The sequence below is a fragment of the Somniosus microcephalus genome, chromosome 7 (assembly GCF_052327205.1).
Source record: "Somniosus microcephalus isolate GS21.2 chromosome 7, FLI_Smic_1.0, whole genome shotgun sequence".
NCBI classification, from domain to species: domain Eukaryota; kingdom Metazoa; phylum Chordata; class Chondrichthyes; order Squaliformes; family Somniosidae; genus Somniosus; species Somniosus microcephalus.
The window spans coordinates 133,249,631-133,391,927 of record NC_140993.1 but is presented as its reverse complement, the minus strand read 5'-3'; the positions used below and the strand labels follow the sequence as shown (position 1 = coordinate 133,391,927).

Here is a 142,297-nt window from a genome sequence, read left to right as displayed (position 1 = left end):
GAATCTTCATATGTGAAATATTAAATTCAAAAACTTCTGTTTATTCAAATGCCTGAGTAAGAACATTGTTACTACTTCCTTGTAACAGTTTAATACTCTGGAGCCTAGATTTATAGCTCATTTAAATCACTGGTTCTCAAACTTTTTTGGTTGAAGGACCCCTTTTCAAATGGATTAGTAATCACAGACCCCCATCCAAATTATAATACTATAAACTTCTTCCACATTAACTTTACATTCAGAAATATAAATCAGTGCCTTTTAAAGGGACTTGCATGAAATTTTGCCTGGGGTGTCCAATTATAGTAAACATTGATGTGATTGGTGACGTGAAAACTTTTATCTTCCCTTCAGCTGAAAGGTAACCCATCAGGTTCAGCAACATGCCTGTTGAAGACTTCTTTGCGTGACACCTCCCTGCTCTTCCTGGAATGGGATTAGGCTCGGTGGCTCCTGTTGGGAACACTGGCACTGTTTCGGGTGTAACCCTCCACCGCCCGTCTACTCACTACACAACGGCCGAGTATTTCAGAATGGTTTTTTTCCTCCACCTCTGCTGTTTACCGGCCTGTCTGCGCTGGAATACTGCAGACACGCTACCTGGTGTGCAGCATTCCTGCCATCGGGGCACTGCCAGTAATTGGGACTGCGGCTTTAGTCCAGGTCCAGTCACAGGCCCAGCTGCCGTACTCAGTGAATGAAGCTTGGCTTGATAGTCATTCCAGGGAAATCAAAATAACGACCAACAACGTGTACCCAACCTGCGCCATCGCAGCAATGGGTCCTGTTCACATTATTTTGCGGACTCCCAGAAAGTCTCTCTGGATCCCCAAGGGTCCGTGGACCCCAGTTTGAGAACCACTGATCTAAATAACTTTACAAGGAGAACAGGAGAGAACATACTCTCACTGAGATTTTCACACAATTATATTCAGTTGGAAAAAGTGGCACACAACTTCTTGAAAAGACAAGCCAACAGACCTAGAATGCTGAAAGAATTACGGCGAAATGCACTTTTTGGTGTTAATGGCTCAATCCCTCATCTGTGCTGAGTTACTCCGTATCAGCTGGAGTGATATTAGAAACGCTAAACCTGATCCGAGCATTGCTGGGCTAGGGAGGGGGGGAACTTAACTAGTCCATTTCTGATTACCTAGTCAGTGACATTTTCTAGAAAAATGCATGTATGGGCACCAGCTGAAGAGGGGATTTCCAACCTTCTCCCCCTGCCTCCCCCCAGATAATCAAATAACCCACAGAAACTCACTAGCCAAGTTCATATATGAAGAATGAACACTTGTCAGGTGCTAGAGGATTTTGGGGGTCTGTGGAACTAAAGTATAACACAAGTGAATGCCAACAAGAGAGGAGGAGTGAGAGAAGAAAAATAGAGGGGGATTTTTTTTTTAATGAATGGACACTTGGTTAAGAGACTTATATAATAAAAATACTGCATTTTTTTTTTTTTTTTAAGGCAAATTTTTTCTCTGACTTTCATTAAGATGCATCCTTGATCCCACATCTCAGTACCCATTTATGAACTGTTAATAATGTTGCATCATATGATCCACTAACTATCTGGGAATCAACTTTTTAGTTATACAATATATAAAGTGATGAAATTCCTGTCTTTGTTAGTTTTAGCAAAAAAACTGTCATGACTATAAAGTGGTGATTAAAATTAGTAAAGGCAGGAAATTCATCCACCACAACAATATTTGTTGCTGCATTGTTAGTTATTCTATAAAAACGTAAGAAAAGTCAGGAATGAAAAGGCATTTGGCCCATCAAGACTTTGCACTCTAGTGCATTCACTCATGGCATATAATGTATTTTGAATAGCCATAATTTTTTTGGCTGTTTCTTTGCTTGGTAGATTATGGAGATTTCCATGACCACAACTGCCGTATAATTCAAGCCTGTAGTTAGAGAAGGATTTGTGATAATGAGCCTTCTAGAAGACAAAAATAGGACAAATATAAAGTTAATCATGCACTTCTGATGGTACCGATACTTCAGAAGTATCCTGAAATTGTATCTGAGGATACTTTTAGTAATCCATGTAGGCATATGCAAATTAATTGAATAGTATTAAACACCCAATTACAAATTCATATTTGATCAGGTTAGTAACTCATTGGCATACTGACTATCTCACAACTCTCCAAGTCCTGTTATTAGCAGTCGATGCCCAAACAAAATAACTGGAGACATTAGAGATGTCACCAATGATGGTAATAAGTAATACAGGTATGGTACTTTTGCATTTGTTAAAATACTTGCATTTATATAATGCTTTTCATGTCAAGATGTCTCAATTCTTTACATGATGAATTAGCTTTTTGAAGTGCAGTAGCTATTATGTTAGCAAACTTTTGTATATGATGTTTGCACTACCCTCTCAAACTGAACTCGAATTGTGTTGGATGTATAATTCTTACAGTTTATAAGAGCTGAAACCTGTTAGGTTTTGAGACTTGGAAATAATATCATTGGAGGTATAATCTTGCAGATTTGTACCTTGCAGTGGTTCAGTTTTAAATTTTCAAACTACGTGAGTATTGCATTAACATTGAAGATTTAGTGTACATTCGTTGTCATTGGGTTGAAATCTAGCCTATGCCCAAAGATAGCCTTAAAGAAAATGAACTTTTTTTATTTTTGTCTGTAACCTATAGCTCTGGTCCTCCCTGGATTTGAAAGTTAGTATTTGTATTTGAACATTCACATAATTGAGTCTACTGTTTAAGTTAGTGAAAGGCTTAGCACTTAGGTTTTGATGCATACATTAGAATTTTGAACTGTGACTAAGAAATACTTCAGATGTTAGTCACACCATTGGTTTTGGCTGTATGGTGGACATTTACTCAGCACAGTAGGATTGGTGCTTATTGTGTACAATGTATTATTCAGTATATAAATGCCAATGCTGCTGAATAGATGTGTCTTTCCTGCCCTTTTTTGTGGGTAGGCGATTGAAACAAGTGATGCTAGAAAATTGTCGATTGTCCTTTTTTAATATGAAGTCCATTAGCTACAGGATAATGTGCATAGACAGTTCTATTTTTTAAAAAGTATCCCTTTAGAGAAATGCATTCAAAACATAAGACAGATAGAATAAATGCAAGACTTCATAGCTCCCAGTTGAAGGTATTTTGGGGGGGGGGGGGGGGGGGGGAACTGGGATATTGGTACATGACATTATTTAAAAACCTATATTGCATTGTGTACTGAACCAATCAAATGCTGTAATCAGTTTTATTTTTATATATCCCAATGTTAACTATATACTGTAGATGCTATAGGGGTAATTTTGCAACATTGCATTCCTAACGAGGAGCTTCATCTGTCAGAAGTACTTACTGAAAATTCAGGTGCACACTCTACACAATTTTTCAACCATTAATTTAAATGGAAAATAATGCACGGCATACCCAAATTTCCATTGTGTTCTTCCAACAGCTGAGGCTTTCGGCATTGGCAAAGTTGGAAAATGGCCCCTTATTTAAAACTGTAGTCAGATTTCCTTGCACAGACACTGAGGCAGACTGAGCAAGTGAAACTGGTTGCAGCGCAGCTGAAAGGGAAATGGTATGAAGATAGCCAGTGGGTAAATTGTTTACAGATACCCATCTATGTTGTACACACAATTCTACATGAAACTACAAATCCAGTTCTATGGTATGTTAGGTACCTGTTAAAGGAAGGACACTTCTTTACATCAGAAATGCCTCATTTAAATACACCTTCTGACTTTACGAGTTGTCTTTAGGTTTAGACTAGAGAAAACATTTGTATTTGAGAATATCTTCTGGTTTAGAATAAATAGAACAACCAATTAAGGTGTCTAGGAAAAACCCCACAACACATAATAGGAGGGAAAACATTCAAAGGAGGACAACTAATTCAAACCAACCTGTGTTAACTGAAAGAAATCTGATGTTGAGAATAAAATAACCTCCCATAAACTAAGTAAACTGGATGTATATTGTTTTCAATTCTGGCATTCAAATTGCATCCAAACTCCAATAAGTAAGTGAACTTTAAACAGTTACCCTTTCACACATGATTATTTTATATATATTTTTCATATGTCAACTAAAGCACAAGCAAGTGCATGCTGCTTGAGAAATTGAATTTTCATAAAATGTTAGATCTATTTTTTCAAAGTTGTACAAAGGTTCAGTTTTTTATAGATGCATAACTGAGTAACATGTTTGAGTATTGTTGCAACACACAAGTATATAGTGAATAGTGTTAAGTTGTAGCTTTGTCTACAGAACATGTGCAAAATAACCTATATTTTTAGCACTTTCATATACCTTAACTCTTTAAGAGTATCTCTTGAAGGTCGTACATTTAACCATCATTACAAACTTGTTTCAAGTGCCATTAGATTTTATATTCTATGATTATTAGAGCATTAGATTATAAAACAATTTGTGTATATAAAATTTTACATTTTCTATTTATCTGTTAGCAGGTACAAATGTCAGTGTTTTTTTTAATTGTCATATTTGCTTTACTTGCACAGAGTTGCTGTGTCTCACTTAGGGAGTGTCTTGTGTTTTTTTAAAAGACATTATCATAACCAGTATATGACCTGATAGTTCTTTGCTGCTGCCGTCCCACCAGCTTCCTCTAAATAAATATATTTTTACAGATGAGAAAGTAAACACCTGGGTGAAATCATTGTGGTACAAGTGAAGCAAATTCGATGGGGAACACTCCTGCAACATTTTTGAAGTATATACTTTGCTGCTAATTCACTTTGGTTAGAGGAAACCAGTCCTCATGGTGCTATGAACCTTCTCTTTCTTAGTTTATTACTATAATTGTATAATGCAGTTATCAAAGTATGGAAAAATCAGCAATGGCTTGAATGATGCAACACCCCTAAACGCCATGGCCTTCATGTGAAGCCACAACATATAGTTATGCAGTTGTGGCAAAAAAAACTGTTGTAAAGTTTTAAGACCTGATCAAAATCGATCAGCAGTTTGTATTCCTTGTATCTCTGTATAGTGGAGGTTTGCTGGAACTACATGAACTCTAGTGCATTTAATTCTGTGTAAGTATTGTTGAGCATTTTGTGCATAAGGTTATTCCATCTCTCCCCAAAGTATTACTAAATCTGTTGCTTGATGCATCCACATTGTGCATCCCCATGAAGAACAAAGATTCCAACAATTGTTCCCTCCTTTGCATCATGGAAGTGCAAGGTTTAAACAGTTTTTAAGTGAATGTTAAAAAGATGTAAACATAATTAGATATTTAATGTGCCTGGTTTAAAGCATATTATTTTAGTTTAAACCAAAATTGATGGAATAGAAGAAACTAACTGCATTCCAAATTGGACTTTTGTACTACTTCTTTGCATTTCAACAATTGTTATCCTGTTCACAATGGGAAAGATGTTGCTTACAATGTATACACTTATCAATGTATTTACATACTACTGGTATCTGTACAAATACAGGCATAAAAGATGTGTAAGCTAGCTTTCACAACCTAAAGCTGCAGTAAAACGTTTTAGAATTTAATCTTTACATCCAAAGAAATGCTTCAAAAGCAAACTGATTATTTATTATTGTGCCAGATAACCTGCATTTTTGTAAGCAAATTTACTATAATAAAACCGTTCTGCTGCAGCTCCACTTGGTCTAAAGTGTTATTAGTATCCACAAACACTCTTAACATTGCACAATTATCAAATCTTAATTCAATGATACTGTTGAGAGCGATCAAAAAAAACACATGACAATTACTTCAGTTCTTAGAAAGAAAATTGTACCCATTTTTCAACTTGTGTGACTCCAAAGCCTGTTTTATACAGGGAAGCCTGGTAGCAGGTGACACCCCCAGACAAGTCAGGGACATGGAGAACCTCCCAATCTTAATGGCAGGGCCTCACTTAAGTAAAACTTCCTGTAGTCACCCAGCCAGATTCACTACCTGTCTGGTGAGCGGCAGCAGAAGTTTGCCCGTTGTCGGGGACCCATGGGAACGGTCCCTGGCAGTCAATGGGAGGAGGCGTTCCAGGGTAAATTACATTAATATTACAGCGATGGGTTGGTGGCAGGTTTTTATCACATAATAAGAAATAGGAGCAGGAGTAGGACATACGGCCCCTCGAGTCTGCTCCGCCATTCAATAAGATCATGGCAGATCTTAGACCTCAACTCCACTTTCCTGCCCTATCCCCATATCCTCTGATTCCTCAAGTCCAACAATCTGTCTATCTCCACCTTGAATATACTCAACGACTGAGCATCCACAGCTCTTTGGGCAGAGAATTCCATACTCTATGACCTCTATTAATTAAGCTACCCTCCAACTGACCCTTTTCTGCCAGTGGGATGGGGGGATTAAAGTTGAGGCCATAGGCTATGGCAATATAGTGGTTATGGTACTGACTAGCAATCCAGATGTTGAAAGTCCAAATTCCAATTGTGAAATTGAATTTAATAAATCTGGTAATTTATGGGTTAGTACCAGAAAATAACCACAAAACTTGCTGGATTGTTGTAAAAATTCAACTAATTCACTGAGCCTTGTGGAACGAAAGCCTGCCTTCCCTGCCCAGTCTGTCCTAAACATGATTCCAATTCCATAATATGTGGGTAACTCTTAATGCCTCCTGAAGTGACCTAGCAAATCACTCAGTTGTAAACAATTAATACAAAGTGTAAAAAGGGGGGGGGAAATCAGATGGACCCATCAACAACGATTAGGACAAAACTTGGGCTCTCAGCCCATTTGACCCTGCAAAGACCTCCTCTAATAGCTAGTGACTAGTGCCCAAGTTGGGAGAGCTGTCCCACAAGCTGTCAAGCAGAATCCTCACATAGTTGTACAGAATCATCTCTCAGCCAACATCCCAGACTCTTCCATCACCCCTGTTGGCAGAACAAACTAAAGACTGATTTAGAAGCCCAAAATTCAGCATCCATGAGCCATCAGCAGCAGCAGAATTGCATACCACGATAATGTGTAACCTCATGGCCTGGCACATCCCTTGTTACTCAATCAAGCCAGGAGACCCCTGGTTTAACAGAGCATGCAGAAGGGCATGCTAGGAGCAATACCAGGAATATATTTGAATGAGGTACCAACTCACTGAAGCTACTAAATGGGACTATCTTCATGCAAAACACAAAAAGCAGCAGGCTATAGACAGAGTGAAGTAGTTTATCAAGTCCTACCACATCCAGTACAGTAGCATCATGGGTACAGTGGCATAGTGGTTATGTTACTGGATTAGTAATCCAGAGGACTGGACTAATGATACGGAGACGTGACTTCAAATTCCACCATGGCAGCTGGGGAATTTAAATTCAGTTAATTAAATAAATCTAATGTCAGTAATGGTGACCATGAAACTAGCAGAATGTCGTAAAAATCATCTGGTTCAGTAATGTTCTTTAGGGAAGAAAATCTGCCGCTCGTACCCGGTCTGGCTTATATGTGACTCTAGACCCACAGCAATGTGGTTGACTCTTAACAGCCCTCTGAAATGGCCCAGCAAGCAACTCAGTTGTACACAACTACTACGAAAAACAATAATAAAACCGGCACCGGCTTCGGAGATGACAACGGCACACCCAGCCCAGTCGACCCTGCTAATTCCTGCTCACTAACCTCTGGGGACTTATGCCAAAATTGGGAGAGCTGTCCCACAGACTAGTCAAGCAATAGCCCGACATAGTCATACTCACAGAATCATACCTTTCAGCCAATGGCCCAGACTCCTCCATCACCATCGCTGGGTATGTCCTGTCCCACCAGCAGGACAGACTCACCAGATGTGGCGGCACAGTAGTGTACAGTCAAGAGGGAGTGGCCCTGGGAGTCCTCAACATTGACTCCAGACCCCATATAGTCTCATGGCTTCAGGTCAAGCATTGGTAAGGAAACCTCCTGCTGATTGCCACCTACCGCCCTCTCTCAGCTGATGAATCAGTATTCCTCCATGTTGAACATCACTTGGAAGAAGCACCGAAGGTAGCAAGAGCACAGAATGTACTCTAGGTGGGGAACTTCAATGTCCATCACCAAGAGTGGCTCGGTAGCACCACTACTGACTGAGGTGGCCGAGTCCTGAAGGACATAGCTGCCAGAGAAGGACACAGCTGCCAGACTAGGACTGCGGCAGTTGGTGAGAGAACCAACACGAGGGAAAAACCTACTTGACCTCATCCTCACCAATCTACCTGTCGCAGATGCATCTGTCCATGAGGTAGCAGTGACCAATGGGACTATACTCTGGAGTTTAGAAGAATGAGAGGTGATCTTATTGAAACATACAAGATTCTGAAGGGGACTGACAGGGTAGATGCTGAGAGGTTGTTTCCCCTGGCTGGAGTGTCTAGAACTATGGGGTATAGTCTCAGGATAAGGGGTAGGCCATTTAAGACCAAGATGAGGATGAATTTCTTCACTCAGAGGGTTGTGAATCTTTGGAATTCTCTACCCCAAAGGGCTGTGGAAGCTGAATCACTGAGTATATTCAAGGTTGAGATGGATAGATTTTTGGAATCGAGGGATATGGAAATTGGGCAGTAAAGTGGAGTTACGGTCGAAGATCAGCCATGATTTTTTTGAATGGCGGAGCAGGCTCGAGGGGTCGTATGGCCTACACCTGCTCCTATTTCTTAAGTTCTTACATTCTTATGACCACCATACAGTCCTTGGAGATTAAATCTTGTCTTCACACTGAGGACACCCTCCATCGTGTTGTGTGGCACAACCACCGTGCTAAATGGGATAGATTCAGGACAGATCTAGCAGCTCAAAACTGTGCATCCATGAGGTGCTGTGGGTCATCATCAGCAGCAGACTTATATTCCACCACAATCTGTACCCTAATGGCCCAGCATATCCCTCACTCTACCTTTACCATCAAGCCAGGGGACCAAACCGGCTTCAAAGAGAAGTGCAGAACAGCAAGCCAGGAGCAGCACCAGGCGTATCTAAAAATGAGGTGCCAACCTGGGGAAGATGCAACACAGGACTACATGCATGCTAAACAGTGGAAGCAGCAAGCTATAAACAGAACTAAGCGATCCCACAATCAAAGGATCAGATCAAAGCTCTGCAGTCTTGCTACATCCAGTCGTGAATGGTGGTGGGCAATTAAACAACTAACTGGAGAAGGCGGCTCCATGAATATCCCCATCCTCAATGATGACGGAGCCCAGCAAATGAGTGCAAAAGACAAGGCTGACGCGTTTGCAACCATCTTCAGCCAGAAGTGCCGGGTGGATGATTCATATCGACCTCCTCCTGACATCCCTACCATCACAGAAGCCAGTCATCAGCCAATTCGATTCACTCCACGTGATATCAAGAAATGGCTGAGCGCACTGGATACAGCAAAGGCTATGGGCCCTGACAACATCCCGGTTGTCGTTTTGAAGACTTGTGCTCCAGAACTAGATGCACCTCCAGCCACACTGTTCCAGTACAGCTACAACACTGGCATCTACCCAACAATGTGGAAAACTACCCAGATATGTCCTGTCCACAAAAAGCAGGACAAATGGAATCCGGCCAATTACCGCCACATCAGTCTACTCTCCATCATCAGTAAAGTGATGGAAGGTGTCATCGACAATGCTATCAAGCGGCACTTACTCCCCAATAACCTACTCACTGATGCTCAGTGTGGGTTCCGCCAGGACCACTTGGCTTCAGACCTCATTACAGCCTTGGTCCAAACATGGACAAAAGAGCTGAATTCCAGAAGTGAGGAGAGAGTGACTGTCCTTGACATCAAGGCAGCATTTGACCGAGTGTGGAGCCCCAGTAAAATTGAAGTCAATGGGAATCGGGGAAAACTCTCCACGGGCTGGAGTCATACCTAGCACAAAGGAAGATGGTTGTACTTGTTGGAGGTCAATCATCTCAGCCCCAGGACATCACTGCAGGAGTTCCTCAGGGCAGTGTCCTAATCCCAACCATCTTCAGCTGCTTTATCAATGACCTTCCCTCCATCATAAAGTCAGAAGTGGGAATGTTCGGTGATGATTACCACAGTGTTCAGTTCCATTCGCAACTCCTCAGATAATGAAGCAGTCCATGCCCAAATGCAGCAAGACCTGGATGACATTCACGCTTGGGCTGATAAGTGGCAAGTAACATTCGCGCCACACAAGTGCCAGGCAATGACTAGCTCCAACAAGCGAGAGTCTAACCACCGCCCCTTGACATTCAATGGCTTTACCATCGCTGAATCCTCCACCATCAACATCCTGGGGGTCACCATTGACCAGAAACATAACTGGGCTAGCCACATAAATACTGTGGCTACAGGAGCAGGTCAGAGGCTGGGTATTCTGCGGCAAGTGTCTCACCTCCTGACTCCCCAAAGCCTTTCCACCATCTAGAAGGCACAAGTCAGGAGTGTGATGGAATACTCTCCACTTGCGCAGCTCCAACTACACTCAAGAAGCTCGACACCATTCAGGACAAAGCAGCCCACTTGATTGGCACCCTATCCACCATCTTAAACATTCATTCCCTGCACCACCAGTGCACTGTGGCTGCAGTGTGTACCATCTACAAGATGCACTGCAGCAACTCACCAAGGTTTCTTCAGCAGCACCTCCCAAACCCGCAACCTCTACCGCCTAGAAGGACAAGTGCAGCAGACACATGGGAACACCATCACCTGCAAGTTCCCCTCCAAGTCACACTATCCTGACTTGGAAATATATCACCGTTCCTTCATCGTTGCTGGCTCAAAATCCTGGAACTCCCTCCCTAACAGCACTGTGGGAGTACCTTCACAAGGACTGCAGCAGTTCAAGAAGGCAGCTCACCACCACCTTCTCAAGGGCAATTAGGGATGGGCAATAAATGCTGGCCTTGCCAGCAATGCTCACACCCGATGAATGAATTAAAAAAAAGTAACCTGCTCACCAATGCAGTGTTCAGGTTCTGCAAGAACTATTTGGCTCCAGACCTCAGCACAGCCTTGATCTAGACATGGATGCAGGAATTAACAGAGCCCTAGCAAAACTGAGCTCCATGGGCGTCAAAGGAATCATAACTGACACACAGGAAGATGGTTCTGGTTGTTGGAAGCCAAACATCACAGCCACATGGCCTCAATGCAGGAGTTTCTCGGGGAAATGTCCTCCACTCAATCATGTTTAGCCAGTTCATCAATGACATTCCATCATTTTAAAGTCAGAAGTGGGGCTGATCACTTATGGTTCCACATTATTCAGCTGTTAGAAATAGCCAAGTTACGGCTATCCCCGGTCACTTTAAATAATCAGGTTCAAGTGCAAACCAATATGGTGGGTATATTGTGTTTAAACAGAGTTTAAGATGGAATATAACACATTAGTTATACAGCAAAAACATACGGCCGTGACAAGAAGCTGATACCGATCCGATCGGACAGACGGTTGACACACATGAGCAATTCTCTTCTTCCTTTCATCTAGAGCCTCCTTCTCTCTCTCTCTTCCATCTGAGTACAAGCTCTCTCTCTCTCTTTCTTTCTCATCTGCGAGTACAAGCTCTCTCTCTCTGCTGTCTGTGAGTACAAGCTTTCAGGAGGTCACTTTTATTCTACTTTTAGGGGTGGGCCTGAACCAGGAGCGGCAGCGGCGGGAACTCGAGCGGCGGCAGTATATAAGGTAAGCCCGAGGCGCAGGTAGGCCTTACCAATCTCCAATCTCAGAGGGAGAGAAGTAAAAAGTAATCGAGGTGTGACGTCACCACGAAGTAGGTAAGTGATTGGTTGGGAGTATGTCTCTCTTTTTTTTTTAAAAACTTTAACTCTGGTTTATAGTTTTTAAGGTCTCTGTGGTGTAGTGGGACAGTTTGTAAACCAGGGCCCTTAAATATATAATTTAAAAATAATATTAATAAATTTAATTAATTACATAGAATGGGAGAGCAGGTGATGTGTTTCTGCTGCAATATGTGGGAGCTGGTGGACACCATTGATGCTCACGGTGATCACATTTGCAGTAAGTGTTGGCTGCTCGAGGAACTCCGGCTCCGTGTTGATGAGCTGGAGTCCGAGCTTCAAATGCTGCGACACATCAGGGAGGGGGAGAGTTACCTGGACTCTGTGTTCCAGGAAGTAGTCACACCAAATTTGGCTAGGGTAAATAAAATCAGAGAGTTAAATGCGTGGCTCAAAGACTGGTGTGGGAGAAATGGGTTTTGCTTCTTGGGACACTGGCACCAGTACTGGGACAGGAGAGAGCTGTTCCGTTGGGATGGGCTTCACTTGGCCAGTGCTGGGACTAGAATCCTGGCAAATCGAATAACTAGGGCTGTAGAGAGGGCTTTAAACTAATTAGTGGGGGGAGGTTTAAAGAGAGCAAAAAATAAAAATGTCAGCGGAGAAGGCAATAGAGCAAGGTAGCAGTGGGGGAATTAAAAACCAGAGCGTGTCAGGGCAGGACAGAATGTATAAAGATAAAGGTAAAGCAGCAAAGGGGGTAAAAGCAGGAATAAATTGTCACAAAACATTTTAAAAAGTCCTTTATCTGAATGCACGCAGCATTCATAACAAAATAGACGAGTTGACGGTACAAATAACTACACATGGGTATGATCTGGTGGCCATTACAGAAACATGGCTGCAAGGTGACCATGACTGGGAACTAAACATCCAGGGGTATTTGACAATTAGGAAGGACAGACAGAAAGGAAAGGGAGGTGGGGTGGCTATGTTAATAAAGGATGGAATCACTGCAATAGTGAGAAATTATATTGGGTCAAAGGATCAGGATAGTGAAACGGTTTGGGTGGAGATAAGGAATAATAAGGGTAAAAAGTCACTAGTGGGCGTAGTCTATAGGCCTCCTAACAGTTGCAACTCTGTTGGTCGGAGTATAAATCAGGAAATAGTTGGGGCTTGTAATAAGGGAACAGCTATAATCATGGGGGATTTTAACTTTCATATTGACTGGACAAATCAAATTGGGCAGGGCAGCCTTGAGGAAGAGTTCATAGAGTGTATTAGGGATGGGTTCCTTGAGCAGTATGTTACTGAACCAACCAGGGGGTAGGCAATCTTAGATCTGGTCCTGTGTAATGAGACAGGATTAATAAAAAATGTCCCAGTAAAGGATCCCCTTGGAATGAGTGACCATAACATAGTTGAATTCCAAATTCAGTTGGAGGGTGAGAGAGTTGGATCTCAAACCAGCGTACTAAGCTTAAATAAAGGAGACTTTGAAGGTATGAGAGCAGAGTTGACTAAAGTGGACTGGGAAAATAGATTAAAGTGTAAGACGGTACATGAGCAGTGGTGTACATTCAAGGAGATATTTCATAACTTTCAAGAAAAATATATTCCACTGAGGAAAAAGGGGCGTAAAAGAAAAGACAGCCATCCGTGGCTAAGTAAAGTAATAAAGGATAGTATCCAACTGAAAACAAGGGCATATAAAGTAGCCAAATCTAGTGGGAGGATAGAAGATTGGGAAGCATTTAAAAGCCAGCAAAGAATAACTAAAAGATTAATTAAGAAAGGGAAGATAGATTATGAAAGTAAACTAGCAAAAAATATAAAAACAGATAGCAAGAGTTTCTACAGTTATATAAAAAGAAAAAGGGTGGCTAAAGTGAATGTTGGTCCCTTAGAGGACGAGCCCGGGAAATTAGTGGTGGGGAACATGGAGATGGCAAAAACGCTGAACAAATATTTTGTATCAGTCTTTACAGTAGAGGACATTAAAAATATCCCAACACTGGACAAACAGGAGGCTATGGGGGGGAGGAGCTAAACACAATTAAAATCACTAAGGAGGTGGTACTCGGTAAGATAATGGGACTAAAGGCAGATAAATCCCCTGGACCTGATGGCTTACATCCTAGGGTCTTGAGAGAAGTGGCGGTGGGGATTGCGGATGCATTAGTGGTAATTTTCCAGAACTCCCTGGATTCAGGTAAGGTCCCAGCAGATTGGAAAACTGCTAATGTAACGCCCTTATTTAAAAAGGGAAGTAGACAAAAGGCTGGAAACTATAGACCAGTTAGCCTAACATCTGTGGTTGGTAAAATGTTGGAGTCCATTATTAAGGAAGCAGTAACAGGACATTTGGATAAGCATAATTTAATCGGACAGAGTCAGCGTGGTTTTATGAAGGAGAAGTCATGTTTGACAAATTTGCTCGAATTCTTTGAGGACGTAACAAACAGGGTGGATAAAGGGGAACCAGTGGATGTGGTGTATTTGGACTTCCAAAAGGCATTTGACAAGGTGCCACACAAAAGATTACTGCACAAGATAAAAAATCACGGGATTGGGGGTAATATACTGGCATGGGTGGAAGATTGGCTATTTCTAACAGAAAACAGAGAGTTGGGATAAATGGTTCATTCTCGGGTTGGCAATCTGTGACTAGTGGTGTTCCGCAGGGGTCAGTGCTGGGACCCCAGCTCTTTACAATCTGTATTAACGATTTGGAGGAAGGGACCGAGTGCAACATATCCAAGTTTGCCGACGATACAAAGATGGGTGGGAAAGCAGTGAGTGAGGAGGACATAGACAGGCTAAGTGAGTGGGCAGAAATTTGGCAGTTGGAATATAATGTTGGAAAGTGTGAGGTTATGCACTTTGGCAGAAAAAAATCAAAGAGCAAGTTATTAACTAAATGGAGAGAAACTGCAAAGTGCTACAGTACAAAGGGATCTAGGGGTCCTGGTGCATGAAACACAGGAGGTTAGTATGCAGGTACAGCAGGTGATCAGGAAGGCCAATGGAATCTTGGCTTTTATTGCAAAAGGGATGGAGTATAAAAGCAGGGAAGTCTTGCTTCAGTTATACAGGGTACTGGTGAGGCCACACCTGGAATACTGTGTACAGTTTTGGTTTCCATATTTAAGAAAAGATATACTTGCTCTCGAGGCAGTTCAGAGAAGGTTCACTCGGTTGATTCCGGAGATGAGGGGGTTGACTTATGAGGAAAGGTTGAGTAGGTTGGGCCTCTACTCATTGGAATTCAGAAGAATGAGAGGCGATCTTATCGAAACATATAAGATTGTGAGGGGGCTTGATCGGGTGGATGCGGGGAGGATGTTTCCACTGATGGGTGAGACTAGAACTAGGGGGCATAATCTTAGAATAAGGGGCTGCCCTTTCAAAACTGAGTTGAGGAGAAACTTCTTCACTCAGAAGGTAGTAAATCTATGGAATTTGCTACCTCAGAGAGCTGTGGAAGCTGCGACATTAACTAAATTTAAAACGGAGATAGACAGTTTCCTAGCTGATATAGGAATTAGGGGTTACGGGGAGTGGGCAGGGAAGTGGACGTGAGTCTAGGTTCGGATCAGCCATGATCCTATTGAATGGCGGAGCAGGCCCGAGGGGCCGTATGGCCTACTCCTGCTCCTACTTCTTATGTTCTTATGGGATATTGACAAGACCTTTTGACCTATAGAAGTTCCCCTAAAACCTTAACATCCAATGGGACTTCTAGTTCCTTTTCACAGAATCACAGAAACCCCACAGTGCAGATAGAGGCCATTTCGGCCCATCGAGCCTGCACCGACACATATCCCACCCGATCCCCGTAACCCCTACACCAACACATATCCCACCCTATCCCCGTAACCCCACGTATTTAATCCCCCTAACACTAAGGGTCAATTTATCATGCCAATCAACCTAACCCGCACATCTTTGGACTCTTTTGTCAAAGCCCACCCTAAAGATGTCTTACGATTTTGGCCACGTCTTTCTCGGTTTATATTTTCCCAGGGTTTCCTTCCTGTGGAATTCATGTCTTATCTCTTTTGTCCGTATCCTTCTTTGATCTCATGAGGCCCAACCAGAAACCTGTTCGCTTCAGAGTGTTACCTCATTTATGACGTAGCAAATGTTTACGTTAACTTCCCCCCATTATCTTCGCAAGCAGTTCTGTTAAGCCAACTTCAAATCCTACCTTAGCATTATACATAAAATACATAGACAATGTTCAAGTCTTAACTTAAAAACAGATAATCACTTAGCAACAGGGAGTTTATATACCCTCCGTAGGAAACCAAAACATTATCACTTCTAAGCATCTATCTGGTCCGAGGAGACTTTCCATCTGTAATTCGAACATAACCATTTAAACACAGCATTTTTTAGTCGCATAACCATACACATTTTTAGGCATCTTTAGTTTCTAACACAGCTTCCTTCATAGCTACTCTGATAAATAAGCAGCCCATGCCAGCCTGCAGCAGGACTTGGGCAACATCCAGGCTTGAGCTCACAAATGACAGGTAACATTTGTGCCACATAATGCCAGGTAATGTTATCTCTAATAAGAGGAACTTCAGCCACTTCCCCACCATCAATATCTCAGGGGTCACTATTGACCAGAAACTTAACTACACCAGCCATATCAGCATCATGGCTACAAGAGCTTGGCAGAGGCTGGGTACTTTGCGATGAATGTCTCGCCTCCCTACCACCTCAAAATGTTTCGACCATCTACAAATCAGGAATGTTATGGGATATGCACCTGGATGATATAGCTGGAACAACGCTCAAGGAGCCCAGCATCAGCCAAGACAGAGCAGTTCACTGATTTTTGCCCCTGTATTGGACTCAATATCCACCCCTCCATCACCAGTGCATTGTAGCTGCACAATGATCTACAGGATGCACAGCAGTAACTCATCAAGAATACTTTAACAGCACCTCTCTGCCCTATGACCGCTACCACTGAGTGCAGTAATGTTGTTAAAACACAATAATCTAGAAGGTCACTTCCAAGTTGCACACCATCCTGACTTCAAAATATACTACCGTTCCTTCATCATCACTGGGTCAATATCCTGAAATTCCCTACCTAACAGCATTGTGGGAACATTATCACCACGAGGACTGCAGCAGTTCAAGGAGAAATCTCACCACCGTTTCAGGGCTGGGCAACGGATTACCACTATCCCATAAACAAACAAAAACAAATTTTGTCAGTGACAAAAATGGCTCATTGACCTAGTGTTTTAAGGCTACTGTCCCTCCCCTTGCAGAGGCTGGGTACTCTGCGATGAATGGCTCGCCTCCCTGCTACCTCAAAATGTCTCGACAAAATATAAGGCTCAAGTCAGGAATGTGATGGAATTCTCATCACTCAGCTGGATAAGTGCAGCCAGAACAACACTCAAGGAACTCAGCACCAGCCAGGACAGAGCAGTTATGTGGCTTTTCAACTCTAGCCTCCTACTTCTTCTATGGTGGCTTGAGATTCCGAGTAGCTAGCTGGTGTTTTGCAACAGGACCCTTGGGGGATTGGCCTGATATTACCTTGTCTTTGTTGTCATTTTCTCTTTAAGAAAGCAAAGAGTGCAAAGTCACTCTGCAAACCATCATATGGAATGCAATTAGGTTTAGAAGGCATTCTTAATACATGCATGAACAGATACTGGCAAGGAATTACATATCATGTGAGTCCTTCACTGCTTCCCCTACATGTTCAGCTGTGTGTAAAGGAACAACTGAGGGAGAAGAAAGGGAATGTGAATGGTAATATACCTCTTGCACATAGGTGGTTAGTTGCTAACAGTGTTTGCAGTGAAAGCAAAGTAGCTGCAACTGGAAACTATGGGGGAGAAATTGGGCTCTGTAGCGCCCATTTTTTAGACTCTATGCGGCTTCCTAACGCTTGAAAATGCCGTCCGAGGTGTGCGCACCTAATGAACACCAACAGCATGCAGAGCAGGCAGATCATGATGTCAATCTGTGTGCAACGCTGATTTCACACCAGCGAAGCCATTTTGAAACACCATGCTCCAGTCTACGCCCTGTCTTAACCTAACCTTGCACAGCTGAACAAGATGTTAAATGGCATGAGGAACCCCCCACCAGCACTACTTAAAGGGATCATGAACTACTTACAGGTTAGTTGCTGGATTATTTCTTCTGGCTGCTGGTGCAATTGCACGCATTTTTGGAGCTTTTCTATAGTTGCCTAAAGTTTCAATAGTCTACAGGAGTGGTCTGGCTGGTGCTGAAGTATTTTTCTGTTGATATAAAAGCTTGTGCTGAAAAAAGTTGCTTCCAGACATGGGTGGCCTGGTAAGCCTTCCTCTTGGCATTGAGCATGACTGGGAGAATGAACAGAGGCCATGCAGAGCAGAACAAGCTGCTAGAAGAGGGAGGAGGAGGAGGGAGAGAAGGGCTCCCAGCAAGAGGCCATTTCCACCAAGGGTCTTTAGGGAGCAATTCTTTCACCTGAACTTCAGTGAAGACCAATGCCTGAGATGTCCTCGCTTCACTAAAGAGGTTGTGACTGAAATCTGCCAACTGCTGCAGCCACAACTGCAACCTCAAAGCAGGGCAAGGACTGCATTGCCTGTGGCTGTCAAGGTGACGGTGGCTCTGAATTTATGCATCAGGCTCCTTCCAGGCTGTTACTAGAGATATAAGCAACATCTCACAGTTTGCAGTAAACTGCTGCATAAGAGAGGTCACTGAGGCTGTCTATACAAAGAGAGATAGCTTCATCACATTCCCTCATGCCAGAGACAAGCAGGCAGAGCTAGCACAAGAGATTAGCGCGCAAAATTAAGGCACATGGGATTGGGGGCAAGGTATTGACTTGGATAGAGAACTGGTTGGCAGATAGAAAGCAAAGAGTTGGAATAAACGGGTCGTTTTCCGAGTAGCAGGCAGTGACTAGTGGGGTACCGCAAGGATCGGTCCTAGGACCCCAGCTGTTCACAATATATATTAATGATCTGGACAAGGGAATTGGATGTAATATCTCCAAATTTGCAGACAACACAAAGCTGGGGGGGGAGGATATGCTGTGAGGAGGATGTCGTGAAACTCCAGCATGATTTGGACAGGTTGGGTGATTGGGCAGAAACATGGCAAATGCACTATAATGTGGATAAATGTGAGGTTATCCACTTTGGTGGCAAAAACAGGAAGGCAGATTATTACTTGAATGGCAATAGATTGGGAGAAGGGGAAGTGCAGAGAGACCTGGGTGTTCTTGTACACCAGTCGCTGAAGGTAAGCATGCAGGTGCAGCAGGCGGTTAAGAAGGCAAATGGTATGTTGGCCTTCGTAGCAAGAGGGTTCAAGTACAGGAACAAGGATGTCTTGCTGCAGTTGTACAGGGCCTTCGTGAGACCGCACCTTGAGTATTGTGTGCAGTTTTGGTCGCCTTATCTGAGGAAGGATGTTCTTGCCATGGAAGGAGTGCAGCGAAGATTCACCAGGCTGATACCTGGGATGGCAGGAATGACGTATGAGGAGAGATTGTGTCGATTGGGCTTATACTCACTGGAGTTTAGAAGATTGAGAGGGGATCTCATCTAAACCTATAAAATTCTGTCAGGCCTGGACAGACTAGATGCAGGAAGGATGTTTTTGATGGCCAGGGAGTCCAGAACCAGGGGTTATAGTCTAAGGATAAGGGGTAAGCCATTTAGGACTGAGATGGAGGAGGAATTTCTTCACCCAGAGAGTGGTGAACCTGTGGAATTCTCTGCCACAGAGGGCGGTAGAGGCCAGTTCATTAAATATATTCAAGAAGGAGTTGGATATATGAGAGTGAGCTATCAGGGAACATAAAAACTGACTGTAAAAGCTTTTATAGATATGTGAAGAGAAAAAGATTGGTGAAGTCAAGCGTAGGTCCCTTACAGTCAGAATCAGGGGAATTTATAATGGGAAACAAAGAAACGGCAGACCAACTAAATTCATACTTTGGTTCTGTCTTCACAAAGGAGGACACAAATAACCTCCCAGAGATGCCGGGGAACATAGGGCCTGATGAAAGGGTGGAACAGAAAGAAATCAGTATTTGTAGGGAAATGGTGTTAGGAAAATTGATGGGACTAAAGGCCGATAAATCCCCAGGGCCTGATAATCTACATCCCAGGGTACTTAAGGAAGTGGCCCTGGAAATAGTAGATGCATTGCTGATCATCTTCCAGAACTCGATAGACTCTGGAACAGTACCCATGGATTGGAGGGTAGCTAATGTTACCCCACTATTCAAAAAAGGTGGTCGAGAAAAAGCGGGGAATTATAGACCGGTAAGCCTGACATCAGTAGTGGGGAAAATGCTAGAATCTATTATAAAAGATGTAATAGCAGAGCACTTGGTAAGCAGTGACAGGATCGGACAAAGTCAACATGGATTTACAAAAGGTAAATCATGCTTGACTAATCTACTGGAATTTTTTGAGGAAGTAACTGGTAAAATAGATAAGGGAGAACCAGTGGATGTGGTGTATTTGGACTTTCAGAAGGCTTTCGATAAGGTCCCACATAAGAGATTAGCGTGCAAAATTAAGGCACATGGGATTGGGGGCAAGGTATTGACTTGGATAGAGAACTGGTTGGCGGACAGAAGGCAAAGAGTTGGAATAATCGGGTCGTTTTCCGAGTGGCAGGCAGTGACTAGTGGGGTACCGCAGTGATCGGTCCTAGGACCCCAGCTGTTCACAATATATATTAATGATCTGGACGAGGGAATTGGATGTAATATCTCCAAATTTGCAGACGACACAAAGCTGGGTGGGAGGGTAAGCTGTGAGGAGGATGTCGTGAAACTCCAGTACGATTTGGACAGATTGGGTGATTGGGCAGAAACATGGCAAATGCACTATAATGTGGATAAATGTGAGGTTATCCACTTTGGTGGCAAAAACAGGAAGGCAGATTATTATTTGAATGGCAATAGATTGGGAGAAGGGGAAGTGCAAAGAGACCTGGGTGTTCTTGTGCACCAGTCGCTGAAGGTAAGCATGCAGGTGCAGCAGGCGGTTAAGAAGGCAAATGGTATGTTGGCCTTCGTAGCAAGAGGGTTCGAGTACAGGAACAAGGATGTCTTGCTACAGTTGTACAGGGCCTTGGTGAGACCGCACCTTGAGTATTGTGTGCAGTTTTGGTCGCTTTACCTGAGGAAGGACGTTCTTGCCATGGAAGGAGTGCAGCGAAGATTCACCAGGCTGATACCTGGGATGACAGGAATGACGTATGAGGAGAGATTGTGTCGATTGGGCTTATACTCACTGGAGTTTAGAAGATTGAGAGGGGATCTCATCGAAACTTATAAAATTCTGTCAGGCCTGGACAGACTAGATGCAGGAAGGATGTTTATGATGGCCGGGGAGTCCAGAACCAGGGGTCATAGTCTAAGGATAAGGGGTAAGCCATTTAGGACTGAAATGAGGAGGAATTTCTTCACCCAGAGAGTGGTGAACCTGTGGAATTCTCTGCCACAGAGGGCGGTGGAGGCCAGTTCATTAAATATATTCAAAAAAGAGTTGGATATATTTCTTGAGGTTAAAGGGATCAAGGGATATGGGGAGAAGGCAGGGACAGGGTACTGAATTTGGATGATCAGCCATGATCTCATTGAATGGCGGAGCAGGCTCGAAGGGCCGAATGGCCTACTCCTGCTCCTATCTTCTATGTTTCTATGTTTCTAAAGGGATCAAGGGATTATGGGGAGAAGGCAGGGACAGGGTACTGAATTTGGACGATCAGCCATGATCTCATTGAATGGCAGAGCAGGTTCGAGGATCTGAATGGCCTACTCCTGCTCCTATCTTCTATGTATCTATGTATTTGCACTGATTACAGGCTTCCCCATGGTGCAGGGTTCCACTGACTGCACACACATTGCCTTGTGTGTGCCTCATTTCAACGCGGTCATTTTCATGAACCAAAGGAGATGCCACTCTCTCAATGTGCAGCTGGTGTGTGACCACAGGCAGTGCATTATGCAGGTGAATGCCAGTTTTCCTGGCAGTATTCATAATTTGTTCATTCTGTGGCAATCCTGTGCCAGCTGTATTTGACCCACCACGGCAAGTCAAAGGCTGGCTACTGGGAGACAAGGGTTATCCACTGATGACATGGTTTATGACTCCAGTCTGGAACCCATGCACATGTGTACAGCAGGCCTACAATGAGAGCCATGCTGCCACAAGGAACATTAGAGCACAACATCGGCTAGTGGAGCAGTTGGCAGGATGTGCCATTTGAAGATGAACTCACTGACCTTGGCAACTCATGTGAGATCATAAGAACATAAGAAATAAGAGCAGGAGTAGGCCATATGGCCCCTTGAGCCTGCTTCACCACTATGCCCCCTAGTTCTAGACATTCCAGCCAGGGGAAACAACCTCTCAGCATCTACCCTGTCAATCCCCTTCAGAATCTTGTATGTTTCAATGAGATCACCTCTCATTCTTCTAAACTCCAGAGAGTATAGGCCCATTCTACACAATCTCTCATCATAGGACAGCCCTCTCATCCTAGGAATCAATCTAGTGAACCTTCATTGCATCGCCTCGAAGGCAAGTATATCCTTCCTTAGATAAGGAGACCAAAACTGTGCACAGTACTCCAGGTGTGGTCTCACAAAGGCCCTGTACAATTGTAGCAAGACTTCCTTACTCTTATATTCCAACCCCCTTGCAATAAAGGCCAACATGCCATTTGCCTTCCTTATTGTTTGCTGTACCTGCATGCTCGCTTTCTGTGTTTCTTGCACGAGGACACCCAAATCTCTCTCAACACCAACATTTGAAAGTTTCTCACCATTTAAAATATATTCTGTTTTTCTATTCTTCCTACCAAAGTGAAAAACCTCACATTTATTTACATTATACTCAATCTGCCACCTTACTGCCCACTCACAGTCTATCTATATCCCTTTGCAGACTCTTTGGGCTGGATTTTCTCAATGGAGACATACTGGAGGCGGCACTTCTGTTTTCTGGGTTTCAGTCCCGCCCCCAGCGACGTATGACCAGCCCACGCTATTTTCCCTTGATTGGCCTGATGCGCTATCAATTACTCATAAAAGACTGAGAGTTAGAAGAGTAACTAAAGGCTTTTATTAACAACAGAATGGAGGTCTGCCTCGCGTGGTCGACCGGTCCATGATACTAAGGGCTGGGGAGCAGTCACCTTTATACTAGGACCTGTGGGAGGAGTCAGCCGAGGCATGTCCAGGCATGTACACAGTGGAATACAAACAGGACAAACAGGAATACAAACAGTGGTTTACCACATGGCCTTGTTAATTGCATCTAAGAATGCAGCAGCCATTCTGTCATCTCTGCCGTTGAGATGAGGCACCTCCGGATCCTCAAAGGTTAAAGCCTGCAGAAAGAAGCAAAGGTAAGGAAACTTTTTAAACACTTTACACTCACCTCTCATACTTACCTGGCCACACTTGCACCCATCACTCACCTCTACAGCTGACATTTCGACCTCACTCACCCCCACAGACCCACTGCTCGCCTCGCTGACCCTGGCGAGGTCCGCAGCTGTCGGGAAGCCCGCAATTGCAGGCGTAAAATGGGGAAAAGCCTCAAAACTGCCTGTTAACTACCTGTTAACAGGCAGTTAATTGGCTCTAATCCCCTTCCCGCCTCGAGGAGACGGGTCCCTGCGCGACTCAAGGACCCGCCTCCCGGGAAGATGGAACAACAGTGGGTTGGGAGTGGAGTCGGTACCCACTCCCAGTTTCTGCCATTTTCCCGGCAGTCCTGCCTCCATACCCGCTTCCCCAGGGCTGGGAAAATTCCCCCCTTTGTGTTCTCCTCACAGCTTACTGCCCCACATAGATTTGTATCATAAGCAAACTTCGATACATTACATTCTGTCCCTTCATCTAGGTCATTAATATAGATTGTAAATAGTTGAGGCCCCAACTCTGATCCTTGCAGCACCCCACTAGTTACAGCCTGTCAACCTGAAAAAGATCTATTTATCCCTACTCTGTTTTCTGTCCATTAACCAATCCCCTCTATCTATGCTATTATATTACCCCCAACCCCATGAGCCCTAATCTTGTGTAATAACCTTTTATGTGGCACCGTATCGAATGCCTTTTGAAAATCCAAATATACTACATCCACTGGTTCCTCTTTATCTACCCTGCTAGTTACATCCTCAAAAAAGTAAAATTTGTCAAACACGATTTCCCTTTCATAAAACCATGTTGACTCTGCCTAATCATGTTATGATTTTCTAAGTGACCTGATACAACTTCCTTAACAATGGATTCCAGCATTTTCCCGATGACTGATGTCAGGCTAACTGGCCTGTAGTTCCCTGTTTTTTCTCCCCCTCCTTTGCGACCTTCCAATCCATTGGGACCATTCCAGAATCTAGGGAATTTTGGAAGATCAAAACCAATGCATCCACTATCTCTTCAGCCACCTCATTGAGAACCCTAGATGTAGGCCATCGGGTCCAGGGAATTTGTCAGCTTTTAGTCCCATTAGTTTCTCTAGTACTTTTTCTCTACTTATATTAATTTACTTAATTACTTAAGTAGTCTTAAGTTCTAAACTTTGCAGCCAGGGAAAACAACCTTTCAACATTGACCCGGTCAATCCCCTTCAGAATATTGTATGTTTCAATGAGATCACCTCTCATTCGACTAAACTCCAGAGACTATAGGCTCAATCTCTCATCATAGGACAACCCTCTTATCCCAGGGATCAATCTAGTGAACCTTCTTTGCACTGTCTCAAAGGCCTGTATGTCCTTTCTCAGATAAGGAGACTAAAACTGTGCACAGTACTCCAGGTGTGGTCTCACCAAAGCCCTGCACAATTGTAGCAAGACTTTTTTACTCTTGTACTCCAACCCCCTTACAATAAAGAACAACATGCCATTTGCCTTCCTAATTGCTTGCTATACCTGTATGCTAACTCTGTTTCTTGTAGGAGGATACCTAAATCTCTCTCAACACCAACATTCAATCCAGCTTCAACATTCTGGACTCTCTCTGTTCTTCCTCCTCATTTTCTTCCATGAAATTAAGGTGGGGGAATCCCCAATGAGAAACCCATATTGTGTCCTGTCTGGAGGGGAAAGGAGCCCCACAGCAAATGGCAGAAGGTAAAGTAGTTGTCAGGAAGTAAAAAAAAGTTCTAAACTGGTGGAGTAATACGATTCCACAAAGTTTTAAATACACTCAACCATTTTACTTTGGGGGGTAACTTTTCATCTGTCTGCTAGAAAAGGCAGTAAAAAAAATTGGATGGGTACTAAAGTAGGCGGAAATCTGGTGCCATAAATCACCCGCCAAATACCACCCAAAAAGTCAAACAGTGTACTCTTTTGGTGAAACAATAAACAAATAAACTATAACTTAACAAAAATCATTAAAGGAAACTGAACAAGTTAAATTAAAATTCTATTCCCGGGCACGATGAAGCACTCTAGTCCAGGAAGGCCTCGAGCGTGCCTGCAGATACCGCCTGCTCCAGCTCCAGGGCCACCCGGGCGCGAACGAAGAGAGGTAGGCAGTTGGGCCGAACAGTGGGTTTTTTGTTGATATTTATTTTATTTTTTGTAATCAAAAATTACGTTTACCGAGCCGAACAGTGTTTGGAGAAAAATCTAGGCATGAAGTATAATTTGAATTACCCATACTCTTAAGAAGTTACTGTTTATGGAGGGTATTTAACGATTCCAATTAACAAGTAATCTACATATTTAATAATGAATAAAAAGAGCAAATCGCCTTTCGAAAACCTTTGCGGTCATTCGATGTTCTGATCATCACCAAGTTGTCTTGCTAATTGGTAACACGTTTCCTTTGAACTAAGAGAATGACCCGAGTGGACTGGTTCGAAATGAAATGTGTCATTGGAACTGATTTCTCTACTATTTGAATCCCACATGTTCATTCTTGGTCTTCTCCAGTGCCCTGAATTTGTTAAATTTATGGTTTCACCAAAAGAGGATGCCCTGAATTTGTCCCGCGAGCGCCGGACTTTGCTAACAATGTGCAGATGGAACTCATTTAAACATCAATTAATGTCAGCAATATAAAAAAAATGCTGCAGTCAACATCTCTCACTTGTTTAGTGTATGCCGGGCGGGTAATAATGCCGTCACCTATCCCAGTTCACCGCATTTTACCGAAAGGATTTTCGCCTGCCATAATGTTGAGGCCGTGTAGCAGCCCCAGCCAGCTCCAAGGAAAGGCTCAACACTTCTCTTTTACAAAGCAGTATAAGGCGTTACCGCGACGCTGTTGGTACACGGTAATTTGGGATGAACTACAGCTACTTGATCTTTTGGGTTCAGGCGGTTTCGGGTGGGTTTATAAGGGCACTTATTATGGTAAAACTGTAGCAATAAAGAAAGTGAGAAAATGCACGAAGAACAGATTGGCTGCTAGGCAGAGTTTCTGGGCTGAGCTGAACGTCGCGCACCTGATCCATGAGAATATTGTGAAAGTTGTAGCAGCCACCACGTCGGTCCCCGCAGATCCGAAGGTTGAGGATAGTGTGGGCACGATCATCATGGAGTATGCAGGAGGAACAAGCCTGGACCATCGGATTTATAACTGTACAGACCCGTTGGACATGGGAGGCTGTTTAAAGTTTTCAAGTGACATTGTGAGTGGATTAAATTTCCTCCACTCTCACAGCATTGTCCATCTGGATCTAAAACCAGCCAACGTGTTGATTACGGAGGAGGGACGCTGTAAAATTGGAGATTTCGGATGTTCTCACAAGTTGGCGACCGGCAATGACTTGACTCCCAATGTCCAATTGCGCCACCTTGCTGGTACCTACACCCACCGGGCGCCTGAACTGTTGCGAGGTTGCGGTGCTACTTTAAAGGCTGATATTTACTCCTTTGCGATTACTCTCTGGCAGATGATGAGCAGAGAGCAGCCCTATTCGGGCGATCGCCAGTGTGTGGTGTATGCGGTGGTGGCTTACAACCGGCGTCCGTCTTTTTCAGCTATTTTCAATGAGTCCTCAATGGGCCGGAAGATTCGATCAGTCATCGATCACTGCTGGGAAGTTGAACCAAACGACAGGCCTAGTGCAAAACAATTATTGGAAAGTATTAATAACTTGGAGGCACAGCTATAACATGAACTTAATGTATTTTTAAATGTGTACATATCGAATTTAAAAAAAAAAAAGAAGTCTTGTTTAATGTTGTAGACCTTGTTCTGAACAAAACAACTAACTGGTATTGTCTAAATAAAGGAAAATTTAAATTTCAAGGTTTAAAAAAATAATAATAATAATTCCACTCTTCGGTCCTAAATCCCCATTGTGTTTTATTCTAGTAGAACTACGGCAATTGGAGGGGAGGAAGGGACTAGCAAATCCATATAATTTGACGTTCGAGTGCGTCCTATCCCACAACGGCTGCAAAGCAAGTCTATCTACCCTGTCAGTGTGCCTTCACTTTCCGCAGGGCATCCTGCTGTCCATACTAGAATTTGCAGGGATGTTTCCAATTGCCTGAAGTGTGTCTGCCTTTTATTACAGCTTTAGTTCGGATAATAAGAGTGCAGTTATACTGGAACTACTCATTTGATTAGTAACCAGTGCCCTCTGTGCAGCTGGCACTATCTAATTTACTACCTGGCCCCTGTCACAGCATGCATAAGGTAAATTTTGAGCATAGGTGGAAATGTATTTAAATAAACTAGGTTGTCCAGAAAGTCGAATAGACCCTTTTTGTAATCCAGTTTGAAGAACTGCTACTGCGATTAGAAGGGAATAGTGTCTGTGACCCACTCACTCCAGACTCTAAGCTCATTCCAGGTTAGTATTCTGCTTTTAATGTTTGCTAGCAAGCTTCTTTAAATGTGATGGCTAGCTGAAGCTGTAGGTCATGACTAGTGCAACATTTTCCCAAATCAAAACTCCCCAGTCATGTAGCACAAGTTGTAGTCATGGGTCCTGGTAGCTGGACCCTGGGGGAGTGGGTTCGTATCTCTGAATTTGGAACCTGCAGGGTAGTGGGTTCGTATCTGTGAATTTGATCAGTAACTGATAGACTCTGGAACAGTTCTCATGGATTGGAGGGTAGCTAATGTTGCCTCACTATTCAAAAAAGGTGGTAGAGAGAAAACAGGGAATTATAGACCGGTAAGCCTGACATCGGTAGTGGGGAAAATGCTAGAGTCCATTATAAAAGATGTAATCGCAGAGCACTTGGAAAACAGTGACAGGATTGGATAAAGTCAACATGGATTTACAAAAGGTAAATCGTGCTTGACTAATCTACTGGAATTTTTTGAGGATGTAACTGGTAGAATAGATAAGGGAGAACCAGTGGATGTGGTGTATTTGGACTTTCAGAAGGCTTTCCGATAAGGTCCTGCATAAGAGATTAGCGTGTAAAGTTAAGGCACATGGGATTGGGGGCAAGGTACTGTCTTGGATAGAGAACTGGTTGGCAGACAGGAAGCAGAGTTGGAATAAACGGGTCTTTTTCTGAGTGGCAGGCAGTGACTAGTGGGGTACCACAGGGATCGGTCCTAGAACCCCAGCTATTCACTATATATAAATGATCTAGACGAGGGAGCTAGATGTAATATCTCCAAGTTTGCAGACGACACAAAGCTGGGTGGACGTGTGATGTGAGGAGGATGCCGAGAAACTCCTGTGATTTGGACAGGTTGGGTGATCGGGCAGAAGCATGGCAGATGCAATATAATGTGGATAAATGCGAGGGTATCCACTTTGGCAAAAACAGGAAAGCAGATTATTATCTGAATGGCAAGAGATTTGGAGACAGGGAAGTGCAATGAGACCTGGGTGCCCTTGTATGCTTACCTTCAGTGACTGGTGCACAAGTGCAGCAGGCGGTTAAGAAGGCAAATGGTATGTTGGAGGTTTCAAGTACAGGAACAAGGGTGTTTTGCTGCAGTTGTACAGGGCCTTGGTGAGACCACACCTTGAGTATTGTGTGCAGTTTTGGTCACCTTATCTGAGGAAGAATATTCTTGCCATGGAGGGAGTGCAATGAAGATTCACCAGACTGATACCTGGGATGGCAGGAATGACTTATGAGGAGATTGGGTCGATTGGGCTTATACTCGCTGGAGTTTAGAAGAATGAGGGGGGATCTCATAGAATTTTATAAGTTTTAAACAGGACTAGATGCAGGAAGGATGTTCCTGATGGCCAGGGAGTCCAGAACTAGGGATCACAGTCTAAGGATAAGGGGCAAGCCATTTAGGACAGATGAGAGGAATTTCTTCACCCAGAGAGTGGTGAACCTGTGGAATTCTCTACCACAGAAGGCAGTGGAGGCCAATTCATTAAATATATTCAAGAAGGAGTTAGATATATTTCTTAAGGCTAAAGGGATATGGAGAGAAGGCAGGGACAGGGTACTGAATTTTGATGATCAGCCATGATCTCATTGAATGGCGGAGCAGGCTCGAATGGCCGACTCCTGCTCCTATCTTTTTCTAATGAGGGAGAAATTTTAACCTCCCACCCATTGTTGTCGGGGTTGCTCTTTTGTTGCAATAAATAAACAAATACATCAAATGAAACTTAACAAATTAAAATTGTTAGAGATGATGATGCACTCCAGTCCCTGCGGTGCCCACCGGTCGCGGAAGGCTTCGAGCGTGCCGGCGGACACCGCATGATCCATCTCCAGGGCCACCCGGGTGTGAACGTGGCCGCAGAAGAGAGGCAGGCAGTCTGGCTGAATGACACCCCCCACCCCCCTCGACCATGTTGACTGGTAAACCCTATTTGTATTGATTCCATGTAGTGTTGATGAAAAGAGAAACAAATTTAGTTCTCATAAGGCTGAATGCAGTATAAATGGTTGCTGGCCTGAATTAAGGGGGATGGGGAGATCTGCTTGTTTAAAAAGTCCACTTGGGCAAGCCAACATTTAAAAAGGGCACCTAGAGGAACAGAGTCAGAAGCAACACAATAAACTGTAAAATAAAGAGCAAATGGGAGGAACAAACTGGGAGCTGATGGGGTGGGAAAATTAAGTTGGCGTGTCCTTGTTGTGGAATGTTCATTTTAATAAGACACATTAAAAGGTGGCTAGATGTGCTAACTGAGCGTAAAGAAATAGTTATGGCCTTGGAAAGTAAAATATAGAAAGGGGCACTATCAATACCGATAACTACAGACCGATTAGTCTTCAATTTATGTAAAAGTAATGAAATTGATTATCAGGAGTGAAGTTGAATCTATACAATAACTTACTAATGGCTTTTGATGGGACGATCTTGCCTGACCGACCTCCTTGATTTCTTTGACGTGACAACCCATGTTGACTGCTAAACCCTGTTTGTATTCAGACTTTGAAAAGGCATTTGATAAAGTTCCACATGAAAGATTACCAAGCAAGTCAAAAATAATAGAACTAGAGTTTAAAAAAAAAAACGTACTGGTTGGCGGACTAATGTTTGGGAACATTGGCTTGAATGCCTGAATCCCATTCCTTTCAGTTCGATCATGGCTGATCTGTACCTCAACTCAATTTACCTGCCTTTGCTCCATATCCCTTGATACCGTTACCCAACAAAATCTATTGATCTGTTTTAAAATTTTAATTGACCCAGCATCCATGGCATTTGAGGAGGGAGGGGGAGATAGAGATATAGATATATATCTGATTTCCATTACCCTTTGTGTGGAAAAAGTGTTTCCTGATTTAATTCCTAAATGGCCTAGCTCGAATGCATGATTCTGCCCACTTGTTCTGGATTTCCCCCAACCGAGGAAATAGTTTCTCCATATGTACTCTATCAAATCCCCCCTTATTTTAAAAATCCTCAATTCGATCACCCCCTCAACCTTCTAAATGAAAAGGGATACAAATTGAGTTTATACAATGTCCTCATTTTAACCCTTTAAGACCTGGTGTCATTCTGGTGAATCTACACTGTACCCCCTCCAAGGCCAATATATCCTTCTTTAGTGTTTGTGTTCAAAACTGAATGTAGTTCTCCAGATGGGGTCTGACCAAGGCTCTGTTCTCTTTTTTGATTAAACAAATCGACTGTAAATTAATAAAACTTTAAATAAAACTTAACAAATTAAACTAAAATTGTATGGGTGATGATGCACTCCAGTCCCCGCGGCACCCACTGGTCACGGAAGGCCTCAAGCGTGCCGGTGGACACCGCATGCTCCATCTCCAAGGCCATCCGGCCATGCCAAGGTGCTCGACAACTGAAGCATCACTCCCTCACTTTTTTATTCCAACCTCCTTCAGATAAAGATCAACATTCCATTAGCCTTTTTGATTACTCTGTGCCTGAGAACTAGCTTTTAATGACTTGAGTACATAGACACACAAGTCCCTTTTCTCCTCCACAACTCCTAGTTCTTTTAAAACAAAAATCTGATTAATCTTTCTCTGATCCAAAGCAGATGACCTCCTATTTGCCCACAGTGAACTCCAGCTGCCATAGTTTTGCCCACTCACTTAGTCTGTCTTTGTCCTATTGTAACTTTCTCCTCCCATCTACACGACTTATTGTGCCTCCTAACTTAGTGTAGCTGCAAACTTGGATATACAGCTCTATAAACATAGACAGGAGCAGGAGTAGGCCATTCGAGCCTGCTCTGCCATTCAATGAGATCATGGCTGATCATCCAAATTCAGTACCTGGTCCCTGCCTTCTCTCCATATCCCTTTAGCCTTAAGAAATATATCTAACTCCTTCTTGAATATATTTAATGAATTGGCCTCTACTGCCGCCTTTGGTAGAGAATTCCACAGGTTCACCACTCTCTGGGTAAAGAAATTCCTCCTCATCTCTGTCCTAAATGGCTTACCCCTTATCCTTCGACTGTGACCCCTGGTTCTGGACTCCCTGACCATCGGGAACATCCTTCCTGCATCTAGTCTGTCTAGTCCTGTTAGAATTTTATAAGTTTCAATTGAGATTTCCTCTCATTCTTCTAAACTCCAGTGAGTACAAGCCCAATCGACCCAATCTCTCCTCATAAGTCATTCCTGCCATCCCAGGTATCAGCCTGGTGAATCTTTGCTGCACTCCTTCCATGGCAAGAACATCCTTCCTCATAAGGTGACCAAAACTGCACACAATACTCAAGATGTGGTCTCACCAAGGCCCTGTACAACTGCAGCAAGACATCCTTGTTCCTGTACTTAAACCCTCGTGACGAAGGCCAACATACCATTTGCCGCCTTAACCGCCTGCATGCTTACCTTCAGCGACTGGTGCACAAGGATGCCCAGGTCTTGTTGCACTTCCCCTTCTCCCAATCTATTGCCATTCAGATAAAAATCAGCCTTCCTGTTTTTGACACCAAAGTGGATAATCTCGCATTTATCCACATTATATTGCATCTGCCATGCTTCTGCCCAATCACCCAACCTGTCCAAATCATACTGGAGTTTCTTTCATCCAAGTTGCTACTATATATGTTGAAAAGCTGAGGACCCAGTACTGATCTCTGGGGAACACCACTTGTCACAGCCTGCCAATCAAAGTACATTCCACTTATCTCTACTCGCCCAAACAATTACTGACCCATGTCACAAATTTACCTCCAATTCTGTGCGCTTTCATTTTTGCTGATCTCTTGTGGAACCGTATCCAATGCATTTTGGAAGACCACAACATCCATTGACACACTTCATCCACCATGCTAGTGCCTTCCTCAAAAAATTCAATTAGATTATTCAGACATAACCTACCCTTTACAAATCCATGCTCTGTCATTCTCGCTGATAGATTCCAGTAACTTCCCCACAACTGATGTTAAATTGATGTCTGTCGTTACCTGGTTTCTCCCTCGCTCTCTTAAATAATGGACAGACATTTGCAATTTTCCAATCCAAAGGCATAATTCTTGAATCTGCAGAGCTTTGGAAAATTATGACTAATGCATCTACAATTTCCTCACCTTTTTTAATACTCTGGTGTGACTCTTGGCTGGCCTCCCATGTTCAACCCTACTGTTGTAATTAACTTATCTCTGGTCTTTTGAATAATCAGGATCGACTGCAGCCAATATAGTGGGTATATTGAGTTTAATCGGAGTTTAAGGTGGCATACAGCAAAAACATACGACCGTGTCGAGCAGTGAGTACCGGCCCTGATCGGACAGACAGCTGGCATATGCGAACAGTTCTCCTTCTCGTCTCGCGTGTCTCTTTCTTCTTGAACTGCCCAAGAATGTTAGACCAAAGTCAGCGTGGATCCACTCTCGGGAGCTCTCCACTCCACCGCTTTTCAGGTCTTTCTTTTATACTTTTTTTTTAGGTGTAGACCTGGGGTAGAATATGCCGAGGACTGTTTTCCCCTTATCTGGCCCTGTCCTCCCAAGTTTGGAGTTAACAACCTTCTAAGATATACCCGGCTCGGCCTTCAGATTGTTTGTAGCTGCTCGTTATCAGTTATTTATGTTCAAAGTTGTTCATGCAGCTAGCTGTGCAAACTAACTATTTCATTCCATTATTGGACTATTGTACCATGGAATGAATCATTTAAATTCCCAAAGATATCCTCTCTTCTATTCTCACACACTGATTAACTTATGCATCTGAGCAAGCAGTTTTTGTTAAACAGAGTCAAAATCCTAACTTAGCATTATAATATGGTTATTCGTGGTAATGGGAGAAATATAGGCATTGGGCCTTGGTTGGCCAAATTAAAGATAGTCAGCAGCCTTCCTAGCACACAGACAGCTAGCCTGGGAAGCCAGGTCATATGTGACTGCCACTGTGTGGAATGTTATAACATCTGCAGGGAACCAAAAACATAGGCAAATTTTAAGCATCTTTCCAGCTACTCTAATACTAGTCAGAAGACACTTTACCTCGAGCTCTAATACAATCATCTAAACACAGTATTTTTCACATCACAATTTCATTTGTTTAACCATATACATTTTAGTTGCCCCTAATTTGTAACACTATATAAACTTGAGGTCATCCAAAACTCAGCTGCCCATGTCCTAACACACACCAAGTCCCGTTCACCCATCACCCCTGTGCTCGCTGACCTACATTGACTCCCAGTTAAGCAACGCCTTGGTTTTTAAAATTCTCATCCTTATTTTCAAATCCCTCCAGAGCCTCACCCATCCCTATCTCTAATCTCCTCCGGACCCACAACCCCCTGAGATATCTGCATTCCTCTAATTCTGCCCTCTTGAGCATCCCTGATTATAATCACTCAACCATTGGTGGATGTGCCTTCAGCTGCCTAGGCCCTAAACTCTGGAATTCCCTCCCTGAAGCTTTCCGCCTCTCTTTCCCCCTTTAAGACACTCCTAAATGTGAGGTTATCCACTTTGGTGGCAAAAACAGGAAGGCAGATTATTATCTGAACGGCAAGAGAGTGGGAAAAGAGGAAGAGACCTGGGTGTCCTTGTGCACCAGTTGCTGAAGGTAAGCATGCAGGTGCAGCAGGCGGTTAAGAAGGCAAATGGTATGTTGGCCTTCATAGCGAGAGGATTCGAGTACAGGAGTAAGGATGTCTTGCTGCAGTTGTACAGGGTCTTGGTGAGACTACACCTTGAGTATTGTGTGCAGTTTTGGTCGCCTTATCTGAGGAAGGATGTTCTTGCCATGGAGGGAGTGCAGCAAAGATTCACCAGACTGATACCTGGGATGGCAGGAATGACGTATGAGGAGAGATTGGGTCGATTAGGCTTATATTCGCTAGAGTTTAGAAGAATGAGAAGGGATCTCATTGAAACTTTTAAAATCCTAACAGGACTAGATGCAGGAAGGATGTTCCCAATGGTGGGGGAGTCCAGAATCAGGGGTCACAGTCTAAGGATAAGGGGTAAGCCATTTAGGACAGAGATGAGGAGGAATTTCTTTACCCAGAGAGTGGTGAACCTGTGGAATTCTCTACCACAGAAGGCAGTTGAGGCCAATTCAGTAAATATATTCAAGAAGGAGTTAGATATATTTCTTAAGGCTAAAGGGATATGGGGAGAAAGCAGGGACAGGGTACTGAATTTGGATGATCAGCCATGATCTCAGGCTCGAGGGGCCGAATGGCCTACTCCTCCTATCTTCTATGTTTCTATGTTTAAAACCTACCTTTGACCAAGCTTTTGGTCATCTGCCCTAATTTCTCCTGATGTGGCTCGGTGTCATTTTTGTCTTGTAATACTCCTGTGAAGCACCTTGGGATGTTTTACTACGTTAAAGGCGCTATATAAATACAAGTTGTTGTTGGAAACCATCAGATCCTGGAGATTTGACTATCATGAGTCCCATTATTTTCTCTTACCTTTTTTAAATTTGTATTATAACCACTACAACCACTTCCCTGTCCCAATTTATTTTTGGGTTCCATTACACAGCTGCTACAGCAACAAGCAGAGGAGGAGCAGGAGAAATCTGGCTCCTCTACTTCAGGGCTGCCTAGATCCTCTTCCCATGCTGCCATTCACTGTTTTTCCTAGGTACCAGCCTAGAGACACGCAGGGTGACACACAAAGCATGAGTGCCCAGGATGAGGTGGGGCTGAAAGATCAGGAGGCAGTCATTGTTGATTGGTGGGGCAGATGTCTGTCCTCAGTTGAGGATGCTCAGGAACTAGGTATTATGGGTTCTGCATTAAAAGTATGCTCTTAGAGCATCAGACATACTTAGACAGTGGGACGTACTAGATGTGCCATAGTAGTTTCTTCTGGTCTTGTACATTTCCATTATCCCATGACACAGAATATGCTGCAGGTGGAACCATGGCTGCGCCACAGGCTACACCCACCACATCACACCAACAACATCTGGCATGAAAGCTGTGAATACTGGTTTAGACATCTTTGGTAATAGAGTGGAGAGGGCTGTCTCTTCTGACCTACAAGCAATTGGAGATGGAATACAGTCATGTCTCTCAGAGCTTTAAAGATCTGATCTGTACTGTTTGGGCAGCTTTCCCTCTGCTCAGTGGCTAACTGGAGCTAAGGCCTAACACTAGTCACCTGGCAGCTGTGTACTCCCATGATAATGCTGTCTCTCAAGACAGTACTATTTATGTGTTTTCCTGCCATAGAAACATATAGAAACATAGAAGATAGGAGCAGGAGTCGGCCCTTCGAGCCTGCTCCGCCATTCAACGAGATCATGGCTGATCATCCAAACCGTAGCACCCGGTCCCTACACCGACAGCCATCCCACCCAAGCCCTATCCCCGTAACCCCACGTATTTAATCCCCCCTAACACTAAGGGCCAATTTTCCCTGCACATGTGACAGAAAGTACCCAGTGCCCTCTCAACAAAGATTGCAGGCTGTGTCATATAGGTCTTTCTGTGGCCTCCACTGCCCTGAGGCGAGGGTGACCTCAAGCCCCAAAGGCTCCTGGAAGAAATGATCATCTTCCTGCCACTGACAAAGCAACAAAGAAAGTAGATTTGGAATGAAAAGACACACAGTTGTAGGCACTAAGGGGAACCAAAGAGTAGGAAGGCACACAGATATTTGTTCATTAAAGAATTGTTTGCAGTGATGGTATCTGTGCAGACTTTTTCTCGCCTGCTTGTGGGAATGGCTTGAAGAATGTTTTAGAAATAATAGGCATGGAAGTTGCAGATGAGAACCAAATCTCTGTTTTTGCATGATTTGGCTTTTCTGGAAAGGGAAACATGGAGCTATGACTGTTGTTGCAGTGGCCACAGTTAACTTAGGAAAAGTGTTTGTTATATCTGCCTGTAGATGACTTGCAGTTGACAAAGGGTTCTCCAGTGTAAGTTCTTCCTGTCGTGGACCTCGATTGCCAGTTTATCCTGCTGACCCTCTTCCAGCACTCATCTTTTTGGAAGAAAGTGTTTACAGCATTGTAAGAGACAAGAACTTGGCAGAACATGTCACCACCCATTTTCCTCTTCCAGCCATTCTAAAACTGTCCAAGATTGGAGAGTAACAGATAAGAAAATTCAGCCCAATCAACATAAAATCGCTTTCTCTAAATATTCCTCCTGTATTTGCGAGATTATTGGTAAATTGAAACCTGCTTACCTCAGTGCCCATAAATAACTATTAAAAAATCGATTCAAGGCCCTAAAGATTTGTGGGAACCCATTGGGAAGCATAGACACCAAGTAATTAACTTAAGAGCTGATGGTAATCCTGATGGTTTCTGTCTTGTGTCCATAGGTTGAAAGGGAGGGTAGTCCACATTTTTTGCCACTGCTTGAAACCCCAAATATTTAACTATGGGTACTTGAAGGCAAGTTACTCAAACTGTTTGGGATTACATACATTTGCTAATGAAAAGGTCTCACTCTTGTCCTACTTCATCCATTTCACTGAGATCTATCTATAACCTCCCCAGGAGTGGGAGGATTGATATTACAGGGACATAAAAATCAAGAAAGAGTCACATATGTAGTTAATTTGTGTTACTGGAACCAATGTTGGTCCCTGATCTCATGAGGAGGGCCTTCTATCCATTACAAGTGGCACTATCACCAGCAGAAACAATTGCAATTGGCTCTCATTACCTGTGTTAAGAGAAGTGAGAAATGTAAAATTCCTGTCTACAAATTATAGCTGACTCAAACTGCCCCCTGTAGGGGGTTCTGGCGTGTGCCCAGTCAGCTCTGCCCGACTGTCTCTGAGCGGTTCGAATCGCTCCACACCCCCTGGGTTCTAGACACAGGTACAGGCGGCGGTACAGAAAAACGAGTAGACAAGTGGTTCAGTGCAAGAAAACTGTAATTTTTATTAAAGGCAAGACAAGATCACAATATTGAGAATTACTAAGATAATTACAGGCATATAAAAAGATAATACACTTATTTGGGAATGGGGAACACACGGCACATCGAGGGAACAAACACATTAAAATCCCCTTATCCTTATCCCACCCCCTATACCTAACTAGATTAAGCTATGAGTGGCCAGGGATTTATGCTCACCAATTCGAAACCTGTTGACTTTTAACGGTTGTGAGTTTGGGGTCCACTCTTGCTGTCCTTTGGGATCCTTCGTCACCACGTGGTCACAGGGCGCGGCGATGGAGTTGTTTATGCGAATCACACTCCTTTTCCTCAGCTAACGTCATCGTCGAGTCGCGCTGGGTCTTCTTCCTCGGGCGGCTTAGTCGCTGACGGGTTTTATAACGGTTGGGGCTCGGTTGGCGGTTTATACTGTCAAACTGATTTTTCTGCCCATTCTTCGAACGCCAGTTTATTCATCATGGACGCTGCTATCCATGCTTCAAACGTCAACTTATTCATCAAACACCAGCTTATAACTAGGCGTTTTTCCCCCAACACGTCTTTCCGCTGCCCTTCTCTGCCTTTACCGGTTTACCGTTTCCTTCGTCTCATCTCGTCTGTTCGTGGCCCCGTGTGTCCTGTGTGTTTACGATTCGGGTCTCGTTCTCCTCCCGCGTGTGGCCCTCAGTGTAATAATGGGCGTCCTTGATGTTGAGCGGCGCGGGGAGCGAGAAGAAAGCCCGCCACAAGGCACGAAGCGAGAACAGGAGGCAAAGGCCAAGAGATAAGAGGCCAGAGATAAGAGAGCGATCACTAGCAGTGGGCCTACAATTATACCTGCTTCATCCCTTATCTGCGCGCCAAATCAGGTCAGTCCTTTGTATAACTTTTGGCGGGCTCGTTTAAAATGATTACAGCCATTTACTTTAACGACTTCTGGGGTGGTTGTCTCCGTGCTTAATGGCTTCGATGTCCTGGCTGTTTGTTGTTTATGAAATTTAACTGTCCTCATCCTGGCTTGATGGCTACTATGAGCTGTTACCGATTATATATGCAGAAACCTAATGGTCTCGATTAGGCCCATTCTGACTTGATCTGTTCCAAGGTGAATGAATGCATATTCTGTGTTTACCTAGCTGTCTGGCTCCACAAGGTCTTTTCACAGATTCATGCATTTTAGGTTTCGTTTCAGGTTTTGAAAAGTGCCTGCCTTTTTGCAGGGCCTTGCTTTTAAAATCCTGTACTTTTGGTCATGAGGTTGCAGAAGCCATTTTGGGTACCCTTTTTTAAATAACTTGTCCATACAGGGTCCCTTTTATCCATAACTTTTGGGGAATGTGGGAATTTTGAGACCAGTTCTAGTCACCAAGACACAAGTCTTTCATGCACTAGAGGCAGTGTAGAAAAAACCCCACAAGACTGATCCTTAGGGCTGGGGCATGTCAGGACCCCGACTCCTAAGTGAAATGTTGAAAAAGTAGGATTTTCCCCTAATTGGGCAATTGATTTCCTGCATGTGGGAACTCCTGGCCCAATGAGTCTTTTCATACAGAAAGTCGCCTCCGATGACATCATCAATGCTGCTAGATTTAAGGCCTGCAAGCAGCCTTGCTTCCTCTGGAGACTGCAAAGGCTCTGCAAGTTCTATGAAGGAGTTGATTTCCCGACAATGTCAACGATCAAGCAAAAGTGTGCACCTCAGTTTGATGAGCCCTCCCTCTAAGCTCTGGTGCACGGAGCCAGATGTAATAAGGAGGTGCTGTTCCCTTCCTCAGGGAGAAAAAAGCCACCCCAGCAGACAAAAGCTGTGTGGCTGCAAGTGGCCAAGGAGGTCAACTCCATTTCAATGAGTCGCAGAACCTGGCTGCAATGCAGGAAGAGGTTTCATGACCTTCTCCACACAGGAAAAGTGAGTTTGACTTTCCCATCACCCTCAATCTGATCCCCATTGCCTCTTCTCACCAGCACTCTGCTTTGCCAACCTCTTCCTCCACATCCCACTTGACACTTACATCCCTGCACCCTTACCCATTACCTCTCTGTGGTCACATTCACTTAACTATTCGACCATGCAGCCCTCACACTCCCTATCACTGTGATGCAATGACAACAATAACTTACAACACACAGGGAGGGTCCTTTGTATGCTTCTAAGCATCTATGCTATGGATTCTCTACACTCACTCCTTCATTCTCACTCAAACTCCACTTGTGTCCCTCATTGCAGGAAAAGAGAGCCCACAATAAGAGGGAAAGAGCCATGACAGGAGGAGGGCCACCTTCAGTAGCCCAGCTTACCCCCTGGGAGGTGGCAGCCCTGGAAATCGCTGGGATCGAGGACGATACCCAAGTGGGGGACGGACAGACGGGCGCATCACAGCAAGCTGGTGACAGAATAGTTTGGCATCTCTCTCATTGACATTGCATAAGTCACTGATAATGAATCTGATGCTCTAACAGATTGACTTATGATCATCTGCACTATTCAATGTGCATGTAACCTTGACTTCACATCTCTAACTCTTTCCTTTACTCCCCCACAGGACCATCGAAAGCCCCCATCCCCACTGTCCAGGAGGAAGGGCCTGAGCTTCCAGACTCCTCAGAGGAAGCTGCAGCGTCAGCAGAATTCATCGCACCCAGCACCAGCGCAGACACTCACACCTCGGTGGGACCTTCGCGAGATAGAGTAGTGTTGGCACCTGGTGTATCACAGCTCACAAGTGAGCATCAGCAGATTGTGGAGACAGGGTCAGCAGTGGAGAGTCCTCGTCAGAGGGCGCAGGACTCTGCCAGCTCGGCTCAGCTGCATGTCGACCCTGTGCCTCCGAGTCCATCCAGAAGGAGAGCGGTGCTGGAACTCCAGGAACAGGTGCAGGAGTCTCTGGCAGGTTTTGTCTCCAGGGTCGCTGCGAGTGTGGAGTGAATGGAGGAGTCCATCGCGAACATGAGCAGAGCCTTTGTGGAGGCATGAACGCATCACCGCGGAAAGGATGGCAACCTCTCTGGAAAGGATGGCTAACTCTGTGGTAAGGCTGGCTACCGTAGAGACGATGGCTACGGTAGAGGAGAGGATGGCTACGGCCATGGAGGAGCTTAGTCGCCAGGGTATGGAAAACATGGTAATTGTTCAGACTAGAATTACCTCTCTTGAGGAGCAATGGTCAGCTATTGAGCATACAAACCAGACCTTCATGGAAGTCCTCTGGAGTAGGACTGCCATTGCAGAAATGGGTCCTCATGACCCCCCTGAAGTGCAGTAAGGTGCTGTCAAGCCACTTGCTAGCTCTGAAGTGGAGCTGACCCATGAGAGGGATGTTGGTGGCAGAGAACAAGGAAGTGGGGGCTCCTCTCCAAGCGCTCACACGACCATGCCACTGCAGAACCCTCGGTCAGAGCCCAACCAGAGTCCTCACCCAACTGAGATGGGCGTCTCAGCCCCTGCACAGCCGCAGAAGCAGCAGACTGTTGGCGAGCCCACACAGGTTCGCCACCTCAGAGGATGGCCGCCAAAGGCGTCGAGACAGGAACAGCAAGAAAGTGAGCAAGGGGCATCCACATCTGCTGAAGCCACAGGGGAAGAGCCACGTAGGAGCACGCGTAAGAGGAAGATAAAGCACAAGTAGTCACAAGGGTAGTCACTTGGGTGCTGTGATGTAATGTATTTGGACCAGCCGTCATTGTCATTGTATTATAAACAGATTTGATGGTAAACTGTTGAAGTTGTGGCCTTTGTTGTTTCACAACTAGGGCTCTCACATTGAGGGCTTAGGGCGCCTTGCAATTGTCAGTATGATGGTCAGAGTGATAGGAATCCGCAGGTTCTTGTCCATTGTGGATGCTCTGGTAAGAAGGTGCGAGACGAAAGTGTGTGTTTGTGCAGGCTCACCAAATCTGGCCAAGCTGAGTGCGTCCCTTGCATCCGAGGCACCAATGTTGTCGCGCGCTGGCGCCTTCTGGCCTGTGCAGCTTCAGGTGGGTGACTAGCAGCTTGGCGCTCATGTTGATGCTCCTGCTGTTGGTGCTGCTGTTGTTCATGGTTCTGCTGCTACCGCGGCTGGTCTTCGTCTGAATCCGATGTCCAGGAGGAAAGGAATTAAATGGTCGTCATGCTTCTGGTATATGCCTCAGTTGAGGAAGCGCTCAGTCAAGGTGGGGAGAGGGGTTTCCCAGGAGGTCACACTGGAGATGGGTGTCAGGCTCCAAACTTCCACAACAATGAGTAGGCCTGCTAAAAGCTCACCCAGACCTGAGACAACAAAGTTCTGCCACCTGCAAATGATCATCGGTGAAAACTCCTTTGTAATGGTGAAGCTGCAGCTGTTAGTAAGCAATCCAATTGTGAGGCCGCCAGGATTACCTGGCATGTTCCAGAGGAGGCGTGGAGGATGGGGGAAATGTCTAACAATTGGAAAGGCCTCAAAATGGAATAATAGAGGCAATTAAGGGCCTTAACGGCCTATCCCACTTCTTGGAGGTGGGATGGAAAGGGGGTCAGAAAACACACATTTGGGAAAATTGCTCGGAAGTGGGATGGAGGCAGGATCGGGCCCGCCCGCCATTTCTGGTGATTTTTACCACCTTGCACACCTCCAAACCCGCCTCCTGGTGCTTGGCAAAATCGAGCCCATAGTGTCAAAAGGCTGAACTATGAGGAAAGATGGGGGAGATTTGGGATTTTCATCCTGAAAAGGAAGCATCTGAGAGGTGATCTTATAGAGGTATAAGAAATAGGGGAATGGAAGAATGTAAATCCAGAATATTACTTTAAATTGAATTTCCAGAGTAGAGCAAGGGGATACAGATTAAAACTAGTAAAAGGTAAATTTAGGACTGATGTCAAGAAATCCTTCTTCATAGTGATGAACGTACGGAATACATTTCCAAATAGAGTAGTGGAAGCAAAAGTCCTGGAATCTTTAAAGAGACAACAGGATGCTGAAATGAGAGGACTTATGAGTTCTCTGGATGGCAGAAATAAGATGGGTTAAATGGTCTTATCTATAACTATCTTGTGACACAGAATATTTTGAGGATGCAGGCATCTGATCTACAATACAGATTACAATGTTAAGCAAGAGTGTGAATATTTGTATGTATATCTGTTTTCTTGCAATGAGCAATTGTAATTAATATTTATTCAAGGAGAACCTGCCACTCGTGAATTGAGATGTTATTTAAATGGACTTCCACAAGGCATTCAACAAGGTTCCACATAAGAGACTGTTAACAAAAATGAGACTGCATGGTATTGGCGGCAATCTATTGGTTTGGATAGGAAATTGGTTAGGAGGTAGGAGATAGAGTAGGGATAATGGGTATGTACTCAAATTGGCAGGATGTGACTAGTGGTGTCCCCCAGGGATCTGGACCTCAGCTTTTCATTATATTTATAAATGACTTGGATGAAGGAATAGCGAGCTGACGACACTAAGTAAGGTAAATAGGATAGATTGAATTACATTGAGTGTACAGCATAGAAACAGACCATTCGGCCCAACAGGTCTATGCTGGCATTTATACTGCACACGGGCCTCCTCCCACCATACTTCATCTAACCCGATCAGCATATCCTTCTATTCCTTTCTCCCTTGTGATTATCTAGATTAAATGCATTTATGCTATTAGCCTCAACTACACCTAATGGTAGAATGTTCCACATTCTTACCACTCTTTGGGTAAAGACATTTCTCCTGAAGTCCCTATTGGATTTATTAGTGATTATCTTATATTTATGACCTTTAATTTTGGATTCCCCACAAGTGGAAACATTTTCTCTACATATACGCTACTAAACCCTTTCATTATCTTAAAGACCTCCATAAAGTCACCCCTCAGCCTTCTCTTTTCTAGAATAAAGAGCCCAAGCTTATTCAGCCTTCCTGATAAGTATATTCTCAGTTCTGGTATCATCCTTGTGAATCTTTTATGCACCTTTTCCAATGCCTCTATATCTTTTTTATAATATGGTCGCAACTACGCATAGCAGAAAGTTGCAAAGGGACATTGATAGATTAGATGAGTGGCCAAAACTGTGGCAGATGGCATTTAATGTGTCAGCCATGGCTCAGTTGGTAGCACCCTTGCCTCTGAGTCAGAAGGTTGTGGGTTCAAGTCCCACGCCTGAGACTTGAGCATAAAAATCTAGACTGACACTCCAGTGCAGTACTGAGGGAGTGCTGCACTGTCGGAGGTGCCGTCTTTCAGAATCTGCCTTCTCGGGTGGACAAAAAAGATCCTATGGCACTATTTCAAAGAAGAGTAGGGGAGTTATCACACAGAATCACAGAATCTACAGTGCAGATAGAGGCCATTTCAGCCCATCGAGCCTGCACCATATCCCACCCTATCCCCGTAACCCCACGTATTTAATCCCCTAACACTAAGGGTCAATTTATCATAGCCAAATCAACCTAACCTGCACATCTTTGGACTGTGGGAGGAAACCGGAGCACCCGGAGGAAACCCACGCAGACACAGGGAGAATGTGCAAACTCCACACAGACAGTCGCCTGAGGCCAGATTTGAGCCCGGATCCCTGGCGCTGTGAGGCAACAGTGCTAACCACTATGCCACCGTGCCCCCCTCGTTATCCTCGGTGTCCCAGCCAATATTTATCGGTCAATCAACATCACTAAAACCAATTATCTGGTCATTATCACATTGCTGTTTGTGGGAGCTTGCTGTGTGCAAATTGGCTGCCGCACTTCCTACATTACAACAGTGACTACACTTCAAAAGGTACTTCATTGGCTGTAAAGCACTTTGGGATGTCTGGTGGTCGTGAAAGGCGCTATATAAATGCAAGTCTTTCTTTCTTAGTGTGGGAAAGTGTGAGGTCATCCACTTTGAACCTAAGAAAGATAGATCAGAGTATTTTCTAAATGGCAAGAGGCTAGGAACTGTGGATGAGCAGGGAGATTTAGGGGTCCATGTACAGAAATCACTAAAAGCTATAATGCACTATAATGTGGATAAATGTGAGGTTATCCACTTTGGTGGCAAAAACAGGAAGGCAGATTATTATTTGAATGGCAATAGATTGGGAGAAGGGGAAGTGCAAAGAGACCTGGGTGTTCTTGTGCACAAGTCGCTGAAGGTAAGCATGCAGGTGCAGCAGGCAGTTAAGAAGGCAAATGGTATGTTGGCCTTCGTAGCAAGAGGGTTCGAGTACAGGAACAAGGATGTCTTGCTACAGTTGTACAGGGCCTTGGTGAGACCACACCTTGAGTATTGTGTGTAGTTTTGGTCGCCTTACCTGAGGAAGGACGTTCTTGCCATGGAAGGAGTGCAGCGAAGATTCACCAGGCTGATACCTGGGATGGCAGGAATGACGTATGAGGCGAGATTGTGTCGATTGGGCTTATACTCACTGGAGTTTAGAAGATTGAGAGGGGATCTCATCGAAACCTATAAAATTCTGTCAGGCCTGGACAGACTAGATGCAGGAAGGATGTTTTTGATGGCCGGGGAGTCCAGAACCAGGGGTCATAGTCTAAGGATAAGGGGTAAGCCATTTAGGACTGAAATGAGGAGGAATTTCTTCACCCAGAGAGTGGTGAACCTGTGGAATTCTCTGCCACAGAGGGCGGTGGAGGCCAGTTCATTAAATATATTCAAGAAAGAGTTGGATATATTTCTTAAGGTTCAAGGGATATGGGGAGAAGGCAGGGACAGGGTACTGAATTTGGATGATCAGCCATGATCTCATTGAATGGCGGAGCAGGCTCGAAGGGCCGAATGGCCTACTCCTGCTCCTATCTTCTATGTTTCTATGAGAGGAACAAAAAATTATTTAAAAGGCCTTTATCTCAAGAGGGCTGGAATACAAAGGGATAGAAGTTATGTTACAGCTGTACAGAGCTCTGATTAGACCCCAGCTGGAGCACTGCCTTCAGTTCTGGGCACCGCACCTCAGGAAGGATATATTGGCCTTGGAGGGGGTGCAATGTAGATTCACCAGAATGTTACTGGGGCTAAAAGGGTTAAATTATGAGGACAGATTGCATAGAGTAGGCTTGTATTCCCTTGAGTTTAGAAGATGAAGGGATAATCTAATTGTGATATTTAAGATGATTAAAGGAATTGATAGGGTAGATAGAAACTATTTCCTCTGGTGTGAGAGTCCATAACAAGGAGGCATAACCTTAAAATTAGAGCTAGGCCGTTCAAGGGTGATATCAGAAAGCACTTCTTCACACAAAGGGTAGTGAAAATCTGGAACTCTCTACCCCAAAAAGCTGTTGAGGCTAGATCAATTGAAAATTTCAATACTGAGATTGATAGATTTTTGTTAGGTAAGGGTATTCAGGATTATGGAACCAAGGCTGATAAATGGATTTAACAAACAGATCAGCCATGATCTAACTGAATGGCAGAACAGGCTTGAGGGGCTAACTGGCCTACTCCTGTTCCTATGAGAGGTAAGGAAGGCAGCAGCTTTTCAAAACATAAGTCCAACATTGTGTCTAATATGTTGGTCTGTGTTGATCAGTGAGTTAGTAGTGTACACACTTCAGGACGTCTATACATTTTTAGGGCCATTTTCTATTTTTCATGAAAGCTACTTTTGAGTTTTGAAAAGTATGTATATAACTGAAGTTGTCATTCTAGTATTCATAAAAGTATATAAAACATTTTCAGGAAGCTTGTTTGCAGCAGCAACAGAAGTTCCCACTATCGGAGGTATCATACACACAATAAAAAGGTTCTTCTGTGATGCATAATGTGCAGGTTAATAAGAACATAAGAAATAGGAGCAGGAGAAGGCCAATCGGCCCCTCGAGCCTCCTCCACCATTCAATAAGATCATGGCTGATCAGATCCTAACCTCAAATCTACTATCACGCTACATCCCTCCCGAACCCATGTGATCTCCTGGGAGAGGCGAAAAACCAGATAAAAAACCCAATGGCCAATTTGGGAGAAAAAAATCTGGGAAATTCCTCTCCGACCCATCTAGATGATCGAAACTCGTCCAGGAGATCACTGTCCCTATATTTTCTACAGTACTTACCTTCTGTAAAAGGTGATCTCCACCCCAGCCAGGAACAGGAATAGAACCATCTGCCTGAAATCTAACACATAATTAAAACACAAGAAGTAGGAGCAGAACCAGGCTACACGGCCCCTGGGCCCACTCCGTTACCCACAGGGCCATGACCGTTCCGAACATAGACTCATGTCCAATTTCCTGCCCGCTCCCCGTAACCCCTAATTCCCTTTACTTCTAAGAAACTGTCTATTTCTGTTTTAAATTTATTTAATGATGTAGCTTCCACAGCTTTCTGGGGCAGCAAATTCCACAGACCTACTACCCTCTGAGTGAAGAAGTTTCTCATCTCAGTTTTGAAAGAGCAGCCCCTTATTCTAAGATTATGCCCCCTAGTTCTAGTTTCACCCATCATTGGGAACATCCTCACCGCATCCACCTGATCAAGCCCCTTCACAATCTTATATGTTTCAATAAGATCGCCTCTCATTCTTCTGAACTCCAATGAGTCCCAATCTACTCAACCTCTCCTCATATGTCCACCCCCTCATTCCCAGGATTAACCGAGTGAACCTTCTTTGTACTGACTCGAGAGCAAGTATGTCTTTTCTTAAGTATGGACACCAAAACTGTATGCAGTATTCCAGGTGCGGTCTCACCAATACCTTGTACAACTGCAACAATACCTCCCCTGTTTTTATATTCTATCCCCCTAGCAATAAAAGCCAACATTCCATTGGCCTTCTTGATCACTTGCTGCACCTGCATACTAACTTTTTGAGTTTTGTGCACCAGGACCCCCAGATCCCTTTGTACTACAGTACTTTCCAGTTTCTTGCCATTAAGATAATAACTTGCTCTATGATTTTTCCTGCCAAAGTGCATAACCTCACACTTTCCAGTATTGTATTCCATCTGCCAAATCTCTGCCCACTTACTTCGTCTGTCTATGTCCCTTTGCAGGTTTTTTATGTCCTCCTCACTCACTACTTTCCTTCCCATCTTTGTATCATCTGCAAACTTTGATATGTTACACTCAGTTCCCTCCTCCAAATCATTAATATAGATTGTAAAGAGTTGGGGACCCAGCACTGACCCCTGCGGAACACCACTAGTTATATCACAATGGGCAGGATAAAGTATGATCAGCACATTAATAGTGAATTCAGCATACAGTAATTTCCATTGAATTATAGTATCTCAAAAAACTGAATGGAACTGAAAGCTGTTACTTTTGTTCTTTAAATTTCTGCGGAAATAGCCCATCTGTCAGGAAATGCAAGTAGAACCATTAGGCATTCATGTAATGCTAGCTGCAATGGGTTAGTTTAGATGGAATACTGAGTAACTGGATCGCAAAACTTGGAGCATATTAACTCATCCAGCAGTTACAGTGGATGTAATCCACTTGGAGCTAGAGATGAATCCCATCTTGGACTGACCACCCTGAGGTTCCTTTAGGCTCAACGTTACTGTTGGTGATGATAGCAGATAAACACACATTGTGTTAGTGTAACATTCATTTTTCTGCTATTTTAGTACAGGTATTAACCCATTTATTTTAAACAGGTTAATGTCGCCGTAAATACAGCAGCAGAATATCAGACGAATATATTAATCATCTGTCTGTTAATATCGGCAAAAGTAATTTTTAGCTTTGTAGGACTAAATTTGAGAGAATCTCCAACTCAACACAGGTAGCCTACTTGGTAATGGCTATATTTCCCTGGGAGACTTGAATCCTAACAAGGCAAGGGGATTGCATGAAACGTTAGTCAATGCCCTAGTGAAACACTACATGAACAATTTAGAAACAATTGACTAAAAAGGGCATTTGAAGTTTTTGATAGCTACTTCCAATTAATTATTTTAAATATGCATAATTATATGACATAGGGACATTTTTCTTTACTTAATTTTTTTAATCATTAGATCTGAAATGAAGACTGCCACTAAATTACAAAATAGCAATCAACGCTTAAGGAAAATAGTTAGCTGATAAAATGAATTCCCATTGATGCCAGAAGTCTGTAGTTGATAATTGTATGTCTTGACAGATTATTGAGCCATTAGGAAATTTCATTACGAAGTATGAAATCCAGTCTAGGGAAATGTATGGAGGAAGCTGCAATTTCCAATCATCAGCAAGTCACCTCCAGGTGTAAAGATTGTGACCATTTCTTTTTGTTTACTTCAAACATTGCTATAACTACATGTGCAGTTATACATACAGGTATAAGCAGAAAAGTACAGCATGTGCAACATGAAAAAAGCAACATGGCATATAGCCATGGCACTGACCACTAGTTTTCAGTTATGACAAAAAAATAATTCACACTCTGTGGGTAAACTGGAACTTACATCTTCCACATGCTACATCTTTATTAAAGAGACAAACCTGACTGTGTCATCCAAAAATCTTGTTACTTGTCAAATATTTTAAGTACCTTTCTAAAAGGGTATATTAATCTCCTGTGAATTGATTCTAGCTTTTTGATTTTTAAGTATTATACTGTTTTGTATCTTGCTATTCTTTTCTGCTTCTATATATAATTGCACATATAGATTAATATGACCAAGTAGGTTTATCCTGTATAAATGGCTGACTATAAGGTCCCAGGCTAACTTCTCACCATTCAACTACCAGAAGATATTTAGTGACCTTCTTTGAATAGTGCCATGGGATCTTTTAAATGCACTTGAGAGCAGACAGGGCCTCAGTTTAACATCTCATCCAACGGATGGCACTTCTGAGAATGCAGCACTCCCTCAGTACTGCACTGAAGTGTCAGCCAAGATCATATGCTCAACTCTCTCATAAACATTGACTCAGAGGAAAGGTATTACCAGTGAGCAAAGGCTGACATGTCTAAATCAGAACTGTAAAAAAATGCAATTTTGTAAATGCAATAGTGGTGCTAGGATTATTGGATATGCTTGCAGCTTTAGTTATATCAAGCTCATGTTCACTGTACTCTGTAACTACTTGTTTTCACCTGTCATAGGCAAGACCATTGGCTTTCAGCTTTCATAGAAAATTAACTGAATTGCAGAATATGAAACACGTTAAAAATCCTGGAATTCCATATAAGAAAAGCAGAATTTAACTACTTCAGTCACCTTTAAAGCAGTGGCCCTGCTCATAGGCCTATAGTCTGTCCCATTTTTGAGTTGTCAGCTTTTGCTGATTTTCTAGGTTGGAACTATGTCTGTAGTGCGTTTTGGCTCAAGTTGACACATCAGTCTACTGCTGGCAAACTGAAATCTCGCCCTAAGCTTGGGTGAGTAGGAGCCGAAGCAGCATTCAGACCGCAGCACCCATGCAATTGCACAAGGACCGGAGCGGATCCAGTGAAAGGACACACATGCAATGGTAACAGTGGATCCCTGATCATTTTGTCAACTATTCTTGCATTAACTTTTGCAAACATGCCGTTTCACGAATGTGCTTGTGCAGATTTGACACCAGATTTAGTATCATTGTTCAGTAAGATGCCGGGCTGGGCCACCCACTGCGGAGCCTGGAGGAGTTCGTGTTCCATGTTTATATAGAGTGTGAGAGGCTGCAGCCCCTCTTCCACTGTTTGAAGGGGCTGCTCCTTGATTTTTAGCTGCATGTCAGTCCCACGCTCCTGATCTTTGGTCACCCGGTGCGGAGGGGAGCGGGCAAGTCAGAGGACCTTCTCATGGGACTGCTCCAGGGACTGGTCAAGGTGGCCATCAACAGGTCCAGGCAGTGGGCGGTCATTCGGCCCGACTGCCTGCCCCTTTTCGTTCGCGCCCGGGTGGCCCTGGAGATGGAGCACGCGGTGTCTGCCGGCATGTTCGAGGCCGTCCGCGACCGCTGGGCGCCACAGGGACTGGAGTGCATCATCACCCCCGGGAATAGAATTTTAATTTGATTTGGTAAATTTCCTTTTATTTTGTTTCTTAAGTTACAGTCCTTATTGGTTGTGCCCCTTTAAAAGGGGGGGGGGGCACAACCAATGATGAAACTTAACTGGCAACTGCCTGAAATAAAGTCACCCCTGGAACAAAATTTTAATTAAATTCGTTAAGGTTCCTTTAAATTTGTTTTAAGTTACAGTCCTTATTGTTTGGGGCACATGGTTGACTTTTTTAATAGGCAATTGCTAATGATGAAAAAAGAGCCACCCCATAGCTGCGTGCACCGGGATTTGCGCGCTCTTCGCTAGCGGCCCCCGCCCCCATGAACAAGAAGCTGTTTCCTTCCGGGGCGTTTGGCCGAGCTGGATTTAAGCGCCGCCGAGGCCCCGCCGCTTCCTCTTTAGCTGTGACTGCGGGCCCGTGCGGAGCTGAGGGCTGCTCGCGTGTTCCTGACTCACCGCTGTTCGTTCACTTTCAAAGTCCCAACCGAAAGAGTCGACGGATAAGTCGGTCAGGAAGTTACCATGGTGAGGGGAGCGCGAGCCGGCCCGGCCTGATTGGGAGCTGGCGAGGAGACCACGCGCGCGCACTCTAGGCCCCGGCCTCGGGCCCGGGTGGGTTTGTTTTCTCCACGTGGTTCACTTTTCCGACGGGATTCCTGTCGAGTCGAGACGCGCGCTTTCGGCTTCGGCGGAATGAGGTGGCGGAGGGTTTGTTGTGTGCGAGCTGTTACTTACTCGGGCGCCTGGCCCCAAGGAGCTGCTGCGGGCAAAGCCTTCTGCAATTCTTGCGGCTGGCCGAGAGACAGAGGAGGCGCTGACCTAACGCCCGAGGCACCCAAAACAAAATGCTGGAAATATTTAGCAGGTTAGGGAGCATCTGTGAAGAGAGAAACCGTATTAACGTTTCAGGTCGCTGACCTTTCCGGTGTCGAATTGTATTCGCTTCTGGGTCTGGATGGTCTTTTCGCCCCTTGCCTTACTGGCTAAGTAATTTAGTTGGAACAAATTTGACTAGTTTAAAACGAGCAACACGTTGATCCCCCACGTCAGCACCCGTGGAGGGAACTGACTTTATTTTGTCTAGTTCAATGTGGTTGCTCGTTTTGGGAAAGTTTAAATGGGATCCCGAATGTGTTTCATGGAAGGCGCATTTTAATTGAGAAATTACCAATTCAGACAACGCGTGGGCTGGTATATTGCAAGTGTCAAATTGTCTTCGAAAATGCAGCCGTATGACTGGTGCAAGATGATAAAATGGAAGTTTTGCTAAGAAGTTTTTTGGCTGTTATCCGATTTTTTTTTTGTGTGCACTTAAGTCTCAATGTTGGGTATAAGCGCATTTAGCATTTCCCGAAAGCACAGTTGATACTGAAAGCTTCCACGTTATGGTGAAATCGCAAGGGAGGGCTGTTAATGTGTAAACATGGAACAATTTGGTTCAGTTAGGTATTTTGAATTTCGATCTTAATCTGGTGTTAATATGGAGAGTTACATTTCTAAACTGGCTTCTTCACCTTATTTGATAGGGCAAGTCCTATAACTTTTTTGAGAATAGAATTTGGTTTTAGCATACATCACCACTTTGATGTTTTTTCCAAACAGGCATTTAAAGATACTGGCAAAGCACCTGTGGAACAAGAGGTTGCAATCCACCGCATTAGAATTACCTTGACCAGCCGAAATGTAAAATCACTTGAGAAAGGTAAGCATATAACTTAATATATAGGGATCATTAAAACAGTTTTTACCAATTTCTCCAATGAATGGATTTTGAGGGTAACGAATCAGTAGACATTTGAGGAAACAGAATTTGATGATGTCTTACTAAAAAATCTGGTCTGTAACATCACTGTGTGCCATGCTTGATGTCGCTGATGCAATGTATGCACATCTCTGGACACTATTTTCAGCAGGGAAGGAAATTGAGGTTGTATAATTTGGATTTTTAAAGGGACCTTGGAAGTGTCCATCTTGCTTTTGGAGTTTGACTTTCAAAATAAACGTTCTCAATTTACCTAGGGTCCAGTTATTTTTCACTGACTTTTTATGCCTCCAGAAAATCTCTGCTTTTTAAATTGGCAATAAATACTGATCCTCACTCATGCAACTGGATGAAGTGGTAAACTATACTTGAGGAGAGGCTAAATCTTTGGTTGTGCAAACAAGCATAAGATTTTTGGTTTCTGTTTTAAATGTTTGTACTGTACAGCTAAGAATCTAGGACCTGCTTAACAGGCAAATGGAACTCCTCATCTTCCATAATACAAGAATAAATTGGTAGACGCACAAACCTGTTTGTTCTAACTAAACTACTGGGTTTTGCACTTGCTGGCGAGGAGGATATACTGTAAATGAAACAACATGATTGCTTTATACGCTATTCTGAGCCAGTTTTGATGCTGACAACATAAATTTATAGTGATTTTTTTTTTCCCCCCCCCCCCTAACTACTTTGTTCCTCCATCTCCAGTTTGTGCCGATCTAATTCGTGGTGCCAAAGAGAAGAATCTGAAGGTCAAGGGACCTGTTCGCATGCCTACTAAGGTGAGGTCTTGTATAGATAAAAGGCTGAGGGAGGTCAGGACTTTTGTGCAACATTGCATTTTATGACCTTGTATTTGCAGCCTGACGAATTTATGGAACGTTTAGAGCACTGATTTAAAGTAGTTGTTACAGGGGGAGATGGGAAAGGTTACAATTGGATTGGAGGCTGGGGTGACATTGCTTATCAGTTGATCAGCTTTTTCTTAGGGTCAGTCTTGGTGCAGTGGTAGAACTCTGCCTGTGTCAGAATGCCTCTCCCTAGAGACTTGTACATAATCTAGGCTGCCCCTTTAGTGTTGCACTATCAAAGATGTAATCTGTTGGATGAGACTGAGGAAGACCTGTCTCCCTTGAATATAAAAGAGCTCATGGTAATATTCAAAGAGCAGGCGAGTTCTGGTGACCTGGCCAATATTTATCCCTCAGCCAATATCGCTTAAATAAATGATCTGGTCATTTATCTCGTTGCTGTTCATGGGACCGTACTGTGTGCAGAGGGTCGTGCACATTTGCGGAAGTGACTGCACTTCAAAAAGTATTTAATTCGCTGTGAAGCACCTTGGGATGTTCTGAGGATATGAAAGGTGCTATATACAGGAAACTCTCTTTTAACCAGCACCTAAATAACCAGAAATCTCTGTTAACCGGCAAAATTCAGGAGTAGGTTCAGTTAAGTTTTACTTCATATTAGTGGCAGTTCCTCGATTGGTGCTGTGTAACTGGGGTTTGTGCACTTGTTGCTAAGCAACAGGGACGCTTGGTCTGTGGCCGGAATTCCTGCACATGTTGCTAAGCAACAGGGAAGCCTGGATTTGTTGCTGTGTATGGAGCTCTTGTACCTTTTAAACTATACCTCTCTCTAATCCGGACTTTTTGATAAACCGGCACCACGCCAGTCCTGTTGGTGTCGGATAATAGAGTTTCCTGTAAATTAATATTCTTGCTTTGTATCCAGTCCTGGGGTGGGTGTTGTGGCCATATTCTAGTCTTGGAGTTAGCAGCAAGAGTGTTGATGGGTGGACCATCCAAAGGTAGGGTAGTAGCTAGGCTTTTAAAATGTCTGTCTGAAGAATTGAAATACCCTTTTAAGAGTGTGGAAATCAAGATGATTCTGCCATGCATTGAGGAATTTCAGTCTGAACGGTAGATACAGAAAAGTAACCTGCAGGTGTAGCAAGCAATTAGGAAGGCAAATGGTATAAGAGTAAGGCAGTATTGCTACAATTATATAGGGCTTTGGTGAGACCACGCCAGGAGTACTGTACAGTTTTAGTTTCCTTGCCTAAGGAAGGATTTTTTTTCCATAGAGGGGGTGCAACAAAGGCTCACTAGATTGGTTCCTGGGATGAGAGCTGTTTTATGAGGCTTATATTCTCTGGCGTTTAGACGAATGAGAGGTGGTCTCATTGAAACGTCTAAAATTCTTAAGAGGGCTCGAGAGCATTAGATGCTGAGGCTGCTTCCCCTGGTTGGAGGGTCTAGAACTCGGGGTCATAAGGTTGGCCATTTAGGACTGAGATGAGAAATTTCTTCAATCAGGATTGGGAATTCTCTACCCCAGAGGGTTGTGGATGCTCAGTCAATAAGTATATTCAAGACCAAAATCGATTTAGATTTTTGGGCACTAAGGGAATTGAGGGCTATGGCAATAGGGTAGAGCCTTGAGAAAGTTGATGGAAAAGGTTATGGGTGAGCCATCAATCTGGGTAGTCAGGAATATCGCTTTGGTGGAATTTATTTAGAAGAGTACTGTGCCAGACTGCCAATCCCAATAAAGGCAATGTTTGAGAAGCCTTATGTAGGGGGCAAGATCACTTGTGATCCAACCTTGCTGACATGGCAGTTTTTTTAATACTGTTTTTTGTTGAGTTCAGCCTGAGTTTTCTCCCCATGTATTGTTTAGGTAAATTTGCTGTGTAATACATGTGCCACCTAGCCCCTATCCAGGAGAGACTGCTACCAGGCTGGTCATTTTAGATATTGATACTGTATCTTATGACTGAAGTTGATTTTTTTTTTTGTCAGCTGGGGGGAAAGTGAGAAATTGAGCTGCAGTGAGAAGTTCTGTGGAATTGAGCATCCTCCCTGCCCCCCGGGGAAAAAAATGGCTCTAAACACTTGGGCGATATTAAACTACTTTCATAATGCATGCAGTTATTAAACTACTTTCATCATGCAGTAAGTCGCTTTCAATTATTGGTTGTAACATCACTGTCTCAGGAGTGCCATGACATGCACAGGCAGAAGTGGTAGCCATTCTTTTATTGGCAACGTCCCAGAAATAGCGCAGCGATAGACCTCCATTTTTAATGACCACCGGTAGCAAGACCTCCTGGTTTATGTCACACAGAACAGATGTTACAGTGCAATACTTCCTTGGTATTGCATTTGACTGTTGCTACAGAGAGTTCAAACCTTGGCATTGTGCTTGAACCCATAGCCTTTGACTGAGATGAGTGCTGCCAGCTGAGCCAGACTGACACTTTGATTTAAGCATCTTTTGGTGACCAGTAGAATCAGATCTTTGTACTGAATTTTTCTTATGGGTAGAATTGAAATACATGAGGTAATCTAATCTTTATTGGGGAAATTAATTCTTGAGCACATTTTGATCAGTCTCCTGTAGCTTATTTCATTATCTTTTCTCTCTGCTGCTGACAGTTCACTTGAATGTTCATTCTTCAGTTAGATGCAATTCAAAATATTTTGATCTCATGCAGAACAGTCATGGTTAAATGTACTATTTAATCTGCTATATGCTTTGTTTCAGACTCTGCGTATCACAACAAGAAAGACTCCTTGTGGTGAAGGTTCCAAAACCTGGGATCGTTTCCAAATGCGGATCCACAAGCGTCTAATTGATTTACACAGTCCATCTGAAATTGTGAAACAGATCACATCTATCAGTATCGAACCTGGTGTTGAAGTAGAGGTTACTATTGCCGATGCTTAAATGTCTATGGAAATACAATAAAAGAAACTTAAAATCCTATTTTTTCTCATCTAAATTTATTAATTTTATAAGGATATTAAAGTCCAAATAGGCTTTTGGTAAAACCTCACTTTTGTAATGGAATTTGTCCCCTCAAGTGTTTATACTGCAGGGTTAATTCAGCAATAATATAACTCATGTACAGTTGCAAGTATTCAAGTCACTGCATTGCAAGCCCATCAAGACGTGAAATGACAGATGCACTGTAGCCACCCAAACGTTAAAAGGCTTGATTAAAACTCCCCTTGAATTAAGTCAAGATATCTATGGGTTACTTCCAGAGTGAATGAGGTGAAAGATATATTGCCAAGCTGCTGCCAAACCTGGTTCTTCCCCCATATTTATTTTATGTTGTCAATCATACTAACTGGTTTGGGATAATACCTAAACTTTTCAAAGCAAAATACTACTTTGGCTTTATTGTCAATTCTTTAAAAAAAATAAAAAAATCTCAGCCTTGGATGTAGTTGGGTATAATTACAAATACAAAATTCAGTTCTATTACAGATGATTACATTTCACATTGAATCTAAACGCCAACCTCTATCGACCATATGCTACAAAGGTAAAGGGATGGGATCTTAGCTTGATCGTTCCTCTTCTGGCACAACCAGAGTGCCCATCGTGTGTAGTTCACATCAAATTAGTTGCTATCTCCATTTTTTTGTTGTACTGTTGGTGTTTGTACTAGCTCCAGGTACCTTACTATCTCTCAAATTACATTTTATTTTAATAAACACTGGGTAATGTCATATCTATAGCTATGCTAATCCCTGTGGGCAGCACTGGTCAATGCCATAACTGCACTTGACTAGAGAATATTGTGTCCCTGCTTTTGTGGATATCTTAAATAGCTCAAACTGCATATTGATTCCAGTAATTTTAAGCACTGGAACTGGTCAGAAATGTGAAAGAATTACTGCTTATACAACCATGTACTTATCAGACCAAATTATTACAACTGAGGAAACACATGTTGCATAGAGTTGGAATAGGATGTTTTTTGGTGTCCTCCTTTACCTAAATTTGTATTCAGACTTAACTGCAGTTCAAATTTAGAACAGCACAAATTCTAGAGAGGAAGACATTACAGTCAGACATTGGTAAAGATAGGTGCATAGCACTGGTCTATTCCTGACCCCTCAAAGTCTCTTATCTGGGAATAGAGGGATGTAGGGGCAGGGTGGGAAGAAGTAATTAGAGTGGGAGGAGGCTTGTGTAGCATATAAATACTAGCATAGCCAGTTGGGCCAAAAGGCTGGTTTCTGTGCTGTAGATTCTATGTATGATAACATAACGGTTGTTACTGGACTAATGATCCAGCGTTCAAATCTCACCATGGCAGCTGGGGAATTTAAATTCAAAATTAAATCTAGAATTTTACAAAGGCTAGTATCAGTAATGGTGACTGAAACAACCAGATTGCTATAAAAGCCCATCTGGTTCACTAATGTCCTCTGGGAAGGAAATCTGTCCTTACCCAGACTGGCCATATGTGACTCCAAACCCACAGCATTGTGGTTGACTCTTAACTGCCTGCTGAAATGGCCTAGCAAGCCACTCAGTTGTATTCAAGAAGGCGGCTCGCCACCACCTTCTCGAGGGCAATTTGGAATGGGCAATAAATGCTGGCCTTGCCAGTGACGTCCACCTCCCATGAATGAAATTTAGTTTCCCTTTGACTTGCTTAAGGCCTCAGCTTCACACTCATTCCAACTAATAAGTGGAACCTGGCCCAACCAACACTGATAGCCCTGCACATTCCTTGTTTGGCAGGTATGAAACCGCCTCAATGTGTTCCATCATCACCCAATTCATTTTGGCACACAATGTGTCATCCACTCCATCCTTCAATAGACTGGAGCACATTGTATCTATGCTTACATATAGTAAGGATTTTACACTCAGCTATTTCATACAATTGCTAAAGGCTTTGACTTCAGTTTCTGTACGTCAGCTATAATACCGTCTGATGTCAAATTGCTTCTGACACTGGTGTCATTCTCATTGCACATCCTCTGGTACAATCCATTTTGATCAATATATACCATTGATGGAAGGTGTAGGTGTAATAAAGATAACAGCATAGAGGGCTGCTGTCTTGACACTCATGTTTTTCAGGCAGATTCTTGATGAATTAAATGCTTAAATATCCATTTCCTTATTTGCTACTCCTAAGGTATAAAGTCATGTGTCAGAGCTACTAGAAAACTTCCTGGATTTTCCTGCATTTCTACTTCCACCTTTATAATCTACAACAGCTTGTATTTATATAGCACCTTTAACATAAAACGTCTCAAGGTGCTTCACAGGAGTATTGTCAGACAAAAAATTTGACACTGAGCGACATGAGGAATTAGGGCAGGTAACCAAAAGCTTGGTCAGAGGTAGGTTTTAAGGAGCGTCTTAAAGGAGGAAAGAGGCAGAGAGGTTTAGGCAGGGAATTCCAGAGCTTAGGGCCAAGGCAACAGAAGGCACGGCCACCAATGGTTGAACGATTATAATCGGATGCTGAGGAGGGCAGAATTAGAGGAGCGCAGATATCTTGGGGGGGTTGTAGGGCTGGAGGAAATTGCAGAGATAGGAAGAGGCAAGGCCATGGAGGGAATTGGAAAACGGATGAGAATTTTGAAATCGAGGCGTTGCTTAACAGCCAATATAGGTCAGCAAGCACATGGGTGATGGGTGAACGGGACTTGGTGCGAGTTAGGACACGGGCAGCCGAGTTTTGGATGACCTCAAGTTTATGTAGGGTAGAATGTGGGAGGCCAGCCAGGATTGCATTGGAATAGTCAAGTCTAGAGGTAAAGGCATGGATGATGGTTTCAGCAGTGGATGAACTGAGGCAAGGGCAGAGACAGACGATGTTACGGAGGTGGACTTAGTTATGCCGCGGATATGTAGTCGGAAGCTCACTTCAGAGTCAAATATGACACCAAGGTTGCGAACAGTGTGCTTCAGCCTCAGACATGTTAGGGAGAGGGATGGAGTCAGTGGCTAGGGAACGGAGTTTGTGACAATGGCTTTGGTCTTCCCAATATTTAATTGGAGAAAATTTCTGCTCATCCAGAACTGGATGTCGGACAAGCAGTTTGACAATTTAGAGATCGTGGAGGCATTAAGAGAAGTAGTGAGGTAGAGCTGTGTGTCATCAGCGTACTGTGTTTTTGGATGCTGTTGCCAAGGGGCAGCATGCAGATGAGAAATAGGAGGGACCAAGGATAGATCCTTGGGGGACACCAGAGGTAATGATGCAGGAAGAAAAGCCATTGCAGGTGATTCTCTGGCTACGATTAGATAGATAAGAATGGAACCTGGCGAGTGCAGTCCCACCCAGCTGGACGACAGTGGAGAGGCGTTGGAGAAGGATGGAGTGGTCAACTGTGTCAAAGGCTGCAGACAAGGATGAGGAGGGATAAATTCAGTTTTAAGGAACCTTAGCATTACGTGGTGTGACAAATTATGGAGGCCTTTTTTTTACTTTGCCTATTATGGATTCTACAGTGATACTTCAAATACAAAGTGGAAAGTCCATAATGAAAAAAACCTTTGTTACCTGAGAAGATATCTAGGAATTGGGAGGAGAGGTGAGAGTAGCTGCCCTCAACCTCAAGGCAGCATTTGACTAGGGAGGATTAGCAAAACAGGTCAGTGGAAAAACATCCAGTGGCTGAAATTGGGCCTGACATATAGGAATATGCTTGTGGTTCCTGGAGGCAAACCATTGCAGTGTTCAGGACATTACTGCCAGAATTCCTCAAGGCATTGTCCTTGGCTTAACCATCATAGCTGTTTCACCCATGACCATATAAGATATGGGCAGCAGAATTTTGGATGAGCTGAAGTTTATGGAGGGTGAGAGAGAGCATTGAAACAGTTGTTTAAATGTGACAAAGGCATGGATGAGGATTCCAGTAGCAGATTGGCTGAAGTAGGGGCAGAGGTGGGTGATGTTATAGATGATGGAGAGGATAGGGGATTAAAAGCTCAGCTTGGGTAGACAAGGCTACCAAGGTTGTAAACAACAGAAAATGCTGGAAGCACTCAGCAGGCCAGACAGCATCCGTGGAGAGAGAAACAGAGTTAATGTTTCAGGGCTGTGACCCTTCATCAGAACTGGAAAAGGTTCGAGATGTAACAGGTTTTAAGCAGGTGCAGAGGCAGGGAAAGGGGGAGGGGAGGAAAGAACAAAAGGAACAGTCTGTGCTAGGGTAGAAGGCAGGAGAGATTAAATGTTGCAAATGGGGATGGCAGAATCATCAAAAGCTGCCTGAAAAATGGGGGCAGGGGTTATAGTCTGAAATTGTTGAACTCAATGTTGAGTCCAGAAGGCTGTAAAGTGCCTAATCGAAAGATGAGGTGCTGTTCCTCGAGCTTACGTTGAGCTTCATTGGGACAGTGTAAGAGGCCGAGGACAGGGAGGTCAGAATGGGAGAGGAGCGGAGAATTAAAGTGACAGGCGACCGGGGTCACCCTTACGGACTGAACGGAGGTGTTCCGCAAAGCGGTCACCCAATCTGCGTTTGGTCTCCCCAGTGTAGAAGAGACCGCATCGTGAGCAGTGAATACAGTATACTAAATTGCAAGAAGTACAAGTAAATCGCTGTTTCACCTGGAAGGGGTGTTTGGAGCCCTGGACAGTGGGAAGGGAGGAGGTAAAAGGGCAGGTGTTGCATCTCCTGCGCTTGTATGGGAAGGGCTGTTGGGGGTGATTGAGGAGTGGACGAGGGTGTTGCGGAGGGAGCGGTCCCTTCGGAATGCTGAAAGGGGAGGTGAGGGGAAGATGCATTTGGTGGTGGGATCACGTTGGAGGTGGCGGAAATGGTGGAGGATGATCCATTGAATGTGGAGGCTGGTGGGGTGAAAGGTGAGGACAAGGGGAACCCTATCGTGGTTCCAGGAGGGAGGGGAAGGGGTGAGAGCAGAGGTGCAGGAAATGGAACAGACATAGTCAAGGGCTATTGTAAGGTTGTAAACAGTCTGGTTCAGCCTGAGACAGTGGCCAGGGAGGTGGCAAGGGTATAGGGTTTGTGGCAGGGGCAAAGACAATACCTTTGATCATTCCAATGTTTAGCTGGTGGAAATGAAAGTTCATCTGCAATAAGGGGCAGCCATTGACCATCTCTAACAGGAAAAGGCCCAATCACCTCCCACTGACTGTCAATGGCATCACCATCACTGAGTCTCCCGCAATCAACACCCTGGGGGTCACCACTCACCAGAAGGTTAACTTGACCAGCCATATCAATACCGTAGCTATGAGCAGGGCAGAGACTGAGTATTTCATAACAAATTGCTTACATCCTGATCCTTCAAAGTCTCTATATTGTCTGGGAATAGAGGAATATGGGGGCAGGGTGGGAAGAGTTTGGGAGGAGGCTCATATGAGCAGAGAGACAGAGGAAAGGGAAGCAATGATAGAAGCAAAATACAGGAAGGAGAAAAGCAAAAGTGGCAGTCAGAGAAATCAAGGGTGTAAATCAAACATGGCCACAGTAAATAATAATTCTAAAAGGTCTAAGAGTGTTAAAAAAACAAGCCTGAAGGCTTTGTGTCTTAATGCGAGGAGCATTCGTAATAAGGTGGATGAATTAGCTGCGCAAATAGATGTAAATGGATATGATATAATTGGGATTACGGAGACATGGCACAAGGGTGACCAAGGCTGGGAATTCAACATCCAGGGGTATTCAATATTCAGGAAAGACAGGCAAAAAGGAAAAGGAGGTGGGTTGGCATTGCTGGTTAAAGAGGAGATTAACACAATAGTAAGGAAGGATATTAGTTCTGATGATGTGGAATCTGTATGGGTAGAGCTGAGCAATACCAAGGGGCAGAAAACATTAGTGGGAGTTGTATACAGACCCCCAAACAGTAATGCTGAGGTTGGGGATGGCATTAAACGGGAAATTAGAGACGCATGCAATAAGGGCACAGCAGTTATCATGGGTGACTTTAATCTACATATAGATTGGGCTAACCAAATTAGTAACAATACTGTGGAGGAGGAATTCCTAGAGTGTATACGGGATGGTTTCCTGGACCAATATGTCAAGGAACCAACTAGAGATCAAGCCATCTTAGACTGGGTATTATGTAATGAGAAAGGATTAATTAGCAATCTTGTGCGACGCCCCTTGGGGCGGAGCGATCATAATATGATAGAATTCTTCATGAAGCTGGAGAGTGAAGTATTTGACTCAGAGATAGTGTCCTGAATTTAAATAAAGGAAACTACGATGGTATGAGGCACGAGTTGGTTATGATGGATTGCAGAACATTACGTAAAGGGTTGACAGTGGATAGGCAATGGCAAACATTTAAAGATTGCATGGATGGACAACAGAATTTGTTCATCCCTGTTTGGCATAAAAATAAAACAAAAAAGGTGATTCAACCGTGGCTAACAAGGGAAATTAGGGATAGCATAAGATCCAAGGAGAGGACATATAAATTCGCCAGAAAAAGCAGCAAACCTGAGGATTGGGAGCAGTTTAGGATTCAGCAAATGAGGACAAAGGGATTAATTAAGAGGGGGGAAATAGAGTATGAGAGTAAGCTTGCAGGGAACATAACAACTGACTGTAAAAGCTTCTATAGATATGTGAAGAGAAAAAGATTGGTGAGGCCCTTGCAGTCAGAATCAGGGGAATTTATAATGGGGAGCAAAGAAATGGCAGACCAATTAAATACATACTTTGGTTCTGTCATCACAAAGGAGGACAAAACTAACCTCCCAGAGATGTCGAGGAACATAGGGTCTAATGAGAGGGAGGAACAGAATGAAATCAATATTTGTCGGGAAATGATGTTAGGGACAGGATTGAAGGCTGATAAATCCCCAGGGCCTGATAATCTACATCCTAGGGTACTTAAGGAAGTGGCCCTAGAAATAGTAGATGCATTGCTGGTCATCTTCCAAAGTTCTATGGACTCTGGAACAGTTCCCATGGATTGGAGGATAGCTAATGTAAACCCACTATTCAAAAAAGGTGGTAGAGAGAAAAGGGGGAATTATAGACCGGTAAGCCTGACATCGGTAGTGGGGAAAATGCTAGCGTCCATTATAAAAGATGTAATAGCAGAGCACTTGGAAAACAGTGACAGGATCAGACAAAGTCAACATGGATTTACAAAAGGTAAATCGTGCTTGGCTAATCTACTGGAATTTTTTGAGGATGCAACTGGTGGAATAGATAAGGGAGAACCAGTGGATGTGGTATATTTGGACTTTTAGAAGGCTTTCGATAAAGTCCCGCAAAGGAGATTAGCGTGCAAAGTTAAATCACATGGGATTGGGGGTAAGATACTGACTTGGATAGAGAACTGGTTGGCAGACAGGAAGCAAAGAGTTGGAATAAACGGATCTTTTTCCGAGTGGCAGGCAGTGACTAGTGGGGTACCGCAGGGATCGGTGCTTGGACCCCAGTTATTCACAATATATATTAATGATCTAGATGAGCGAACTAGATGTAATACCTCCAAGTTTGCAGAAGACACAAAGCTGGGTGGGCCTGTGTGTGCTGTGAGGACGATGCAGAGAAACTCCAGTATGATTTGGACAGGTTGGGTGATTGGGCAGATGCATGGCAGATGCAGTATAATGTGGATAAATGCGAGGTTATCCACTTTGGTGGCAAAAACAGGAAGGCAGATTATTATTTGAACGGCAATAGATTGGGAAAAGGGGACGTGCAACAAGACCTGGGTGTCCTTGTGCACCAGTCGCTGAAGGTAAGCATGCAGGTGCAGCAGGCGGTTAAGAAGGCAAATGGTATGTTGGCCTTCATAGCGAGAGGATTCGAGTACAGGAGCAAGGATGTCTTGCTGCAGTTGTACAGGGCCTTGGTGAGACCACACCTTGAGTATTGTGTGCAGTTTTGGTCGCCTTATCTGAGGAAGGATGTTCTTGCCATGGAGGGAGTGCAGCGAAGATTCACCAGACTGATACCTGGGATGGCAGGAATAACATATGAAGAGAGATTGGGTCAATTGGGCTTGTATTTGCTAGAGTTTAGAAGAATGAGAGGGGATCTCATTGAAACTTATAAAATTCTAACAGGACTAGACAGACTAGATGCAGGAAGGATGTTCCCGATGGCGGGGGAGTCCAGAACCAGGGGTCACCGTCTAAGGATAAGGGGTAAGCCATTTAGGACAGAGATGAGGAGGAATTTCTTCACCCAGAGAGTGGTGAACCTGTGGAATTCTCTACCACAGAAGGCCATTGAGGCCAATTCATTAAATATATTCAAGAAGGAGTTAGTTATATTTCTTAAGGCTAAAGTGATCAAGGGATATGTGGAGAAAGCAGGGACAGGGTACTGAATTTGGATGATCAGCCATGATCTCATTAAATGGCGGAACAGGCTCGAGGGGCCGAATGGCCTACTCCTATCTTCTATGTTTCTATTAGTGTCACATTTTAGTTTTAGTCTTGCAAAAAATGTTAAAAATATATAGTCTTTGCTTTCCATATGTTTGTTTAATCTTTTCATTTTTTTCATAATTTATGTTTCAAAAATATAATAGTTGTTGTTTTACTTGAATGGCACCCCATCCACCACCTTAAACATTCACTCCCTCCACCACCGGCGCACCGTGGCTGCAGTGTTTACCATCTACAAGATGCTCTGCAGCAACTCGCCAAGGCTTCTTTGGCAGCACCTCCCAAACCCTTGACCTGTATGGCCTAGAAGGACAAGCGCAGCAGGTGCATGGGAACACCAGCACTTCCAAGTTCCCCCCCAAATCACACACTGACTTGGAAGTATATCGCCGTTCCTTCATCGTCGCTGCATCAAAATCCTGGAACTCCCTCCCTAACAGCACTGTGGGAGCACCTTCACCACCACCTTCTCAAGGTCAATTAGGGATGGGCAACAAATGCTGGCCTTGCCAGCGACACCCACATCCCAGGAACGAATATAAAAAAAAACTTCATGAGGCCATAAAGAATGTTGAGGAATAATAAAATGGAGCTTGAAATGATAAATAAGATGTTATAAGTCCATTTCAATTTTCCAACGCTGGTCTAGCAGAATAGGATATGTTGCCTGTTTTACTATAAAATATCTTTTGACCAGTTTTCAGAATGCCAGCTAATGCCATTTCAGCTGCAGAACAAGGCTGCTTACCTTTGATCAGAAATCAATAAAGTTAAAGATACTTTGAACCAGATACAAACTGAATGGGCGATAATTTGCAGGATATCTAAGGGCATCTGCAATTAGTTAGACATGCCTGTGTACGTTTATGTTTTTAATTTTTTGCCTGACAAGTTGTTGAAAGTGTGAGCTGATAACATCACAGTGAGGGAAACAGGGCATCTGGGACCTGAGTGAACAGGGCCTTAACAAATCAGATTGAAGGATTGTGAAATAAACAGAGCAAGGACTGAGAAGGAAGTGTAAATTAGAGTGAGTGATTGCAATGTCATATCAGGTACAGAAAAATAAATAAAGAGAGGGAAATTACATTTGGGTTAAGAAGTGAGAGAAAAAAAGAGACAGAAAGGAAAAGTTTAAAAAATGTAAAATTTAAATTTTGCCTTTTAAAATCTCCAACAACAATTAATACCTGAAGGAATGAGACTCCACACTTCCAATAGTTAATTTTCAATGCCAGAGAGGTTGATTGGCAGTAATTAACACTTATCACATCGTTAAAAGGGTACTTAGACTTGAAATGACAAGAGTTATCTTTCTGTGGTGAGTTTAATTTGTATTTACTGCACAAATACAGTAACTTCACACCATTCAATACATTTCAATGGTGAGGCAGACAACAAGATGCTGTTTCCACAAAGCTAACAACGTAACGGCGCAACTTGAACAGCAACTTTCGGATATCACTTTTTCGTGTTTGTTTCAAAGATATGAATTTGGCTCAGTGTTAATATTAGATGCAGTAAACATCGTTGATTGGTGAGTTGCAGGCTATTCATCATATCACAGGCCAGAGGTGCACTTCAGTCCCATGCTCCTGATCTTTGGTCACCCAGTGCAGAGGGGAGCGGGCAGGTCGGGGGACCTCCTCATAGGACTGCTCCTGGGCCTGGCCAAAGTGGCCATTAACTAGTCCAGGCAGCGGGTGGTCAAGGGGGTCATTCGGCCCGAAAGCCTGCCTCTCTTCCACGGCCATGTTCACGCTCGGGTGACCCTGGAGATGAAGCACGCGGTTTCTGCCGGCACGCTCGAGGCCTTCCGCGACCGGTGGGTACCGCAGGGACTGGAGTGCTTCATCAACCCCAAAAAACAAATCTTAATTTAATTTGTTAAGTTTCATTTGTTAAGTTACAGTTTTAGTTGGTTGCACCAAAACAGCATCACAGGTCAGAGGGGTTAATCTTTGTTTCAATATTCTAATGTTTAATGTTATTTCAACAATACTTTCAACTTTTAAACAGTTGTAGTCTACACATCATATCACAGGCCAGGAAGATTTTAACTGCACATCTGTCCCTCGCCTGAAATAAGTCATCCTTGGTTCCCGAGGGACTGCCTAAGAGAGAGAGATTTGCACATAAATAACGATGAGGGCCATTAACCTCACTGTTATTTTGACAACAAATTCTGGCCCTGTGCCCACCCCCCACCCTCTCCAACAGATACACTACTTTGAGTACTGTTGGGGGGGATGGCTTATCAGAGGAAGGCAGCAGCAGCCAACTTCCTGGCACCAGGGGTGGCTCTGCTGCACAGAATGGGAGGAAAAAGAGGGGTAGAGCTATAGTAATAGGGGATTCAATTGTAAGGGGAATAGATAGGCGTTTCTGCGGCCGCAAACGAGACTCCAGGATGGTGTGTTGCCTCCCTGGTGCAAGGGTCAAGGATGTCTCCAAGCGAGTCCAGAACATCTTGGAAGGGGAGGGTGAACAGCCAGTTGTCGTGGTGCATATAGGCACCAACGATATAGGTAAAAAGCGGGATGAGGTCCTAAAAGCGGAGTATAGGGAGTTAGGAGATAAATTAAAAAACAGGACCTCAAAGGTAGTAATCTCAGGATTGCTACCAGTGCCACGTGCTAGTCAGAGTAGAAATAGAAGGATACTTCAGGTGAATACGTGGCTAGAGGAATGGTGCCAGGGGGAGGGATTCAAGTTCCTGGGACATTGGAACCGGTTCTGGGGGAGGTGGGACCGGTTCAAACCAGACGGTTTGCACCTGGGCAGGGCTGGAACCAATGTCCTAGGGGGAGTGTTTGCTAGTGCTGTGGGGGAGGGTTTAAACTAAAATGGCAGGGGGTTGGGAACCTGAGCAGGGAGACAGAGGAAAGGGAAACAAGGATAAAAGCAAAAGATAGGAAGGAGAAAAACAAAAGTGGCAGTCAGAGAAATCAACGGTTTAAATCAAACATGGCCACAGTAAATAATAATTCTAATAGGTCTAAGAGTGTTAAAAAAACAAGCCTGAAGGCTTTGTGTCTTAATGCGAGGAGCATTTGTAATAAGGTGGATGAATTGGCTGTGCAAATAGAAGTAAACAAATACGATTTGGTTGGGATTACGGAAACGTGGCTCAAGGAAGGCCAGGACTGGGAACTCAACATCCAGGGGTATTCGATATTCAGGAAAGATAGGCGAAAAGGAAAGGGAGGTGGGGTAGCATTACTGGTTAAAGAAGGGATTAACACAATTGTAATGAAGGATATTAGCTCTGATGAGGTGGAATCTGTATGGGTAGAATTGAGAAATACTAAGGGGAAAAAAATGTTAGTTGGATTGGTTTATAAACCTCCAAACAGTAAGGCAGAGGTTGGGGATGGCATTAAAAGAGAAATTAAAGAAGCGTGCAATAAGGGCACAGCAGTCATCATGGGTGACTTTAATCTACATATAGATTGGGCCAACCAAATGAGTAACAATACTGTGGAGGAGGAATTCCTGGAGTGTTTACGGGATGGTTTCCTGGACCAATATGTCGAGGAACCAACCAGAGATCAGGCCATCTTAGACTGGGTATTATGTAACAAGAAAGGATTAATTAGCAATCTTGTTGTAAGAGGCCCCTTGGGTCGGAGCGCTCATAACATGATCGAATTCTTCATTAAGATGGAGAATGAAGTAGTTGACTTGGAGACTAGGGTCTTCAATTTAAATAAAGGAAACTACGATGGTCTGAGGAGCGAGTTGGGTAGGATTGATTGGGGAATGGCACTCAAAGGGTTGACGGTGGATAGGCAATGACAAACATTCAAAGACCGAATGGATGAACTACAGAATTTGTTCATCCCAGTTTGGCATAAAAATAAAACAAAAAGGTGACCCAACCGTGGCTAACAAGGGAAATTAGGGATAGCATAAGGTCCAAGGAGAGGGCATATAAATTGGCCAGAAAAAGCAATAATCCTGAGGATTGGGAGCAGTTTAGGATTCAACAAAGGAGGACAAAGGGATTAATTAAGAAAGGGAAAATAGAATATGAGAGTAAGCTTGCTGAGAACATAAAAACTGACTGTAAAAGCTTTTATAGATATGTAAAGAGAAAAAGATTGGTGAAGTCAAGGGTAGGTCCCTTGCAGTCAGAATCGGGGGAATTTATAATGGGGAACAAAGAAATGGCAGACCAACTAAATACATATTTTGGTTCTGTCTTCACAAAGGAGGACACAAATAACCTCCCAGAGATGCCGGGGAACATAGGGTCTGATGAAAGGGTGGAACTGAAAGAAATCAGTATTTGTAGGGAAATGGTGCTAGGAAAATTGATGGGACTGAAGGCCGATAAATCCCCAGGGTCTGATAATCTACATCCCAGGGTACTTAAGGAAGTGGCCCTAGAAATAGTAGATGCATTGCTGGTCATCTTCCAGAACTCGATAGACTCTGGAATGGTACCCATGGATTGGTGGGTAGCTAATGTTACCCCACTATTCAAAAAAGGTGGTAGAGAAAAGGCGGGGAATTATAGACCGGTAAGCTTGACATCGGTAGTGGGGAAAATGCTAGAGTCCATTATAAAAGATGTAATAGCAGAGCACTTGGAAAGCACTGACTGGATCGGACAAAGTCAACATGGATTTACAAAAGGTAAATCATGCTTGACTAATCTACTGGAATTTTTCGAGGATGTAACTGGTAAAATAGATAAGGGAGAACCAGTGGATGTGGTGTATTTGGACTTTCAGAAGGCTTTCGATAAGGTCCCGCATAAGAGATTAGCGTGCAAAATTAAGGCACATGGGATTGGGGGCAAGGTATTGACTTGGATAGAGAACTGGTTGGCGGACAGAAAGCAAAGAGTTGGAATAATCGGGTCGTTTTCCGAGTGGCAGGCAGTGACTAGTGGGGTACCGCAAGGATCGGTCCTAGGACCCCAGCTGTTCACAATATATATTGATGATCTGGATGAGGGAATTGGATGTAATATCTCCAAATTTGCAGACGACACAAAGCTGGGGGGGGAGGGTATGCTGTGAGGAGGATGTCGTGAAACTCCAGCATGATTTGGACAGGTTGGGTGATTGGGCAGAAACATGGCAAATGCACTATAATGTGGATAAATGTGAGGTTATCCACTTTGGTGGCAAAAACAGGAAGGCAGATTATTATTTGAATGGTAATAGATTGGGAGAAGGGGAAGTGCAAAGAGACCTGGGTGTTCTTGTACACCAGTCGCTGAAGGTAAGCATGCAGGTGCAGCAGGCGGTTAAGAAGGCAAATGGTATGTTGGCCTTCGTAGCAAGAGGGTTCGAGTACAAGAACAAGGATGTCTTGCTGCAGTTGTACAGGGCCTTGGTGAGACCACACCTTGAGTATTGTGTGCCGTTTTGGTCGCCTTACCTGAGGAAGGACGTTCTTGCCATGGAAGGATTGCAGCGAAGATTCACCAGGCTGATACCTGGGATGGCAGGAATGACGTATGAGGAGAGATTGTGTCAATTGGGGTTATACTCACTGGAGTTTAGAAGATTGAGAGGGGATCTCATCGAAACCTATAAAATTCTGTCAGGCCTGGACAGACTAGATGCAGGAAGGATGTTTCTGATGGCCGGGGAGTCCAGAACCAGGGGTCATAGTCTAAGGATAAGGGGTAAGCCATTTAGGACTGAAATGAGGAGGAATTTCTTCACCCAGAGAGTGGTGAACCTGTGGAATTCTCTGCCACAGAGGGCGGTGGAGGCCAGTTCATTAAGTATATTCAAGAAAGAGTTGGATATATTTCTTAAGGCTAAAGGGATCAAGGGATATGGGGAGAAGGCAGGGACCGGGTACTGAATTTGGATGATCAGCCATGATCTCATTGAATGGCGGAGCAGGCTCGAAGGGCCGAATGGCCTACTCCTGCTCCTATCTTCTATATATCTATGTATCTATTGTGTCAAATATTCAAACCCAGATGATGTACATTTAAAACACCCTATCTTCCTGATTTTGTGTTTAAAAGTATTGTTGAAATAACATTAAACATTAGAATACTGAAAAAAAGATTAAATCCTCTGGCCTGTGATATGATGTGTAGACTACAACTCACCGATCAAGGAAGCTTACTGCATCTAACTTTAACATTGAGTCAAATTCATATTTTTGAAATGAACATGAAAAAGTCGTAAAAAGTAACAATGTGTTGTACAGTTTAATCTTTCAACTGGTAATTTCAGAGATTGTTTATTAACGTAACAAAGAGGTTATGGACATTATTGCAAATTAACTACGCCTTCCAGTATCACCATATATTTTTATATGTGTTTATATTCTAAGTTAATTTTTAGCATTTGGCTTCTTGGTCTATTTTGCAACTGCAATCGTTACAAAGGAGATTTTTTTCTGTTTCTTTAAGAGGAACGGTTCCTTTAAGAATAAATTAATGTGACGTCACCAACAGGTGCCAGTGGCTCCCAATTTAAAGGAAAAAATGTCTTTTAAAAAGATTTGTGTCTAGTAAGACCGCGGCAGAATACTATTGGTCGTGTTTAAACCCTTCTATGCAGTGAGTACGGACTAATTGTGTTTTTTCACTTTGTGTCGTGTTAAAGGTTGAGGAAAACATTCACTTTTTCCCCCCCAAAAGATCGGTGATAGCGACGCACCAACAATTGTCTCCAAGTTAAAGCGCCGCTGAGTTTGACTGATTTTTTTTTTAGTTGTTTACGCTCCAACATTCTGAACAAACTTGCAAAACTTTCCGCATTTTTGATGATTAATTCCGTGTGTTCGGTTGCCTGTGACCTGCCATTGATTTGGTGCTAAGGAAATGTGACTCTAAACTTCAACTGGGATGTTCCAGCACAGCCACAGGCCATTGGAGGCACTCAGTCCGCGCCCAAAACTGAGGGCCGTTCAGCCCACTGAGTGTGTTTAAATGATTCAAGTTCATTGGGGATGCAGACACTCACTTTGCTATAGGTTTATGCCAAACAGAATTGTACTTGTTTAATCATTTTTGATTTTTGTTTTTCCCTCTGGGGGGATTCTAGAAATCATGTTCTCTCCGACTGAAGATCCATGTTCCATGTTCCCTGAACGACAAGAAGCAACAACTCGAGAACAGCCGCCGTGTGATTTATCAGATGAGTTCTCCGCTCCACAATGTTTGAAGGTTGGTCCTTCACTGTCTTAGTTTAGGATATTGCCTCACTTGAACTGCCCCCCAGTTAGTGTTTGACCACCTGTTGTGCTTAATCCGAACAGGCCCACAATCCGGTAAAAGGCAGTTTACCTGTTGCTGAGGATCAACATCTGAAGGTGTATCTGAGAGTGAGGCCATTTTTAAAAGCGGAATTGGCAAGTAACGAATGCAAGGTTAGCAAAATGCAATCGACATGTGAAATTATTTCACGATGTGTAGTCAAATGTGATTTATCTTTATCTAATTTAAATTATTTGAATAAAGACTTTTCAATATAATTCATCTCCCTGTCGAGATTGATAGGTTGGCTGTTCATTAATTCTCTTTTTGCGTAATTATCCTCCATCAACTATTCTGAAGCTGACTGCTGCAGAGGTTACTACATTTTAGTACTATTAAGATGAGCAATTTTGGAATTGTTTTGAGCATAGATCCATGCAGCTGCATCTGGGCAACACCTTTTTTAAAAGAGCTTTATTGCAGCACAGAATATGCAGTATTAAAGGATCATCTTAGATCAGTGGTAGTATTGTTGCCATTGACCAGAATGTCTTCGATTCAAGGCTCACTCCAGGATTAGAACACTCTAGTGGATGTAAAAGATCCCATGGCACTTGGTGCTATTATTGTTTGTGGGACCTTGCTATGTGCTAAATTGGCTGCAGTCTTTGGTCTTTGCCTATATAAAACGGTTACTGCACTTCAAAAGTAATTAATTGGTTGTGAAGTGTAATGGTTTGTCACATGCTCAGTTTGCTCTGGTCTAGTAAAGCAAGCACATTAACTAGTGTCTCTGTCCTTCATTTGTTCTACCCACATATATTGCATTTTTGGTTACGAGAATGGGATCCCAAAGCCATTTTTAGGGATTATGTTAGACACCATGTTCAACCTTCATGTGGAGAAAATTTAAGGTGAATTTGTGACACCTAAACTGATTTTTTGAGATGTTTTACTGTTAATGCTGCTGCAGAATTGTCTGTACTTCACCTTTTGCATGTATGTATACACCGCAACAGCGGCATTGATTCTTGGGCGCACAGGTAGCGTGCTGAGTCACTGTTCAACGGGATTGGGACAATCGTGGCCGCACCTATGGGATTCATCGGAAGCCTCGGCATGTATGACCAAGCTCTCAAACCATTCAGTTCTTTCTTCGAGCGGATGGAGATTTTTTTTTTAGGACCAATGACATTATTGAGACCGAAGGTACAGATGAGAATGTTCATGCTCAAAATAAAGTAATTTATGAAAGGAAAAAAAGCTCTTTTTCTAACCGAGTTGGAGCCAGATGTCTACGGAACCTACTCGCACCAGAAAAAGCGAAGAATGCGCTGTTTGTCTTTTGCGCTGTTTGAAGACATTGTCGAGAAACTCTTGAACCATTTCAACCCAAAGCTGTTAAAAATAGCAGAGCGCTATAAGTTTGGTACCACAAAGTGAAACCATCAGCAAGTACATTGTCGCTCTTAAGAACCTGTCCTTGCATTGTAACTTCCGCACATTTTTGGATCGTGCGTTGCGGGATGAGTTTGTGTGTGGCCTGGTGGATGAGCTTACACAGTCCAAGTTACTGAACACTCCTAACTTAACGTTTGACATAGCATGCAAAATTGCCCTATCTATGGAGATGGAGTCTAAGAATGCTAGGGAGCTCCATCCAACTCAAGTGACTAGTGCAGCTGAGGTCTACCGTCACAAAACCACCGCCGAACCTAAAGTTGAGACCAAGTCAAAAGCATGTCAGTGAGAGCAGTTCAATAAATTGTTATCGCTGCAATAGAAATCACTCACCACAGTCCTGCCAATACAGAAATGCAAAGAGTTTTCATTGCCAGAAGCAAGGCCATATTTCACCAGCTTGCAGAGCTAGATCTAAAGCGGAAAGTAAGAACCATTCTAGTGGTAATGCAAAAGGGAGGAATTCACAATATTGAAGTGAGCACACCTGATGTTGAAGAACTAGGCATCTACAGTATCTATGCCACTAACGGCAACACCAGCAGTCATGAGAAAGACTTCCGTACAAAACCTTTGATCAATGAGCAATATATTGATGTGTATCAACATGGCGGCAGACTGTTCTATCATGAGTAAGGACACATATGAGAGTAAGTTTAATCAAATACCACCGTAGAGTTAAAAACCTACTCTGGAGAAATCCTAGAGATGTGGACAAATGGAATGTACAGTTCAGCACAATGGCCAGTCAGTAAAGCTGCCTATTATTGTAGTGAGCTACAACAACAGGCCAACCCTCAAGGGCAAAGACTGGCTGAGAAAGTTAAATCTAGACTGGAAAAATATCTTCAGTGTAGACGCTTCAAAGAAGCGACACAATGCTGAACAAAAAAGAAAGAAAAAGAAAGACTTGCATTTATATAGTGCCTTTCACGACCACCGGACGTCTCCAAGCGCTTTACAACCAATGAAGTACTTTTGGAGTAATGTGGGAAGCACGGCAGCCAATTTGCGCACAGCAAGCTCCCACAAACAGCAATGTGATGATGACCAGATAATCATTTTTTATTCTGTAGAAGGGTTTCGACCCGAAATGTTGACTCTTTCTCTCTTCGCGGATGTTGCCTGGCCTGCTGAGTTTTTCTAGCATTTTCTGTTATTTTTTATTATATTGATTGAGGGATAAATATTGGCCAGGCCACCGGGGATAACTTCCCCTGCTCTTCTTCGAAAGAGTGCCATGGGATCTTTTACGTCCACCTGAGAGCAGACAGGGCCTCGGTTTAAAGCCTCATCCAAAAGACGGCACATCCGACAGTGCAGCATTCCCTCAGCACTGTACTGGAGTGTCAGACAAACCTTCTGACTCTAGAGGCGAGTGTGCTACCCACTGAGCCACAGCTGACACATGTATAAAAGCATGTTCTCAGACAGTTATGAGGGCATCCCTGGGTATGATGTGCACATTCGCATCAAGTCCAACACAAAGCCTGTCTATTGCAAGGCAAGGCCGGTCCCCTATGCGTTTAAATGTCAGGTGGAGGAACAGCTAGAGAAACTGAGAGAATGGAGTGCTAATAAAAAAACTGACCAAAGTGAATGGGCTACCGTGATTGTGGTAGTGCCCAAAGTAGTCAAAACTGTATGCTTGTGTGGTGACTACAAAGTTACTATGAGCAGTACCCGTTACCTACATCCCAAGATTTGTATGCAGCACTCTGGGTCAAAGGTTTTCTCTGAGCTTGACCTGTCGAATGCTTACGCTCAGCTGAATGTTTCCAGAGTCAACAGTATCTCACTATCAACACAGACAAGGGACTGTACTCATACACCAAGCTGCTGTATGGTGTAAAGTCCTCCCCCAAAATCTTCCAGGCTATGATGGATAAAATTTTGCAAGGAGTTCTAAATTGCTTATGCAATCAAGGCGATGTGCTGATCGCAGCAAGGAAGAAAATCTAGAAGTGTTGAATTTAGTGCTTCAAAGGTTGAATTCCCACAATGTCAAATTGAAAAGGAGCAAATGTGCTTTTGTGCAGCTTTAGATTCAGCACCTTGGTCTGAAAGTTGATGCAAATGACTTGCAACCAGTTAAGGGAAAGGTTGATGCTGTCATCAATGTTCCAAAGCCACAATGTGTCTTGAGTTAAGATAATTCCTTGGAATGGTCCAGTACTACGCATGTTTCTTACCTGAGTTAGCGACCATGTTGGCTCCATTGCGCAAGCGCCTCAAGAAGGATGTCCAGTGGAAGTGGATGTACGCGAACAGGAAGCTTAAGAGAAGCTGTAAGAGAAGTCTCTCTAGCGATGCTCTACTTGTGCTGTATTTGTGCACTAGAACACAAAGCATGAGCTTAAGTTTGCGTGTGATGCTTCTAGCTATGGTGTGGGAGCTGTCATAAGCCACGTAATGGATGACTGCCAAGACAAACCAATCGTGTTTGCATCGTGAACCCTCAAAGAGCGAAAGAAACTAGGTGCAAATTGAAAAGGAAGTGTTTGGAATCAAAGTCCAACAGTTCCTGATCGGCAGAAAGTTTGCCATGATAACTGATCACAAACTGCTCCTAGCAATATTGGGGCACAAATCTGCCATCCCTGCATTGGCCACATCAAGAATGCAACGTTGGGCAGTGTTGTCACTATGACCACACGATTAAATATCGCACTTCAAAGCCGAATGCAATCGCAGATGCCTTGTCCAGGTTGCCACATGAGGACTTGTGTTGGGAGTGAAGGTACTATTTTCACGCTAGGTGTAGTTGACAAAGATTTTCTCGTGAATGCAACTGAGATTGCAGATGAGACTCAAAAGGACTCCGTACTGAAGATGGTGTACTGAAGATGGTGTATGAAAACACCTTGAATGGATGGACTGATCAATGTCTGGATACAGAGTTGAAACCATTCCATAACTGTCGTACTGAATTTTCTTGAGCAAGTTTGTATCAAGTGGGGAAACAGAGTGGTGGTACCACCTACTTTTGAGTTTTGAACCAAAACCAAACCGCCCGAAAATTGGTTTCACACCAAAACCACTTGTAGGGAGATCAGGAAGACTGCAAATCTGTTATTAAACTGGATTTGTAGTTCACTTTATTAAAAAAAAAAATTAAAAAAATGCCAGGAATTTTTGTTGTGGTACATGTAATGCTGGGAAAGGTGGGACCATAGTTTTGTTGTATTTGAGAGGGGAATACATTTTTTAAGGGGAAAGTAGTGTACTCTTTTGTCACATGTTTTAGTATGAGCATGCTCAGTTCACTCTGGCCTAGTAAAGCAAGCACATGAGCTAGCAACTCGTGTCTCTGTCCTTCATTTGTTCTACCCACATATTGCATGAAGTGCTTGGACATCTTGAGGTTGTGAAAGATGCTATATATGTTTATTTCCTCCTTTCCTCTGCTAACATGCCATGTGGAAAACGACATCATTTTTGGAAGATTCATGGAAAATTATCTCCTTTATTGATACAAATTTGTCCTAATGTATGTGGAAGACGAACCCTGGGTGCACTTTTTTATTTGGAATGAGATGTTGCAGATAATTGTATTTGGGATTCCTTACTTGAATATGTTGAGTCTGTTTGCTGCAAGGGTGTTATCAATTTAATCAATTAAAACTTAGCAAGATGAAAATGGTGGCCTTATTGCAACAGTAACTTTCTAGGGGGGGAGGGGGTGGGTGAATACATTGGAATGAGTTGGTGGCCTTGTTAATGAAGATTCAAAACTTTTTTTGTTTTTAATGTTGTCCAATCCCCTAAATTTAAATACAGGATTTAACTTGCAATTCTGGTCACTGATTAGAACATTTGTCACATCCATGAGTAATAACCCTAAATATCTGACTAAGTGTCGTGATTAGGTTAAATTGGGGCAGAATGAAGGGAAGCCAGATGGGTCTTTTTCCCAGAAGGATGAATAAAATTGTACAGTAAATTTACAGGAAGGGCCTCTGAAAGGAAATAAAGGGTGATTCTGCACTCAACATTGAAGCCACATTTACAGGGAGTGTGGGTTGGAGATTGAGCAACAACATTGTAGCCCTGCTTCTCTGACCCATATCCTCTGCAAGCATTAGCTCTCTGCTGAGATTACAGAACCACTCTTCTAGTACAAGCTGGTTCAACAAATTGCTAGGCATTATTTATATATCAACAACAACTTGCATTTATATAGTGCCTTTTAATGTAGTAAAAAGTCCCCAAGGTGTTCAGGGCATTATCAAACAAAATTTAACACCAAGCCACATATGGAGATATTGGGGCAGAAGAGGTAGGTTCTAAGGAGCGTCTTAAAGGGGGAAGAGAGGTGGAGAAGTTTAGGGAGGGAATTCTAGTACTTAGGGTGCCAATGTAAGCCAGCGAGCACAGGGGTGATGGGTGAATGGGACTTGGTGCAAGTTAGGACACGGGCAGCAGAGTTTTGGATGACCAAGTTTGTGGCGGGTAGAACGTGGGAGGCTAGCCAGGAGTGTGCTGGAATAGTCAAGTCTCCTAGAGTGTGTGCGTGTGCGCCTGTGTGCCTGTGCGTGTTTTTACTTTGGCCATGTGCTTCCCACGCAAGAGTCTGTGACTACTTTCTACCCCTAATTGGCTGGAGTATAATGGGGGGTTATTCACTTGGTAGGAAGAATAGAAAAACAATTTTTTTTTAACTGGTGAGAAACTATTAAATGTTGGTGTTCAGAGGGATTAGAGTGTCCTTGTACATGAAACACAAAGTTAACATACAAGTGCAGCAAGCAACTGAGAAGGCAAATAGTATGATGGCCTTTATTGCAAGGGGGTTTGGAGTACAATAGTAAGGAAGTCTTGCTGCAATTGTACAGGGCTTTGATGAGACCACACCTGGAGTACCGTGCACAGTTTTGGGCTCTGAACCAAAGGAAGGATATACTTGCCTTTTAGAGGCAGTGCAACGAAGGTTCACTAGATTGATTCCTAGGATGAAGGGTTTGTCCTATGAGGAGAGATTGAGTAGAATGGGCCTATACTCTCTGGCGTTTAGAAGAATGAGGTGATCTCCTTGAAATGTATACGATTCTGAGAGGACTTGACCGAGATGCTGAGAATCTGTTTTGCCCAGCTGGAGAGTCTAGAACTAGGGGTATCGTCTCAAGATAAGGGGTCGGCTATTTAGGACTGAGGAGGAGGAATTTCTTCACGGAGGGTGGTGAATCTTTGGAATTCTCTACCCCAGAGGGCTGTGGATGTTCAGTTGTTGAGTATATTTAAGGCTGAGATCGATAGATTTTTGGAAACTATGGGATATAAGGATTGGGTGGGGAAGTGGAGCTGAGGTCTAAGATCAGCCATGATCTTGAATAGTGGGCTGTACCCCTGCTCCTATGGAGGGATTTGAAAACATGGATGAGAATTTTAAAATCGAGGCATTGCTTAACCAGCGGCCACTGTAGGTCAGCGAACACGGAGGTGCTGGGTGAATGGGACTTGGTGGGAGTTAGGATATGGGCAGCAGAGTTTTGGATAACATCAAGTTTACATAGGGTAGAATGTAGGAGGGCAGCCAGGAATAGTCAAGTCTTGAGGCAACAAAGACATATGAGGGTTTCAGCAGAAGATAAGCTGATACAGGGGTGGAGATGGGCGATGTTACGGAGGTGGAAATAGGTGGTCTAGGTTATGGCGCTGATATGTGGTTGGAAGCTCATTTCAGGGTCAGATATGACACCAAGGTTGCGAACAGTCTGGTTCAACCTCCGACTGATTCTAGGGAGAGGGATGGAGTTGGTGGCTAGGGATTGGGGTTTGTAGCAGGGACCGAAGACAATGGCTTTGGTCTTCCCAATATTTAATTGGAGGCAATTTCTGCTCCATCCAGTTTTGGATGTTTGACAATTTAGAGACCGTGGAGGTAGTGGTGAGGTAGAGCTGGGTGTCGTCACCGTACATGTGGAAACTGATGCTGTGTTTTCAGATGATGTCGCTGAGGGGCAGCATGTAGATGAGAAATAGGAGGGGGCCAAGGCAAGATCCTTGGACACCAGAGCTAACAATGTGGGAGCGGGAAGAGAAGCCGTTGCAGGTAATTCTCTGGCTACGATTAGATAGTTAAGAATGGAACTAGGCGAGTGCAGTCCCACCCAGCTGGACGACGGTGGAGCGGTGTTGGCGTAGGATAGCGTGGTCAACCGTGTCAAATGCTGCAGACCAGTCAAGAAAGAAGTGGAAGGAGAGTTTACCTTTGTCATAGTCACATAAGATGTAATTTGTGACTTTGATAAGAGCCATTTTGGTACTGTGGCAGGGGCAGAAAGCTGATTGGAGGGATTCAACATGGAGTTCTGGGACAGATGGGCATGGATTTTGGAGGCGACAACACGTTCAAGGACTTTGGAGAGGAAGGGGAGGTTGGAGATGGTGTTGGCATATGGAACTCAGTTAATTCAGCTTCTGAAAGATGTTCATGTTTAGTTCATTCAATATAGGGTAAAAAAGGTGGTTGGCAACAATAGAGAGATACAGATTTCACTTAGCAACAGCCAGTGTTCAAGATTGAAGTAAGGCCTTGGGATATTTATAGTATTGCCATACTGTAAACCTCTCGCCACATACCATTGCAACCTCTGCAAGGGGATCTTGAAGTACAGATCGGTTGACGGGCAGTACGTTGAATGTAAACGACTGTATGAGAAATGTAAACTTCTGTGCGTAATAATCGGCTGAAGGACAGTGCATTTGAATGGAGACTACCAAATAAAGCCAGGCCACTTCCAGTTTGAGAAAGAAAATAGTGTATAAAGAAAGAAGCTTTTGTTATGTTGAGAAGTGAAACCTTTTTGAGTGCATGCCTATACTCAGAACTGCAGAAGAAACCCCGCTTGTAAACTGCGCTGTACTCTGAAGAAGTTATACTCCGCTTTTAGATTGTTTTTTATGTTAAAGTAGGAAAAATAAAGTGATTGTAACCATAAGACTGAATTCTTTACTACTCAACTGAACAGAAGAAGACTGTTTAAGAACAACAGATGGGGCAGTAGTTTGCAAGGACGGGAGGGGTCAAGGGCTTTTTTTGAGGGTGATGACAGCGGATTTGAAGGAACGGGCACTACCTGAGGAGAGGGAACTGGTAACAATATGAGCTAACATGGGAGCCAGAACAGGAAGTTGGGTGGTTTGGGAGAGAGTAGGATGGGACAGTTGGGGTTGCTGCTTGTGAGGAGGCAGCGACTTGGCCTTGATGGGCTCTTCGGAGCATGCCAAGAGAGGCACCGAGGGAAGCTGTAGGCTTATATAAGAGGACGTCAAGCCTGGGACCGTGGCAGGAGAGTAGGAAGGTCGAAGAGTAATGAAAAGTTAGGATAGGAATTTGGTAGGGTAGAGTACCTGAGACAGGAGAAATGAAAGGAGGCATGATGACAAGAGAGCGCGGTCAAGGAGGGGTGGGAAGAAAAAAAGTGGAAATAGGTGATCAGCTTGGGTCCAGAGTGGCAGCCAAAATGCACACATGAATGGATACTGGGAAAACTCAAGTTATGTGGGCTACAATTAATGCCCCATCAGCCTACTCTCAATCATCAGCAAAGTGAGGGAAGGTGTTGTCAAAAGTGCTATAATGCGGTACTTACTCAGCAATAACCTGATCACCAACGCTCAGTTTGAGCTCTGCCCAGACCACTGGCTCCAGACCTCATTACAGCTTTGGTCCAAACATGGATAAAGGGGCTGAATTCCAGAGGTGAGTTGAGTGTGATTTGAATTCATGGCAACATTTGACCAAGTGTGGTACCAAGGAGCCCCAGTAAAATTGAAGTAATTGGGGATCAGGGGGAAAACTCACCACTGGCTGAAGTCGTACCTTGCACAAAGAAAGATGGTTGTTGGAGGTCAATCATCTCCGCTCCAGGACATTGCTGCAAGAGTTCCTCAGGGCAGTGTCCTAGCCCCAACCATCATCGGCTGCTTCAATGAATTTCCCTCCATCATAAGGTCAGAAGTGAAGATATTCGCTGATGATTGCAGTGTTAAGTTCCATTCGCAAATCCTCTCGCTCCCTCCCTTCCACCCCAATCCCCGATCTGAGGCTCACTCACACCCCGATCGTGCGCTCCCTCCCGATTTGCTGGGGACTGTCCCCAGCCTGTCAATTTGCCGGTTGCTGGGCAGGAAATGGAAGAAATAAAATGATAGAAGAGTTCCTGTGAAATTGGGCCACACCTCTGCGTGCCCGGCCTTGCCAGGTTTCTGCTGCACTACCAGGCTCTCCCACACCCTACTCGCAAATATTGGGGTCAATATTTCAGAGAGTGGTCAATCTATGGCATAGGCTTCCCTAGGATGACGGGGGAAGCAGTTAGTATTGATTCACTCAAATGTAAATTAAATAGATTTCTTTCAGAAAGTAATATTTTGGGATCTAATATCTGAGTAATTTGAGACATGATGTGTGGTAAGTGTAGTATGCTCGGGAGGAACAGATAACTTTGGACTTATGGTTCCCAAAGCTCTCCACCACTGGGGGTTTTCCATGCCTCATGTCTGGGTCTGTTGTAGACTCATTGATAGTGATTGATTGCTATATTAGAATTATATTAATAGGGTCTACTCTCTTGGATATTTCCAGCCCATTGGATGCAAGCTAGTTGTACTCCTATTTGTTGCACTGAGATCATATCTGTCATCTCTACTACTGATGCTGTTTTGTGAGCTTGGCATGAACCTTATTGATTTTGCAATCTTCATGTGTGCTTCAGGACTGTGTAATAATAGAAGATTCGGAAACTGTTGTGTTGGCAGCACCTAAGCATTCAACCACTATGAAGAATAATGAAAGAGGCATTGGACAAGCTGTACATAAGTTTACATTTTCTCAGGTGAGTAACGCCTTTTATTATATATTAGTAATCGTGATTGCTAGAAACTGCCCTTGACTACTTCTGAGCTGTAATTGGTGTGTTTGCATCCTGACTTGTCCTGTTTCATTTTGAAAATGGTTGTCAATTTACAAAATTTGCTTTTGACTTTTTAAACAATTCTGTAATACACCCTCTTCCCTTGAGTACTCCACAGCAGTTCTGAAGATATATTTCACAAAGCAAATTTTCTGAATTGTTTTAATTGTTCAGAATTAAATCTGTTTCTTCTACTGAAAATAAACTTTTGCCCACATTGGCTTTTGTTTTCTTAGTTTTCCACCATTTGCATTTTTTTCATCCAGAAAGTGTCCTTTGCCTATATTTTTTTTATGGCCCATAATTACTATTTATAGTTACAAATGTGCTTGTTTACTTTTGTATTTCCTTGCTCAAACCCCTAATTGCCAGAATAAAATACATTGAAGGATTATTTGTACTGAATTTGCTTTTTGTAAATTGCAACCTTTGCATAAAATGAAAGCGGGAGTAAAATTGCTAAAATGCATATACAGGTAGTGCACCGGTAATCCGGCACCCGACGGTCCGGCACCTTCAGTGATCCGGCACGAGGAAGGTCCTGCTGTCACATTCCCTCCCTGGGATGGGTCTGGCTTGGGTCCCGGGACCGCCGCCGGGTCAGGATCAGCACCTGGACCGTGCAGCATCACCGATGACTCGGCGGAGCGATCGAGCCCGAGCAGCCCGTGGGCAGTGGGGTCGGCGGTGGCACAGGGAGGGCAGCAGCAGGAAGAGGAGGAGCAGGTGGTGGCGGTGTTTGTGGTGACTTTCGACACCTTCAGTGGTCCGGCACCGGCCTGGTCCCGAGGGTGCCGGATTACCGGGGTTGTACCTGTATTTACATAAAATTTACATTGCAGAAACAGGCCATTTGGCCCAACAGGTCTATGCTGGTGTTTATGCTCTACACAAGTCTCCTCCCAACTTGCTTCATCTAACCCCATCAACATATCCTTCCATTCACCTCAACCACTCCTGTGTGTGTCAGCGAGTTCTACATTCTCACCACTGAGTAAAGAAGTTTTTCCTGAATTCCTTATTGGATTTATTCATTTTCTTGTATTTATGGCCCCTAGTTTTGGATTTAAGTGGAGGCACTATATAATTATAATATCTGGTCACCTCTCTGCTCTCTTCTAGAGAAAAGAGCCCTAGTCTGTTCAGTCTTTCCTTATAGTTGTGGTTCTAGATATTTTTTGATACTTGGGTTCTGCTCATTGTACTGCATTGGTCATAATTTAGAAGTATGTAACATTCCTTCCCAGTTCTTTTATCATCTTTTGTTAGATCTTTGGGCAGGAAACCAGTCAGAAAGAATTCTTTGACGGCACAGTAAAAGATCTGGTTAAACAATACCTCCAAGGGCAAAACAGTTTGGTGTTTACCTATGGAGTTACAAATGCTGGGAAGACCTACACTGTTCAAGGTATGGAGTTAGAGGGAGAAGAAAGAGATAAAAATATACAGTACCAAAGAAGAATTATCACTGGTTATGAGCTTCTTGTATTCAAAAGGCCATGTACAATTTGTCCTATTGTTGACTATGTCCAACTCAAACCATGGGTAAAACTTCCAAGAAGATAAAACTGTTCAGTTCCTCCATGACTATGGTAGTGTAATACATATCTAGATTAAGTTGGATAGCAAAATACTGCAAATGTTGGAAATCCGAAATAACAACAGAAAATGCTGGAAAAACTCAGCAGGTCAGGCAACATCCGTGGAGAGAAATTTGAGTTGACGTTTTGGGTTTTGAAGAAGGGTCAAACCCGAAACGTCAACTCAAATTTCTCTCCACGGATGTTGCCTGACCTGCTGAGTTTTTCCAGCATTTTCTGTAGATTAAGTTGGATGTAGATTGTAATCAAAGATTTCCTCTGGCCTTGTCAGAGGCTTTTCAGTATTGGAATCTAGAACTTTTGTTCCATTTAATTAAATAAATAAGTTATGATTACATTTTTGGATTCTGTGCTGGATATTCTATTCTGGTTCAACATCACTAACTACTTCTATAAGCAGACCTTGTTCCCCTATGATCTAGAGTTGGCTTACCAGAATGTGTCATCTACTGCAACATGCTTCTACTTGCTTTCAATAGGCAGATTGACTATATACTCTTGGACCAAAACTCCGGCTATAAGCCAAACATAATTTAATAAAGAATAGCTAAATTAACAGTATTCCATAATAGTGTATTTACAGTAATTGCAAACTTTGCTATTCTCAGAACTATCTTTGAACCTTAAATGGATGTTCACTTCATGCGATTGACCATTTCTAGAGTTAAACTAGCTCGGTGTCTCTGCTGGTTGTAGACTGCCTTTCTAAGGTAAACTCCCCATTGAAGTATCATTTCAAATTGTGTGCCAAAACAAAGCTCATTCACACAAAAAAATACATTTTCTATATTTATATTGGATGGTTAGCTTGCTCTTTGTCAATTGCATTAAGATGGTTGTCCCCTAGTTTGAAGTATTTGATAGTTGGAACTTACCAGAACTGACAGTTGTGTGTCTAAATTGTTATCATTCTACTGGTGTCTGTAAATTTTGAAATTATACTTCCAATTCCAGAGTCCAAATCGTTTATGTAAATGGTGAAGAACAGTAGTCCCAGCACCGATCCTTGTGGAATACTACTTCCCATCTTTTTGCTAGTCTGAGTAATTAACTTTAAGCCGATCTGTGCTGTAGCTGGCTTGCTAGCCATTCTGCTACTTGTCCTCATGTTCTGACCTTGGTCATGAAGGCAAGGTACCCCCAAAGAATTCCAGAAACTCTGAAAATTATGGTTTGAGGGAATCCAAACAATAACCAACTAATTGTCTGACACATGACTTGCATCCCATTGGACGGTCAATAGATCACAGCCATTTGTATCTTTTGTGATGCACTCCCTTTTTGTTTAACTATATATATTTCTAATTTATATTAACTATATACATTATCTTAAATTTATCCTAGGTAAATCCATGTACTGTTGTTGGCATTCTAATATAATATCCAGGGGGGATTTTCCTATCCTGATCTGGTGAAGTAGCTTGATTTCATTGACAACTTATCCAGTATTTCCAAACGTAACCTTTGTATATAACTTGCACAAATGGTAAACTGCAGGAGACAAGACAAATGAACCTCTGATTTTTAAGGCCTAGGTGTGAAAACTATAAAATTGAAGTCTTAACCTTTCTAAAGTTACTAAAATTAAAGTGTTCAGTGCTTCAATTTCTGCAGCCAGTAATGTAATATTTAAATACATTCCAATTTCTAATTTTAAGACTTTCAGAAATTGAAGTCATGACTTGCTCACCTATTTGTAAAATGTGGAATGTTATTACCCCCTTCAGATACTTATGCTCTTGGTCAACCATAGGTACTGCTAAAGATGGTGGTATCTTGCCAAGGTCACTGGACATGCTGTTTGATCACATAAAAGGCAGACAATATCAAAAGATGGATTTAAAGCCACATATCGGTGATGAGGTGTTAAAACTGGACAGTCACCAAACCTGGCAAGAAGAAGCTATCAAGGCTGCAGTGTTTTCCACGCTGAGAGAGGTGATATGATTCTAGAAATGAACACTGATTTATGTTATGAAACTCTTTATTTTTGGAAAGTAGTAATATTCATAAATTTTCTTTCTAAATCAATTAATTTTGTATTGTGTCCTACTGAAATGTACATGAATTAAAGCAAAATGTTATAAATCAAATTTTATCTAATTTTTATTAAATCCGGTCTTTTGCAGATGGTGCCAAATTATAATTAGAGCTGATGTGATGTATTATGAAAACCTGTAGTGTAGCATTTACATTCCACCAGTGGAAATGACCATAACTCACCTATTTTTGCCTGTTTTATTCAATAGATTTAGATAATGTATTCTATTATTGGTGACATGAGAATTTAGTCTTTTTTTTCCAATGCTAAGGAGATTTCACTGGGAGAGAAATATAACTGGGACTATTCAAAAACACTAATTGATGTACTTCTCTTAATGCTGTTGATTCTAGTGCCAATGTTCCCAATGTTACAATAGAACAGAATGAACTTGTGTTTACAAGGCCATTTCCTCCTTTTAATAGGCGGCTCAATATTGATTAAACTACCATTACCTGTTTTTCATGTATGGATTAACGCAATGTTTTGGGTTGCAAACACAAATTAAACTTGAACACATTACTGTGGTATGATATAGTCCAGAGTTGCTGGTTTCACCTTCCAATAAATATGCAGTTCTCTGGTAGAGAGTCCTGTAGTAATGTTTGTTCAAATTGATTGCTACGGGTGCACTATGTGGATCTTGTAATATAAAATAAATGAGATGCATACATTTTTGATGTTTTAACATATCTCCTTTTTTAAACTGGGTTAGCTATGATTATCAGGACAGAGCCATTGGATTGGTTCAGTGCTATATGCCCTGCATATTTCAGGAATACAAATAGATATTGAAATTAGCATCTACTTTTCTTCTAGGAGTCAGAATGTCGTCGTTTGAGCATGACCACCATCCGCAGCAGCCAAAAGGATCTGGCACAGCCAAGCTCTATCACTCCGGCAGTGTCTATAGCCTTCGATCAGCTAGGTATCTCTTTATCTTAATGGATCCTATTTCTACATACATACAACTGTTTTGTCAAAAGGATTTATTTTGCACAATTAAGCACTAAATGATTTTTGAGTTGACTCATACCCATCATAGACTGTAGAATTTGGGGGTAGAAGATATGTTAGAATTAATAATTTTAGAATTTGAGATTATTGTGGTAAATAAGGAAATGGCAGCATTATCTGATAATTTGTTTCAGTATTGGAGGCAAATGAAGGGTTAAGTCCTCAAAAACTTGTGGATGAGGAAGTAGAAGTGCAACCAATTGATGTATACATGTATAAGAAATATTAAGGGGCTGAGTGCTTAAAAAAAAAAAAAAAAACGAATCCAGGACCAAATGGTACTTATTTTGAAAGAGATTAGTTAGGAATTAGTGGATGAACTAAACATTCTTTTTAATAAAAGAAAAGAAAGACTTGCATTTATATGAGCCTTTCACGACCACCGGACGTCCCAAAGTGCTTTACAGCCAATGAAGAAATTTCTGAAGTGTAATAAAAGAATCATTAGAGACAGGAGCTATGCCACAGGACTGGAGGGTAGCAAATATTGTACCTCTGTTTGAAAAGGGGGAAAGAGGTAAGCCCAATCTGATATTTGGTTAGCCTTATGTCAGTACAGCGTAGTAGGAAATGACTACAGACTATAATTGGAGATAAATGCATAGACTGAATAGAAATGGATCAACATGGATTTGTGAAGCATAAAACTTGAAAAGTAGAGGAGCAGAGAGACTTGGGGTTCAGATACACTTATTTTATTGGGATGCTGTATTGAAGCTTTTTAAAAAATAAAAAGTGCAGATGGGATCTCAAGGATTTATAGTTGGAGGCATTGAGTAAAAGCAAAGAGGCAAGGCTAAACCTATACAACTCACCAGTTAGGCCACTGTTGTACTTGACATCTTTCCTAAATTCTGTGAGGTTTAGAATTAAATAATATGCTACTAGGAATGAGGATTTAGTTATGAAGAATTATTACAGAAACTTGGGCTCTTTTCAGTAGAGCAGCAAAGGTTAGAGGAGCTAGGATATCTGAGGTGTTCAAAATTATGAAGGGTTTTGAATGGGAGGGGTAACTATTTCCACTGGTTAGTGCATCATTAACTAGAGGACATGCATTTAAAGATTATGAAAAGAACAAGGTGGAGAGCTTCTAAGTTTCTTTTTGAACATGGATGGTTCTTTGGATACTGCCTCCCAGAAACTGTAGCGGAAGGAGAATCCATAATGGCTTTTAAAAGGGAATTGGTTCATAAACAATTTGAAAGGGCAGGGGAATGGAACTTGGATAGTTCTTTCAGAGAACTAGCCCAGGCATGCTGGTTTGTGATTTTCTGCTAGGTCATGTTTGATTAACCCTGATGAAACCCGTTGAGAGAATGTGAAGTATAGACTGGGGGCAATACAATAGATATAGTTTTTATGAACTTCAAAAAGCATTTGATGATAGAAAGCCCCATTAAGAAATTGGTTGAGAAAATTGGGGCCATTGTCAAAGGGGAAAGTGGTTGTATGGATAGAGATGGTTGAAAGGCTGTGTTAAATTAACATTTCTCGGATGATGGAGCACTAGCTGGCTACCTGTCTCAAAGTTTGCTGATCCAACTCTGAATAGAAAACTGCCAGAAGAATGCTGAAAATTACAGGAGAATGGCCAGATGCAGTTTAATACAGAAAAGTGTGAATAGTCAGAACAGTGTCCTAGGCCCAACCATCTTCAGTTGCTTCATCAATGACCTTCCCTACATCATAAAGTTAGAAGTGAGGGTGTTTGCTGATGATTGCAGTGTTCAGTTCCATTCATAATTCCTCAGATAATGAAGCTGCATGCCTGCATGCAGCAAGACCTGGACAAAATCCAGGCTTGGGCTTATAAGTAGCAGGTAACATTCATGCCATACAAGTGCCAGGCAATGACCATCCCCAACAAAACCACTGCCCCTTGATATACAATGGCATTACCATTGTTGAATCCCCTACCATCAACATCCTGGGGGTCACCGTTGACCAGAAACTTAACTGGGCCAGCCACATACATACTACGACTACAAGAGCAGGTGAGAGGTTTGGAATTTTGCAGTGAGTGACTCGCCTCCTGACTCCCCAAAGCCTTTCTACCATCTACAAGGCACAAGTCAGGAGTGTGATTGAATACTCTCTCCACTTGCCTGGATGAGTGCAACTCCAACAACACTCAAGAAGCTCAACACCATCCAGGACAAAGCAAATCACTTGATCAGCACCCCATCCACGCCCTTAAACATTCACTTCCTCCACCATCGACAGCATAGCTGCAGTGTGTACCATTTACAAGATGCACTGCAGCAACTTGCCAAGGCCTCTTCGACAGCACCTCCAAAACCTGCGACCTCTACCACCTAAAAGGACAAGGGCAGCAGGAACATGCGAACCCCACCACCTCCCAAGTCGCACACCATCCTGACTTGGAAGTATATCACCGTTCCTTCTTCATCGCTGGGTCAAAATGCTGGAGCTCCCTACCTAAGAGCACTGTGGGAGTACCTTCACTACATGGACTGCAGCGGTTCAAGAAGGTGGCACACCACCACCTTCTCCAGGGAAATTAGGGATGAGCAATAAATGCTGGCCTTGCCAGCGTAGCTCACATCCCATGAATGAATAAAAAAAAATACAATTTTTAAGAACCAGAATAAAGATTGGAAATATAGTTTAAATGGGTAAATGTCTGAATGCAGTGGGGGAGTAAAAGGGATTAGGTGTGCAGATACACAAGTGGGTGGACAGCATTTCTTTTATCCTAAAAGCTGCATTAAGGAGCCAAATGGGATTTTGGAGTTTATATTGAGGAATTGCATACTGTATAATATAGTTAGACCACATCTTAAATATTTTCTGTAGTTTCTGGAGACACATCAGGGTGATACCAGAGATGAGGGTCTGTGTTATGAAGAAAGACAAACAACTGGGGCGGAAATCTTGAACTGAGAAAATTGGGACATTTGATAGGGTTATTCAAAATGATAAAAGGAATAGACACAATAAATATAGATAAATTGGTAGGAAGAACAAAAGGCTATAATCTTGAGATAAACACTAGATTAGAATAAACTTTTTCATATTATTGGAATGTTTTTCACAAGTAATCAATGCTTGTCAATTATGGCATTCAGAAAGGTACTCTATCATTATTTAAGAATGATAGAGAATGATACGCTGAACGAAAAAACCTTCGGTTTTTAGAGGGTTCCGGTTGCGGAAGTTCGGATAAAGGGTAAGTCGTGCGCACGACCCCCCGGCAGCCTCGACAACCGCCGACCCCGCCAGCCGCCGACCCCGCCAGCCCCGACAACCGCCGACCCCCCCCCCCGCGGACCCCGACAACCGCCGACCCCCCCCCCCCCCCCCCCCGCCGGCCCCGACAACCGCCGACCCCCCCGCGGGCCCCGCCGGCCCCGACAACCGCCGACCCCCCCCCCCACCAGCCCCGACAACCGCCGACCCCGCCAGCCGCCGACCCCCCCGCGGACCCCGCCGGCCCCGACAACCGCCGACCCCGACCCCCGCTGACCCCGACTGACTTACGCGTAAGTCGTGCGCACGACCCCCCGCCGACCCACCTTCCGAAATCCGAAATTCTCCTTTATCCGAAACTCGGCTGGTCCCGAGGTTTTCGGATAAAGGATAGTCTACCTGTATGGGGAGAAAGCAGAAAAATAGGATGATGCAAATTCAGCACCTGACAGGTTTCAATTCAGCATTGATAAGAATTGACTGGCTTTTTCTGTGCTAACACATCTCTTTGCGGTAATGGAAATTTTCCAATTGCACACTGTGGTGTTGCACTGAAAATTTGAAGTGTGCCATCCCCAGGGCTTTTTAACTAAAACCGTTGTGAACTTAAATTTTTTAAATCCAAAAAGGAGCAGACATAGAAACATAGAAACAGAAGCAGGAGTAGGCCATTCGGCCCCTCGAGCTGGCTCCGCCATTCGATGCGATCATGGCTGACCATCCAAACTCAGTACCCTGTCTCTGCCTTCTCTCCATATCCCTTGATCCCTTTAGCCTTAAGAAATATATCTAACTCCTTGTTGAATATATTTAATGAATTGGCCTCAACTGCCTTCTCTGGTAGAGAATTCCACAGGTTCACCACTCCCTGGGTGAAGAAATACCTTCTCATCTCTGTCCTAAATGGCTTACCCCTTATCCTTAGACTGTGACCCCTGGTTCTGGACTCCCCTGCCGTCGGGAACATCCTTCCTGCATCTAGTCTGTCTAGTCCTGTTAGAATTTTATAAATTTCAATGAGATCCCCTCTCATTCTTCTAAACTCCAGCAAGTATAAGCCCAATCGACCCAATCTCTCCTCATATGTCATTCCTGCCATCCCAGGTATCAGTCTGGTGAATCTTTGCTGCACTCCCTCCATGGCAAGAACATCCTTCCTCCGATAAGGCGACCAAAACTGCACACAATACTCAAGATGTGGTCTCACCAAGGCCCTGTACAACTGCAGCAAGACATCCTTGTTCCTGTACTCAAACCCTCTCGCTACAAAGGCCAACATACCATTTGCCTTCTTAACCGCCTGCTGCACCTGCATGCTTACCTTCAGCGACTGGTGCACAAGGACACCCAGGTCTCGTTGTACTTCCCCTTCTCCCAATCTATTGCCGTTCAGATAATAATCTGCCTTCCTGTTTTTGCCACCAAAGTGGATAACCTCACATTTATCCACATTGGGCAGACGCATGGCAAATGCAGTATAATCACCCAACCTGTCCAAATCATGCTGGAGTTTCTCGGCATCCTCCTCACAGCACACAGGCCCACCGTGTCATCTGCAAACTTGGAGATATTACATCTAGTTCCCTCGTCTAGATCATTAATACATATATTGTGAATAGCTGGGGTCCTAGGACCGATCCCAGGGTTCCCCACTAGTCACTGCCTGCCACTCGGGCGGGGGGGGGGGGGGGTGCTCCTTGCACCATTCCTCTAGCCACGTATTCATCTGAAATGACCTACTATTTCTACTCTGACTAGCACGTGGCACTGGTAGCAATCCTGAGATTACTACCTTTTGAGGTGCTATTTTTAAATTTACCTTCTAACTCCCGATATTCAACTTTTAGGACCTCATCCCATTTTTTACCTATATGCAGCATGACAACTGGCTGTTCATCCTCCCCTTCCAAAATGCTCTGCAGCCGCTCTGAGACATCCTTGACCCTTGCACCAGGGAGGCAACATACCATCCTGGAGTCTCATTTGCGGCCGCAGAAACGCCTATCTATTCCCCTTACAATAGAATCCCCTATTACTATAGCTTTAGCCCTCTTTTTCCTCCCGTCCCATGCAGCAGAACCACCCCTGGTGCCAGGAAGTTGGCTGCTGCTGCCTTCTCCCAATAAGCCATCCTCCCCAACAATATCCAAAGTGGTATATCTGTTTGAGAGGGGGATGGTCACAGGGGACCCCTGCACTACCTGCCTGCGCCTACTACTCTGCCTGGCGGTCACCCATTCCCTTCCTGCCTATGCAGCCTTTACCTGCGGTGTGACCAACTCATTAAACATGCTTTCCACGATGTCCTCAGCATCGCGAATGCTCCAGTATGTATCCATTTGCAGCTCCAGCGCCGCAATGCGGTCTGCCAGTAGCTGCAGCTGGATACACTTCCCGCACACATGGTCATCAGGGACACGGGAAGTGTCCCTGATTTCCCACATAGTGCAGGAGGAGCATACGACTGTGCCGAGCTGTGCTGCCATGACTTACCCTTTAATTAATTCAAATTAAATTAAATCAAATCAATCCCACCAATTACACTAAATGATATACTCAAGGGCCCTTGTTTACCAGCAGTCCTCGCTACACAACAGAGACCTTAGAAACTGTAAACCACAAAATTTAAGTTTTGGAAAAAAGCGAGAGAGCGAAATACTCAACAACCAACCAATCACTTTCCTGCTTTCTGGTGATGTCACACTTCGATTACTTTTTACTTCTCTCTCTCCTCTCGCAGGTCCGCCTCTCCCACTCTCGACTCGGTTTAAACCAGCCTCTCCTGCCTCTCCTCTCGCAGATCCGCCTCTCCCGCTCCTCGGAGCTCGGTTTAAATCAGCCTCTCTCGCATGTCCTATGAAAGACTAGCAAGACTCTATCCCAGTCTAGATTGGAACTTGCATTAGCGACTCAGCCTTTCACTTTCAAAGCCATAACAGCCTTTTACTATCTGCTTAACCATATAGTATCCTATATGGTTAAGCATACATATTACTATATTCCCTAGCCACTGACTCCATCCCTCTCCCTTAAATCTGTTTGAGGCTGAACTACACTGTTCGCAACCTTGGTGTCATATTTGACCCTGAAGTGAGCTTCCGACCACATATCCGCAGCATAACAAAGATTGCCTATTTCCACCTCTGTAACATCGCCCATCTCCACCCTTGCCTCAGCTCATCCGCTGCTGAAACCCTCAGCCATGACTTAGTTACCTCTAGACTTGACTATTCCAATGCACTCCTGGCTGGCCTCCCACATTCTACCCTACATAAACTTGAGGTCATCCAAAACTTTGCTGCCCGTGTCCTAACTCGCACCAAGTCCCATTCGCCCATCACTCCTGTGCTCGCTGATCTACATTGGCTCCCGGTTAAGCAGCGCCTCAATTTCAAAATTCTCACCCTTGTTTTCAAATCCCTCCATGGCCTTGCCCCTCCCTATTTCTGTAACCTCCTTCAGCCCCACAACCCCCCCCCCCCCCCCCCCCCCCCCAAACCCCGGAGATATCTGCGCTCCTCTAATTCTGCCCTCTTGAGCATCCCTGATTATAATCGCTCAACCATTGGTCGCTGTGCCTTCTGTTGCCTAGGCCCTAAGCTCTGGAAGCCCCTGCCTAAAACTCGCTACCTCTCTTTCCTCCTTTTAAGATGTTCCTTAAAACCTACCTTTTTTGAACAAGCTTTTGGTCAGCTGCCCTAATTTATCTTTGTGACTCGGTGCCAAATTTTTTGTCTTATAATACTCCTGTGCAGCACCTTGGGATGTTTTACTATGTTAAAGGTGTTATATAACCAGAAGTAGTTGTTGTTAACATTGGTGGTAGAAGCCTAATTTCCTGTAATCTCTACTGTAGTAGTTGTTTGGGAGTACTTGAGGGGGTTTAGAAGATCTAATCTTTATTTCAAATTTTTTTTGACAGAAAAGCATTCTGAAGTCATCTCGACAGCATCTGATACAGGCCTCACTGATCAAAGACCACTGAGATATTCAGTATGGGTTTCATTTTGTGAGATTTACAATGAATATGTGTATGACCTATTGGATGCAATGCCAACTTTAAAATGCCAGAAACGTCAAAACCTGCGAGTCTGTGAAGATCAGAAAGGAAATAGTTACATTAAAGGTGCAGCCTAATCGTAATGAGCTGTCGTATATCTAAGATTTAGTACTTTATAAATTCTTTTTAACATGAAATGTGTTTAAAATCATCTTCCCTGAGAACCTGGTGGGTAAAGACCATCATATCGTACTAAACCATAGACAAGAAGGTCCAAGGTTTGATTCCCAATCGAGTGACTACTTATTAATGTAGGTAAATAATGCGGACATTTTTCTCAAGTCCCACAAACAGCATTAAGATGAATGATCTGTTTATGGTGGCATTGGCTGAGGGGTAGATGTTGATTAGGACACTGGGAGAACTTCTTGTTCTTCGACTAGTGCCATGGGATCTTTAATCTGAACAGGTAGAATGGGGTCTCGGTTTAGCACCTTCAACAATGGAGTGTCATCAAGGTTCTCGCCAGATGTCCAGAATTTGAACATGTAGCCTTTGACATGGAATTGAAAATTCACTTGCATCTGGGCTGGGAAAGGAAATCTGGGCAGGGTTCCTGCTCTGAATTGCTATCTGAGTCTTGCGGGAAAGTGTGCAATTTTGAATATCTAATTTTTTCTTTTGAGGATCAAGCTCAACTGATGTCCTTCATAGTCAAATAACATTGGCTATCTGGCTCAAATTAAAAATACCCACTTGGCTGAATTATTGGAGGGCTGACCGCTCTCGAGGAACTGTACTCCAGCAGGAGTTGATCCTTTCAGGGGAAGAGTAAGATTGGAAAAGTAAAATGATAAAACGATCTTTTTGCTACTTTTCTTTGAATAGAAATCTGGCCAATGTATGAATATTTACTGTTTCCAATGACTGTAATTATATTTATTCTGGTTAAAGTTTGTGTTTTGAATTGTTCTGAATATTTCAGATCTAAAGTGGATCAACATTACTAGCTCAGATGAAGCTTTCAGATTCCTAAAAATAGGAAATAAAAATCGAAGCTTGGCTTCCACCAAAATAAACCAACAGTCCAGCCGAAGGTATGTGTGCGATTCTAAATGTTACTACCTTAGATTGAAGTAATTGGTTGTTATCAATCAGTAAACCTAAGATTTTGTTTGATTTGCCAAAATTAATTCCATGTTAAAATTTTGAATCTTAATCAAAATACTTTTATACATAAAATTAAATATGGTTAGTCTGAAATTACCTTCTGAAACTACCTTCTTACAGTCACAGCATATTCTCCATTCGACTGATGGAAATAATTGGTGAAGACAAGCCCCATGTTATCAGGACTTCTGAGTGAGTTACCAGTTGTTTTTATTTAACTAAACAATAACGCCAATTATTCAATTTTCACATCTTATTGCAATCGTACCTTTTGTAAATTGAAGCTGAAACTAAACCTGCAGTCTTGAATTTGTATGCTGTTCTGTGCCAAGGCACCACATTAGCAAGTTTTGTTTGATGAAAAGCTCAAAGGGCAGCATTTAATCTTTTTTCTGTCAACTAAGATGAGGAATGTAGAAATTATAGAACCTTGCAGCACAGGAGGAGTCCATTCAGCTCATCATGTCTGTGTCGGCTCTTTGAAAGAGCTGTCCAATTTAGACCCACACCCAAGCTTCTACCCCATAACTCTGTAAATTAGTCCTCCTTCAAGTACGTGCCTAATTGGCTTTTGGAAGTTCCTATGTAATCTGCTTCTACACTTTCAGGTAGTGCATTCCAGATCTTCACAACCCTCTGGAACAATTTTTTTTCCTCATTTCCCCTCTAGTTCTTTTGCCAATTATTTTAAATCCATGACCTCTGGTTACCCGCCAGAGGAAACCGTTTCTCCCTACTTGTTCTATCAAAACCCCGTCCTAACTTTGAATACCTCTATTGGTTCTCCCCTTGACTTCTGCTCTAAGGAGAACAATCACAACAAATGGGTCCTGTTTAAGAACAGTCTTCAGCTGGAAAATGAAGGAGGTACAACTAGAAGTTAAAGAAAAGAAAGATCTTGCATTTATATAGTGCCTTTCGTGATGTTGGGACGTCCTAAAGCGCTTAACCAATGAAGTACTTTTGAAGTGTAGTCATTATTGTGATGTAGGAAACATGGCATCCAATTTGCGCACAGCAGGGTCATACAATCAGCAATGAGATAAATGACCAGATAATCTGTTTTGCTGATGGTCGTTGAGGGATAAATATTGACCTGGACACTGGGGAGAACTGCCCTGTTCTTCAAAGTAGTGCCATGGGATATTTTACGCCCACCTGAGAGGGCAGACTGTTTAATGTCTCATCCAAAAGGCGGCACGTGTCGGCCTAGATTTTGTGCTCCAGGGTGGGGCTTGAACCCACAACCTTCTTTGAGGCAAGAGGGCTACCACTGAGCCACAGCTGACATTTAACAGATCAGTTCATAGCTTTAGCAATATTTTACTTTAAAGGGGAAATATACTTTTGTCAATGGCTTAGAATTTATATTTTTGCTGACTATAGGCTATCCTTGTGCGATTTAGCTGGGTCAGAGCGTTGTGATAAAGCACAAACTTTTGGAGATCGACTGAAAGAGGCAGGAAACATCAATAATTCTCTCCTTATCCTTGGCAAATGTATTTCTGCACTCCGGCAGAAGCGGCAGAATAAGTAAGTAATTAAATAAATTCGATCGTTTGGATTAATTTAGTGAGTGAAAAATATTGGATTTTAAGAATTGTGAATCCTAGTCGTGTATAATTTTTAGTTACATCAGAACAGCGGGTTAGTGTTTTTATTTTGTGTAGGACTAATGAATGTTCTGCAGTTATGGATGATGGTTCAAATTTGCTTTCCAACAGAATTTCCCATCTTTTTTAGGAACTTAATGATTATAATTCTGACTCTTTTAAATTCATATTTGTAAAAAAAGAAATTCACATTTCCCTTTTTTTAAAAAAAAACTTTTGCAAAACTGGAGGCCTTACTTACTACATTCCTAACATATATGGGAAGCCTTCAAAGAGGCGATAGTTTGGGTACAGACTAGATGCGTTCCCACGAGGGGGAATTGAAGGGCATCCAAAGCTTGGAGCTCTCTGATGGGCTTATGATAAATACAGAAAATGCTGGAAATACTCAGCAAGTCAGGCAGCACCTGTGGGGAGAGAGAGAGAGAGAGAGAAACAGTAGTTAACATTTCAGATCAATGATCGAAAAGTTGAAATTTTCCAGTTCGGGGCGAGAGCAGGAAACTGCACCAATACAGTCATCAATGTACTGAAAAAAGAGGTGGGAGGGGACCTGAGTAGGACTGGAATAAAGAATGTTCCAAATATCCTACGAAAAGGCAGGCATAGCTAGGACCCATGTGTGTTTCTATAGCAACACCTTTTATTTGGGGGAAGTGAAAAATTAACCTTGTTATATTCTTCCTGTCATAGGGTGATTTTATAGCTGTGTTCTAATTTGTGTAGATAGCATTTTTTTTCCCTGAGAACTTTGCCAATGCTTCAGAAAATTTGGTAAATGTCAGTCCATTTTGTGATGGATATTGCACAAACAGATACTACTATGTTGTGAAAAGTGCTTCCTTTCAAAATGGACGTTAATGATCTAAACCAAACGTGTGTGGACTTTAGTAGGACTAAATATGGAGTTGCCCATATAACTTGCATACTCCCAAATTAATGTGTTCAATTACATTTTAAATATATTGAAACTAATTTTATTAATATTTAATTAAATATTGAATGCTTATTTCCTAATTGTTCCCAGTGAAATACTTCCTGAATTCTAAGATCAGATTCTATAGGTAGCAGATTTCTTGCATTTGTTTTTCACTTTCAATTTTTATTTTGAGAAGTCCTGGTATTTGCAATGGAAGGATTTGAACTCTGAAATCTTCATTGTGTGCTATTTCTAACATGACCATTTCTAACATGATCTATCTTTTGGCTACTAGACTGAAACAAATTGTTGTTCCTTTCCGAGAGAGCAAGTTGACGCGTCTCTTTCAAGCTTTCTTTTGTGGCAAGGGCAAAGCTTGTATGATTATTAATATAAACCAGTGTGCTTCCATGTATGACGAGACTCTTCATGTAATGAAATTTTCAGCAATTGCTAAGCAGGTAAGGTATCATTCATTGCTTTTTGTCTTGCCTGCTCCCTCGACCCTATTCCCACTAAACTGCTGACCACCCAACTTCCCTTCCTGGCTCCCATGTTGGCTGATATTGTTAATGGTTCCCTCTCCTTAGGTGCTGTCCCCCTCTCCTTCAAATCTGCCGTCATCACCCCTCTTTAAAAAACAAAAAACCCTTGACCCCTCCGTCCTTGCAAACTACCGCCCCATCTCCAACCTCCCTTTCCTCTCAAGTCCTTGAACGTGTTGTTGCCTCCCAAATCCGTGTCCATCTTTCCCACAACTCTGTGTTTGAATCCCTCCAATCAGTTCTCCGTCCCTGCACAGTACTGAAAACGGCTTTTGTCAAAGGCACAAATGACATCCTGTGTGACTATGACAAACTATCCCCCTTCCTTCTCGATCTGTCTGCAGCCTTTGACATGGTTGACTACTCCATCCTCCTCTAACGCCTCTCCACCATCATCCAGCTGAGTGGGACTGCACTCGTCTGGTTCCATTCTTATCTATCTAATCTTAGCCAGCGAATCTCCTGCAATGGCTTCTCTTCCTGCTCCCGCACCGTTATCTCTGGTGTCCCCCAAGGATCTATATCCTTGGCCCCTCCTATTTCTCATCTACATGCTGCACCTCAGTGAAATCATCTGAAAACACAGTGTCAGTTTCCACATGTACACTGATGACACCCAGCTTTACCTCACCACCACCTCCCTTGACCCCTCCACTGCTTCTAAATTCAGATAGCTTGTCTGACCTCCAGTACTGGATAAGCAGAAATTTACTCCAACTAAATATTGGGAAGACCGAAGCCATTGTCTTCGGTCCCCGCTACTGACTCCATTCTTCTCCCTGCCAACTGGCCTGAGGCTGAACCAGACGGTTCTCAACCTTGGTGTCATATTTGACCCCGAGATGAGCTTATGACCACATATCCGCACCATCACTAAGACAGCCTATTTCCACCTCCGGAACATTGCCCGACTCCGTCCCTGCCTCAGCTAATCTGCTGCTGAAACCCTCATCCATGCCTTTGTTACCTCTAGACCTGACTATTCCAGCACACTGTTGGCCGGCCTCCCACATTCTACCCTCGGTAAACTTGGTCATCCAAAACTCTGCTGCCCGTGTCCTAACTCGCACCAAGTTCCGTTCACCTATCACCCCTGTGCTCGCTGACCTACTTGTTTTCAAATCCCTCCTTATTTCTGTAATTTCCTCCAGCCCGACAACCCTCCGATATCTACACTCTAATCCTGGCCTCCTGAGCATTCCCAATTTTAATCGCTCCACCATTGGTGGCTGTGCCATCTATTGCCTAGGCCCTAAGTTCTGGAATTCCCTCGCTAAACCCCTCCACCTCTTTCCTTCTTTTAAGATGCTCCTTAAAACCTACCCCTTTGACCAAGCTTTTAGTCATCTGCCCTAATGGGGCAGTAATTCCTCCCCAAACGCGTGAGTACGGAAGGGGTACTCGCGCGTCTGGCCAGAGGAAATGCCGGTTTTCAGCATGCACAGCGCATGCGCTGAAAACCGGCATTTCCTCTCCTCTAACCCAAGAGGTGAAGAGGCTAACGCGTGCGCTGTAGGGGGCAGCGCGTGCGTTTTGGATTTCCTCTGTTTTGGGGGATTTGCGCATGTGTAAAGGCCTCCGGTCTTTACGCTTGTAAAAAGCACACGTAAGTATTTATTTTTACAGGTAAGTGGTGTTTTAGTACAATTTAGAATTTTTTTTCCACAGGTTTATTATTTTAAAGAATCTACAATAAGGTAAGTTTAGTTTTAGACCCTTTTTATTAAAAATTTATTAAAAAAAAAAAATTATTATTTAAATTATTTTTTAAAACTTTTATTTATACTTAATTTAATGATTGGGATGTTTTTTTAATTTTTATTTAAAGTTTAAATAGTGTTTTGGGCCCCCGTAGTTTTCATGAGTTTGACAGTTCTTACTCTCAAACTCAGGAATGAGTTTCCCCTCCCCTTATTGGCTGCACAGTGCTCACCTGATCCCAGCCGGCACATCGCACTAACTACGCTGCTGGATCAGGTTAGCACAGCGCGCTGACAGCTGAACCGGGCCTGTGAAAGGAAATGCAAGCAGGCCCGGGCTTCAGATGTTGGCGCGCAGGGTGAGTGCAGATCGGGGGCTTGCACGTGCGGCAAGCCCCCGATCTAATTTCAGGGCCAATATCTCCTTATGTGGCTCGGTGTTCATTTTTTTTATAACGCCCCTGTGAAGCGCCTTGGGATGCTTTACAACGTTAAAGGCACTATATAAATATAACGCACACTGGCAGGGAAAATAAAAAAGCAAATTATTATTTAAATGTAGAGAGATTACAAAATGCTACGGTTCAGAGGGACCTGGGGGTCCTTGTGCATGAAACACAAAGTTAGCATGTGGGTACAGCAAGTAATCAAAAAGGCAAATGGAATGTTGGCCTTTATTTCAAAGGGGTTGGAGTATAAAAGCAGGGAAGTCCTGCTACAACTGTACAAGGTATTGGTGAGACTGCACCTGGAGTACTGCGTACAGTTTTGGTCTCCTTATTTAAGGAAGGATATACTTGCATTGGAGGCAGTTCAGAGACGATTCACTAGGTTAATTCCAGAGATGAGGGGGTTGACTTATGAGGAAAGGTTGAGCAGGCTGGGCCTATACTCATTGGAGTTTGGAAGAATGAGAGGTGATCTTATTGAAACATATAAGATACTGAGGGGGCTTGACAAGGTAGATGCAGAGAGGATGTTTCCCCTCGTGGGGAAATCTGGAACGCGGGGGCACGGTTTTAGAATAAAGGGTCGCCCTTTTAGAACGGAGATGAGGAGGAATTTCTTCTGAGGGTCGTAGATCTGGAATTCTCTGTCCCAGAGAGCTGTGGAGGCTGGATCATTAAATACATTTAAGGTGGAGATAGACAGATTTTTGCAAGATCAGGGCGTGAAGGGTTGTGAGGAGCGGGCGGGGAAGTGGCTTTGAACCCAAGATCAGCCATGATCTTACTGAATGGCGGAGCAGGCTCGAGGGGCCAAGTGGCCTATTCCAACTCCCATTTCTTATGTTCTTATAAGTTGTCAACATTATCGTGGATTTTGAGAAGATGAAATATTCGTTCCTATTTTAGAAATTGTACATAACATTTCAGTTCAAATAAATTAGTAGAATATTTATTATTTGCTTGTTTCCATACTATTATTCAAAACTTAAATCATTACCTTTGGTATTAAAAGTCTGTCATTTGCAGAGATTATATTCTGACCAACTGTAATTTGGCAAATTTCAAAAATCACTGGCAACAGTTTACAATTTAAATGTTTACTTGTAGAAAAGCTCTGCAATATTCTGCTTAATTTCCCGATTTTGATGGCTGGTTTAGAAATGTTTCTAATGAAGATACTTCTAGCACATATTTATAATTCTTGCTAAAAAATTGGAAGTTGTGAACACATGTTCAAGTAACCTTTTTATAGAAACTCTTGTTTTTCAGATTGTTCAGATCATTCACCCAAAAGTAAACCTGCAACTTATTGATCCAATAAATGGGAGCAATGCCAGTATGATGGTATGCACTGATCTTGGTGAATCACACTCTGCTGAAAATTGCTTTTCTGAAGATCATCTAATTAAAGATGACGAGGAGCAGGAAAATGAAGAGCTGGATGTTAGCACCTTGGGCCATGAAGTAATGTTTAAAATTCTCTTCAGCTCCATTTGAGCTTGTGTATAAAACAGACTGTACTAACTGTAGACAACTTTTAATTTTCCAGAAATTAATGGAATATTGAGGATTATAGACTGATGCTGTCTGCAACATGTTAATTGGGTAACCCTTGAAGAAAAATTGTGCATGGATAAGCATTTAGTAGCAAGTCTTGATAGTAGAGGAATTAAAATATAGAGCAATTAAGTAAGAGAGACTTGCATTCATAACACCTTTCACGACCTCCGGTTGTCCCAAAGCACTTGCAGCCAATCCACCATCTTCAAGGCACAAGTCAGGCGTGTGATGGAATACTCTCCACTTGCCTGGATGAGTGCAGCTCCAACAACACTTGAAGTTCAACACCATCCAGGACAAAGCAGCCCACTTGATTGGCACCCCATCTACCACCTTAAACATTCACTCCCTCCACCACCGGCGCATCATGGCTGCAGTGTATATCATGTACAAGATGCACTGGAGCAACTCGCCAAGGCTTCTTCAACAGCACCTCCCAAACCTGCAACCTCTTATCACCTAGAAGGACAAGGGCAGCAGGCTCATGGGAACCCCATCACCTGCAAGTTCCCCTCCAAGTTACACACCATCCTGACTTGGAAATATATCGCTGTTCCTTCATTTTCGCTAGGTCAAAATTCTGGAACTCCCTCCCTAACAGCACTGTGGGAGTACCTTCTCTACAAGGACTGCAGCGGTTCAAGAAGGCAACTCACCACCACCTTCTCAAGGGCAACTAGAGATGGGCAATAAATGCTGGCTTTGCCAGCGATGCCCACATCCCAGGAACGAATTTAAAAAAAAAAATTAAAAAAAAAAGTACTTATCAGGCATCAGAACTGAATTTAAAGTATCAAGGAGAAAACAGAGTACGGTATTGCAAAAATAAAACTGGGGAAGAGAAAATTTTATTACTTGAGGATACACTTGGCAATTGGTCATTAACTATTTGTGGATACATTTAGACTTTAAAAGAATAAAAGAGAAGCTTTTGTACAATCCAAAAAAATTCTAGTTTTATTGGAGAAAATTTACTGAAGAAATGGATCCTAGAATGATGGGTGAAGGGGAAATTGGAGGGGGATGAGAGAGAAAAGCAATTCTGAAAGAAGAACTTCCATTTAGATAAAGCCTGATGTACTTGGGATGTTCCAAGTGCTTTATATCCATCCATTACTTTTTGAAATGTATTCAGAAGCTAAAATGTATGTAATGTATCATTTGGATGATTCTAATTTGTATGCTGATCTTCACCTTGACACTGTTGATACTATAGGTTTTTCTGTTTTCTTACTCAGGAATTATTGGGCATGATAAAAAACCTAAAACAAAAACTGATTGCTGAAAGACAGCACAAACTGGTTTTGGAAATTCGGGTTCGTGAAGAGATGGGAGAGGCTATGTTTCATCAACTACTGCGTTCAGAAGAAGTTTGGAGGTAATTTTAATGGTATTTAGATTGCAGATTAGGATAAATGAACCAAATATGTTACTAGCTGTTCTGGAAAATTCTTTTCTGGTTTGGTATTTGACATATTTGTGGATACTATCCAAAAATACCCAATAGGTGAGAAAATGAATGGCATCTTATAAATACCTTCTTAGTTATAATATTTTAGTGGAGATGTGTCCCACATTTGCACAGTGAGGAGTTTAAGTTCTGATGGAAATGGGGCATTTTTGTCTTTGGTTTGAGTTGTCTCTGCTGAATTTCTTAACTTTAAAAGCAGGTTCTTTTAAGAAAGCTGCCATCCTCAAAATGGCTTCTACAACTCAAGGAGGGAAACTGGTTTCTATTCTTTTAGCTTTGCATGAATTATATTACAGTTAAAGCCAGTACTGTTAATTACAAATAGACATGTGCTCCTAATTGAATATACCCATAATAATATGCAACACTAGCCTATTAAACAACTTTAATTTAATGAGGATAGCCATGGCAAAGTCAATACTTGTCAAACATAGGTAGCCATAGGTATACTTTTATGTATTTGTTGTGGAACTTGCAGTTCAGTCTTGGTGAAGTGACTTGTCTTGCAGATTATGTCTCAACAAAGACTTTCAAAAGATTTTATGGTAATAAGGATTGGGCACTTTGACTTGCTAAGTTAGTTGATGTTTGACATGGATGCCACAGATACTGAAGCAGTACAATTACTCCATTGATGGGGCTGCTTATGTAATTTTGAGATAACTAGTCGATAGGGATGGGATGGCTGCTCCCTTTCTATTTAGTGTTATTGGTAAAGAAATCTATTCAAAGGGACTCAACTGACTGGTTTGTGTGTTCAACCTATCATGAATGCGTTCAAAGGTTTTGTGTTTGAACTGGTGTCAACAACTGGCTGCTGCTGCTTATTTCTGTGAAATAACTGACTAAATCTGTTTGGTAATGTAGCCTGTTACCAGTGTCTGGTGTGACTGATATTGTCCTTGGATATAACTGAGGCTTATAGTGGAAACCCATTATAAGGGATGGTTTTGAAGTATCTGAAGAATTGGGACATTCAGTTTCACACACTGTGTTGGTGGGCTCACTACCTTAAACAATAGGTAAAGAAGAAAGAACTTGCATTATATAACAATTTTCATATTCTCAGGATGTCCCAAGTGCTTCATCGGCAATAAATTACTTCTGAAGCATAGGCAAGTATAACGGCCAATTTGTGCAAGGCAAGGTTTCACAAAAAGCAATGAGATAAAAGATTATCTCTGTTTTAATTGAGGTATAAATATTGGCCAGGACACTGGGATAACTCTGCTGCTCTTCTTTGAATAGTGCCATGGGATCTTTACATCCACATGAAGAATAGGCAGATATGGCCTATTGGTTTAATGCGTCACCTTTGCCAATGCAGCACACTCCGTACTGCACTGAAGTGTCAACCTAGATTATGTGCTCAATTCCTGGACTGGGGCTTCAACCAATGACTTTAACACTGAGCTACTATTGATCCATAATGGTGGGTGCCCCAGATGTCATTATTGTGGCTTTTCATGGTTCAAGGGATCGTTATTGAGTGGAGAAACATGGGAGTCATCTGTCACAATTGTATTGTGCCTGCGAATTCTGATGGATACTAACTTTATCCTGGAAAAGGTCATTTAAAACTGAACTGATGAGCAGAAAAAGGCACTTTGGTCTTTTCAAGAGTTCCAGTACAGGAATGCCACAAGCTCAAGTCCAAATCATTCCTCTTCATGGTACAATATCCCTAGAAATGCAACAGAAGGGCTTTTTTTTTCGACACCTGTGCAAGGTTCAGATCCAAACCACAGGATGGATTTGTGGCAAGAGAGGGAAATTGTTGCAGGAACGAAGGGCTCAGCCTTGGTCACAGAGCACCCTCTCTAGGTGGGGAATTCAGCCTCCTGGTGCGCACATTTATTTGCCACAACCTCTCAAATGACCCGTTGGTCACAAGTAAGCCTAATATGTAACATTGGGTTTAGTACATTAAGGTGGCTGGCACATCATAGACTGTCCTGTATAGGCCCTTCTAACATGCTGAAGGCAGATGTCTTGTATAATTCAATAGAAAACTCTTGAAACTTAGGACAGCAATTGTTGGATTGCCATAAAGACTGTATCCTCCCATCTTTTACTTGCACAGTGCTAGTGCCTCATGAACTTGCTATCATCCTAAATGGTCAACTTCTTAAAGATGATGCTCACCCTGTTTACCTGGGCATCACCCTTGATCAGTCACTAACCATCTACAGTAAACTCTTTCGTATCCGGCACAGATGGGACCAGGATGGTGCCGGTTGATTGAAAATTCCGGATAACGGAGAGGTATATCTACCGAGGCTATTTTTAACAAACAAAAATAAAATAAGATTTGAGTGCTATTTACATAACATGACCAACTTTTATCTGGTATAATCCTTATCTGGACATCAATTTTCAGCTTTCACTGGCAAGTGTACATTGCCCTCCAAGTAACTTATCCACACCAATGCCTTCTATATAGCTTACCCACACTCACATTTCAATCTCTACTTAACTCACCAACAGCCAGTCACCTTTTTCTTCTGGGTAAGTCCCTATGAAGTATTTATTATTCCCTACCAACTATATATTATTCCCTATACAACTGAAGATTTCCGACCTATCACCTGACAGCCATGAATCCATCGGGTGGTTAACACGCAATCTGTGCTATACATAATCTGACTGTCCTTGATGTTAATTTCACATCAAATTGGCAATAGAACCTGGGACTTCCATAGTCTATATGGCATAGTAACATACTGAAAAATGAACTCCCCCATTGAGTCTCTGGGAAACACTTATTCAATTCTAAAGTAGCTGCCATTCTCAACATTCTGAAGCAAACAGAAACTAAGACTCTGACTCGGCAACATTTCCAGTTATTGAGGTGTTGTTTTCTGAGTTATTAGAGAATTCTGGATGATTAAGTGCCGTTTAAACTAGAGTTTACCGTACTGAAAACTGCTGAGAAAATTAAAACCTGCAATAGCTGAATCGCCAAACTTGCTGGCTCTCCCTGGGGAGCAAATGCCTCCACTTTACGTTCATCTGCTCTTGTACACTGCTATTCAGTTACAGAATATTTCGCTTCTGTTTGGGGGTCACTGAATGCACACTAAGCTGGTGGATACTCAACTACATGCTGCTATTTGCCTTGTTATGCCCTATTCCCCTCCCATTGTTGCCAGTCCTTTGGTACATACTGATGCACTATCAATTACTGAGAAAGACTGGAAGTTAAGAGAGTAACAAACAGGCTTTTATTAGCTAAAGAACGAAGGCATGCCTCTAGTGGTCGACCGGTCCTGAATGCCTGGGGAACTGCAGAGCAGCCGCCTTTATACCAGGGCATATGGGTGGAGCCAGGGGCGGAGCCAGCTGAGGCATGCACAGACAGGTACAACAATGGGCAAGAGTGAACAACAGTGAAGTGAACAACAGTGAAGTGAACAACAGTGGTTTACCACATTCACCCCTTGCTTAAAAAATGAGTCCGACGGGGTGAAGTGTATTAAAAGTTCGTATAATTTAGTCTTTCTGGGGGTCTTGTATGTCGTCGTGGCGACGGCTGAGGTGGTGCAGCTTCCGACGCCGAGTCCCGCGTGGGCCGGAGCACTGGCGTGTCGTCCTCCTGGGTGTTGAGTTGGTTGGTGATCAATGGCAGGTCACGGGGCCACGGCGTGCCGTCTACAGGGGTTAGGTATGGGTCCGTTGCCGCCGGTACATTGTTGGTTACAGGGGCCCCCGAGGGTGCGAGGTCTCGTATGGAGACTGTGTCCTCCCGCCCGTCCGGGTACGCAATGTAAGCATACTGGGGGTTGGCGTGGAGGAGGTCGACCCTCTCGACCAGAGAGTCCGTTTTATGGGTCCTCACGTGTCTTCTCAGTAGGACCGGCCCTGGGGACGTCAGCCATGGCGGTAGCGATGTCCCCGATGTGGACTTCCTTGGGAAGACAAACATTTTCTCATGAGGGGTGGAGTTAGTGGCAGTGCAGAGCAGTGACCGAATAGAGTGGAGTGCATCGGGGAGTACATCCTGCCAGCGGGAGGTCGGAAGGCCCCTAGACTTTAAGGCTAGCAGGGCGGCCTTCCAAACTGTCGCATTCTCTCTTTCCACCTGTCCGTTCCCCCGGGGGTTGTAACTGGTGGTCCTGCTTGTGGCAATACCCCTAGCGAGCAGGTACTGACGGAGTTCGTCGCTCATAAACGATGAGCCCCGGTCGCTATGGATATAGCTGGGGAAACCAAACAGGGTGAAGAGGTCGTTCAGACATTTAATGACCGTGGCACTGGTCATGTCCGGACAGGGGATGGCGAACGGGAAACGGGAGTACTCATCAATAATGTTGAGGAAGTACACATTGCGGTCGGAGGAGGGGAGAGGCCCTTTAAAATAAACGCTCAGGCGCTCGAAGGGGCGAGTGGCTTTTATCAGGTGAGCCCTGTCTGGTCTATAAAAGTGCGGTTTGCACTCAGCGCAGACTTGGCAGTTCCTGGTCATGGTCCTGACCTCCTCAATGGAGTAAAGCAGGTTGCGGGCCTTGATGAAATGGAAGAACCTGGTGACCCCCGGGTGGCAGAGGTCATTGTGGAGGGCCCGCAGTCTATCAACCTGTGCGTTGACACAGGTGCCACGCGATAGAGCATCCGGAGGCTCATTGAGTTTCCCGGGCCGGTACAAGATATCGTAATTGTAGGTGGAAAGTTCAATTCTCCACCTCAAAATCTTGTCATTTTTGATTTTGCCCCTCTGCTTGTTATTAAACATAAAAGCAACTGAACGCTGGTCAGTGAGTAGGGTGAATCGTTTTCCGGCCAGGTAATGCCTCCAATGTCGCACAGCTTCCACAATGGCCTGGGCCTCCTTTTCGACAGAGGAGTGTCTGATTTCAGAGCCTTGGAGGGTTCGTGAAAAGAAGGCCACGGGCCTTCCCGCCTGGTTAAGGGTAGCGGCCAGGGCAAAGTCGGACGCATCGCTCTCCACCTGGAAAGGGATGGACTCGTCCACCGCGTGCATGGTGGCTTTAGCAATGTCCTCTTTGATACGGTGGAAGGCTAAGCCGGCCTCTGCCGCTAGGGGAAAAGAGGTGGACTTGAGAAGTGGACGGGCTTTGTCCGCATAATTAGGGACCCACTGGGCGTAGTAGGAGAAAAACCCCAGGCATCTCTTCAGGGCCTTGAGGCAGTGGGGCAGGGGAAGGTCCATAAGGGGACGCATCCGGTCGGGGTTGGGGCTGATGACTCCGTGTTCCACAACACAGCCAAGGATAGCGAGGCGGGTTGTGCGGAATATGCACTTCTCCTTGTTATACGTAAGGTTTAGGAGTTGGGCAGTGCGGAGGAATTTGTCGAGGTTGGCGTCGTGGTCCTGCAGGTCATGGCCGCAGATGGTCACATTGTCCAGGTAGGGAAAAGTGACCTGCAACGCTTTATGGTCGACCATCTGGTCCATCTCCCTTTGGAAAACAGAGACCCCGTTGGTGACGCTGAAGGGAACCCGAAGGAAGTGGTAGAGGCGGCCGTTTGCCTCGAAGGCAGTATACTGACGGTCCTCATAGCGGATAGGGAGTTGGTGATATGCTGACTTAAGGTCAATGGTGGAGAATACGCGGTATTGTGCGATCTGATTGACCATATCAGATATGCGGGGGAGGGGGTATGCGTCCAGTTGGGCATATCGATTTATTGTTTGGCTGTAGTCAATGACCAGGCGCTGCTTCTCGCCGGTCTTGACGACCACAACCTGGGCTCGCCAGGGGCTGGTGCTAGCTTCAATAATCCCCTCCTTCAGGAGCCGCTCCACCTCAGATTTAATAAAAACTCTGTCACCAGCGCTGTATCGCCTGCTTTTGGTGGCAATGGGCTTACAGTCGTGGGTGAGGTTGGCGAACAACGGGGGGGGGGGGGGTGGGGGGGTGACTTTAAGTGTGGAGAGGCTGCAAAAGGTGCGCGGCGGGCAATTTGAAAACTGCTGGTTGCAGACTGTGAGTGGGGGAAGGGGTCCACCGTACGCCATCGTGACACTCTTAAGGTGGCACTGAAAATCCAACCCCAGTAGAACGGCAGCGCAGAGATGGGGCAGGACAAGCAGTTTAAAGTTTCTGTACTCTGTGCCCCTCACCGAAAGGGTCACCACGCAGTAGCCGCCGACGTCCGCTGAATGGGACTTGGAGGCCATAGAGACCCGGTGGCGTGCTGGCAGGACCGGGAGAGAGTAACGCCGCACCGTGTCGGGGTGGATAAAGCTCTCTGTGCTCCCGCAGTCGAAAAGGCAGGTCGTGGCGCGGCCGTTTACTTTAATGTCCATCATGGACCTGGCTAGTTGGTGAGGTCTAGATTGGTCCAGTGTAACGGAGGCCAGCGTAGGGTCAGGCGTGTCGCTGCAGTCATCAGGTGAGGTGGTGGGTGAGTCGGGGGCCCGTTGCAAAAATGGCGGCCGGAACGGATCACCCATGGTCGAAGGCATCCAAGATGGCGGCGCCCATGATCCACACGTGGCTGGAGGTGTACAAGATGGCGTCCAAGATGGCGGCCCGCTCGGCCCACATGCGGCACTGCTGGAGTTTGGGGTAGGTTTAGCCTTGCAGACGCTGGCGTAGTGCCCTTTCTTCCCACAACCAGAGCAAGTAGCGTTTTTCGCCGGGCAGCGCGCTCTGGGGTGTTTGGCTTGGCCACAGAAGTAACACTTCGGGCCCCGGGACATCGCTGCAGAAGTTGGGCCGTTGGCGGGATGTGACGGGGGTGGCGCGGCGCAGGGTGGCGGTCCTACCGTGTCCCAGGATGGCGGCGCCCGCGCCATCCACGATGCGGCCGCGCGGTCAGGGGAGTAGGCGTCCATATTCCGGTGGGCCACGTCTAGCGAGAGTGCGAGGGCCGTGGCCTTCAGGTCGAGTTCGCCCTGCTCCAACAGTCTCTGCCGGGTGTAGTTGGACCTGAGGCCCGCGACGAAGGCATCCCAGACAAGTTCCTCCGTGTACACCGCGGCCGACACCTCTTTACATTTGCAGGCCCGGCCGAGCACCTTCAGCGCCCGTAGGTATACCTCCATTGATTCCCCGGGTTGCTGTTTGCGGGACCCCAGGAGGTGTCTGGCGTAAACCTCATTTACCGGGTGTGCATACTGTTCTTTAAGGAGGTCGAGAGCACCCTTGTAGGTAGTCGCATCTTGGATGAGCGAATAAGCTTGGTGGTTCACCTTGGAGGTCAGAACCCTTAGTTTGTCGCCATCGTTTTGAACAGTTTCGACAGAGGCTTCTAGGAAAAATTCGAAGCATCGCAGCCAGTGTGCGAACTTGGTAGATGAATCCGCCTCTTGAGGGTCTAGTTCCAGGCGTGCTGGTTTGAGGATTTGCTCCATCGAAAAAAAAAATTTAGCTAATAAAATTGATGCGCTATCAATTACTGAGAAAGACTGGAAGTTAAGAGAGTAACAAACAGGCTTTTATTAGCTAAAGAACGAAGGCATGCCTCTAGTGGTCGACCGGTCCTGAATGCCTGGGGAACTGCAGAGCAGCCGCCTTTATACCAGGGCATATGGGTGGAGCCAGGGGCGGAGCCAGCTGAGGCATGCACAGACAGGTACAACAATGGGCAAGAGTGAACAACAGTGAAGTGAACAACAGTGAAGTGAACAAGAGTGGTTTACCACACATACCTCCTCAACATCTTCAACGTTTAGATGCAGCAGCAAAATTAATGAATAGACTTCATGACAAAATCATGTTGCCAATTCACTGATTTGTTCTATCCATCTTTCTTTCTTTGAGACACCCAACATGGTTAACCTTTCCTGATTCATTTAACTGTACCGTACCAATTTGCTGGCATGAAGAGTGGACAGCAGATGTTCCTATAAATCACCATATCATGTCTGAAACAACAGAAAGTTAACTAGGATTCAGCTGGCCATGTCATAGTTGGGTGATTCTCAATCGTTTTTGATCTGAACAGGGGCAGTGCATTTTAAATTTTCACCTAATGGGGTCGTCTTGGTGATAACAAATGTCCTTGCGGACAAGAACAAACTATGTCCTATGTCTTTGAATCATGCTCACTAACTATACTATCTGGTGGCCTATGCACTTTGCATGCTGGTGATGATTTATAATTCCAACTATCATTGTCAAGTCTAAAAATAAAAAATAAATAACTTTTGTAAATCTCACTATTGGCAGCTGTGTCTTCAGCCATCTAGACCTCAAGCTCTGGAATCCCCTCTTTTTTTTTTTAGAGTCTCCTTAAAACCCACCTCTTTGACCAACCTTTCAGTCATCTCTCCCAATATCTCATCCTTTGTCTTAGTGTTGATTGTCTGATTATGCTTCTGTAAAACTTCTTGGGATGGTTTTCTATGTTTAAAAAGATGCTTGCAAATACATGATTATTGCTTCTATGCTATCAAGCTACTTTTCTAACATCCAGTCTTGAATGAGGTAGAATTTCCTCCAACTCCACATTGGAAAGACAGAAGCTAATGTCTCCGCCCTTGTCACAAACTCTCTTGCTGTTGATTCCATCTTCCTCCCTGGCCATTGTCTTGGGCTCAACCAGATCATTCATGATTCTGGCATCCTATTTGACCTTGAACTTAGTTTTAGGTTAGATATTCTCTAGAACATTTACTATCCTTCAGTGTACCTGTCTCTTTTGACTTTGAAACACTCGTGCATGTTGTCTTCAACCTTGGACTGAACTACTCCAACGCACCCCTTGCTCACTGTCCTTCCTCCATTATCCATAAGCTTCAACTTGTGTAAAACTCTAATGCATGCACCCTGTTGATCACCCATCACCTTTGTCCTTGCTGGCCTACATTTGGTTCCTGTCCCCAAGGCATTAAATAATAAAATCCTCATCTTCCTGGTTAAATCCCTAAATGGGCGTTCCCCACCTTCTCTCTGCAATATCCTCTAGCCCTATATTGTGTCTTTTTCACACTTTCTTCCTCCTTTCTCTCTTTCTCCCCCGCCCCCCCCACCCCCGCCCTTCCCACCATCCTTGGTGACTGTACATTGAGCCACCTGGGTCTTACTGTTGGGTTTCCCTCATTAAACCTCCAGCTCCCTCCTTTTTAAAAACAACCTTCTTAAACACCCAACTCTTCAATCAAACCTTTGGCTCAGCATGTGTTTTCCTTGTGCCTATCTGTGGTGTGCCTTGGGAGTTCTTTTGTTGAAGGTACTATATAAATGCAATTTGTTGTCTTTGTCATCTGAGGTAGCTTTCGCCTTCACTGCCTGGGTGGTAATCTGGCAGAGCAAAGATCACTTTGAAAATTGTTGTCCTTTTTTGGTGAGGGTTGTTGAAGGATGTTGACTATGGCCCTTTTTGAGGTTGACTGTGCTCTGATATGCCAAGTGAACATGGAAGTGTTTGTGGTGGACTTGGTAATCTGATAACTGAGCCAGACAGACCTACAGGGTATTGTTGATTTTCAGTAAGCCAGGTTTATTTGTGAAGCCCAAGGGGTAAATTACCGGCTGGGATTCTTCGCACATGGCTCTATACAGTATAACACCATAAACTAAAGCCTAAACATGTAGGATGATTTTGGATTTGTCAGTAGTTTAAAGAGTAGTTGAGCATTTTATTTTCGTAACCTCCCCTTCACTCTTTTGGTGATTTATCTTGAAATCATGCCTTCTAGTTACCAACTCGGTGACTGTTAAATCCGTGAATCTTAAGGTATGGTGTTCTTCAATAAATAGACGGAGACTGCAGATTAACAATCAACAGATGTTTACTGGATAAGGGTAGTCTGGAAAAACTAACAATACAAATCCCTACTTGGTTTACATATAGGTGTGGTCACTGCCGGTACTACAGTATACATGAGCTGTAAAAGTAGTTCTCCTCTTAAAGGTACATACACTACAATTCCTCCCCTTTTAGATTAACAGTACCATAACATTCAATTAACAGTTAACACTTTTAACATGCACATTAACTGAAATAGTCCATTTATAGATTCAGTCTTTGAGGCGGCTTCCTGATCCTTTCTGGATAGCGCCTTTCCTGAGTGCCTTGCTCTTGGTGCGGAGGCGATTCTGGCCCCCTGTCGTCGGTTAGTTCATCAGCTTCCGATGCTACTGTTTCTGGGGTAGATGCTACCGGTATGTCGGGTTCATCACCAGGTACGCGAGACATGGGGTTGACTCGTTCTTGTGACGCTAGGATCTGGTCGACATGGCGTGTCACAATGTTCTCCCCAACATCCACTGTGTACATTAGTGGCCCCTGCCGTGTGCATATCATTCCTGGTTGCCATTTCTCTGTTCGGTAGTCGCGGGCCAAGACTGGTTGTCCTACATTGAAGCTCCTTGTTGGCTTCTCATTGATGTGCTGGAATTGCTTATTCTCAACATTTCTTCGTACATTTGGTCTGAGCAAATCCAGACGAGATCTCAACCTTCGGTTAAAGAACATCATGGCCGGGGTCTGGTTGGTAACTGCATGTGTCGCATTTCTGTAGGCTAACAGGAAATTGTCCACCTTATGCTGCAGTGGAATGTCGTCATCGCACATGGCCCTTACTGCCTTTTTAAAGGTTTGTACGAACCGCTCAGCCAATCCATTTGTGGCTGGATGAGAAGGGGCGGATGTGTAATGCCTTACCCTATTCCTTCTCATAAATTTCCGAAACTCTTAGGACACAAACTGTGGTCCGTTATCGGAGCAAATCTGTTCTGGCACCGTTCCTGGCAAATATGGTCCGTAGGACTGCAATCGTTTTCTCCGTAGTGGTGGAGGACATTTTGATCACCTCAGGCCATTTCGAGTGTGCATCCACTGCTATTAAGAACATTGAGTCCATGAATGGACCAGCAAAATCAATATGCACCCGTTGCCATGGAGAGGAGGGCCACTCCCATGGGTGTAGAGGGGCATGTGGTGGTGCATTTTGGACCTTCTGGCATCCTGAGCAGCTCTTTGTTAGGTCCTCGATTTGTTGATCGATCCCCGGCCACCACACATAAGCCCTAGCAAGGCTTTTCATTTTCACCCCTCCCAGATGGCCTTCGTGAAGCTCATTGAGCACTCTCTCCCTTAACTTGGGTGGAATCACCACTCGGGATCCACACATCACTGTCCCCTGGCATACTGACAGCTGTTCTCTTCTGGATGAGAATGTTGGCAACAGTGAGTCGCCATGTGTTGGCCATCCCTTCACCATCAAATCATATACCCGAGACAGTGTCGGATCATTTCGGGTCTCCTTCTCTATATCCGCGTTAGTTACTGGCAAGCGTTCAATTATAGTTGAATAAAATATTTCAACAGGGTCCACTGCTGGTACTTCCTCCGCAGTAGGCAGTGGCAGGCGTGATAGCCCATCAGCGTTTCCATGCTGTTTCGTGCCCTTATACTCTCTTTCATACTGGTTTGCCCCTAGAAAAAGGGACCATCTTTGTAGCCGTTGCACAGTCATCACCGGAACGCCCTTCTTTGGATTAAAGATGGAGACAAGTGGTTGGTGGTCAGTCAGCAAGGTGAACTTCTGCCCGTGCAGATAGTGGTTGAACTTTTTCACTCCCCATACTAGGCTGAGGGCCTCCCTGTCAATCTGGGCGTAGTTGCACTTGGCTGAGGTTAGTGACTGAGACGCAAAGGCTACTGGCCTCTCCAACCTGTCTGGGAATTTGTGCGACAGCACCGCTCCAATACCATAGGGTGATGCATCACACGCCAACCGAATTGGTAGTGCTGGGTTGAAATGAGCCAACACCTCTTTTGATGTGATCAGTTCTTTGCACTTCTGGAAAGCTCGTTTACATTCGTCATTCCACTTCCATGGTACCCCCGTTTGCAGTAGGGTGTTCAGTGGATGTAATACTGTAGACAAATTTGGTAAGAACTTACGGTAGTAGTTCACCAGCCCGAGGAACGACCTCAGTTGTGACACATTTTCCGGTGCTGGAGCCGTGACTACTGCCTCAATCTTTTCAGGGGACTTATGTAACCCCTCTTCATCAATAACGTGGCCACAATACGAGATCTGCTTCTGGAAAAACTCTCATTTGTGGCGATTAGCTCGTAGCCCATATTCCTTCAATCTAGTGAGCACCTGCTCCAGGTTGGTGAGGTGATCACTGTCATTTTCGCCCATGACCAGGATGTCGTCCAAATAACACTGGGTCCCCGGAATCCCTTGCAGGACTTGATCCATTGCCCTTTGCGAAATAGCTGGAGCTGATGCTACCTTGAACACCAGACGGTTTTATTGGTAGAGACCTTTGTGAGTGTTGATCATGAGGTATTGTTTCGAGGCTTCTTCTACCTCCATTTGCAGGTACGCCTGGGCCAGATCAATCTTAGTGAAGCGTTTTCCTCCAGATAGCGAGGCGAAAATATCTTCAATCCGCGGAAGCGGATAATGTACCGTGTGAAGGACTGGGTTCACTGTCACCTTGAAGTCCCCACAGATGCGAACCTTCTTTGGTTCCCCAGGCGTATTACTCAACGACCTCTTCATTACAGGAACGATGGGTGCAGCCCACTCGCTCCAGTCCATTTTGGACAGTACTCCTGAACGTTCCAAACCTTCCAGCTCTGCTTCGACGGCTGGGCGGATCGCATAAGGCACCGGTCTGGCCTTAAAAAAAAAAAAAAAAAAAAAAAACAACAAACTTTGGGCTTGCATTTTCTTCAATTTTGATCGTCGCTGTTATGCCTTTGTGTTCTGAGTCCCGTCTGGAACACTTCTTGTGCGTCAGTTAGCATTTTTGACAGTCGTCCAGGTGTGACGTCGTCATCCTTTTTGGCCTCTACCGTCAGTGCCTGTATAGAATGCCAATCTAACTATCTTCCGGATCCATTCACATCCTAGTAGTGGTGGTCCTCCATCTGGCAATACATATAGATCCATTTTTGGTGTTTCCTTGCCGTTGTATATCACGTTCACCCTTATTTTTCCTTTGGGGTAGACTTTTTGCCCTGTGTACATCTTCAAGACAATCTCTATCTCTCAAGGGTATATGTGAGAATAGCCGCTTGTAGTCCCTTCGGTTTATGACTGTTAGGGCTGATCCTGTGTCCAATTCCATTTTCACTTGGACTCCGTCTATCTTGAGCGTGACCCAGATAGTTTGGTGATCCTCCATTTTGATTACATTATGTAGTTTCAGACAACCCAGCTCCTTGCTTCCGGAGTCTGTATCACTTTTCTGTTCGTTTGAACTACTCTCCGTCACCTTATGTACCTTTTTGTACTTCTCCTGTGGAGATTTCATGCTGCTGGTTTTCTTTCCCGACCTGCAGACTCTTGCGTTGTGTCCTGCTTTTCCACACTGTCTGCACACTTGGTCCTTGAACCAACAATCCTTCTGGTCGTGTGTTCTGCTGCAGCGATAACACTTCCCTGCTCCATATGACATTTCATTGGTGCCATATTCTTGCGGTCTCCATTGTATCTCTGCAGCGCCCCATGCGGCTGCTTCATGTGATACTGCTATGCTGAAAGCCTTGTCCAGCGTAAGATCCTTTTCTGATAGAAGCCGTTTCTGGGTTCCTTCACTTTGAAGCCCACACACAAACTTGTCCCTTAACGTATCTGCTAGTCCCATTCCAAACTGGCAGTGTTTCGATAGCTTGCGCAGTTCCGTTAAATACTCAGCATTACTTTCGTCTTTGTGCTGGTTCCTTTTGTGAAACTTAAATCTTTCTGCTATCAGCAGCGGTGTGGGGTTTAAGTGGTCCTGTAGGATTTCCACTATGCTTTCGAAATCCTTATCCACTGGCTTCTCTGGGGTTACTAGGTTTCGCAGTAAGCCATACGTTTTTGCACCCATGGAATTCAACAAAACCAGTGCTTTCCTGGCATCTGGCACTTCACTCGCCTTGTAGTACACTTCAATGCGTTCCACATATGTCGCCCAATCTTCGACTTCATTGTCGAATGCTGTGACACTGCCACTCTTCGGCATCCCTGGGTGTGGTTAGACTGGCTAAAATGGCGCTCCCGCGCGCTCCCTTCTTCTCCGCTGGCTCAAAATGGCGTCTCCCGCACTTCCCTTTCTTTCTGCGCTCGCCCTTCTCCACTGCGGCTTAAAAAATGGCGTCTCCCACGCTCTCCCTTCTTCGTGGCTCAAATGGCGTCTCCCGCGCTTCCTTCCTTCCCCCACGGACGCTGCTCAGCCCTTGAGCCCTGGCTGCGCTCTGCGCGTTTTCCTGTGCGCCTCTCTCGTTGCCGTCGCTCGGTCCTGAACCCTGGCTGTGCTTTACCCTCTTTTTTTGTTTTCCATCGACGCCGCTCGGTCTTCAACCCCTGACTTCGCCCTGTGCGCTTTACCCTCTCTCTTACCCCGTCGACGCCGCTCGGCCTTTTCTGTGCCGTCGGTCGGCTCCAGCCGCCGCTGTCCGGGAAGGGTCTGCGCCGTACCTGTTGCCAGCCTGTTGCTGGATCGTCGTGGCTGGAGAATCAAGCCCAGCTCTCAGCAGCCTCCCCTGCGATGCTCACTCTCTGCCGGATGACTGGGCGGTTGCTCGTGGTCGACGCCCTTGCTTCTGGCCTCGACTTTCTTCCACTGTCCTCCAGAAGCGAATCCCTGGGAGGAAATGCAGAGTTGCAGGTAGGTTCGAATTGACCTTGTCGCCACTGTTAAATCCGTGAATCTTAAGGTATGGTGTTCTTCAATAAATAGACAGAGACTGCAGATTAACAATCAACAGGTGTTTACTGGATGAGGGTAGTCTGAAAAACTAACAGTACAAATCCCTACTCAGGGTTTATATACAGGTGTGGTCACTGCCGGTACTACAGTATACATGAGCTGTAAAAGTAGTTCTCCTCTTAAAGGTACATACACTACAGTGACCAGTGGGAATAATTTAACGGTTTTTTATTAGCAAAACCCCTCTCAATTCTACCCATATCTGATCTCCATTTAGCCTTCTCTATGCTAGTGAAAAGAAACCTTTTGTACTCTCTGCCTCTATTTATAAAGCCCAGGATCCCATATGCTTTATTAACCTGTCCTGCCACCTTCAAAGGTTTGTGCAGACACACACTCTGGTCTCTCCCTCTTTGCCCCCCCTTTAAATTTGTACCATTTAGCTTGTAGTTTTTCTCCCCATTCTTCCTACCAAAATGTATCGCTTCACACCTTTTCTGCATTGAGAGCATCTGCCATGTTCAGTGTTTTTTCAATTTTTTGGGATAAAATTGTACATGTTGATGTTTTGTTCACCCACTACAGTGAGCGTTTTGAAGAACTAAAGGAGATCTATGAAGAACAATTGGACAGCAAACTCCACATGTACAAGGAATCAATCAGACGACATGCATATAAATGTGCTTTGGAAGAGGTTCAATATAAATATGTTTCAAAAGAAGAGTTCACTGCTGAGCAACACAAAGTGAAGGTAATATTTAAGACAATATTATGTTGCTGCCTTTTGATATCAAAAGTAAAATGAAAGGTGGAGAACAGTTGATTATTATTTGTAATCTATTTGTTCACAGGTGCAGTCACAGTGCCAAGTGACTTGTTCTCTCAAAGTATAGTCAGTTTTGGGTGGGAAGGAAGGGGACAGTTAAACTTGACCATTAATGTTGATCTTTTCTCATTCCTGTGATCTACATAACCTATTCTGTTTAGTTTCTGTAGCACATGGTCACTTAAACACATGTCCAAGGATGTAGCCATCTAAATGGTTTTGATACCATGCAATTTAGTACAAATGGGTTATTGGTAATGCACAGCTTGATGTAATACTGAGACATAGGCCATGATTTTCTGCCAGGCGGCTTTTCAGGCGGCCGGGGGCCAATAAAGGGGGTCGCGACCCCACACGCCTGATTCCCCGCCCCGTCCGACTTTTGGACCGTCGTTTCTCCGCAACCCGCTTCAGTCTCGCCGGGACTGGCCGTCGGAACACTAATGAGCAATTATTACCTTGTTTAAGTCGATTTTCAGGGGCCGTTGCAATTTTGGGACTTTCCCCACATCAAACACGCCTGCGGGGAACCCCGCTGATGAAACCTGGCGTGAAGCTTGCCGGCTTGCTTGCTGTCAGCTGCAGGTCATTCGGAAAAGCTGCGATTTAAAGGGACAGCATTTGTATGGTGAAGGACCTTGTTGCTGCAGGCTTGGGGCTACTTCTTCAAGGCTTAGGCACAGCTGTGGAAGGTTGGAACCTCACACACTTCTCCAATGCGATCTCCTGGGAAGCCTCACTCGGCGCTTCCTCAGTGGAGGCATGTACAAGAAGCATGGGACGCCTTTTCTTCCTTCCCTTCTTGCCATTAGAGGATCTCCAGGAGCAGAGGCGGCAGCAGCAGAACCAGGAACAGCACCAGGCTGCTGCTCACTCACCTGAAGCTGCACAGGCCAGAAGGGGCCAGCGCTTGGAAGTGGCTTGAGAGCACCTTGCTGCGCTTCAGGGGGCCATGGGGACCCGTTTCTGCACTGGCAGTCCTACTCAGAAGGACTTCCATGAAGGTCTGGTTTCTCTGTTCAATAGATGGCCAACGCTCCTCAAGAGATGTCATTCTCTTATGAGTACTCGCCATGTTTTCCGTACCCTGGCGAGTTATCTCCTCCACGGAGGTTGCCAACCTTTCCATGGTGATGCGTTCATGCGCCAATGACTCCACAAAGGCTCTGCTCATGGTCGCTATGGACTCCTCCATTCGCTCCACACTCGCAGCGACCCTGGAGACAAAACCTGCCAGACTCCTGCATCTGTGCATGGAGATCCATCACCTCTTCTTGCGGATGGACCCAGAGGCAGAGGGTCAACATGCAGCGCAGCTGAGCTGAGCTGGCAGAGTCCTGCGCCCTCTGACGAGGACTCTCCACTGCTGTCCCTGTTTCCAGAATCTGCTGAGGCTCACTTGTGAGCTGTGAAACACCAGGTGACAACACTACTCTATGTCCTGAAGGTCCCCCCGAGGTGTGCGTGTCTGCGCTGGTGCTGGGTGCGCTTACTTCTGCTGACGCTGCGCCCTCAGAGGTTGGAGCTTCCTCAGGAGTCTGGCTGCACAGCCTCTTCCTCCTCCACAGTGAGGACGGGGGCTCTGGATGGTACTGTGGGGGAGTAAAGGAAGGAGTTAGAGATGTAATGCCAAGGTTCTTCTGGTGACTCCCAGCGAGTTGACATCATCTGACACATGCAGCATTGGTCTCAGTGGGAGGCTCTTCCTCCCTGACCTAGGGAAGAGGACCTTCCTGTGGGCCCTAACCCCATCCAATAATGCCTGCAGTGAAGCCTCATCAAATTTGGAGGCAGCTCGGGGTCTGGCACTGGCCACAGCTGCTGCAGGCTCCTCTGCCATCCTGTGGTTCATTTGGAAGCCTTCAGAAGATGCACTGCTTGCTATGGACCTTGAAAGCACCATGAATGATGACATCATACTGTGGGGCTTTCTGACTAGAAATGGACAATTAGCAAGGCTGTCCACACGCTGGAAATTAATTGGCCACTTGAGGGGAAAATTGCGTGGAGCTGGCTGACTTTTTTGTGTCAGAACCCCACATTCGGGGAAACATAGAAACATAGAAGATAGGAGCAGGAGTAGGCCATTCGAGCCTGCTCCGCCATTCAATGAGATCATGGCTGATCAAACCCGACCATTTCCCACACAATCCACAAAATCGGGCCCATAGTGCAAGGAAGTTCTAGGGTTCATCTTGGTCAGTGCTGAGTTGGCTGATTTCAACTAGGGACATCAGCAATGTTCCCTCTAATTTTTATTTGTACTGAGCGGGCCACAAATTCCTGAACGCAGCTTTTTTGCCCATGGGCAAATTTTACAACAACAAAACCAAGCATATTTACAACAACAAGTAAATAAGATTGACATTTACTCAACATGACTTAGTTACATCATGCTGGAAATTTCTCCTCTCTGTCTCTATTTTCCAGTGATGGAAAATTCTGTCAAGGTTGACAATACACCTCTCTAACAGGTCACATTATGCTTCTACTTTTGCATGTCCAATCTACCTCCCTCCTCACTGGTCCCATTCTCGCTATCCTCACACATCCCACACCTGGACTGTTAACTCCCCTTTTCCGACACAAGAGCTCGCACTTTCAGGAGAGTAGATAAAATGTAAAAGGAGGGGGGAGGATACACACACCTTGAAAGTCTGGGCTTTGATCATAAACAACTTTAAAAATTCATTTATCTCGCCAAACAGTGAAATGAAACTCACATAATCTGGTCTCTCGTCCATTATTCATTAACGTAGACAGCTTCAATTAACCTGTGGTTTCCAGGTGGTATATGTGGCTCAATCAGTGCATTCCAAATCATAGCCACTTGTTGTGTAAAAAAGTTTCCCCTTATGTCGCCTCTGGTTCTTTTGCCAATTACCTTAAATCTGTGCCCTCTCATTATCGACCCTTCAGCTATTGGAAACAGTTTCTCTTTATTTACTCTGTCTAAATCCTTCATGATTTTAAGCACCTCTATTAAATCTCCTCTTGGCCTTCTCTGCTCCAAGGAGAACAACTCCAGCTTCTCTAGTCTATCCACTTTTTATTCTGCATGCAACTTAAATATAATATTTGTGATTAGACCTGTCAATGCCCTGTTAATTTTTCTCCTTTTAATACGTAATGTTCAATCACTTAAGTTTTGTTGAGTAGAAAACACCCTTTTCAGTCCAGCTGGCCAGCCCTGAAGGTCAAAAAATACAATACTGTTCTGTTAAGTCCTGATGTTTTAAGCTTCAGGATTTCTAACAGCCGATTTTTGGTCGGGGTGGTGAGGAAGGAGAAGGCTGCATTGCTGACATGTGAGGGCGTTGTATGAATGTCTGGCTAATATCTAAAATGGATCCCTTGCTGAATTTCATGAGTTTGGACAAGTATTATCATTCATAGTATTAGCCTCATTCCATAAACTGGGGGTATCTGCCTCAGGCAGGTGTATCTGCTTACTACTGTTTTCTAAAATAGATTGTTACTGTTGTTTTGACTGCATCTCAAAGTCATCTGTGTCATCGCACCAACGCTCTTCTCGATCTTCCTTGCTGCAATGTTCCATCTCACCCTCGGTAAGCTCCCTGCTGGAGTGGAGCTAATTTACAGAACAAACGGGAAACTGTTCAACCTCCGTCACCTCCAGTCCAGATCCAAGTTCGTCCCATCCTCTGTCGTCAAATTACAGTATGCAGACGACGCTTGCGCCTGCGCACACTCTGAGGTCGAACTCCAAACCATCGTTAATACCTTCACCGAGGCGTACGAGAGCATGGGCCTTACACTAAACATCCGTAAGACAAAGGTCCTCTACCAACCTGCCCCCGCCGCACAGTACTGCCCCCCCGATTATCAAAACCCACGACAAGGCCTTGGACAACGTGGACCACTTTCCATACCTCGGGAGCTTACTGTCAACAAGGGCAGATGTCGATGACCAAGTCCAACACCGCCTTCAGTGTGCCAGTGCAGCCTTCGATCGCCTGAGGAAGAGAGTGTTTGAAGACCAGGACCTCAAACCCGGCACCAAGCTCATGGTCTACAGAGCAGTAGTCCCGCCCTCCTGTATGCCTCAGACATTGACCATGTACAGCAGGCACCTCAAAGCACTGGAGACGTACCACCAATGCTGCCTCCACAAGATCCTGCAAATCCATTGGCGGGATAGGCGCACCAACGTCTGTGTTCTCGCTCAGGCCAACATCCCTAGCATCGAAGCTTTGACCACGCCCGATCAGCTCCGATGGACGGGTCACGTCGTCCGCATGCCTGATAAGAGACTCCCAAAACAAGCACTCTACTCGGAGCTCCGACATGGCAAGAGAGCCCCAGGTGGGCAGAGGAAACGCTTCAAGGACACCCTCAAAGCCTCCTTGGAAAAAGTGCAACATCTCCACCGACACCTGGGAATCCCTGGCTCAAGACCACACAAAGTGGAGGAGAAGCATCTGGGAAGGCACCGAATACCTTGAGTCTCTTCGCTAGGAGCGAGCGCATGTCAACCCGAGCACCCCACCCACCCGCCCCTTCAACAACCATCTGCCCCACCTGTGATAGAGACTGTAAGTCCTGCATTGGATTCATCAGTCACCCAAGAACTCACTTTTAATGTGGAAGCAAGTCATCCTCGGATCTGAGGGACTGCCTAAGAAGAAGCATCTCAAAGTTACATTTATTTTTTCACAGCTGAGCCAAGCCACGCCTCCCACACAGCAAACAATAACTCGCTTCTTCAGTGGCCTTTAAACTCAATGCAACTGTCCCAAGCTCACCGAAAAGACCCTTCACTTATCTGCACAAAATCACATCAGCCTCATAGCTAACAAGCAGCATTTCTTCTGATCGCACAGATGTAATGAAGAAAATGACGAACATTTGCAACACCAACTCTCATTAGCTTCTATGTTGAGCTTTTAGATGAAACACTTTTCTTCCCCCCACCCCCCTTTTTTCTTCCACACATTAAAAACATCATAAACTTTATTCAAGACAATCTTGCACCCTCCGATGTAAATTCTGCTTGTTTGACAGTTTGCAGATATTTTTTGGTTCCCTGGTGCTGCCTCTTTGTACAGTGATTGCCATGTTACACTTGCATTTAAAGTGACAAATTGCTACAGAAGTCGACAAAGCACCAAAGATTACAGATCATCAGACTCCCCGTCAAACCCCATGCTGTTGCTAACTGCCCTCCCACTATTACCCCAGGACCCGTGCTTATACAGCACAACGCTCCTACCTAGCCATGACCGAGAGCGTGTTCATCACCTCCAATCCAGACATACTGACTGCGCTAGGTAAGAGCTGAAAGGCAATCAAACGAAATTTTCCCTCTGCTCGCTGCTCCTCCATTCACTGGCTCAGCTGTACTTTTTCCACTCGCGCTCTCCAGCCGATCACGCTTTGGGTATTGGGCCCCTCCCCCGCTCCAGCTCACTCTTGTGCGCAGCCTCTTTATTTCGGTGCGTGGATTTCTGTGTGGCCACGCACCTTGGAGGGAACATTGGACATCAGTATCTACAATTGGCCTCAGTAGCTCCAGGCTAGCGAGGGTTCTCACCAATGTTCCCTGATTTTTTTTTTTCCGGTGTGCAGGCCCTTTAATGGGGGCTGTGCGACCTAATCAAATGTTCGAGCATGTGCGTTTTTTCTCATAAGCCGGTGTTTGGCCTGCATGGGACCTCTCGAGCGCTGTGCGGCAGTGTAGCTTAACTGGAACATTGGTTCTTACCCCTGCCTGATGATCCCTGATGAAAGGTCCATGTGGATTTTAGGGAAAACAGGATTGATGTTCTCCACCCACCCCCCCCTGTAGTGTCCGTGTGTAGATAAAGACACTGAAGACAGGAGTTGGTTCATAAGTATTTACTAAGCAAGTCTGGGGGGGGGTTCTACAGGATATACACAATACACAGGCTTATATAGCCCAAGTGGCAATTACCGGCATTACGCACACCTGGGGCTCTTAAAGGCACATACACCACAATTCCTCCCCTTCTAGCTAACTAGTACATCATATTTTAAGTAATTATTAATTACATGTTATATGCAAAATAATATACATTGCTGTATTAATTAATTATAAGTTAGTCTCTCAGGAGGCTTCCGGACTCGGTCCGGATAACGCCTCGGGGGTGTAGTAGTTTCTGGTGGTGTAGTAGGTTCTTCTGGCAAGGCTGATTCGGCTTGAAGGCCAGTGTCGGGTTCATCGGGTTCCAGTATCACCGGATCGGAGGTAGATATGGGTATCTCTACTTCATCGTTCGATGTATAGCGTGGTGGTGTAGGTTGTCCCTTTTCGGATGACTTGATGATTTGGTCAGCATGGCGCCTTATTATGCTTTCTCCGATGTCCACGGTATACATCAGTGGTCCTAGTCGTGTGCAGATAGTTCCAGGCTGCCATTTCTCGGTACGGTAGTCGCGGGCCAAAACCGGTTGGCCTATCTGGAAGGCCCTAGTTGGCCTTTCATTCATGCCCTGAAACTGCCGGTTCTCCACGTCCCTTCGGATGTTGGGCTTGACCAAATCCAGCCGGCATCTTAGGTTTCTATTGTAGAACATCATGGCGGGAGTTTGGTTTGTAACCATATGTGTTGCATTCCTATATGCAAATAAGAAGTTATCCACCTTGTGCTGAAGTTTTATGTCTTCATTACCCATGGCCTTTATGGCCTTCTTAAAGGTCTGGACAAACCTTTCAGCCAATCCATTGGTGGCGGGATGGTATGGGGCGGACGTGTAGTGCTTTACCCCATTGTTCTTTAAGAACTTTCTGAATTCTTCGGACACAAATTGCGGTCCATTATCAGAACATATCTGCTCCGGCAGCCCATTCCTGGCAAATATGGTCCTTAATACTGTGATGGTTTTTTCCGTGGTGGTGGAGGACATCTTTATTACCTCCGGCCACTTGGAGTGTGCATCAACTGCGATTAAGAACATTGAGTCCATAAATGGACCAGCAAAGTCGATGTGCACCCTTTGCCAGGGAGATGAGGGCCACTCCCATGGATGTAGAGGGGCCTGTGGCGGAGCATTTTGGACCTTCTGGCATCCTAGGCAGCTCTTGGTCATGTCTTCGATGTCTCCATCGACACCTGGCCACCATACAAACGCCCTAGCTAGGTTCTTCATTTTCACTCCACCCAGATGCCCCTCGTGAAGCTCCTTTAGCACTTTATCCTGGAGTTTGGGTGGAATCACCACTCTGGATCCACACATCAAGGTTCCTCGGCACACTGACAGCTGTTCTCTTCTTTGCGAGAATGCTGGCAACAGTGGTTCGCCATGTGCTGGCCATCCCTTCATTGTTAAATCGTAGACCCGTGAGAGAGTAGGGTCATTTCTGGTCTCCCTTTCAATGGCAGAATTTGTCACCGGTAGACATTCCACTATGGTAGAGTGGAATATCTCTACTGGGTCTACTGTAGGTGCCTCTTCTATCGTTGGCAACGGCAGGCGCGATAAACCGTCAGCATTCCCATGCTGTTTTGACCCTTTGTATGCAATGTTGTATTGGTGTGCCCCTAGAAAAAGGGACCACCTCTGTAGTCTTTGTGCCGTCATAATGGGGACACCTTTCTTAGGGTTGAATGGAGATGAGGGGTTGATGGTCAGTCAGCAAGGTAAATTTTTGTCCGTGTAGGTAATGGTTGAATTTCTTCACTCCCCATACCAGGCTGAGTGCTTCCCTGTCTATCTGGGAATAGTTACGCTTAGCGGAGTTCAACGAGCGTGACGCAAAAGCTATCGGCCGTTCCGAGCCATCAGGGAATCTATGGGACAATACCGCTCCTATGCCGTAAGGGGATGCATCGCACGCCAGTCTGATTGGTAGTGTTGGGTTGTAATGAGCTAAAACTTTCTCGGATGTGATTAAGTCTTTACATTTATGGAAGGCACGTTTACAGTCTTCGTTCCATTTCCAAATCACTCCTGTGCGTAGAAGATCATTAAGAGGGTGTAGAATAGTTGATAAGTTCGGTAAAAATTTATGATAGTAATTTATTAATTCCAGGAATGACCTCAATTGTGAAACATTTTCAGGTGCTGGGGCTTTTATAACTGCTTCAATTTTTTCAGGTGACTTATGCAATCCTTCCTTATTAATTATGTGACCACAATATGATATCTGATTTTGGAAAAATTCGCACTTGGGGCGATTTGCTCGTAGGCCCCGTTCTTTCAGCCTAGTGAGCACCTGCTCCAAATTGGCAAGGTGCTCGTTGTCGTTTTCTCCTGTTATAAGGATGTCGTCTAGGTAACACTGAGTCCCCGGAATCCCTTGCAGGACTTGCTCCATAGCTCTTTGCCAGATAGCTGGAGCTGATGCTACTCCAAAAACCAGCCGATTGTACTGGTACAGGCCTTTGTGTGTGTTTATTGTGAGATACTTTTTAGAGGTCTCCTCAACCTCCATCTGTAGATATGCCTGTGCCAAGTCAATTTTTGTGAAACGTTTTCCTCTGGATAGTGAGGCGAAAATATCTTCTATCCTCGGAAGAGGATACTTTACCGTGTGAAGGACCGGGTTTACAGTCACCTTAAAGTCCCCACAGATGCGAATTTTTCTCTGTTCCTCAGAGTTATTTTTCAATGCTTTTTTCATGACTGGAACGATGGGTGTTGCCCATTCGCTCCAATCTATTTTGGATAATACGCCTGCCTTTTCCAAATTCTCCAGCTCTGCCTCGACTGCCGGACGTATTGCGTATGGCACCGGTCTTGCCTTAAAAAATTTTGGAATTGCTGCATCTTCCACTTTTATTGAGGCGGTGATGCCTTTCAAGGTTCCTAGTTTCTCTTGAAACACTTCTTTGGCATTGGCCAAGATGTCTTTTAATCGTTCAGGTATGATGTCATCCTTGTTTTTTTCCTTACTGGTCACCGTCAGTGCCTGAATGGAGTGCCAGTCTAAACGTATCTTCCTTATCCATTCACGTCCCAACAACGGTGGACCACCATCTTGTAGAATGTATAAATACAACTTTTGTATTTCTTTGCCGTTGTATACCACAGGCACCTTTATTTTTCCTTTGGGGTATACTTTCTGCCCCGTATATGTTTTTAAGATAATGGATGTGTCTTTTAGAGGTATATGCGAAAATAGCCTCTCGTAATCTCGTCGATTTATTACGGTTAGAGCTGATCCTGTATCTAGCTCCATTTTAACTGGGGACCCTGCTATTATGAGGGTAACCCAAATGGTCTGGTAATCTTCATTGGCAATTACATTATGTAATTTGAGAGAGCTTAGTCTCTTGTTCCCAGAGTCGCTATCGCTCTTCTGGTCTTTGGAGCTACTGTCCGTCATCATTTGTACCTTTCTGTGCTTTTCCTTATTGATTCTTTTCCCGTTAGTGGATTTTTTATTTTCAGATCGGCATACACGTGGAATGTGTCCCATCTTTCCGCATCGCCTGCATGCTTTTTCTTTGAACCAGCAATCCCTCTGGTCATGGTTGGATCTGCCGCAGCGATAACATCTCTTGAAACCCCGCGTCATTTCATGGGTGCCGAAGTCCTGTGGCCTTTGCTGTATCTTTGCCGCTCCTATTGCACTGAAAGCCTTGTCCAGTGTTAAATCTTTTCCAGAAGATACCTTTTTTTGTGTTTCTACACTTAGGGGATCGCAGATGAATTTGTCTTGCAGAGAATCTGCCTCGAATTGGCAGTGTAGGGTATCAACAATCTCCTCAAAATTCTTGTCCATCGGTTCGGCTGGAGTGATTAAGTTGTGTAACAGCTTGTATGTTTCTGCGCCCATTAGATCCAGAAGCACTGAAGCTTTTTTTTCATCTTCTATTCCATTTGCGGTGCAAAACACCTCCACTCTTTCTACATATGTGGTCCAATTCTCTATCTTGTTATCAAAAACATCAATATTGCCAAAGTTAGGCTCTGTTTCGTTATCAAAAGCATCCATATTGCCAGACTTAGGCATTTCAAAAAAAAGATATGGCGCTTCCCACGCTTTTTTTCTCTGTAGCAACGATATGGCGCTTCCTGCGCTTTCCCGCCGCTGCTACTGATAACGCTGTTTTACTGTGGTTTCCGTTTATTCACTGTGGGAGACTCGTTCCCGACGGAGGTCTAAACGCTGACCTGCTTGCCGCGCCGGCCGTCTCCCGAGTGCACCCTCCCAGTCCGTTATTGCTTGCCTCCGATTTCGCTGCCTGTCTCAGCTGTAGAGCCCGACGCTGGAGCCCCAGCCTGACGCCCAGGAAGGATTAGTGCAGTACCTGCCACCAGCTTGGACAGCTGGTGAAACCACAGTTTCTATAACTTCCTTGAGTCTTCTGGACGCTGGAGGAATCGATGTCCTTGAGGTGCTGCCGAATTGCAGGTAAGTCCGTTTCCACTTCGTCGCCACTATAGTGTCCGTGTGTAGATAAAGACACTGAAGACAGGAGTTGGTTCATAGGTATTTACTAAGCAAGTCTGGGGGGGGTTCTACAGGATATACACAATACACAGGCTTATATAGCCCAAGTGGCAATTACCGGCATTACGCACACCTGGGGCTCTTAAAGGCACATACACCACAATTGCTCTTAAAGGCACATACACCACACCCCCCACCCCCCCACCCCGCCCCCTTAAATAATGCAGTGACATAAAAGAACATAAGAATTAGGACCATGAGTAGGCCGTACGGCCCTTCGAGCCTGCTTCGCCATTCAATAAGATAATGGCTGATCTTTGACCTCAACTCCACGTTCCTGCCCGATTCCCCATATCCCTTGATTCCCCTAGAGTCCAAAAATCTATCTATCTCAGCCTTGAATATACTCTGACTCAGTTTCCACAGCCCTTTGTGGTAGAGAATTCCAAAGATTCACAATCCCCTGAGTGAAGAAATTCCTCCTCATCTCTGTCTTAAATGGCCAGCACCTTATCCTGAGACTATGCTCCCTAGTTCTAGACTCTCCAGACATGGGAAACAACCTCTCTGCATCCACCCTGTCAATCTCATTCAGAATCTTATGTTTCAATGAGATCACCTCTCAATCTTCTAAACTCCAGAGAATATAGGCCCAAACTACTCCGAGGACAACCCTCTCATCCCAGAGATCAACCTAGTGAACCTTCGTTACACCGCCTCCTATGTCCTTTCTCGGGTAAGGAGACCAAAACTTTGCACAGTACTCCAGGTGTGGTCTCACCAAAGCCCTGTACAATTGTAGTAAGACTTCCTTACTCTTGTATTCCAACACCCTTGCAATAAAGGCCAACATACCATTTGCCTTCCTAATTGCTTGCTGTACCTACGTGCTAACTCTGTGTTTCCTGTATGATGACCCCTAAATCTCTGAACACCAGCATTTAATAGTTTCTCACCATTTAAAAAATATTCTGTTTTTCTATTCTTCCTACCAAAATGAATAACCTCACATTTCCCCACATTATGCTCCACCTGCCACCTTATTGCCCACTCACTTATCCTTTGCAGGCTCTTTGTGTCCTCGTCACAGTTTACTTTCCCACCTAGTTTTGTATCATCAGCAAACTTGGATACATTGCACTCGGTCCCTTCATCTAAGTCATTAATATAGATTGTAAATATCTGAGGTCCCATCACTGATCTTTGCGGCACCCCACTAGTTACATCCAACCTGAAAATGATCGGTTTATCCCTACTGTTTTCTGTCTGTTAACCAATCCTCTATCCGTGCTAATATATTACCCCAACCTCATGAGCCCTTATCTTGCGTAGCAACCTTTTATGTGGCACCTTATCGAATGCCTTTTGGCAATCCAAATCTACTACATCCACTGGTTTCCCTTTATTTACTCTGCTAGTTACATTCTCAAAAGACTAATACATTTGTTAAACACTATTTCCCTTTCATAAATCCATGTACACTCTGCCTAATCATATTATGATTTTCTAAGTGCCCCTATACCACTTCCTTAATAATGGATTCCAGCAGTTTCCCGATGACTAACTGATGTTAGGCTAACTTACCTGTAGTTCCCTGTTTTCTCTCTCCTTCCTTTCTTAAATAGCAGGGTTACATTTCCTATCTTCCAATCCGCTGGGACTGTTCTAGAATCTAGGGAATTTTGGAAGATCGCAACCAATGCATCCGCTACCTTTTTTAGAACCCTAGGATGTAGGCCATCAGGTCCAGGGGATTTGTCGGGTTTCAGTCCCATTAGTTTCTTGAGCACAGCTTTTCAAATGTGAAATTTCACGCATACAGAAACTTTGGGGCCGCGCAGCCTATTAAAGGGACCGTGCACCCCCCAAAATTAGAGAGAACATTACTTGAGTCCCATTTTTTTCCCTATTACTATTTTAAAAAAAAACAAGTCCAAAGCTCCTCCCCTTCACTTATTTTTACATTCCCTCGTATCGCTGGTATTTTGTCCTTTTCTACACTAAAAATAACATAAGAACATAAGAAATAGGAGTAGGAGTAGGCCAATTGGCCCCTCGAGCCTGCTCCGCCATTCAATAAGACCATGGCTGATCTGATCCTAACCGCCAATCTACTATCACAGAACCATCTCCTGAATCTAACAGAATTAGACACACGAAATAGGAGCAGGATCAGGCTACGCGGCCCCTGGGCCCGCTCCGCTACCCACAGGGCCATGTCCGATCCGAACCTAGACTCGTGTCCAAATTCCTGCCCGCTCCCCGTAACCCTTAATTCCCTTTACTTCTAGGAAACTCTCTATTTCTGTTTTAAATTTATGTAATGATGTAGCTTCTACAGCTTTTTGGGGCAGCATATTCCATGGACCTACCACCCTCTGAGTGAAGTAGTTCCTCCTCATCTCAGTTTTGAAAGAGCAGCCCCTTATTCTAAGACTATGCCCCCTAGTTCTAGTTTCACCCATCATCGGGAACATCCTCCCCGCATCCACCCGATCCAACCCCTTCACAATCTTATATGTTTCAATAAGATAGCCTCTCATTCTTCTGAATTCCAATGAGTAGAGTCCCAATCTACTCAACCTCTCCTCATATGTCCATCCCCGGGATTAACCGAGTGAACCTTCTTTGTACTGACTCGAGAGCAAGTATGTCTTTTAAGTATGGACACCAAAACTGTATGCAGTATTCCAGGTGCGGTCTCGCCAATACCTTGTACAACTGAAGCAATACCTCCCTATTTTTATATTCTATCCCCCTAGCAATGAAAGCCAACATTCCATTGGCCTTCTTAATCACTTGCTGCACCTGCATACTAACCTTTTGAGTTTCGTGCACCAGGACCCGATCCCTTTGTACTTCAGTACTTTCCAGTTTCTTGCCATTAAGATAATAACTTGCTCTACGATTTTTCCTGCCAAAATGCATAACCTCACACTTTCCAGTATTGTATTCCATCTGCCAAATCTCTGCCCACTTACTTAGCCTGTCTATGTCCCCTTGCAGGTTTTTTCTGTCCTCCTCACTCACTACTTTCCCTCCCATCTTAGTATCATCTGCAAACTTTGATATGTTACACACGGGCCCTCCTCCAAATCGTTAATATAGATTGTAAAGAGTTGGGGACCCAGCACTGACCCCTGCGGAACACCACTAGTTACTGATTGCCAGTCTGAGAATGAACCATTTATCCCAACTCTCTGCCTTCTGTTAGATAGCCAATCCTCTATCCATGCCAGAATATTACCCCCAATCCCGTGATTTTTTTTATCTTAAGCAATAATCTTTTGTGTGGCACCTTGTCAAATGCCTTTTGGAAGCCTAAATACACTACGTCCACTGGCTCCCCTTTATCCACCCTATATGTTACTTCCTCAAAGAACTCCAGGAAATTTGTCAAACATGACTTCCCCTTCATAAAACCATGCTGACTTTGTCCTATTTAATTATGATTATCCAAATGTCCTGTTACTGTCTCCTTAATAATGGACTCCAAAATTTTACCTACCACAGATGTTAGGCTAACCGGTCTATAGTTTCCAGCCTTCTGTCTACTGCCCTTTTTAAATAAGGGTGTTACATTAGCAGTTTTCTAGTCTGCCGGGACCTTTGCTGAGTCCAGGGAGTTTTGGAAAATTATTACTAATGCATCCACAATCCCTACCGCTACTTCCCTCAAGACCTTAGGATGTAAGCCATCAGGTCCAGGTGATTTATCCGCCTTGAGTCCCATTATTTTACCGAGTACCACTTCCTTAGTGATTTTGATCGTGTTTAGCTCCTCCACCCCCCCCCCCCCCCCTATAGCCCCCTGTTTGTCCAGTGTTGGGATATTCTTAGCGTCCTCTACTGTAAAGACTGATACAAAATATTCATTCAGTGTTTTTGCCATCTCCATATTTCCCACCATTAATTTCCCGGTCTCATCCTCTAAGGGACCAACATTTACTTTAGCCACCCTTTTTCTTTTTATATAACTATAAAAACTCTTACTATCTGTTTTTATATTTTTTGCTAATTTACTTTCATAATCTATCTTCCCTTTCTTAATCAATCTTTTCGTTATTTTTTGCTGTCTTTTAAAGTTTTCCCAATCCTCTATCCTCCCACTAGATTTGGCTACCTTATATGCCCTTGTTTTTAGTCGAATACTATCCTTAATTTCTTTACTTAGTCACGGATGACTGTCTTTTCTTTTACACCCTTTTCTTCTCAGTGGAATATAGTTTTTTTACAACTTCCAAAAAATAAAGTCTACCATTTCCTTATTACGTTATAGTCTTGCCTGCACTTCCCTTTAATGGACCCGCATTCCCCTTTACCATTCTCTCAATATATTTATAGAAACTTTTACTGTTGTGCATTGATATCCTTTGCAAGTTTTTATTCATGTTCCCATTTTGCACCGCTTATTACTTTGAATCCCTTTGTTGCTTTTTATAGCTCTCCAATCTGCTGGATTTCTACTTTTCCTTGCATTTGTGAAAGCTTTTTCTTTTAGCTTGATAGCTCATTTGTTGACCCTGGTTGCTTAACTATAGAAGTGGAGCCTTTGCCTTTTAGGGGTATGTACTGGTTTTGTATCATACCAAATACTACTTTGAATACTTCCCATTATGTCTTTAGGTTTACTCATTGACAGTTCAGCCCAGTTTACTGTGGTCAATTTGTTACTCATCCCTTCAAGGTTTTCCTTACTTTGTGACTCATGTTTCCCCACTCAAACTTGATATCTAACTCAATCATATTGTGGTCACTATTTGTAAGATGTTTGCTTACTGTCAGATTGTTAACTAATTCTGGTTCGTTACTCATCACTAAATCCAGAATGGCTTGTTCCCTTATCAGTTCTTAAACCTTTTTTAAAATTCTTGAATTTCATGCAGATTTGCCATTCTACTATCTTCGTAGATGGCCTTATTTAATAGAAGTTGCCAGTGTTTAGAGGCATGATAGTGTAGTGATTATGTTACTAGACTAGTAATCCAGAGGTCTGGAGCAATAATCCAAAGAACATGAAGTCAATTCCTACCATGGTAGTTTGAGGATTTGAATTCAGTTTACAATATCTAGAAATAAGCCTGGTATCAGTAAAGTGACCACGAAGTTGACTGATTGTGGTAAAAACCCAACTGGTTCACTAATGTTCTTCAAGGAAGGAAACCTGCTGTCCTTGCCCAGTCTGGCCTATGTGACTCCAGTCCCACAAAAACAAGGGTGACTCTTAACTTCCCTCTAGCCAAACCAGCTATTCTGTTGTATCAAACTGCTACTGAGCACTGCCGATTCCAAAAAAAAAAAAGATCCACCATCACCTTTTCAGGGCAACTAGGGATGGGCAATAAATGCCAGCCTTGGAAATGACGTCCACATCCTGAGAATGAATTTAATTTTTTTTTTAATGTAATGGCAGAGCAGTTTTTGCAGTCTTGTCACTCCTGCAGCCACCAGTAGTCTACAAACTTTAAAAATTAAAAAAAAACTATTCTACCTCTAATGACATTTAAACGATCAGAGTTGTATAAAAGTAGTCATCTCCTGTGGCATTGCGCACAGCTCTGATCTTTTGTACAGCTGCCTCTGTCAATCTTGTGCATTTTTTTAAAGATAAACACTCTATACATTTGACCTCAATATTTGTGCTCTTGTTTTTCAAAATTATTTGAAGAAACTTTACTGAGTAGAAAGTGCTAGAAGTTAAAGAAAAATATTCCCATCAGTATAGCTGACTGGTACTAATGCAATCGGGGAAAATTGGAGGGATTGCTCAAACTTTACAAAATAAATTCAGCTCAGTCATAGTTTGAGCAAAAATATTAAGTCCAAGCCCAGGCTTTTGGATGAGGTGGAGGTCTTTGAGTAAGAACTTTAATGAAAGCATTAAAAGATTGACAAATTTAATTATATGAAGTACTGTTTTGATTTTTAAATTATTTGAAATTTCAGTAACTGAAAGGGGGGAGGGGGAGGGGAGAGCGTTGGGAAGAGGTTGGCTGAGGAATTCAGAAAGCAGTTTTGAATGATTTGTGGCAGATCAGCAGGTGATGCACTCTCTCTCAAAATAGCTGCTTTTATACCTCCTTTTTAACATTGAAAAGACCTATGACCACACCACCAACTGGTGTAACAGGTGAGTTTTCAATGAAAAGTGCACCTCACATACCAAATCTAAGGTATAATAAAATCTTCACGTAATGAAGTTCAGAAATATATTGCTTATTGCACTATAAAATGCTAGCATACACAAGTTTATAGTTGCTGTAACTAGAAGCATATTAAGATTAACATTGTAACTTTATCCCTTTCCAAGGTGAGGGACTCAAAAGTGGAGGAGCTGATGGCTGCAGTGAGTAAATACCAAAGTCAACCTGCTCTTGTTGCTTCAAATTCTGAATCTATAACTGGACTGCTGGAGGAGTTGGCATGGTTCAAGGAGGAAATTTTAAAAACACAATCTCGGCTGCAGAGTCTTCAACTAGAAGTTGTTGTAAACGAAAATGGTAAGGGGCACACTTATTTGATCTGGAACACTTTTTTTTGTGCCATGTAGAGCAATATATAATGTTATACAAAACCTAGTTGTATCTTTTGTTGTTAATGGCCAAATTTGACTAATCTACCCTTTAGGGCAAAATATAAGAACAAAAGAATTAGAAGCAGGAGTAGGCCATATGGCCCCCCTCGAGAATGCTCCACCATTCAATAAGGTCATGGCTGATCTTCAACCTCAACTCCACTTTCCTGCCCAATCCCCATATCCCTTGATTCCCCATGAGTTCAAAAATCTATCTATCTCTGCCTTGAATATATTCAGTGACTCAGCTTCCACAGCCCTTTGGGGTAGAGAATTCCAAAGATTCACAACCCTTTGGGTGAAGAAATTCCGCCTCATCTCGGTCTTAAATGGCCGACCCCTTAACCTAGACTCTTCCCCCTAGTTCTAGACTCTCCAGCCAGGAGAAATAACCTCTCAGTATCTATCCTGTCAATCTCCCTCAGAATCTTGTGTTTCAATGAGATCACCTCTCATTCTTCTGAATTCCAGAGAGTATAGACCCAATCTACTCCCATCTCTCCTTATAGGACAACCCTCTCGTCCCAGGAATCAATCTAGTGAACCTTTGTTGCACTGCCTCTAAGGCAAGTATGTCCTTCCTCAGATAAAGAGACTAAAACTGTGCACAGTACTCCAGGTGTGGTCTCACTAAAGCCCTGTACAATTGTAGTAAGACTTCCTTACTCTTGTACTACAATCTCCTTGCAATAAAGGCCAACATGCCATTTGCCTTCCTAATTGCTTGCTGTACCTGCATGCTAACTTTGTCTTTCCTGTATGAGGACCCTTAAATTTTTATATTGTTTTATTAAATGCACTGTGTACACATGACATTCCAGAGTTATTTTTCTTACCTTCTGTTTTCTTTTCTGTGGTGCTTTTCTCTTCCTTTCTGTTTCTACATTCCTCCCTTGATCACCACCAAAAACAAATTATCTGGTCATTCAGTCACTTGCTGTGTGTGCAATTAGTTGCTGTGTTTGTCTATCGAACAGTGACTATATTTCAAAAGTAATTCATTGTTTGTAAAATACTTTGGGATGCCTTGACCTGATAAGGTGCTAAATAAACGCAAGTTCATTTGTTTTTCCAAAGTGTCAACACCATATAGGAGATGCTGATTGAATGCTAGGCTTTAAGCAGAGCAAAAGAATGGTGTTTTATCATACAAGACTTCTGAAAACCCATTTGTGGTTCTTTTAGGTTTTATATCTAATTTTAAATTTTCATGACTGAATTGAGAATGAAGGTTTAGTTTAAGGTATGCTATGACTGAACATGAAGGCAAAAATCCTCTTTAGACCAGTCACATCTTATTTCATATTATAATCTTGTACTTCTGTAAATTCTTTACTTTTTGGTAAATCAGTTTAATTCCATGTACTTCATGGGCATATTTGCATTACTTATTATAAAGTATGTAATGGCAGGTATTGTAAATTTGTATACTAGTTACACAATTTCCTTTTTCACACAAACCAAATTTTGAAGTTACTGTTCTGGGGGAAAAAATGCCTTTGCACTTATGGCACCTATGTTTTAGTATTTACAAAAAGGGTGCATAAATAATCCAGAAAACTATTGGCCTCAACAGTAGTGGGTGAACTGCTAAAGACTTTAATTGATAGAACACCTTATTTAATTTCAAAATGCTTCATGTACAGTGAATTATATTGCCATGGCAGTCATTTTGCACATGATCCCACACAGACAATATTAAGGGATAGTAGTGAGCACTTAGTAAGGCGAGGGGGAGATGGCCAACACTTTTTTAAAGTTTGCTGAATATATGGGCAAAGGGAATGCAGTAGTTGTGATTTTATATTTACACTTTCAAAAGTGTCAAGATATTTGCTGAGAAGATTTAAGGTGATTGGTAGTTAAGATGCAGCATGGATAGAGCGGTTAAAAGACATGAGTAGGAATAAATGGATATTTCTTGATAAGATGTGGAGTGCCCCAGGGAGCACTTCTCCATATGGAGAAAGAGGGAATTGTATCAAAATTTACTGGCCGTGTCAAATTAGGGACATGGAAAACTGAGAAGATTGCATGAGACCACGGAAGGACATAAAAGTTAGGAGAGTGGACAAATATTTGACAAATGTATGTTCAGGTGAAGTATATTTTGCAGGAAAGGAATAGAGAATGGAAATGTACCCTGGACAGTAAAATGGAGAGATCTAGGGGTATAAATATAAATCTTTTTTAAAAGCCGGATTGCTGTTGGTAAAAGCCATAAAAAGGATAAATGGATTTGGGAGCACTGATTTCAAAAGCAAGGCGGTGATGATGATCCTGTAAAAGACATTGGTTACTGTGTGCAGTTTTGGCAACCCATTATGGAAAGGATATTTGAGCCATGGAAAATGGTTTACTAAGATGATGCCAAGGATGAGAAGATCTAGTTATGGTATTTACTAGGACGGTATTCAATGGAGCAGAAGGGATCTTGTAGAAATGTTCAATATTGTGATTAATTTCACTGCTTGGTGAATCTCGAGGCACAATTTTTTAGGATTTGTACTGGAATCCTAAATTGTGAGGTTTAAAGGATTTTTTTCAGGATTATTAGAATATGGAACATTTTCACAGGTGGCTATATTTAAAAGGGAAATAACAACAGAAAATGCTGGAAAAACTCAGCAAGTCAGGCAACATCCGTGGAGAGAAATTTGAGTTGACGTTTGTCCGATCGCAGCCCTGCCTTCGATCTAGTTCCTTTTCTCTCCAGTTTTGAAGAAGGGTCAAACCCGAAACGTCAACTCAAATTTCTCTCCACGGATGTTGCCTGACTTGCTGAGTTTTTCCAGCATTTTCTGTTGTTATTTCGGATTTCCAACATCTGCAGTATTTTGCTATCATATTTAAAAGGGACTTTGACATCAGGAGGAAAAAAAAGTTAAGGTTGCAGAGAGAGACCAGGAATCGGATGGCTGTGATGGGAACGTTAGCACCAGTATAGGCATTGTGGATCAAATGGCCTCCTTCTGTACTGAAATTTGTATTAAGGAATTTTCTTCTTCTTTGAAATTTGTAAGATTTCAAAAAGCTGTAAACTGATGGTACATGAGTTAGTTGTGCATGTTTCCCTGTTTTATGTTCTGGAAAATTGGAACTTTAGTAAGATGTAATGCAAGTTCCTATGATACCAGAATGTCAATGCAACAATCATCCAGTCGTCTTTTATAATTTTAGATATTAAATGATTCCGTTGCTAGAGCCCACAATATTTGTAGTTATATTTAAGTGAAACCCTCAAATTAACTGTACAGCAGTCTATTCAGTCAATCCGAACTTGATCTCTTCTAACCTAACCTATCAACTGGGAAGATTTAAATTACTTCTGAATGTTTTATGCTCCATATGTATTGGGAGCTGGGTATTAGAGACTTGTAAAATGTCTATTTGTGTCCTTTTGCACTTTGTTTTCACTTATCATCCTTCTGTTCTCTATTTCTGAGTATACATTTATAATTAGAGATTTTAGTCAAAAATGATTATGCAAGAAAGAACTAAAAGAGCATTTTCTCCACAGAGTTAAACAGATATAAAGAATTATATAAGAGTAAAGTCATATCTGAAGAACAGTCTGTGAAACTGCTTGAAGAAAAGGATCAGGTATTATGTACTATCTCAATGAATGCTTCTAATTCAATTTGCTAAAATCATATGTCATGGTATTAAGGGCTAAGGTCCATAACGTTAGCTTCTCAAAAGCATCATCTAACTAGACACTAATATTTTATCTGATCGCAATGTTTCTCTGATCATATATTTTAGTTAAACTTTTAAACAAACAAATATAGACAACACATATGAATTTTAAACTGCTATTCATTAACTCTTCTGGTATTAGGTGACCAAGTCCATGACTAGGGAGATGAAGGAGATTTGTACAGCTCTGCAGGTGGCAGAGAAAAATTATCAAGAATGTAACGAAGAATTGAAGAAACTTAATTGGACTATAACAAAGCAGGTATACTTTTTAATATAAGCACTTTTATTCCCTGTTTATTAAACTGCACATGGAATCTTGACATAACTGTATTTAGTTGTATTACCAAAATGAGTTGTAATTTTTACCTGTGTAATTAGATGTAGACCACACTTAAAATGTGCAGTGTATTTATAATTAAAAAAAGCATGCTTTGGGTTTTCCTGGAAAGTAACTAATGTGGAAAAACTTAATTGAATTTATTATATGGTGAAGATTGAGGGGTAGAATGAAGTAACGGAAAGGGTTGATCAGAGCAGTGTGGTTGATGTGTATATGGACTTTCAAAAGCCATTTGATAAAGTACCACATAATAGACTTGTTAACAAAATTAAAGACCATGGGATTAAAGAGATGGTGGGAGCATGGATACAAAATTGGCTAAGGGGCAGAACAGCTGTTTTTCAGACTGGAGGGAAGTATACAGTGGTGTTCCCCAGCGGTCGGTGTTCGGACCACTGCTCTTTCTGATGTATATTAATGATCTGGACTTGGGTCAACAGGACATAATTTCAAAACTTGCAGATGACCCGAAACTTGGAAATGTAGTAAACAATGTGGGGGATAGTAACAGACTAGTGAAATGGGCAGACACATGGCAGATGAAATTTAAGAGAAGTGTGAAGTGATGCAATTTGGTAGGAAGAATGAGGCGAGGCAATATAAAATAAATGGTACAATTTTAAAGGTGGTGCAGGAACAGAAAAGTGCGTGTAGTTCAAATTTAGGAAGAATGTCAAGGCCTTGGAGGGTGCAGAAGAGATTTACTAGAATGGTATCAGGGATGAAGGACTTCAGTTATGTGGAGAGACTGGAGTAGCTGCTGTTGTTTTCAAAGCAGAGAAGGTTAAGAGGAGTTGATCGAGCAAATAAGGAGAAACTTTCCAGTGGCAGAGGGTCAGTAACGAGAGGACACAAATTCAAGGTGATTAGCAAAAGAGTGCCAATGTGCAAAAACCTTTTTTCCTATGCAGCGAGTTACGATCTGGAATGCTCTGCCTCAGGGGTGGTGGAAGCAGATTCAAAAGTAGCTTTTAAGAGGGAATTGGATAAATACTTGGAAGGGGAAAAAATTATCGGGCTATGGGGAAAGAGCAAGGGAGAGGGTCTCTACCAAGGAACTGGCACAGGGACGATGGGCTGAATGGCCTCCTCTGTGCCATATTATACTATGATACAATGAATGATTAAACATAATGTAGATGCAACCAGGTTATTTAACTTGATCAGAGGATATAAGTGTAAAATCATTGAGCTCCAACTGAGATTAGAATCCTTTTTTCCAGAAAGTAAATATTGCATTAAAATGATCTAATTTAAAAATAGAATCTAGGGTGATGGAGTATGGGGTACAGTGTTTGAGAATTAATCTGCTGCTGAGACTATGAAAATGTAATTTTCCAGACTGCAGGTGGTCAGGGCAGCAGAATGTAAATTATGTTTAGATACGTGAAGCTCCACTAGATCCCCTGCACTGGATGTGCGCTCAGGGAAATTTCAACTGTATCCAATGGGGATAGTGCAGTTGATAGGTAATTTGTGTGTAGTCTCTGAATGCAACACAATTAGACCATTCAGTCCCTGCTTATTGGCTTACTTCCCAAGATTTCTGTACTTTGTAGATAAAAATGGTCAATTTTGTTCCACAGTTCATAATTTAAACAAAACTCTCTAACTTCATGCTTTCTTTTTCTAAAATGTGCTGTCTATAGGTGAAATGCTGATACATGGGTTGGCTACTTTTAGTATTTCAAACTAGTTCATAAAAATATAAAATACCAGCCCCCCCAGGCAATTATTTTAGGGAATCATTCTATACAATAGATCTGAATAAATTGCACACAGTAAATTTTGAGTCCTGTGTGAATTCTGCATTATTCTAGAACTGTTATGGTACTAAAGAGTTTCACAAAACCAAACTTATTTTGAATAATACTTCCTAAAATTCCCTTTTTTATTCTGTTCCACCTCACCACCTTCTTCTAAGGAGAAAATGCTTAAGGATGTTGAAGAAGAACATGTTGGCCAAATCAATCAACTACAAGATAAGGTGTTGAAACTCCAGGAAGAGCTTGCTCTCTCTACAAAGCTATCTAATGCTGAAAGACCACCACAAATGAAAAAAAGGCTGTTTGCAAATTTAACTGGATCCAAACTGGCAGTTGGCTCACCTTCAAAAACAAGTTTCTTTAAATCCAGGGAGCTGACTCCCCGACTGAAAGTTAAAAAGAACGCAGTGTCTGGAAAACTGCCATCACCACCAAGTAAAGCTAATGAATAATTCATTGTTAATTCATGTTGGGTCTAATTATACATGTCATTTAATGCTTAAACATAGTCTTGTTTTTTGAAATGTAAGCAAATAAAAGTTGAACTTTTTAAAAATAAATTAACAACCACTAGCTTTTAGTATTTTTATAGTGACTCCTAATAGTGCAGCATACCGCAATACTACTGTAGGCAGTGAGGGCTAGAAGCTTAAAGAAGGTCAGTTAAGGACAACCAGAGCACTTAATAATAAGGAAATAGAAAAGTGGGCTATAGAGAACAAGATGAATTCAGGGAAATGTTTACTAGTAGATGGATGCTTCAAGATCAAATAAACCCTTTGTAACGCAAGATTACTCGTTAAATGTTGGCCATGGGCCACAATCTCGAGCAGTGGTTTGATCAAGCACAGCTCTTGTAAACCTTTTTGAAGGAGGCTGAAATCAGGGTTGCCAATATTAAATAAATCTTTGGATATGCACAACTCACAGAAAATGTTATATATAAGTGTTGACTGGTGCCAAAAACATTGACATGGTTATAAGTGGAAAGCTGCATCAGACTTGTCACGGGGGACAGCCTGTCTGTACTTTATTCCTGGTTG

General features: G+C 43.6%; 3 protein-coding genes and 1 non-coding gene across 5 annotated transcripts; all 4 read left to right on the top strand.

The window, feature by feature from the left end:
• Positions 1–25,493: 25,493 nt before the first annotated feature.
• mos (MOS proto-oncogene, serine/threonine kinase) lies at positions 25,494–26,993 on the top strand. The gene has a single exon (XM_085992970.1). It carries the CDS (start codon positions 25,804–25,806, stop codon positions 26,854–26,856), a length of 1,053 nt encoding a protein of 350 aa, XP_085849096.1. The 5' UTR covers positions 25,494–25,803; the 3' UTR covers positions 26,857–26,993.
• A 23,669-nt stretch (positions 26,994–50,662) lies between these two features.
• Positions 50,663–55,845, top strand: rps20 (ribosomal protein S20). Its single transcript, XM_085992969.1, has 4 exons — positions 50,663–50,834; positions 51,912–52,011; positions 52,780–52,853; positions 55,624–55,845. Exons 1-4 carry the CDS (start codon positions 50,832–50,834, stop codon positions 55,804–55,806), a joined length of 360 nt encoding a protein of 119 aa, XP_085849095.1. The 5' UTR covers positions 50,663–50,831; the 3' UTR covers positions 55,807–55,845.
• On the top strand, positions 52,639–52,702 carry LOC147114898 (small nucleolar RNA U54). The gene has a single exon (XR_015079129.1). It is a non-coding gene; the product is annotated as a small nucleolar RNA U54 (small nucleolar RNA).
• A 14,826-nt stretch (positions 55,846–70,671) lies between the features above and the next one.
• LOC147114896 (kinesin-like protein KIF20A) lies at positions 70,672–141,827 on the top strand. Of its 2 annotated transcripts, none has more exons than XM_085992967.1 (19): positions 70,672–70,775; positions 71,263–71,384; positions 71,477–71,587; positions 81,596–81,715; positions 83,063–83,201; positions 85,148–85,332; positions 86,255–86,363; positions 93,588–93,791; positions 94,651–94,762; positions 94,956–95,027; positions 96,222–96,368; positions 97,663–97,828; positions 101,331–101,525; positions 102,860–102,999; positions 118,251–118,416; positions 135,183–135,372; positions 138,967–139,049; positions 139,288–139,407; positions 141,413–141,827. In XM_085992967.1, exons 2-19 carry the CDS (start codon positions 71,268–71,270, stop codon positions 141,704–141,706), a joined length of 2,670 nt encoding a protein of 889 aa, XP_085849093.1. In that variant the 5' UTR covers positions 70,672–70,775; positions 71,263–71,267; the 3' UTR covers positions 141,707–141,827. The 2 variants fall into 2 exon arrangements, with proteins under 2 accessions (XP_085849093.1, XP_085849094.1); XM_085992968.1 differs by lacking the exon at positions 70,672–70,775 and adding an exon at positions 70,874–71,137.
• The last annotated feature ends 470 nt before the right edge of the window (positions 141,828–142,297 follow it).

Excerpts from the sequence above, each read along its gene's own strand:
- rps20 (XM_085992969.1), top strand. Across the intron at positions 52,012-52,779 it reads TGTAAAATCACTTGAGAAAG|TTTGTGCCGATCTAATTCGT; the intron begins GTAAGCATATAA and ends CTCCATCTCCAG. Across the intron at positions 52,854-55,623 it reads CTGTTCGCATGCCTACTAAG|ACTCTGCGTATCACAACAAG; the intron begins GTGAGGTCTTGT and ends GCTTTGTTTCAG.
- LOC147114896 (XM_085992967.1), top strand. The coding sequence starts at position 71,268 with ATGTTCTCTCCGACTGAAGATCCATGTTCCATGTTCCCTGAACGACAA. Across the intron at positions 85,333-86,254 it reads TGTTTTCCACGCTGAGAGAG|GAGTCAGAATGTCGTCGTTT; the intron begins GTGATATGATTC and ends CTTTTCTTCTAG. Across the intron at positions 118,417-135,182 it reads CTGAGCAACACAAAGTGAAG|GTGAGGGACTCAAAAGTGGA; the intron begins GTAATATTTAAG and ends TCCCTTTCCAAG.
- mos (XM_085992970.1), top strand. The coding sequence starts at position 25,804 with ATGCTGCAGTCAACATCTCTCACTTGTTTAGTGTATGCCGGGCGGGTA.